At 27.2% G+C, this 110,000-nt stretch overlaps 1 protein-coding gene and 1 long non-coding RNA gene across 2 annotated transcripts; one reads left to right on the forward strand and one right to left on the reverse strand.

Moving 5' to 3' along the window:
- Positions 1-10,342: 10,342 nt before the first annotated feature.
- LOC136071820 (synaptic vesicle glycoprotein 2C-like) lies at positions 10,343-59,444 on the reverse strand. The gene is made up of 10 exons (XM_065797244.1): positions 59,212-59,444; positions 57,890-58,021; positions 57,699-57,814; positions 44,400-44,682; positions 32,726-32,809; positions 32,204-32,317; positions 22,788-22,876; positions 22,241-22,476; positions 17,879-18,038; positions 10,343-10,837 (listed from the first exon to the last, which is right to left on the reverse strand). Exons 1-10 carry the CDS (start codon positions 59,407-59,409, stop codon positions 10,654-10,656), a joined length of 1,596 nt encoding a protein of 531 aa, XP_065653316.1. The 5' UTR covers positions 59,410-59,444; the 3' UTR covers positions 10,343-10,653.
- Positions 59,445-79,931: 20,487 nt separating this feature from the next.
- LOC136080504 (uncharacterized) lies at positions 79,932-86,408 on the forward strand. The gene is made up of 5 exons (XR_010638496.1): positions 79,932-81,089; positions 81,274-82,224; positions 82,381-83,053; positions 83,141-83,396; positions 86,153-86,408. It is a non-coding gene; the product is annotated as an uncharacterized LOC136080504 (long non-coding RNA).
- The last annotated feature ends 23,592 nt before the right edge of the window (positions 86,409-110,000 follow it).

A 110,000-nucleotide genomic window follows, 5' to 3' on the forward strand; every position in this document is an offset into this window, starting at 1 on the left:
TTACTATTCAGACCGGTTATACAGCTCAACATTTTTCTTGTGTACTTTAAATGATATGTTGAAGAAAATGTTTGGAACCAAATTTATTTTAGCAAATTGCTACTCCTCTTTGTTAAGAAGCTTTTTATACCTATTTTCTTTAAACTGGCCTCTATTATAGGGGTTTAACTGAATGGGGTGCTGGCTGTATAGTATTTTCTAATCTAAATTTTTTTTCATTCCTTTGCATTAGAAACTTTTTTCTTTTTTTTTTGTTCTTCACTACATGATTTATACTACAAACGTTTAAGATACCAATATAAAAGAGAAAAATTACATTTGAAAAAGTTAAGGATAAATATAAAGAACGCGGACACTCTAAGAAGGCCTTAAGGTCTTGTCCCAGAGAACCGCGGTTGAAACTTAGACATTTCTTTCGTTATAGTTTTAAGTATCTTGCTTAAAGGTGCTTGCAACAAAATTACAAAGCCTTCCAAACGACTGTCTCATTCAACTTTTATCTGTGATTTTTAGATAAATTTCACTTTCTCAAAATCAAAATCAAGTAATCTTCATTCAGTGGTCAAGTAATCTTCATTGAGTGATTATTATTTGATATTTCAATTGAGTTTTTCTACTTCATTTTCTATATTTACGACTAATTTCTCAATGATTTGCATGTTTTTTTTCGTGTTTTTCTTCTTTAAAGTATATGTACAAGGTCAACAATAAAGTATAAATAATTAGGGTGTAACTTTTTTTGTTTTGTAGCATTGATCTTTATTGTATTGATAAATATTGATCTTGATCTTTATTGTATTGATAAATATTAATCAAATATTTGTAATATAATTTCATGTTCTTTCTTCGTCTGTAATAATGTTACCTTTTCTGTGATACATCTGTATAATGCTTCTCTTCTGGTATAAAGGTTTTACATACATACATACATACATACATACATACATACATACATACATACATACATACATACATACATACATACATACATACATACATACATACATACATACATACATACATACATACATACATACATACATTCATACATACATACATTCATACATACATACATACATACATACATACATACATACATACATACATACATACATACATACATACATACATACATACATACATACATGCATAGATACACACACATACTAACATATACACACATACATACACTTATGTATATATATCCATATACATATAAACACATACACATATAAACACATAGACATACATACACACACAGATGTACATACGTATACATATTAGGTTGTGTCATTCTATTTTTTCCGGATTTAAAACCCTGTATTCCAAAATCTTGTATTTATATATAATTTTACTAAAAAAGCTTAGATTTAAAAATCTGAAATGATTAAGCTACCGGGAATCGTGATTTAGGATTCACCTTAATTGCCGGAAAATTTCTTTTAAGAATAGTAAATGTTTGCTTGTGGTTGTATATTTTTGTCGGCTTACATTTTTTTATTTTTTTTTTTATTATTATTATTAAAACATTTATAATAGTTTCCGTTTATAATTATTTATCTATCATTTAGTTATTTATTTAATAAAAAAAGACTTTTTAATTTTAAATTATAATTTTTTTAACAAAATAAAATTTACATTTCTTTTATTTTTGTCATTAAAATCAAATCTTTCTTTGATCGATTAGTAGACATCAAGTGTCTTGATAAGTCCTGCCCTCTTATAAAACCATCTCTTTTTTCATGAGAATAAACTTTGCTTGCTGCTTCTATTACCTGTTTAACTCGTCTTTCAATTGACTGCCCATGACAAGGCCAATTCGGAACATTCATTGGCTCAAATATTATCTGTTTTACTTCTTCTGTTGTCAGATCACAAGTAAGAATAGGCTCATAGGAGATATTTCAGTCGATTAGCTGTATAAGCGTTGGTTTTATTTCTGGAGTTATTCTAGGTCTTACATTTTTATCACCAGTTTGAAGTTTTTCATCACCAGGACCTGATTTTCACAATTAATTCTATACCGTTCTTTCTTTCCTCTACATTCTCCGAGCAGAGCATGGTCTGTATGATGGACTCAGAGAAAGCATACCATGCTGAACGTTGAACGGTTGGCATAACAATTTCTAATTTTAAACCACATAGGCATGTAAACTCCAACAATGAACTCAATTATTAATTTTAAGTTTTTTAAATTCTTGCCTTCTAACTCATGTTTTGAGACCCAAACAAAGTCTATTGGCAGTTGTCAACCATCTGGAATGATTGACAGGCCCAATTTCAAGTAAAGCCAAGTCTGCGGTTATTTTTCCACTTCTAATAGCCGAGACTATTTTATATCCATAAAACTGATCGGAGGATAAAATTTTTATTACTTCATCCTTTAGAGTAATAAGCGGATATCCGACATCAAGAAAAAATTATGCAGTCTCTTTCTATAGAGTTTAAATAATATTTAGACGAACCTTCGACTACTAATTGAACTTTTGCATTATCAATTCTGCCATCAAAAAAAACGCAATCAATAATGCTAGACCTGCATTGAGTATCAAACTCTATAGAAAGAGACTGCATAATTTTTTCTTGAGCTTGTTTGATTTTGCTGTGATCAATAACTAACTTGGTATAATCTTCTTTAACGATTCCTGCATCCATCCAAGCTGCCGTTGCAATTGCAGCTGTTTCCCGTAAGCCTGTACCATACCGTATGCTTGCTAAAGCTATGTTGAAAATACTTTCATAATTCCTTTGTCCTTGCAAACGTTCATGAACTTCATTCTGTTGACACATTAGATTGAGTTCAGTATTGCTGTTTGTTACAAAACATTTATTACTAAATAGATCTTCTGTTTCGCTCAATTCAAATTCAAAAATTTCTTCCGGACTTCTAGTTGTTTGTTGCTGTCCTTGAGACGCTTTTTGTTATAACTATAGATAAAGTAATTGAATTTTTATTAACTAATGGTTTGTAAAATAACTTAAATTTAATTATATTTTTTTATTTTTAAGTTGAAGCAGCCAGATTTACATTGTAATATAAATAAAATTAATTTTACTTTAGAGATTTTTCTTTATTAACAAATTGCTTAAAAACATAACTAAATAAAAAATTTTTACTTCTTCCTTCAATCTTTTTTCTCCAGTTTTATGTAGCTTTTTGTTTTTTTTCAAGTCAGCTAACCCGATTTGATGTGGACCGGTAGTCTATATTTTAGCTGTTTGCCCAAGTATAAAAACTAACTCTTTCTTTTTGAATCTATTTCTTCTTTTCGCACGTGCAATTAATGTGGGCTTCATTGTTACATTCTGACGAACAGTTTTTTTCTTGACAAGTAATAATTTGTCAATTACAATTCAGTATATCAAACAACTTGTCAAGGTTTGCCACAAATCTATCTTTATCCTTTACGCTTGCTTTTCCCCTAACAAACAAGTTGGCTGCATTCAAATCATTCACCAATGCTTCAGTAATATAATGTTCAATATGTATAACAGGATGTACAAATAAAGCATTGGCGTGGATCCATTTACTAATTAACTTTGAGTAAACATCGTTCATTAAAGATATTATCGTATAATTTCTTTTGTTTCTATTGTTTCTTTCTTGCAAAAACAGACCATATCTAAGAAAATCTCTTAGCATTTGTAACTCCGATACAAGAATATCTATTTCAGAACCTATATATTCCGAAAGCTTTGATCCACTCCTTTTTCTAGTTCTTTTTGTGGTTAGAGTCAAAGCTAATTAAGAAAAATTGACCATAAATATGCATTTTCAAAACACAATTCCCAGTAGCTTAACCTAAATTTTTCTTTTTTTTTGTTTTTGTTTTTTATGTTAAAATAGTTGAACACAAGTTTTCTATATACCGGGTTTTTGTAAAAACGTTTTTTTAAAAAAATCATAAAGTATGACGCACCCTAATACATATACTTTTTTTTTTTTTTTTTTTTTTTACATTTTAGAGAGTTCGTAGTACATATACAAAATAAGAAATTAAGTTATTAATACAAGTTTAAACAAAGATTAAAAACTAGCGCAGAAATTATATTTACATTTAAAGTTGTTTAGTATAATAGTGTAAATATAATAAAATATATAAACCAAATATCGTAGTCAATGCAACCTTCCATTATATTCAAATAAATATATATAAGCAGTAGATTTAAATTAATATTAAATAAAATAAATCAATACTTAGGTATTTAAGAGCTAAGTATAATTTAAAAGTATGCAAGTATATTATCAATTGAAAAAATTACTTCTTTAAGTTTTCTCTTAAATAAAAAATAACTCATGAGAAAAATCAAATTTTTTTGACACATTATTGTTCTAAAAGAAAGCTCCACAAAATGAAATACAGGTTTTACGAAAGTTTGTTTGGATAATTGGTTGTTTAATAGAAATAATAATAATAATTTCTTAAAGAATATTTATTTTTTTCTTTTAAAGAATATAAATCAAGAAAGGGGGTTGGAGAAGAGTTGGCTTTACACTTGAACATAAAACAAAGAACATTAAAAACATTTACTTGATGTATATTAAGAATATATATATTAATTAAGAGATGCTTTGAGTGAGTAAGACGGTCTTTGAAATTTATAAGCCGTGCAATATGCTTCTGTTGACAATAAAGTGATTATAAATTACTTTTGCTTCCCCATGCAATATACTAATATGAAAATGTATAAAAGAGCAATAAAGTTGAATTAGTAGATATTTAATCAAAACACTTCTTACTTTATACAAGACTCCAATACTTTTTGCAAAATTACTACAGTAAGTTTCTGATGTTATTTTTCCAAGATAGATTTTCATCTATAATAATATCTAAAAAGCTTGTAGACGTTACTCTTTTTATTTGAATATCATCAATTTATAGCATAGGCATATCACTTGGGAGTAAACGTTTTTTAAATGCTAAATAAATGAGAGTCCATTTAGTCTTTTCAGTATTGAACGATAGTTTGTTTGATTTGAACCAATTAGAGATTTTCGTTAACTCAATACTCATATCATTAAAAAGTTTATTGGTTTTGTTACATGATAAGAAGAGATTAGTAACATCAGCAAACATGATTGTTGTTAATTTTGAGGCTTTATAGAGATCATTTACATAAATTAGAAATAATAGGGGTCCTAATATAGATCCTTGTGGAACTCCACAGATTATATTTAAAAAGTAAGGTAAAGAAGATCCTTCGGCATGGACATATTGTTTGCGATTTTTTAGGTAACTTTTAAGTAACATTAAAACTTTTCCAGTAATACCATAATATTCAAGTTTTGTAAAAAGTATTTCATGGTCAATTGTGTCAAACGCCTTAGATAAATCTTTAAAAGGCATAAAGTAAGTTCTGATTTTTCAAATGATTCAGTTATGCTTCGAGTGAGATGAATTATTGCATGTTCTTACGAGTTGTTTCTCTTGAAGCCGTATTGGTTCATGTAAAGTATATTATTAACAGTTAGATGATTGTATATTTGGTTAAACAAAATTCGCTCTAAAATTTTCGAAAAAAGCAGAGAGGACAGATATTGGACGAATTACTGACATTTGAGGGTTCACCACCTTTAAACACTGGTGTAATCTTGCCAACTTTTGATTGGTCTGGAAAAGTTCCTTGATTAACTGAACCTTTAAAAACTTTGAAAAGAATATACTTTATATTGTCGTATGAATCTATAACTATGTTACAATTTATGTCATACATTTTCAAATTCTGAAAAAGTTACTTCAAATTTATCTAATTTAGAAATTAATGGAAAAGCATAATTCTCTATTGGATTTATCATATTAAGAATATTTTTGCAAAATTTGGTCCAACAGATACAAAAAACTTATTTAGCTTGCTTGCTAATTGTTTAGGTTCATGTAAAAATACGCCTTCTATTTTTAAAGTCTTAGGTATAGACTATTTTTCTGAAAGTATGGCCTTTAGCTCGATTTTCAACTTAGAGCTTAAGTTATGCAAAAATTGTTATGCAAGAATATATCTACTAGTTCATTAAACTCTTTTGAGACTCCAAGTAATCATAAAAGTATCTTTAAAGATCTAAATAAATTTCTATACTGAATTCAGAACTTTGTATATTCATACTTCTCTTCTCTACCATTTCAGATTGACGAACTCTGTAGTCTTATCGTCTCTCTTAATAACTCTCCCTTACCAATAGATATTACAGAATCTAATTTATATATAAACGATACAAATATAACTGATATATACATAAACAGGTTTAATATTGAGCATTGTCCTACTAAGGCTAAAAAAGGTGGAGCACTTTTATACTTACGCTAAAATTTAAACTAAGTAGTTCGCAATGATCTTATGATTTACTCTTCTAAATATTAGGAGTCTATTTTTGTTGAAATTGTAAAACCTTGTGAATCAAATATAATAATTGGCTGCATTTATTGTCATCCCTCAATGAATCAACATGAGTTTACTTCTTCCCATTTAACTCCTCTACTTGAAAAGTTAAGTAACGAAAAAAGAAAGATTTTTCTGATGGGTTATTTTCATATGAATCTATTAAGTCAAAATAAATCTAACCCTGTTTTAACATATCTTGATTCTTTAACATCTTACTCACTAAGCCCTTCTATAATTTCACCATCACGCATAACGGCTACATCAAAAACGCTCATTGAAAGCATATTCACAAACTTTCATTCAACTGAACAATTCTTAGGTAACCTTACGTTTTCAATTTCCGACCACATGGCACAATTTATTTTCATTTCTGGCATATCCAACCACCCCAAAAAAATTAAAACTTACAGACGATGCTTCGAAAATTTTAACAAAAGTACATTTATTGAAGAAATTTCTGATATTAACTCGGAACTCTCCATTAAAGAAGATGATGATGTTAATAAATCCATTAATTTCATTAAAAAAAAAATTAAACTAAAATCAAAACCTTGGATTACGTATGAAATACTTAAATCTATTTCAGTTAAAAACAAATTTTATAAAAAGTTTATAAAATCAAAAAATATTTATAAAAAAAATAAATTATTTGCAAAATTTAAATTTTGCAAATTTAGCAAAAAAACACACTTTATTACGTATTTTAATAATAATCTGAACAGTATTAAAAACACCTGGAAGAGAATAAAAGAAATCATTATTATTTGACCTTCTAGACACAATACATTTTTTAAACTTAAATCAGTGATAAGATATTTTGAACAAAAATCATATCACTGATCACACTGCCGTATCTAATATATTTAATATTTTTCTTTAGCACTATACATAGCAAACTACTTAGCAAAACCATACCCCCTGAACGATTGTTTAGTGACTTTCTTAACATTCCAAATAATAAAATATTTTTTATTAATCCTGTAACTAAAAATGGAATGTATGGTCTCATTATAAACTCGCTCAAAACTGAAAAAAGTCTTGATCCTAATAGCATAAGGTAGTAGTTTAAGGAGGAACATTCCTCCTTAAACTAGCCCCACACATAATTTCAAAGCCTCTCTGCACTGTTATAATTAACTCATTTAAAAGTGGTACTTTCCCAGATATTTTTAAATGTTACCAAAGTTATTCCAATATTTAAAAAAAGGCTTTCTACTAGACTTCACCAATTACCGACCCATCTTCCTGCTTTCTAATATAGGTAAACTCTTTGCAAAGGCAATGCGTAATAAGCTCTATGCTTTTTTTGAAAAATTCAAATGCTTTTACACCTATCAGTATGGATTTCGTGCTTATCACGTAACAACTCATGCTCTCATTGAAATAACTGAATTGATTAGAAAGCGTTTGATCAGCCTAGATCATTCAATTTTGTTGAAAAAATTATATTATTATGAGATAATAGGCGTACCCCTTAAATGGTTTACTACATATTTAAACGATAGAACACAATTTGTTTCTATCAATGACTCAAAATCTACAATTGTAAAATGTTCTAATGGTGTTCCTCAGGGTTCAGTATTGGGACCACTGCTTTTCCTTCTTTATATTAATGATCTTCATACATCTATTAAATTTGCTACTGTTTACCACTTTGCTAATGATATAAATCTAATGCTAATTAATGAATCCCTTAAAAAAATTACCAAAACATTAACCATGATCTTGCCAATCTAGTTCAGTGGCTTCGTTCCAACAAACTTTTTCTAAACTCTAATAAAACTGAACTCATTAAATCAAACAAAACATAAATCTATAAACATATGAACTTTAGATTAAGTGGCAAAAAAGTTAAACATGCTAACTCAATTAAATATCTTGGAATAAAAATTGATTTAAGTCTTTCCTTTTTATCCCACTGTACAGACTTAGCAATGAAACTAAGTAGATTTAATGACATTTTGGCCAAAATTCGCCATCATGTTAATCTTGAGACACTCTTGAACATTTACCATGCTATTTTGGCTCACATCTTAGATATTCATGCCAAGCATGGGGGCAGTCCCATCAACAAGCTTTTATTTGGTTATCCCACCTCCAAAAAAAGACTTTAAAATTTATTTATTTCCAGAATATTAAATTTAATCCTAATGTGCTCTACCTAACATCCAAAGTATTAAAACTATGTGGCTATATTCAACGTTTTAACTGTCAATTTGTCTGGAACCACTAACACAATAACTTTCCTTTTCCAAAAATGCCAACACTCGTTATTACCTTCGTTCCAATAGTAATTTAAACCTGTCTGTCTATAAACACCGCTCTCATAATCACGAGCATAAATCTATAAAATATCAAAGCATTAAAACTTGGAACAATCTTATTACTAATATCATTATTGTTATTATTATTATTATTAACATCGTTATTTTTATCTTATAAAGTTTATTATTGTTATTATATATTGTGAAAATTAGCATTACAGTTATTTTAATTAGATATTATTAACATTAGTAGGTGTTTACTCTATATCAGTAAATTTACTATTTGTAAACATCCTTGAATGTAAAATCTTAATTCAGAAATAAATGATTGATTGATTGAGATGCAGATAGTTTTTATCTAAAAAACCATCTACCAAGTCATAAACCAAAATAAATTGTTTTTATTATAATAAAACCTAATTATTTTTAATTAGACAAAAGTATATATATATAAACCAAAATAAATGGTTTTTATTATAATAAAGTCTAATTATTTTTAATTAGAAAAAAATATAAATATATACATAAATAAAACTTGTTTTGGTCTTAATACTGTGGTTTTATGATGGTTCCTTTCTTCTAGCAACTGAATATATAAGACACAAGCAAAACTCTTGTCTCCTAGTCACAGTCTCCAAGACCACACCTGTTAGAGCAATTTTATGAATTTGAAACCATCTAGTTAGTGGGGCAGTATAAGGGCGAGCATACTAATAAAGAATTGTTTTACATGTTTACCAAATTCTTGATGCAAAGATTGGATCATTGAAGTTGTATTCAGATGAAAAATTTTTATAAAGTGAACTAAAAGAATGTAAAATGTCATATTTCATCAGGACGGAATGTTACAATTTTTTGCAATATATTTTTGGAGTTGCCAGACATAAAGCTAACAATATATGTAAACAGTTTTTCTGCACAATTTTTTCAACCTAAAGTTCGTTCAGCGACACTGTGTGTCTGTAAAATAAAACACTAATGACGTAGACAAACATGTTAAACAGCTTAACCCATTACTATTTAATCATTTTTTTTAGTTTGTATGTTGCTCATTTCTGTAGGATTTTCAATTTCAAAATATGAGGACCTTTTTTTTGTCGTTGTTATTAGCCGACAATAATTGTAAACACACACACCCTCCCCACGTGACACCTACTCGCGCTTGCCCTGAATATAAGTTTATAATCATCTGTTTAAAAAATGTTTTACCATGTCACCAAAGTTCTGTTTTTGTATGGTATTTCTTGCATTCTCGAGAAATACTTAATTTCACAATTAAGTATTTCTCGCATGTGAGACAATAAGGGTTTAAAAACACGATAAACGCCTTCTGTAGGTAATTTTGAAAGACTACAGAAATATGAGATTACTAAAATTCTCTAGAATTCTAGTAGTCCATAAGACTAAATCTGATTCGCATATTTGTTTTAGTTGAATAAAAACAATTTGTCTTATTCTAAGAAAATTAAAGAAAATTTTTTTAAAAATAAGAATAAACTTTCTTAAGATAAGAAAAACTTTTCTTAATTTAAAACTGAGGGTTTTGCAATGTAACATGTAAATAGTCGGCATCGTAGTTTTTAAGACCAGGTGAATTGTAGAGCATCCATTAAACTTTTGAAGGTATCACAAAAGCTTTGTGAGGCTTTGTTGGCATGCTCTGTTGGTATACTTGGATTCGTACTTCAAATCAATAATACTTTGTAAATTGTTACATATATTTATCGACATTTAATTAAATTATGAAAAACACACAAAAATTATAAAAATAATTTCGTATCCATTTATATTATATAATAAATAGCAAGAAAAAAGTATAAAAATATGTCACATAGAAGAATTAAAATTTTAGAAGATCTACATAAAAACTATAGGAGATCTACATAAAAGTATCATAACGTAAGATCGTACAATTTCTGTTAAAAGACATGATAATTTTTGAGTATATTAAAATAAAAGCTAATAAATATTGTATAGACAATTTTTTAAAATCTTTATAAAAACATCAACATTATTTTAATGCTGTTTTCTCGGTTTTTTGTAGTTTTATGGCAGACAAACCGCCGATGAAAAGCATTACGGCCACCGTTAACAAAGGAATAGAGCAATGAAGATCAACCATTTCGCCAAAAACTACATTTCCAAGAACAGCAGCTACTCTGCCAACTCCACTTTGTAAACCAAATGAAGTTGATCTGTATGAATAAAAAAGAAAATATTGAACTTTGAATTTTTGTAATTACACTATATACATGATATATATATATATATATATATATATATATATATATATATATATATATATATATATATAAATATATATATATATATATATACATATATATATATACATACAGACATACATACATACTAATATATACATATATACAAATATATATATATAAATATATGTATATGTATGTATGTATGTATATATATATGTATATATATATATATATATATATATATATATATATATATATATATATATATATATATATATATATATATATATATATATATATATATATATATTAGGGATATGACTTTTTTGCAACCTACTAGGCCTGTATCGTAATTCAATGAACTTTTATGTAAAAAGAACGAATAGATGTTTCATTTTGACATATTTTGAAAAAAGGTCACCCCAAAACCAAAAAATCGAATTTTCAATAGGTACACTTTTGTACAGTAAATGAATATTAAAGGCTGAAGATGTTGTAAGAGTCATACTCCTGTTGTTATTTTATTTATTTATGCAACATGTACTGTGATATAACAAAAAACATTATGTGATATATAATTATACAAGTATTACAAAATTAACAGTATCAAAGCGTCTAGTACAACAATATACATAACTGTCTGTGTCTATAGGCCTACTGTGTTTAGTACATGGGTCACATGATGCTCACGTCTCATAAAGAGTCTAGCGCTTATTACTTAGAATGAATCGAAGTTGCAGTTTGTCTTTCTTTCTGCAGGAAGCATACAGGTCTTGCATCACCTTGATTGCACGTTCAGCTATCTGATTACTTCGTGGTATGTCAATGACGGATGGCTCTTTCTTCCAGTGATTTTTGAATGACTGCAATGCCTTTTTGTAAGGCTTCAATACATCAGATAAATTCTTGAAGTCATTGTCATTGTACTTTTGACTACTAAACCAATGTTCTGCCCACTCATATGAAATGAACCTGCAAACCTTCTCCAAATTCTTTCTCGCTTCAGGCATAAGAATGAACGCCAGAATGGCGAGAATGGCTCTTGAGTTCCATCTGGCATTGCTCATATTAGGAATGTTCTGAAAGTGAATCAGAGGGAAGTTTCTTTGTTCTTCATAGAACCTAAACACTCTTGTTAAATGGTACAAAAACTTCATATCGTCTCTCCACCCTGATTTATCAAGAATTTCTACAGTTCCATTCACAAACTTATCCTTCAGTTCATCATACTTATTCAACAGTTCAGACACAAATGGGTATTCAATGTTTGGAGATTTGGTATCACCCCCAAGTTCTTCGTCCATCACCAGACGGAGAATCCTGTCTATTACGTGATGCTGACAACCGATAAATTGTGGTATTGTGACACCCTTTAATTTAAACATACGTTGCAACTTCACAACAACTCCATTTCTCTTCCCAGTATTGACGTTTGTTGTATCAGTAATGATCATCTTAATTGAATTCCACAAATTGTATTCATCAATAAGTTTGGCAATTTTTTCAGCAACAGTTTCAGCTTTGCCATCTTTTAAACGCAGTGCATCAAGTTTCACGTCAGTTCTTTCATTCTGAAGTACAACTACCTGATATTCCTTATCATCTATTCGTTTGCCGTCAAAGTGTAAGGACCACTGTTCCATTTTAAGTTGTTGTATCATTTCTTTTTTTAATTTACCTGCCTCTTTGAATATGGACTTGTAAATTGCTGATTGACTTGGAGTTGGAATATCAATACCTTGTTGTGATAATACATTGCATATTTTAGCAGCTTTCTTTGTGGAAACTCCACTTGATGTAACCATACTTACAGCAAATTTACTTTTGTAGTGCTTTCTAGTTTTTTTCTGAGTGTCCTCATCATCGTCTTTATCACCGTCGTCGTCTTCATCATCTTCACTCTTACTTTTGCAGTTTTCAGATTCAGTACCACTGTCTGTGGTAGACAGGACTTGTGATGTGGAAGGTATTGCTGTTCCAGACTGGACTTTCCTTCTCTTGGAACGGTGAATGGTTTCTTTACTTGCCACTTGTTCTGTTGAGTACCCCACCTGTCCTTTACTTTCTTTTTGTAGGTGGTATAGACGTTTATCTTCCGAGGATAACCACTGGCCATTCACTTTCGTGATGTCAAATAATGCATTGAGAACATCATATTTTCCACGCTTGACACATTCATCATAGACCTTCAGCACCTTCATAAGCTTTGCTCTTATCACTTGATCAGACACACGTGGAAAATTCAGTTTATTGTCCCACAATTTTGTAATTTCCTTAGAAATTTGGTCTATTCGTTCATTTCTTCCTTTAACATATGCTCCGAGAAACTGGTATCTTCCTACGATCTGCAATTGAAGTGGTATTCTGGATTTTTCATCGAGTGAATGTTCTTCTACACCCACGCTTCCTCTTCTTCTGTGTGACTCTTGAAATCTCACCAAATTTTTAGTCCAAGTCTTCTTGTTCTTTGTTACTGTGGTATGACTTTTCTTGTGAGACATCATATAATATTGTTACGACTTTACGGATAGCTGAGCGTAAATATCCGTTTAATAAAGTCGTTTAATTAATAAAATACTTTAACTGTATAGTAATCCAATTATAGTTCGATAATCCAGTCAATGTTGATAACAGTTCGATAATCCAGTCCGTATCCTAACGATAATGCTACAACTACTTATACTTCGTACACTTACAGCGTCTTTAGTTCGCTACAGTAGTTCCTTATTAGCTCAGTTACACGCAGAGTACTTCATAGAACTATTCACATTATCAACACTGAGCTCTGACAGCAGCTCGCTTATATAATTATTTAGAGCTTCCAGAATGTTCTACTAAGTTCTATAATCTTCTACAGTCTGTTACAGTCGTCTATATCACCGTGGTAACACAATGACGTCATCACATAACAATTCCAAGTATTTGCCGGCACACGGCCGTTTTGTTGCCATGGTAACGTGTGGCGTTATATTTATAAATTCATAACAAAATAATGAAATAAATAGAATTAAGCTGAGAATTAAGCTTAAGATTAAAACATCGGTCCAAAATGAATGTATAAAAATGGTAAATCAAATTTTTATTTTGGGGGTGACCTTTTTTTGTTGCAGAAAGCTATTTGGGCCTTTTTTCATGATTTTAGGTAAAAGTTCATCGATTTATGATACAGGAAACATTTTATTTGAAAAAAAATTAAAAAGTCATATCCCTAATATATATATATATATATATATATATATATATATATATATGTATGTATATATATACACACATACATACATACATATATATACACGTGTGTGTATATATATATATAAGCAATTCCGCGAGAGTGGCGGTCGTAACACTCTTTAAGCTATTAAAAATGAACTGAAAATGGAAATAACTTGAAACTTTCCAGAAATGTGAACTACTATCATATAGTTTAGTATGTTAAAGTTACAGCATTAAAGTCTTAAACTTTTTTCGAAAATTAACTATACGTAGCGGGACGGTCGTAACGCTTACTTTCTACCACTTCTGAACAAAACAACTGTCAGACTTAATGTAGCGAACGGTATGGTAAAAAAAAAGAAAAAAAAAAACTATATAGTGTGTGTATTTAGCACATTTTGATGTTATTATATACTGAGTTTCATAGTTTCTACTTGAAGTTTTACAAGCATTTTTATGTTTTTTTGTTGTGACGGTCGTAATGAAAAACCCAATTCTTAAAAAAATAAATAAAACGACCCAATCAATGATGTAAGAAAAAAATGTATAAATCATTATTAACAACCATGTATATTATGTTAAAAAACGCACTATAACATTATCAAAGTTTTCAATTATGAATATACGATACGATTTTTAATGCTACACAACAGGACTGTAAATAAGCATCAACACATGTTTATACAACCTTTAACCCTTTAAAACCATGCTATGGTTTGATATAATGATTATTTTAAATAAATTTTTTTCTTAAAAGAATTTTTAAATAGTTAAAAAAAAGAGTTTAGTATGTGTTTTAATAACTGTTTTGCTTTTTTATTCTTTTTTCTCGCGGAATTGCCCATATATATATATATATATATATATATATATATATATATATATATATATATATATATATATATATATATATATATATATATATATATATATATATATATACCGGTATAGAGTGCTCAATATAGAATGGAGCAAAATATTTTATGTAAAATTAAATAATAACAACTGGAGTCGATGTTATAAAACTTTTTACCGGAGTCAAATGCTACCGGCGGAAATTTTACTTTGGGAATTTTAACAGCCGTAATTTAAGAGTCGTAAAATGTTTTTCAATTCAATACTATAAAAATTTCAGCATCAAATTACGTAGATATCTATGCCCTGAATTTATTTTTAGAAATCTTTTGTTTAAACATGCACACCTTTTTCAAAAATCTAGAATCTGGGGGGGGGGGGAGGGGGAGGGGGAGGGGAAATGCATATCCTCCCACTTAGCTTAGTTAAGAAGATATCCGAACGATTTGCATTTCTTAAAAACAACAATTTACATTTTTAAACTCCAATTTTTTGTGTTTTCCGCTTATGTTCGACTATTACTGTTATATATTTTAATATAAGCTTTTCTCATGTAATTTATAATTTTTTTATAAATCTTTTTTCAACCAAAGTATCAATCAAAGTATTGATTGTCAGAGCGTAAGTTCAAGAAAAAACTCAAACTCAAGATGGTATGTTAGAAATTTGTTTATCAAAGACTTTTAACTAGTATTAACTATTAATAGAGAAAAGACTGATCAGATGATAGCTGGAGGGGTCAGAATGTTCTCCAGAGTTTTTTAAAGATTGGAACCACAGATGCCAATTTTCCAGCAGGCAGGAAAACAAGATTTAGTCAAGTACTAATTAAATAGTTTAAATAAACTTGAAGATTTCCGGAGAATGCTTTTGCAAAACTATAAACGAAATGTTGTCCACAAGGTGTAGAAGATTTTAATTGAGCAATGACTTTAGCAACTTAAGCTGGAATGATTTGGATGTCTAACAAGGGGTAACCTGTTTAACTAGAATGGTACAAAGAGTATGCCTATTAGATTCAAGAGTCAAATTAAAAGAAAAGTTATTTTCAAATAGTTCAGCCTTATCCTAGGGAGAGGTAATAAGATCAGCCCTTTGAATTAGAGATGGAATGTTTAACCTCCTTTTGTTAATTACCTTTTGTTAAACACCTTTGTTCTTAGAAAGAGTATTGCCTTGAATCCAATTAGAGGAAAAGTTCATTGCAAATAGTTCTGCCTTTAGGCTTGGGAGAGGTAATAAGATTATATTCATGAATTAGAGATGGAATGTTAGACTTACCTTTGTTAATGATGCTGTTGAAGTTTTTACAAAAGCCTCTAAAGCCTAACTTCTGAGATACGATTTAGTAAACTGGAAATAATGGGGCTAACCATCAGACATCACCTTTTTACATTGATTTCTTACAATAATAAATAGGCACTTTTTCCCTAGAGAGTTGTTCTTTTGAAAAAGATGAAAAAATTATCACAATTAGATAACAGCTGCACATAAAGATAAATGTAAGTAAATGGGGTAGAATGAGGTTTGACTTGGAGCAGACAAGAAGGAATAAAAACTTTAATAGCACAAACACATACAAAGTAGAGGGGATGAGGGGGGGGGGAGGATAAGGGGGTGGTATGTACAATGTTAATACAGTGAGTACATATGTGGTTTGACTCCATAACTTGATTTTATTATTTATTTTTTTTAAAACATTCACATATATTCACATGATATTCACATGAATAAAAAATCAGTATTGTGTTTTTTTTTTCTGACTTCAGTCACAATTTTTTTTCTAAATTTCTTCATAAATTAAGAAAGAAAAAAGAAATCAAACGACAATCATTCCAAATAATATTTTTTATTTTTCGCAACGTAATTTGATTGTCAGTGAGATGGCTTTGTGAAGCAAAAAGACATTAAATAAAAGCAAACTTTTTTGAATTTTTTTTTTAAATTACTGTACGCAAACTGGTTTTTATCATTTCTCTTAAAATGTCAAAATATGTTGTAACATTTTAAGATTTAAATAAGTACATTAAGTAACATTTTAAGTTTTAATTACGTACAGATAAATGTCAAATAAACTAAATATTTTTTTTGTTTTTAATGTTTTGAAATATTTATTTGTTAGGGAGAGGGTAAGGGGGGTGGGTGAGTGGGTGTTGAGATGGTGGCTTTATTTTGAAAAAAATGTCTATGGACATGAAGGAGGGGGGTGGGGGTCTTCGAAAGCATACAGGTTCGCACAAGGGGGTCCTAAATCAGTGGTTTTACTGCATAAGTACTTTATGGATGCCCCCAATTCTAAACATTTATAGTTAAAAGGTCCAAAAGCATGATTAGTCTTGTCTGAAGTTACATGACCATTTGAAACTGATGAAAGAGATAAACAGCAATCATAGTGCAAAATAAGATAAATGACAATGATTATTTTAACTGAAAAATAAAACTTAATCCTAACAAAAACAAAGAGCAAAAACAAATCTTGCTCCATTTTTTCCAAAACCAGTTTCAACCGAGCTGAGTTCTTCTAAAACTAAATTAACAACTTGACATTGGAGCAAATTATTTGTATTAATCAAACATTTGTTCATTTATAACTTTATCATTATTTTTTTGAAATGTTCAAAATAATTCTGATTGAATGTACTTTTTGCAATTTTTATAAAAAGGTGACTATTAATAGTGACCCTTAAATATTGTTCAAAAAGGTTAAACTTTTTTTAAATTTGGAATAAATTTTTTTTTAACAAAAAAAAAACAAATTAAGTTTATGGAAAACAAACTTATGGTAAATGTTAATAAGCAGATATGAAAAATTTTAAAGCAATATTAGTGTTTAAATATAAAACATTTAATGTATATAAAGGTATGCATTAACTTTTTATATATGCAATTACGTTTTATATATGTACTCATTTTTTTGTAACAAAAACTTAATAAGCACCTTACCTTAAATTTGTTGGATATTGTTCAAGCGCTAAAGCATCTAAGGCATTCCAGCCGGCAACCGACACACCGGAAAAAAGGCAAGCCATAATTAAGGTTTCAGTTGGAGTTGTAACAAACCAGAAGAAAAATACACAAATTCCAGAAATTACCATTGATATAGCTAGTATTATTTAAACAATTGCTTATTAAAAAATTTAAGATTATGATAGATTTAATTACAATCATACAACAACAATAATATAATATACAAAAGATATATATATGTATGTATGTATATATGTATATATATTAGAAAATAAAATTACATGATTTTCACAACTTTAAGCTTCATGCTAATGCAATCATCAGGTGAAATACAAATATAGTTCTTTCGTTAAAAAAATTATATTTTATTGGTTACGTAAAGTTTTTCTGTATAGTTTTACTAGTTATGTAAAACTATACAGAAAAACTTTTTATATTTTATATTTTTTTATACTTTTTAGGATGTCTGTTTTATTTTGTTTTTAATGTTGACTTGATATCGTATTTTTAAGCTGTCTTTAAGAAATTAAACCATTCTTTACATTTTTTTAAATGCATTTTTGGAGTTTTATCTTCTTGCTTATGAAATTTCTGAAACCAAAGTATATTCTGTAAACATAAAGTGCATCTGAGTGAGTGCCCACTAAAAGTAGAGTTTAGTGAAATTTTGTTTTGGTGGAAATTTTACAAAAATACAAACTTTATAATAGAAAAATTTTGTAAAATAGCTGTTGAAACTGTGAATGGTCTTTAACGCTTTTTATTTATAAAAAATAAATCTTTTTTAGGAAACTAATTAGAACAATTTTTAATAGAAATTTTTTAAATCAACTCTAAGTTTTTATAAAAAAAGAATTCAGAGCAATTAGATCTTAAATATGTGGCATAAAAATTAGCATGTTTTCAGTGTTAAATACATGACACAGAAAATAAATTATATCTCATCCAATTTTAGTAGTTTCTTTTTCTAAATAATTGATTTATTGATAAAATTAATTTTTAGGCTGAGGGAGTAAAGACACTGTACACCATATTTTGGCATACCTTTGGTAATTAGATTAGTATATAATCGAATTAATAGACATTTTAAAAATTGAGAAAGAAAAAAAAAAGAACATTATTGATGACAAAACTTATTCAACCTTCTAAAACAACAACAATAGTTAAAAAAAAACAAATTAACAAAGTGCGTCTACAAAGTAAAAGTTAACATGATATGTGTGAATGAATGGAAAAAGTTGTGTTTCTAAACATTCATCAACACAGATTGATGCATTGATTACTACAGTCTTGAAAGTACAAAACCATGGCTTAGACATACGACAATTAGAAGCAACAATCCGCGTTATTAGTTTTTTTGAAACTCTTTTCTTACAAAGTGAACACTTACTTGGCATGTTTAGCTCTTCTCTAAATCTCTGTTAAATATTTTTTTCTGATACTTTTTCAACAAGGGATTTGACAAAGTATTTTTTAATGTCCTCTTATATCCAAAAAGTAAGATATACTGAGTAGATCTGAGCCAACAATGCAGACTTAAAGTTTTTTCATTGACTGGTTATATAATAGCTCCTTCATTAACTTCCAACTCTAATTACTTGCAGTAATTTGTTGGAAACTTTTTCTACGTAAATTACTGCTCAAAAATTAATTCTTAATAAATTTAATAATAGTAATGGCATGGTTGTTCATAGGGGGTTACATTTAACTGTGATTACAGGGAAAACAAAAGCTTCAGTTAGAAACGAGACAAAAATTAATGATCAAAGGTTAGTAATATGGAATGATGTGAAACAAGCCATTTTATATGGCAAATTTAATTTGAACTCTAGCTGCAGAGCAGTTGAGTCTGTCTCACATAATCATAAAGTTGTATCTTACTCTTTCCAACCAAAACACATCTATTTACTGTAACTGCTCTTTAAGTTCTAAAACCTCTAAAATTTAGTTTTTAACTCAAAAATCAATGCCTCAGTTCATGTTTTTATCTTCATCAGCCATTTTCATGCTTTTATCTTTATCACTTATCTTCATGCTTTTATCTTCAACAGCCATTTTCATGCTTTAATCTTTCTCAGCTATTTTCATACTTTCATCTTTTTAGAGATCTTCACAGAGATCTTTTTTCTGTCAACTCTCAAGGTTTCACTAAAAGTTTTCATAACTTACAAATTTTGCGTTTTCTTGCTCTTTAACTCTTAGTATTTTTCTAGAAACTCACAACTTTTTTAGAAAACCTCAACTCTTTATAGTTATAGTAATCAGGTTTAAATCCTTAGACCATTCTTTTATGTGCTTCCGCCTAGCACTTCTGATCCTAGCTTGTGTTCAGTTTCTCCTTTTTCTCTCTTAGGTGGTTCTGATCATGCAATGATCTCTTTAAGTCTTTCATCTTTAATTCGTTTTCAAACTGAAAAGAATGACTTGGATTCTTTTCGTGATTTTCTTTGAGAAGGTCCTTGGGCTGATGTCTTTTTTCTCCTAACTGAAAAATGTGCTTCCTATGTAACCTCCTGGATTTAGGAAGGAATGGAAGCTTTTATTCCTTCTCGTAGGTCAAGCCTCATTCTACTCCATGATTTTTGTAGGTCAAGCCTCATTCTACTCCATGATCCAAGTCAAGCCTCATTCTACTCCATGATTTTTACCTTCTTGTGTAGCTGCTACATCTAATTTTAACATACCTACATTGATGTATGGCTACCCTCCCACTGAGTCCTCTTAACATCTTAACATCTTCTTGGATTATCATTTACTACTGACCTTTCATGGAAACCATATATACAATCGATTGCTAAATTAGTACCCGCTAAGGTTGCTTCTCTTTATCATGCTCACCATTTTCCTACTCCTGATTCTATTCTCTACTTCTACAAATCTCTTATTCGCCCCTGTATGGAATAGTGTAGTCATACTTGGGTTGGTTCTTCTAATGATGCCCTTTCTCTTCTAAACAAGGTCTAAAAATGCATTGTAAATGTACCTGGACCCACTCTATCTGCTAAGCTTGAGTCCCCATCGTTGTAAAGCTGCATCTCTTTCTTTTTTCCACCAATACTAACATGGTCGCTGCTCAAAGGAGATATGATCTTTAGTTCCAATAACTAAAACTTATTCTCACTTGACTTGTCATTCAGAAAAGTCTCATTCTTTTACTGTATATGTCCTTGTATGCTCTAATAACTTTGTCTAGATTTCTTTCCCCACACTTTAACCCTTTCACTGCCATCTTCTTTTTTTTTTCTGATTCATACAACCTTCAAGTTATAAGTCTTCTGTCAACTGTTTCCTTGCTCTATAACTCCTTTTTTTTTTTTTTTTAAAGTAAGTCTTAACTTAATAGTGGTTGTTACAGCCTTGTTGGGCATGAATCAGAATTTAAAAAAAAAAACTTAACTTTTCTAGTAACTCTTAACTTAACTCTCCCAAACTAACTCCAGTAGCTTTTAACTCCTTTTCTATTAACTCCCAGCCTAAAAGGTGGTTGCCTTCAGTCTTGTAAGAAGAAGATTTGTTTAAATAAAAAGTTATAAATGCCGTTAGATCAAATAAACTCTAGAACCATACATTTATATAAAAAATTTTATACACTTAGTTAACTTCTGAAAATAGATTTGTGAAACTTATATTATTTCTGGTTACATTGTCATCAGTTTGGTAAAGAATCTTTAAAATACTATTTTGATTGAAGTGATTGAAGAACCTTTTTCATTGTTTACATTTGGTGAATCTATTGCATCTAAATTCCAGAAAGCAGATTCTAGAAATCTCTAGAAAAATTGAAATATAAATTCTAGAAAGCATTAATTGCTAGTAAAAAAGTAAAAGTTTTTTTTGATTTTTATAAGACCCTATTGCAGTTTTATACTTTTGAAGATATCTAAGGCTTTGACAACAAAATTGATATTGATAAAACAAATATAGCTTTACCCCTTTTAAAAATTTAACTAAATTTAGTAAATGATGGTTCTTATACGAAAATCATTTTATAATTTTTTTAAAGATAAAAAAAAAAAAATTAAAAAAAAATAAAAAATTATATTTAGTTAAATACTTTTACATTCTTTAAAATGTCTTTAAAAATCAAGGTTTAAAATCAATAATTTAAAATCTAGGTTTAAAATCAATAATTTAAAATTGAGGTTTTTACTCATTAACTTTAACTAATTTATTATTTTAAAATGATACTTAATAAAAACTATTCTAAACTAAACTAAATTTAAAAAAAAAAAACTATTTATATATCACAAATTTAAACAATATAAAAGGAGGAACTACATATATACAAAAAATTTTCACTTAAACATATTTATTATAAACTTTTAAGAGTTGTTTTACCTAATAATTGTCGCCTTCCTAGTTTGTTAATAACTAAAACAGTGATTATATTTCCGGGCAGGTTTGATAAAGCAATTAAAAATGACTCCATATAAACTGCAGTTCCAAATTCAACTTGCTGTGAGCATGTCCAAATGCTTTTTGTTTCATTAAAAGAAGTTTCTCCACCACAGCTTGATCCACCTTGTTGGATTCTTTGAAATATTTCTGGAAACCACATCCACAAACCATAATACCTTGAAAACAAATTTTATTGGATTTTCTCGGACATTATTATCATAATAACTATGATTGTGGTCATAATGATGATGATGATGATCATCATTATCATCAAAATTATCATTATTATCATCATCGTTATCATCATCATCATTATCATCATCATCATCATCATCATCATCATAATCATCATCATCGTCATCATCATCATCATCATCATCATCATCATCATCATCATCATCATCATCATCATCATCATCATCATCATCATCATCATCATCATCATCATTATCATCATTATCATCATCATCACCAATTAAAACCCTACCCGAATGAAAGTGTAAACCATACAAATAAAAGAATCAGTGTCGTCCTTAAGTGTGGTTTTTGAAACAATTTTTTTGTTGAACAGCAAACCTTAAAATAGAAAAGTGTTCACATCTGTAATAGTTATATCATAGTACAAAAAAAACTCTATAATTTGTTTAAAGCAAGTGAAGTAGAAAAAAATTTAATTATTTAAAATTAAAAAATAAAACAACTTAAATTTTACAACAGTAAGAGATAATGGTAAACTACATTCTTTTTTCATATTATTCATTTTTTTTAATTTAGTATTTGTTCTTTAAAGTTGTATTTTTAAATTTTATCTAATATACAAAAAAAAAAATTTTTTAAACAAGTTTTTATTGATTTTTTTTTAATAGAAAAAATAAGTACAAGACTTATCGATAGATTCATTAATAAACTCAGCTTCCATGCAAACGAGAAGTCATTATTATTTTTGGCTTACACGAGAAGCCAAAAATCACTTATTAATAGTTACAAATATTAGCATAAAGTTTTGGAAATCATTTTTGTAATATATTTTGTAATTTAAATAATGTAAATAATATTCTTAAATGAACCTAATCCTACTACTTTAACATTTACAATGGATCCATAAACAATATTTTGAAATGCCTAAAAGACAATTTTTTTCACAATTTTAAAGACTTTTTTTATTCTTTCAATAGGAATGTGTCAATGACAATCACATGTCGTCAACGACATTAAGGGCAATTTTTGACAATAAATTTGGTTTATCTCATCACCAGGATGGGCAAGTTTATAGCTATCTTCTATGCACCTAAGGTTCTGACTAATGAGAAACCAGGCATTGCTCCATTACAGGTATTTAAACAAAACATAAATATCAAGTTGAAATATAAATTCATTACTACTAAATTTCATGCATTAAAACAATATATTTATAAAATTATAAAAATATATCATTTTTTCTTTATCAGGACTTGAATTCTATTTGGAAGGTGTCTAGGTATGTTGAGGATGAACCTGCTACAAGTGCAGTGTTCAAATCATGGGGAAACCATAGCTGGTACCTGGATCCAACTATTGTTCTCATTGTGCTGGCAAATTCAGATGATTCAATCACTGAACAAGAAAAGGAGATGATCACCAAAAAGCTCTATAATATGCCCATACCAAATGACTATGATATGGATAGACATAAAGGTTTCTTACCTGAAACAAAAATGTCTGTACTTGACAAGCAGCCAGAATTGGTTTACTTCATAACTAGTGATTAATGGCTAATTTGAGATTTTAGGCTATGACAAAACTAAGTCCAAATGGATGATTTATCCAGCTAGCTCCTGGAATATCGATTTTGATTATTTGGAGTTCCAGTCATACATCAAAAACTTGGCTGTTGTTAATGATTGTAGCAAGAGGGCTGTAAAGCTGGTACAGGAAACAGTGTGTCAAGATAAGTCTAAGCATAAGCTGCAAAAGCTACTCAAATTCGAAAACAACTAGACAGTGCTTTCCTGAAAGTCCAAAGCTGCCTACTGCAAATAAGCTGAGCAGAAAACACCAGCTCAACTTTTGAAAGGGTTTCCTGTCATAGAAGATGTAAATGTATTCAGCTTCTGTGAAGAGGACACTGAATTAGATACCAACACTGATTTGCTTCCTGATGTTAATGCTGTAGAACAACTGTTTGGTGACCATGAGACTGCTAATGACAGCTAGTCAATTATTTTTTGTTGATTTTTGTAATTTTTGTTCAATAAATTTTTACCATTGTTTGTTTATTATTTAAAAAAGATTGACTGGGGTGGGCTCCCCCCTCCTTTTTTTTTTTTTTTTTTAGGTGGTCAATCAAAATACACTGCTTATTATTTTGTTTCTATAAATTATTTAAAACATAAAAAAAATTATTTAAGCATACATAAAAAATTATTTAAGCATACATAAAAAATTATTTAAGCATACATAAAAAATTATTTAAGCATACATAAAAAATTATTTAAGCATACATAAAAAATTATTTAAGCATACATAAAAAATTATTTAAGCATACATAAAAAATTATTTAAGCATACATAAAAAATTATTTAAGCATACATAAAAAATTATTTAAGCATACATAAAAAATTATTTAAGCATACATAAAAAATTATTTAAGCATACATAAAAAATTATTTAAGCATACATAAAAAATTATTTAAGCATACATAAAAAATTATTTAAGCATACATAAAAAATTATTTAAGCATACATAAAAAATTATTTAAGCATACATAAAAAATTATTTAAGCATACATAAAAAATTATTTAAGCATACATAAAAAATTATTTAAGCATACATAAAAAATTATTTAAGCATACATAAAAAATTATTTAAGCATACATAAAAAATTATTTAAGCATACATAAAAAATTATTTAAGCATACATAAAAAATTATTTAAGCATACATAAAAAATTATTTAAGCATACATAAAAAATTATTTAAGCATACATAAAAAAAATTAGAGTTCTATATTCATCAGAAGACCCACTGCCAGAAAAACCTGGATTTCATTGATTGATTGATTGCAACCGGTAAGAAGTGTCAACAATGGTTACAGGTCTGGCGAAAAACATGAAAATGAACCTACAATGATAATTTTTGGTATGTCTTTTAAATAACATAAACATTCATTTGTTAAAATAGTATCCAGTTTTTTTATTTTTTTCCCAGTATATAATGCTGGTATATTTATAAAAAGAAAGTTTTTTTTGAAAATTTTATGAGGCCAGCGCGACAAAAAAAAATAATTAAAAAAAAAGCGAAAAACAGTTTTTCATTTCTTTATTATAGTTCACATAATATTCCCTTTTTTTTAGTGAAAATTTTTTCATGACTTAATTTTTAAACACTCCTACTATGGATGTGAAAAACAATTATTTTGGTGATGAATTAGAATTTTAAAAAAGAAAATCCCTTCCAATAAATTTATAAGAACTAATGAAGAATCTGCATTTATAGCCTATATACCAATATTACATTATACTTGGATTGCCAGTTCCTACAGAGAACAAGTGATCTCATTTTAAGGACATAATCTTTTTTAAGTGTATTTTGGATGATTGCCTATTGCAATAATTTAAAAATGAAAAAAAAAGTGATTGAAATACATCAGGGTTCAAATTAACGCAAAAAAATCTGATCGTGGAAAATAAAATTATGGCCCTCTTTACCCCTTATCCCTGGTGCTACTTTGCAGTAATAAGGGGGAGGATTTTTGTATATTAGTTCATAGTTGTTATTTTTTTAACATATTATCTCTCATATCTAAATATTATTTTATAATTTTCTCATTTGGCGGAGCTTAAAATAGCGTAAGCTACTTTTATAATTTACAGCTTAAGTTATAACTTAAAGTTTAAGTTGCAGTTAGTGCAATGAGCAAGTAACGGATTTAACACTATTAAGATATTACTTTTAATAATTGTTTTTACTTAACATGAAACTTAAAAAAGTAAGAGTAAAAACGAAAATATTACAATATTTAAACTACTGTTATTACAGCTATTAAATAACTCGACTGTCAACTAAATTGGCTAATATATTTTCTAAAGTCGACTAAAATCAACTAATACTTCTTTAAAATCAAGTCGACTAAAAGTTGATTTAGTCGAAATATAAGAATAATTTATTTTTTCGAAATAAATTGTTAAAAAAATAATAAAGTAGTTTATTTTTGCTTTCTATTTTTTTACATTATGTCATTTAAATGTTAATTGAGAAAAACAATATGAGAGAACAGCCACTCTGACAACTGAGCATTATATTCCCAGACCCCAATGATTTAGGGACTGCCTTAAATACTTGTTATATATCAAAGTCTTTACAATCATATTTACAATGAGATTTTATAGATGACATTGGGATTTTGGAGCTTAATGACTTAATTTTGCCCCAGAAATAAATAATCAATAGTTTAATTAGGTTTTTAATTTTTAATTTTTTTCCCTGTAGTTATTAAGGTGCTCCCAGAAGCCCTTACGGTCTTATTACAAAGCACCAGGAAGAGCATAAATAATGCTAACATGCTATGAGTTAGTAAAACTTTAACAGAGTAAACAAAAAATAGGTAATAGTTATAATTTAAAATGTTGTACTTCCTCAAATAACCATTCACTATGTACACTGCCACCGGCAAATAATAAGAAAAATTTAGCAAGTTCTTTTAGGATAATGTTTTGTGTTTGGTAAACAACACTTATAAGGGTTTGGTGTTCAATTTAAGCGAACGGTTTCGTGCAAAAACTAATATCATTTGCAATTGGAATTATTCTTTCTCACATCTTCTTATGTAAGCATTTTTTTGTACAGATTAGTTTGATTGTTTTCATTTACATTTCATTTCTTTTTCTTAAGAAGTAGAGCTGAATCATCACTGGTTCTACTAACCACCGGTGATATTTGATCGGAGTCTAGCAGCCTTTCACTGAGAAGGATTTATCACATAATTTTATCACGCCCATTAAAGTTAAACCATTGTTAAAACAAACCAAACCTAAGTTCAGGTTCTAGCGAAGGTCTATCTATATCAACCTCTGAAATTACCTCTGAAATGCAAATACCTGAGCTGGTTATTTTTGTAACCTTTTTGAGTGGTTTGAAGAGTTTAAACATGACTATAGTTATACGTTTATACTAGGGATGTATCAAAGCTTAGACTTCAGCATGCCGAAGCTTTGGCACTTTTTTCACAAAACCAGAGTCAGTTTTCGCCAAATCATTGGAAATTTTTTTAGGTAATTAAAGGTAATAAGCTACTGTTATATTAAACATAAAATGATTATATTGTTTACAATATAAAATCAAAATCAATGGCTACTTTTTTATATTTTCATTTCAGTTCTATGTTTAATTATATTCCTTTGTTGTATTTACTAAAATCTATTTTCACTGTAATTTGTATTTAGTTTTTTTGTGCTTGAAACATACGCTAGAAAAATTATTTCTTATCACAACTCAAAAACATGAATAATTAATAATTTTATAACTACAGAATTAGATAATCTACAGAAAATCAATGGCAACATGCTGAAATAATTGTATGCATACTAAAACACTTTAAAAGTACTACGAAAGATATGAGTGCAGACACATCAGAGATTATAACGTTTCTTGACTATGCTTGGGACAAAGCAACTGGAATCAAAACTGTTGTTGATGAACTTAAAACTGATTTTAAAAGTCACTTTCATAAATACAAAGATAATGTTCACATAATAAGCCACATGAAACAGGCTGTTGCCTGAGCATGGAGAACAGATTATGTTTTTAAATTATAATTTGCCTGATTTTTAACAAAATTAATTTAAACGCAATAAACTAATAAGTATAATAAAAATAACTTCCCTCATTTGTAATTAGTAATTACTAAATAGTAATTTTATTATTCTTCAAAGTACAAACTGATGTATACTAAATGTGGTAAGAGCGGTAAATGTATACTAAAAGTGGTAAGAGCGCTCGCTTCATAAGCGAGAGGTTCGGAGTTCGACTCCCACCACGTCCCTGGAAGTACCGCGCTCAACTTAGTTTCTCCGCGCAGCGGCCTTGCTCGGAAAGGTTCGTGTTTTGGAGTTAAAGAGTTGAGAGAGGGTTGTACCACGAATAACAACTAAAAAAAAAATTAAAAAAAAAAAAAAAAAAATGAGTAGCCTCCTCGACTGTAGTGGCCCCCCCTCGGGCCTTGGGGAGGTGAATAATTTAAAAAAAAAAAAAAAAAAAAAAAAAAATATTGTTTATAATATAATTTTAAAGTTTAGACTTGATTAAATTGACAAGAAGTCAGATTAGTTTTATAATTCACACCCTGATTCAATTACTAACTAGCTACTCATTTTTTTCCATATAACATTAAACTTGTTCAAACAAGGCATAGCTACATCCTAAAAAGACATTGCGTAATTTAAAAAAAAAGCTTGATAATTTGTGGTGGTAGTGAAATACCTTGTGAGTTAAAATATATATAATTGCAGAAGATATATTTTGCAATATGCAGTACATATAATAATTGCAGTAAAATGTTAAAAAGTGTTTTTTAACAATTAGTATTATCCTTAGATAGCTAGATTTGCAAGATATTTTACCTATGTAAGTGCAAAAGCTTCGCTCGGGCCAAAGCTTCGGCTTAGGTAAAATTTTAGCTTCGATATATCTTTAGTTTATACATAACTATAGTTAAAAATTACACTAAATTGATGTAACAATCAACAAATAATGTGTGCTGTTACACAACCAAGTCATAAACTAAACAAAAACGGCCACAGGATAGTTAACATATTGTGAGTATTCTATCTAACTCAAAAATCTCTTTTAACTAATCCTTTAAGTTTTCTTCCATTTTGAAAATTTTATAATCTTATTAAGTTGCATTGTTAACAATATGTTAACATTTAAATACACCATAATGTTAAGTGTTTATTTAAGAAAATATTTATAGCTTTTATTTTTTTTAATTTAAAAGCTTATAGCCTAAATAAAACAAAAATTTTCCTTCAACTTTTATTTTGCTAGTTTGTAGAGTGTTGTAAACTTTACAACACTACATCATTAAGTCAAAAAATGCCCATTTTTAACTTAACGTCTTTTTCCAGTATATCCACGGTATGCACTTTAATAAACCAGGTCGGAAACCTCAAAATAAGAAAGAGTCACCAAACATTCGGCAGCGGAATATTTGGTGATGCAAAACCACTATTCATGACATCTCTCGTTATAATAGTACACGCTTTTGTTTTTAAACAAATAAAAAAAATAAAAGATTGGAAAGTTAAATCTAATGAATAGATAAAAGGATTTTAAGATTTTCACTAAATCAATTTATAGTCCGCAGTCGACTATTCATTTTTTCTTAGTCAACTAATTTCACCTTTTGACTAGTCGACTTATAGTCTATTTAGTCGAAGTCGATAACAATATTAATTAATAAACCACTTTAACAACATAAATTGATAAACCACTTTAATTAGTCATAGAAAACTATTTAATATGTTCATGCTGACAATAAAACATGTGTTATTTTTTAAGAGTATTTAATTGTTATTATAAAAAGCCATAAAACAACAATAAAACAAACTGCAAAGTTGTTTTAACAATATAAAGAGCTTGTGTTAATATAAAACAACTTCATGATGATGTTTTTTTGCTGTTTTATACAGTTTTTATACAACCTTAATAACACAAAACGCTTTTAAATTAAAATGAAGTAAATAAATGGAATTGTTCCAATAAATTAAAACATCAATATAAAACTTTAAAAATTAAAAATTAAATTAAAACATCAATATAAAACTTTAAAAATTAAAAATTAAATTAAAACATCAATATAAAACTTTAAAAATTAAAAATTAAATTAAAATATCAATATAAAACTTTAAACTTCATATTTGTGCAAAATATTTGGTAGGGTGTAATGGCAGTCTATGTTTTCTAATAAAAATCTCTAATAAAGATGGAAATATAAAAGGAAAACCAAAAAATTGTTAAAAGATAATTATAATTTCGTTTTCAAATTTCATTAAGAATATTCAATAACAAGCAGAACCATAACAAGCAATTCAATAACAAGCAAAGTTGTTTCAAAAATATTAAGAGCTTGTGTTAATATAAAACAACTTCGTGACACTGTTTTATACAGTTTATAACCTTAATAACATAGAAGTAATAACATTACTTTATATTAGTAACACAAATAAAATCAAAGCAAAAAAATATTTGACACCACATTTTTTATAATTTCTTGTTTCTTGATCTAGCATACAATTAAAAATTAAAGTATAATTAATTTTTTCATTCAAATAGTTTTTAAGTCGATGTTTTCATTTAATTTTTTCATTTAAATTGTTTTGTAATAAAAGATTAAACAAAAAAATTTGGTTTAATAAACTGAATTATATTTCCTTAAGTTTAAGAATATGCTTAAATTATTTTTTTAGAAAAAAAAATTCCTTTAAACAGAAGTAAACTAATTTGTCAATTTTAAGTAATTTTAATTTTAAATTTTTTATAATTTAATTTTTATTTTTACTTTTGCAACCACTTGATGTTTGCAACCAATCACTGGTGATGTTTGCAATCACTTGATGTTTGCAACCAATCACTGGTGATGTTTGCAATCACTTGATGTTTGCAACCAATCACTGGTGATGTTTGCAATCACTTGATGTTTGCAACCAATCACTGGTGATGTTTGCAATCACTTGATGTTTGCAACCAATCACTGGTGATGTTTGCAATCACTTGATGTTTGCAACCAATCACTGGTGATGTTTGCAATAGAATGTTTCAACTTTAAAATCTATTTTCAAGAAACCAAAATATAATTAACTATTCAAAACGTTTACAATTTAAAATAAAAACTTTCTTAATGGCTTGTACTATTATGGACGCCGCTAAATTAAATTTATAATTATTGAGCATTAAAATTCTTTTAAATTTTTGAAAATTTTAAATTTCAAAATTATTTGAATAAGACAATTTTAGGAGACTGAAACTCTTTTGTTCAAATAGATTTCTTTTGAAATAAAATTCCTTGAAAAACTTGCGTATTTATAGAAAATATTTGATCTTGATATTGCTTTAAATAAAATATAAAAAATTGTATCACATTTTTTATATTCTATTCGACATTTTTTGTTAAAATAATTTTTAGTTAGAAGCTTATATTATGTGTTAACAACATATAAGATATAAATAGAAACATTTGTATGGCTAATTTTTGCAAGTCTTTAAGCATATTAAGTAAATCTAATAGTTGGGTAACTGTAAGTTACTGTAGTAACTTTACTGGTTGTTTTGATTTAGTTTAAAAGTAAATTTACTGTGATGTAGTTTATACATTCAGTAAATCAAACTAAATATAACTTTAAAATAATATTGGCTTCCACTCAGAGATTTAATGTAATCTAAATTTAAAAGCGGTTTATGTTGAATAAAATCTCAGCGCAAGAGAGCAAAGACTATACTTCTATTCAAAAGATAAATATAGTGTGCTGTACTTTATGACCCCTGATAAAAAACTTAGACAAAAACATTACTTTTAAGAATGGCCCAAAAAAATGCTACATTAGAAAAGAAGAAAATATAAACAACACCTCGGTTGACTTTGGACCACTTGACTAGCATTTTTTAAAACATTTTTAAACATTGAAAATCAAGAAATATAAAGTTAAAATGTTGAAAAATAATTTAATCAAATAACAATTGTAATTTTAATTCAAAAAATAATTGTAATCTTACAAAAACTTGGAAAAAATTTAATAATATGAAATAATAATTGAAAAATAGAAACATAATTGAAACTAAATAGAAACTTTGAAAAAATTAAAAGAGATATACAGAAAGATTAAAAAAAAGTTAAAAAAAGATCATAAAACACAATTGTTTTAATAATACCTTCTGAAGAGTCAAACTAAAACTGCACAAACATTGACTAAATTTGCACACATCACCATGATTGATATCAAATGGTGTAACAACTCTTGGCTGTTTATCACCAAATTCTGAAATCTATTAAATTATAAATATAAAAATTATTTATACATAGAAGAAATGATATTCTATTTATTTATTAGAATTCATATTGATTGTTATTTTTATTTTGGATTTTTGTTTAATGTTGAAAAGGGTGGAATGTATTTCCCTGAGTTATAGTTAAAAAAACTGTTATAGAAAAATTGTGTTTTTTGTAATTTAGTTGAGAAGCTTTTAAAACAGTATCTTTTCAAAAATAGGCATGACCCTGATTAAACCCAGGTTTTTCAATGCTAAATAAGAAATATATATATATATATATATATATATATATATATATATATATATATATATATATATATATATATATATATATATATATATATATATATAACACTTTTAAAACAACAGATTTTAGATTAACTTAAAAAGAACCATGTAAACCTCAGGTGGAATTGATTCAATTTGTCCAAAGTTGCTACAAAACATAAGCGTGAAAACCTTTTCAGCTCTTTTATATTGCCCAATCTAAAGAGTATAAAAATGCTTTTTAATTATAATAATTTTAATAAATTAAAATAATAAACTAAAATAATTTTTAATAATTTTTACACTTCACAGAATAAGACAGAACAAAAATGGTTTGTGTTTCAGAGTTATAGAGTTGAGAGAAGGTTATAACCACAAGTAGCCTCCTCATCTGTAGTGGCCTTCTCGGCCTTGGGGAGGTGAATTATTATAAAAAATATATACATATATTTAAATCAAAAAACACTATCATTACATTACTTTCTTTCAAAACTTAATAATACAATTTAAGAGGAACTTTCAAAAAATAAATACAATTTTCGAGGAACGCTTTTTATTTCAAATTTTAAAAAGAAAATGGCACTAAGATAAGCAGTTTACTAAGAATTCTTTAATAACTTATTATTAACAACAATCACATAGAAATATAGAAGGCTATACTTGAGCACATAATGATAACAATTCTTAAATAGGTTATTTTTAAGTATAGCAATAAAACAACTCAAATTAAAATTATTATAAAAATAACCTTATGGTAATAAAAGTATAAGTACATTCAGCTTTTAAATTAAAGCTTATAAACATTGTCTTAAGAATAAACAAATTTGCCTATAAACAAAGTTAAAATAAACAATTTCTCAAAAAAAAATTTAAGTAATGCTTAAAGTTTAGTTTATTTATTATTTAATTATTATCATGATATAAAATGCCACCGCTTGGAAAATCTGTAAATTAATTAAAAAAAAGGCCAATGCCGATACTGATTCCGATTGTGCAAAAAGTGCCTGATTAAGCCGATGCTGATTAATTGGTACATCACTAATATATATATATATATATATATATATATATATATATATATATATATATATATATATATACACAAATATTTTTATATATTTGTATATATCTCTTTATATTAACGCTGAACTTAATAGAAGTAATGCCCACTGGTGCATGTTTGACAAAGAACTCTTGGAAGCCATTAAAGCCGAGGTAATGGCCAGAAAGAGTCTATCAGCAATTTTTTATAAGGAAGTATTTATATACAGATATATAAATATATATGTAATAACAATCTTTCATTCAAAATTATGCAAATGTAAAAATTCCATTCGTATAGCGTTATGCACAAGCGCCTGCAAGTGTAAAAGTTGAGTTTGCAAGTTATATATGGAATAATTGTGAATAATATATGTATAATATGCAAGCCTTCCCGGGAAGCCTGTGTGGTGGCACACCTTGTTTGTCCACATTTAAAGTAATTTTTTTAGACAAACTGACCCTGGCAGTTCGCATCTTTTAACTTATAAAGCGTTTCAATAACTCGCAGCAATAAGTTAAACATATCTACTAAGAAAAAAAAAATCAATCCTAAAAAAAGAAAAAATTTAAAAAGATATCAAGGTTAAATAAATAAACTAGAAAAATTTAATAATTAAAAAAAGTAAATAAAACAAAAATTTTTTTATACAACTTTTGCATTCTTCTTTTTTTAGAGTCGTTGTCACAAAAAAATAGAGTACTTTTTATTTATTTTAATTTTATTTTTACGTCTTTTATACCGATTTAACAACAATTAAAAGATCCACAATTTTTATCAGTCCATATAATTAAGAAACTAATTTGCTATGTACGCTAGAAGTATAAGAAATTAAAAAAAAAATTTTTCTAACTTTTATTCGTTTTGTATGTCTTTTCACTTTTAAAAATGTTTTTGCTATATTTGAGGTTTTTTCTCGATACTTATAACAGGAAAATAAGAAAATAAATTATTTATTTGTAAAATATATTATTTGATTAATAATTTTTGTAATAACGGAATAAGTTAAATAAAAGAATAACATGGTTTCTTTAAAAAATGTATTTACCGCATTTGATGTCTGAAATTGTTTCTTTTACAATGCCCAATTGCTAATGTTAATAAAAATTACTAAAGATAATGAAAAATTGCTGTTTAAAAAAAATGTATTTAAAAACTTTAAAAAAAGCTTTACATAGGCTCCTAAACATTTTGTTAAAAAAGTTCAGTAAAGTAACAATGTACTAGCCCACAAGCTTTTGAAGCATCATCAACAACAATAGTTCACCAGGAAATAAACTATCGGGTTTAAATGCACAATTTGGATAATCCTACAAAAATGCAGACTATTTCAATGAGGATATTGAAAACAACCAAATATTTTATATTTAAATATTAGTATTAATGACTTTTTATTTTTTTACATGAAAAACTGAAATTACATGAATTACAATTTAATAGCAATTAATTTTCTCGCTTTCCTGTGCATTGATAAAAACAGTTTAGCAAAAACATTTGAAAAACAAATTTAAAAATTGTCCATGTTTCTAGCACAAATTATAAAGTATTTCCTTAATATATTGACTAAAAAAAAGTCGCAAAAATATTGTATAACAAAAAATATTTTTATTTTCATTATATTCTTATTTCCTCGACTTGTATTAGTTTTTGGTAGTAAAAAATAACACCCTAAAAATATGAAAACCTACAGTAAAATATTAGGTATATTATTCTTAATATTCCATTTTTTAACTTATTTTATTTAGATTTTTATTTCTGATTTTTCTATTTTCTGTTCTTTTCTTCGAGTAATGGTGTTTTATTATCTTTTAACAATTAGATGTCTCTTTTGCTATATATATTTACTTTTTTGCTATAAATAAATACAGCAAGATTGAAACAATTGAAAAATGTAATATGCTAAGAGGCAGATTTAACACCTTTGAAAACAACACTGAGGACAGAGCATTAAACCACTGAGTTACTGATGGTATACGTTTAAGCGATAAACAATCCATTTTATAAATCTCTTATAAGCTCTATGTATGCAAAAAAAAGTCATTGATGATGTCATACTGAAAAAGGAGCTGCAGAGGCTTCAGTAAATACATTGAATGCGAGTTTGGGTAGCTATCATTAAAGTATAAAGGACTTTTATTGAGGCAAAATAATTATGATGCTTTGATACTTTTTTCATCTGAAAAACTGTTAAAATTAAAGTCAATTTTTTTAAACTTTAAGTGTTTAAAGTGTTTTTCTTTTTCAAAAAGTAAAGTGCTTTACTTTTTCAAAGTGTGCAGAATATATTAAGACATGTACTAATCTAAATACACAATCATATATAACATTAAATCTTTGGCTTTGGCAAGAGTAAATGACTACAAAACCAGTGAAAATACCATAAAAACACAATACCATACCATAAATACACCATACCATACCATAAAAACACCATACCATACCATAAAAACACCATACCATAAAAACACCATACCATAAAAACACTTTGTGGGCTAGGAGAGCCGCCTGCTTAAATAAAAACAATTTTGATAATTGATTAGGTTTTGATAGTTAAACTATTGTTTTGCATTCTGTCAGCTTTGTTTTTTTATTTCACATTGTAGTGTTTCCATTTTTTTTTTTAATTTTTTTTTTATTCTATGAGTTTTTTCAGTTACTTGTTCTGTTGTCTTTTTTTTTTTTTTTGCAAACAGCAAAAAAATAAATCAGAAAATCAATAGTCTGCAACAGTTTTTTCCTGATATTTCCTTATTCAAACCTAGCATTTTCTAGAAAAAAATGTAATTTTAATTACAATTACAAATTTTTTACAAATTTTAATTTACTAATTTATTATTGCTCTGTTCTTTAAGAACATTGAGCACTCTATTTGTAAAATACACTAACATAATTTACATATATATATATATATATATATATATATATATATATATATATAATATATATATATATATATATATATATATATATATATATATATATATATATATATATATATATATATATATATATAAATGTATTGGGGCAATTCCATTTTTAACTTAAAAATTTGGGTGACCGGCTAAGGAAAATAAACTTGTTTTTTGATACTATATGAGACGCATCTGACCAAAACCAGTCGGATGTTGCGTTATGTTATATTGAGAAAACCATCAAAACATCTCAAAAATTCAATTTTTATCATTATTTTTTTACATAATTGTTTACACAATTAACTTTTCTTTGCTATTCAAACTTAACTTTTAATAAAAAATAATTTTTTGATGGTTAATTTGGTGATTTTTGTGAGGCTATTGTCTTAAAATTTCTGTGATTACTCATTAAATTGATCCACTTTCAGTAATAAACATGACTGCCTAGCGCAATAATAACCTTGACATTTTGGTATGGTTAGAAAGCTGACCTCTTTAGCTATTCAATGGCGTACACGTGTTTCTTTGTCTCATTTGAAATTTGACCAATCAGAGCAATTTTTACAAGCTACCACGTGTAAACAAACTTGGCAAGCGTTGCTATCACGTGGTTTCCATTATGTTTTGATCAATTCTATTGGCCATCGATTTAAATTTTATGATTGCAGGGCACACAAAATTTGCACCCGATGGATGTTTTGGGCTACTAAAGCGGGCATTCAAACGCCACGCTGTGTCGCCCCTGGAGGAATTTGAGATGGTCGTGAACGAAAGTGCTTGTGTAAACCAAGCACAGCTGATTGGTAAGGAAGATGGAACATCATTTGTCGAGGTTGGAGAATGGCAGCAGCATCTGAGTCCATATTTTAAACCATTCCCAGGAATTAAAAAATTTCATCACTTCCGATTTGTTGCTGAGCACCCTGGCAAATTGTTTGCCAAAATTTCAACAGACACTGAAGTAGTTGAATTTGATCTTTTGCGGAAACCAGTGGCATATTTGCCAAGACAGGGTGCGCAACCTATTGTACCACCAGGACTTCCATTACAGCGGCAATGGTATTAATACAATCAAATTCGTGAATATGTCAAGGATTCATTGCAAGATGTCGTTTGTCGGTTACCAAATTCTGGTGCTCCAATAATTCCTTGCGATGACAATTTTCAGTCGATGACTTCTGTACCTCTGGACCACGACAGCGATACCGATGACTACGAAGTTTTGATAGAGGTACAAAGTACAAGAGGACGTTCAAGAAAATGATCAAAACAAGACAGTGAATCTGGTAAAAAACAAAAAACTATCAATGAGACGCGACCTAGAGGTCGAGGTCGGGGTCGTGGTGCACGAGGGCGTGGTTTAGACTTTTAACTGTTTTTTTTATTTTTGTTTTAAACTTTTAATGTTTGTTTTAACTCTTCACTTTTTACTCTGTTATGCTTGCTTTTAAACCAGCACATGAAATTTTTTATAAACAACATTTAGGTATTTTTTTTGCTTTAAATATTGTCAATAGATTTAAAAATCTAAAAATTAAAAAATTGATAATAATTTAATTTTCTCGATGTACTAAAAGTGTTATAATTTAAAAAGTAATCAAGCTACAGTAATAATTTTTTCAGGACTTGTTGCAAATGTATCACAGTAGATGTGTGCCAAATTAGAACAAAATCCATGCATGGTTGTTAAGGAGTTTTCTATTTTATATGACATCAAACCTTTAAACGCGTTTTTTTCTGTTTTAAAATTTTAATATAGATGTTACATTTTTGCTCATAACTTTAGCTAGGACCAAGCTAGAGCAATAATTTTTGCATCATTTTAAAGCAGAATATTATACCTTTTCAAATATGTATCACACTCAAAACTTAAAATTTTATACATGTGACTGGTTTTGGTCAGATGGGTCACATATATTAAACTTATGTTACATCACCTAAGTTACCAAGTAATTGTGGATTTTTTATATCTATTATTATGAGTTTTTTAGAGTTACGTAACAAAAGAATTCCTAAAGTATTAAACTGAATCATTAATAGTAATTAACCAAGGCAATTAAAATAAACTGGTAGCACTCTTCCTGATTGATTTTTCATAACATTTTTGAAAGCTATCAAATCGATAACAGTTTTTTCTGCAAGACCAAGAGCAACTTCGAAAAATTGCATATATTTAACTTTAAAAAATTACAATAATTATAGTATGACAGCTTTATAAACTCTTATTAAGTCATTTAAATAAAAAAATCTTTTAGTTTGTTGAAAATTTTACTTACACTTCTTATGTTTATGTGTATTCCCATACTTTCATTAGGTTGAATTTTTGGGGAAGGAGTTAAAAATGGACAAATATAGGGTAGCATACTTTATGGATGACCCCCTTTAATGCATTTACAAACGATTTGTTTCACTAAAACAAAAATATTAACCAAATAGAATTGCAAAATAGCATAAGTTTTTATTTTTTAAGCAAGAAAAACTTTATGAAAATAACTTGATAAATTGTCTAATGAGTGGAAGTTGTTTATCAAAAAATGTGGTATATAAATGTGTTGTTTCCTCTAAGAAAGTACCTGATAAACAATATATTGGCATAACAGAAGGTGAATGGACAAAACCTTTTGCCAATCATAAGCAATTTTTTAAAAATAAAAAGTATTCAAAAGACATCATGCTGTCAAAATATATATGGGAATTAAAAAGTAAAAATATTGATGATTTTATACTGAATTGGTCCATCCTTAAAACAGCACCTGCATATAACAATATTTCCAGAAAATGCATACTATGCCTACAAGTAAAATTTGAAATAATTACACATGCAAACCAAGAATACTTATCAAACAAAAAATTGGAATTAATTTCTAAATGTAGGCATGAAAATAAGTTTCTCCTAAAAAGCTATAAAAATAAATGGGCTCAAATAATAGTTACATTAAATCCCCCTTTTTAAAAAATATTTTTTTTAAAAAGCATAAGTAATCATTTCTAAAGAATTCTTTTTATAATAGTGTCAGCAAATTTCACAAATGTGTGAAAATTTACATTAGTTAAGACATTTGCAACTTCCTTTAATTTAATTTTTGGTATAAATTGAAGCTTTATTAATTTGATCATTCATTTCTGATGAGTCTATATTGATGAAACACAGTGTAAAATGATTTGTTAAGTGATTTTCTACTAATTTATATATATATATACATATATATATATATATATATATACACACATATATATATATATATATATATATATATATATATACAAATATATATATATATATATATATATATACATATATATATATATACATATATATATATATATACATATATATATATATATATATATATATATATATATATATATATATATATATATATATATATATATATATATATATATATATATATATATATATATATAAATTGTTACATTTGAGAGTACGGAAGGTTAAAAATGATTAATTTGACAACATATACGTCACTTTTAATTACTTTTGACTTTCATCAAACATTTCTGTGTTGTCAGAAAGTTAAAACCATTAATTATTGGTTTTAACTTAATTGGAAATTATTCATTTTTTTTTTAAACTGTAAAAAAGCAAATTTAATTGACCAGAATATTTTTAAAACATTCTGAATGTTTTTAAAAATATAAACAATGTTTTTATTTTTTTTTAATAAAATGTTTGTTTTTTTTTTACTGAAAACCATGAGCGGAGTGTTGCTACACCAACTATATTATAGCCTGCTGCTGCCAACTATCTTACAGCCTGCAGCCTCCCAAGGAAGTGTTGCTATGAATTTTATATGCCAAAGTTTTTAAATAATTTTAATTTTTTAAAACTATTCCTATGATTAGTTTAAAATAAACAATGAAGACTTTAAACAACAATAGTTATGAGTATGTTGTGCAATAGAAAATACTGGTTTCTATAATTACTTTTACAGTGTACTTTTGCTTTTTGTTAAATCTATAAATTAACAAAAACAATAGAAAATTAGTTTTTACTAAGGGTGGGATAATTGCAAAATGCTGATAGCGATTGTGATAACGATATTCATAGAAAATTCATTTCGTGCTTGTTTTTATGATACTGATAAATTAAAAATGTTATCTGACATTGTCATTAGATGTTAATACTGTCGCAATACATTTTGAGATAAAAAGAAATACAGCAAGATAAAAAGATAAGTAGTATCGCAAAATCGCTGTTTATTTAAGAATAAATATAAAATCACTTAAGTCATTAAAGAATAAATATCAAAAAAGTAAGCGTATTTCAATGCTTACAAATATTTTTCTCTCCAATAATATTTTTTGACACTTCATGCATAAGAATTATAAAAAAATGATAATGTTTATTTAAAATTTGCTGAAATAATTAATTTGCAAACCAAAAGTGTTGAAGTTAGGCATTCTATTGAAATCTAAAATAAGCGTTGAAAAGTGTTGAATAAAATGATCAAATTTAGTACTAATATTATTAAGAGTCACAAGGTTAACTATACTTTAAAAAAAAAATTTTTTTCAAATATTATGTTTTCTTTTTCTATAAAATTAGTGAAATTTTAAAATTCAGTCACTTATAGGTTATGAACAGCACATCACTAAACAATAAAAACAACAATTAGCAGTACTGTTGTGTACCGCTAATTGTTAAGTCTTGATTATGAAAAATTTACGTGAAACAGTTTCAGAAAAAATATATATTTAATAACACCACGCTTATACAATTTGTTTGCAAATAAAAATTTCAAAATTGCACACATTATTAAAACTTCAAAGAAGCAAACACCGAAAGTATTGATAAAATTTAACATTAGTATATTTTAGAGTCATCTAAATAAACATTTTTTATATGTTATATTTCCATGATATAAATGATTTTTAATATATCAATAAATATACGAAAAAAAACAAAAAAAAAAAACAACAGATAATTAGTTTTTACTGTAGATAGGTACTGTTTCAACTTTTATTACGAATTATAGGGTGGCAACAATCTTATGCCTAAGGGTGCCATAGCCACAAATGTGGCACTGTATATATCTACTATAGTGTATATAGATCAGCAGTTCCTGACTAGTTTTGCTTACCCATATAGCATACAGCTTTTTCAGAAAAAGAAAAAAACGAAGAATAATTAAAGAAAATATTGCTGCTCCAACTCAAACCCTCAGTCGATGTAGTGGCACTTCTTTGCAGTAAAGTACTCAAACCCCAGGCAGCAGGCATTTCAGTGTGATATCAGACATGTTATCTAAAGACACATTTATACATATATACAGCCCTTAAAATTAGGGTCAGCATTTGGCAATGCCGACTTAAAAGACTTTAGAGTCAGCAAAAAATTGCCTACCTCATTTCTATGTTTTATGGTAAAACTTTTGTTTTGAATTTTTTTTACCGACCTGATGGCAACCTCAAGCCTTCTCAGAAAATGTATACGGTCACACATCTTATATAACCATGCATATAATATTTTGTTTTGACAACTTAGCCACGGCTCTTTGCAAGTTTTGAAAATCTGAGCATTTAAAAATGCGCTGAATAAACAAACTTAAACAAAAATTAAAAATAAACAAACTATAAACTGAAATGAGAAATAAAAACTTAAAATAATTACAAAACTTGACTAAAAAAATAAAAAACCTATAAAATGAATAAAAAGTAAACCAGAAAAAATAAAAGCATAAAATTAATAAATGTTATTATTTTAATTTAAAACTGTTTCACTACAAAGAGTTTAGAAAAAATTGAGTTTCAAAGTTATTTAATCCAAGCTTAGTTACTTCGAAACTTAGTTATTTAAAAATTTGAAACTTTGATACTTGTTAATGTGTACAAAGCATATAGTACTAAAAAAAATTTATCCTTTGGTAGGATTTAAACCCTCATCCAATAACAGTCACGCTTCATTAATAATGCATTTAACCAACGTAAGCACAGCATCAACTTAGAGATATAGGAAAAATTATTAGCTTTAAATATCAATTAAAACATTTTAAAATTAATTAAGTTTAAACTATTAGTTGAGATGTTTCTAAATTTAAAAATATGTTACTTTTATGCTTTTATTTTCTCAGGTTTATCCTTTATTTATTTTATCATTCATTAAGCTTATTTCTCTCTTTTCTCAGGCCTTAGCTAAATGAGAATTTGACGTTAAAAAATTTCTCTTTATTTTTTATCTTTTTAAAGACAATAACTACCGCAACATAATAAATTACCACAAAATGAGTTTACTTCGAATTGAAAAACATTTTTTTTTTAATATTAAATAACTAAATTAAATATTACTTTTTTTAATATTTGATATAAACTAACCCTTTTTTTTAATTATTATTTCATTAAATTTGTAATTGCGGCTTTGTAACTAATAATGATTTTTTATTTTAAAAAGTTAGTAAGTAACAAATGAACTTATTACAAAAATAAAAATTATTATTTACTTTACCAGCGTTTTGTATTGAGACTCATAATTCAGCAGCTATATATCTGATCAACCTGAAATAAATTTTACCTGAAAGCTAAAACCCTAGGCTGCAAACATCAGTTTGATTTCAACTGCCAGAATGTAAAGATGTTTCAAAACTTTAAACATGGCTGAGTTTGTGCCTTTAAACATTAAACATGTGCTGAGTTTGTACAAAACCATTTTTGTGGGGAATTCTGTTACATTACTTCCACCGAAAGACAACAACAGCTGAAGCACATAGAATATTAGTCGAAACACAGAGCGACAATGCTCTTTTAGAACAAACATGGAGAAGTTGGTTTCAACAATTCAAGGATAGTGATTTTGACCTTTAAGATGAAAAACAACCTGGCGCTGAGAAAAAGTTTAAAGATACTGAATTAAAGGCATTACTTAATTAAGATCCATGCTAGACATAAGAAGAGTTTGCAGAAACATTAGGAGTTGATCAATCAATAGTTTCTAGGCGCTAGAAACAACTGAAAATGATTCAAAAGCAAAGAAATTGGGTGCCATATGAGTTGAAACCAAGAGATATCAAAGACAATTTTTTACCTGCGAACAGCTGCTTGCCCAACAAAAAAGAAAAGATTTTCGGCATAGAATTGTTACTGGTAATGAAAAGTGGATACATTACAACAACTCTAAACCCAGAAAAACATGGGTCAAGCCCAGTGAGTCATCAACATCAACACCAAAACTGAATATTCATGGTTCCAAGCTCATGCTCTGTATCTGGTGGGACCAGCTCGGAGTAACACACTATGAGCTGCTTAAACCGAACAAGACTATTACAGCAGACTGTCACCAACAACAATTGATTGAGCTGAGCCAAGCATTGAAGGATAAATGTTTTGTATGAACACAAATACCCTTTATTTTATCTAGTATAACTTTTGTTGTTTGATTTTAAAGTAACAAATATGATGTTCAAAACAAAAGTTAAACACTTAAAGAAAGTCTAGGTTTGTAAATTTTAAAATGTCATCAGGCAAATTTTTATTTATAATAAAACTTGGTATATATTAATTATAACTTCAATAAAGTATTTGTAATGCCTGAATATTATTCAGTTACTTTATGATAAAAAAATATTTTCATAATTAACACAAAATGTTGTTTTAATAATTAACCTTAACAAAAATTATTCAATTTTTTTTTAATTCTCAAAATCTGTACTATTATCTTTAGAAAAACCCCATATAGGTTTTTTGAAGCATACCTCTGATCATTAAGATAACCTCTGAACATTTAGTCAATTTTATAAAAACTTCAGACAAAAGAGTAAAAAAAGTTTATTTACTTTACTACAAAATTTTTCAGAAAAAAGTAACAACAAAAAAAACAATATAAAATTATGTAACAACTCACATTTTGGAGATACTTTGGACTTTCAGGCATAAAGTAAAGAAACAATGCTGAAGACAAACTAGGTATAGCACATATTACTACAAATATTCTCCAACTACCAAACCATAAACCAAATATATAAAAACCTATATGAACTCTTGGAATAATTATCCAAGCTGCAGCAGATGCTAGAATATTGCCAAACATCCAAAAACTAGCCATAAAACCAATCATTGGACCTCGTCGATTCATAGACATAAATTCCACAAAGTAAGAAAACAATACAGGCATTGCAGCTCCAACCCTAATCAAATATAATACATTTAATCCATACAAAATCATTATTATTAGTTATTTATGTTTAAATATATTTATCAATATGACAAAGCATACTTATTAAACATGTATAAACATAAATTTTTGGAGTTTGTACACTCTGTCTGAAAAGTCTAGCATATATATATATATATATATATATATATATATATATATATATATATATATATATATATATATATATATATATATATATATATATATATATATACATAAATATATATATATATATATATATATAAATACATAAATACATACATTCATACATACATACATACATACATACATACATACATACATACATACATACATACATACATACATACATACATACATACATACATACATACATACATACATACTATATATATGTTAGTGGTGTACCCTTAAGTTTTTTTACCGTCGCCCTGCGGTCAAATGAAATAGTTTTTATTTCTCATTTGAGTCGTCCGCTTTGATAATCAGTAGTCAGGTATAACAGTTTTTTTTTTGGATTTTTTATCGGGTGAAAATACTAAAGAAAAAAAATTTAAACGTCTGACTACTAAAATAAGTCTAATAAGAAACGGTTTAATTAAAAGCAAATTAGTTAATAAAAAAAAGTGAAATGTTATAATCTGCTAAAAATTATTGTTATGTAACTTTAGTTACAAAGAGATATTGGTAAAGAAATAACAATAAATAAAAACTTTTAAATATCGTCATTTTTGTCATAGTCGATATCGTTTTGTTTTTTTTTGTCAATCTTAACAAAGGTTTCATTACATTAAGCAAAAAAGTTGAAAGCCAAAACCGCAAAGAAACGTTTTATAAAAAGAAAAATATTGTATTATTCTCTCTCAATCTTCAGTCAAATTTAATTTAGTTGAATTTTAAAACATTATATTTTTAATGTTTTAAACATTTTTCATTATACTAAGACTTGTTTTTTTTTAGAAAAAAAGAATTTCCATTTGCATCATTAAATGCATTCTAATAAAGATTTTACACGTGGATCTTAACAATGTTTTTTTTTTGTTAATTTTGTTTGACAAAGTTAAAAACAAAAGTTTATTTTACTAATGAAAAACATAAGAGATTCAGTGTTATTAATGATTTAACTGCCCATTCACATGATTCAAAATGCGACTATAAGGTTTAAAAAATGATACATTAGCATTTGAAATTGAAAGAAAATGTAATTTTAAAACTCATTTTAAATTGAGAAGAAATGCGCTTCAAAATACAACAACATTTAAAAAAACAGCAGTCACACTTCGAAATATTAAATCAACTGGTGGCTTTTTTTAAATTAAGTTTAGTAAAATTATATAAAGCAATGTAGTGTACTCATTTTTAAACAAAGTGTATACTACTTTAAATCGATTTTTAAGTCCTAAACCAATTAGAAAACACTTATTTTCTATTTGTTTCACTTCTGCCCAAATCTGTATTTTGACTTAGTCAACTATGCTTTTCAACATAACTCACAACAAGCAACATTGGTTCAGAAGTCAAAAAACTATTGGATAAGGTAAAAGCTCTTTTAAACATTGATAATCAACTAATGCATATTTTATCACAGTTATTTATTGTTTAAAATATAAGTTGTTAAAGAGCAAGCACATTTTACCTAAATCATGCTTAGATTTAAGAAAATGTCTACTGTGCAAACTCATCATTGTAAAACTGTGACTTGCTTGTGACTTGGGTGGCTGCAAAATTAATTGTTGTATATAGAAATTGAATAATCTCAGCATCTAATAAAAACACTTATTTTTAGTTAAACGGAAGCCTTATCAGAATATTATTGACCTAAATGTATTCAATACAGATTAAGAATCACCCTTAAGTTGCTTTTCTGATTATTTAGAAAAGGGAATCATTGATGATACAAGAGATAATAAGTATCAGCCATCTGAACTGGATTCTTCATATTCTAGTTTAGATCCCATAACAGAAAAAAGTACAAAGAAAGAAAAGGAGTAAAACTGGTCAAAACAAAACAAAAAAAGAGCTAAAAGATGAAGAGCAGACGGTGACCAGCAGACAAGCAGTTTTTAATACTGAGAGGAAAATAGGTGGAACTTTTTTTCAGGAAATCCAAATTACAAAAACATAGTGATGTACAAGAAGAAGAAAGGATTTTTATCTCCATACTTTATTTTTTTATTTTAATTTTACATCGTTTTAAGAATTATCTTTTTAAGAGTTATAGCTCTTGCAACATCTGTGCCAAAAAAAAGTCAAAAAACAATACACAAGCTAATAATTTTTTATACAACTTGAGACTGCAAAATGACTTTAACAAGTATGTAAAAAAAAGTTATGTTTCACACTGGGTATGCCAAAGAGTATTAATGATTGGTTAAATAATGGTAAATGAAAAATTGATAACCAGGAATTTGAGCAAGGGCTTGAGAAAGCAGGTCATGGTAAAAACATTTCAGTTAAGGATGTATAAACTCATAAAAGATTAGTTACTTAAGGTAACCAATCTTACTTTTATGATGACTTAAGGCACCATGTGTGGACTCTCATTATTGTCAAAAAGCTCCTACCTATAAGGAAAAAAGATTTCTGGAATCAGGTACTAAAGTAATTGATTTATATAAGCTATACACATCATATGATATCTCTGCTAAAAGAATATTAAAAGAAACTTACTTTATCAACATTAGGCCTGGCAAAAAAAAGGTGATCCCATAGTTTATTATTTTAGCATGCTTTTATATCACCATAATAGTAATTTTAACCTAATGGTAATGCTTTGATATCACCCTAATTATTATCCTTATATACCATCTTGGTCTGAAAAAGATACTTTACTTTAAACATGATTTTATGTCTTTTTTTTTTATCATTAAAAAAAAAAAAATTATTTTAACCAACACTGATCATTTATCTAATTTTTAATTAAAATTCTTTTATTAAATTTACAACCAGTAAAGTTCAACCAATAAGTTAGTTACAACAAAACAAGTAAGTTATTTCTTTTATACTTTTTGGCATTTACTTTTTTTGTTATGAATTGCTTATATTATAATACAATAATTTTTTTTTTAATTATAACCCATGATATTTAGGTAAGGATATTCTAGGTAAAGCCATGATTTATAAAATGCTCAAGTATGAGGCGTGAATTTCAAAATAGTACCACAGATGTAATGACTTGCATAATTGGAACTGCAAGTGTTGTGACTTGCAAAATTGCTTAATTGGTAATCCAACGCAACTTGTTCTATGTCCAGCTGCCTTGTAGAATTTGCTTTCTAAGCAAAGGCTAGATTAAGTGTACTTAATCTAGCCTTTGCTTAGAAAGCAAAGGCTAGATTAAGTACACTTCCTCTAGTCATCAATACTGTCTAATATCTGTCATCAATACTGTCTAATATCTGTCATGCATATAGTAATATATATACATAAAGTTTTTTTTGTCTTTTATACAGTTGGAGTATACATCACGATCACCTTGCTACTGGTTTTGTATAAATCAGTACTACCTTCCCCATGCCCTGCTACTGTGTAGGAATTGCTTTTTTTAAGCAAAGGCTAGAAGTAACTGCATCCAGGTAAAATTCCCCTGCCTTAAGGCTCTTGGTTGAGTAAAGGCTAGAGATGGTGTCTTGATAAAAATACTCATCTTGGGCAGATAATTAACTGCCTTCAGCTACTTTCTTGAAGAAGGCCTTTCAGGCAAAGATTTTAGGGGTAAGCAAAATAATTATGTTGATCAGCCTCAAACCCCTTCTTCATCTATTAGGCTGGAATAGATCTAAACTTGTGTTACATTGCTTACTGCCTAGGCTAATGATTGTTGGATCTTCTCAACTTTACTCATAGATTTTTGCTTGTGCCTCCTTGATTGTAGCTATGCAACTCTTCCTGTTATCTCCTAATGAGGATACAAATCTAAACTCAGTTTAATGGTTCTGAGGCTGGCTGGTAGTTAGGTTTCCTGAACTCTGTGGTAGCTCTTAGAGAAGCTGATTCCATAAACAGCTGTAAAATATCAGAGTATTAACAGTGCCATGTTGCACATGGATGGTGTCCCTGCTAATGCTTTTGGTTTGGATTATTGAGGCCACATAAGAAGCCCTAAGTTACAACTTTAAGTTAATTAGTAGGACTGGGACAATTGTATAGCTCATTGCTTAGGATGCCATGCTCTATCTATGAATGAGTCAAAATCTCTTTAAACTAGAATCATGCTTAAAATAACCCTAATTAATAAAAAATAAAAAACCATCACCACCATCTATTTATTTCAATACATCTTTCACAAATAAACAAATATTTATTTAGCCTTCAAAATAACTCTCCATCAGTTGAATCTAACCACTTGCAAAATTCACCAGACTTGTTTGCTTTTTGTGAGATTACTTTAAATAAAAGAAGCTGTTCCTTCTTCAGATCTCAGTACTGATGGATACCATCTTTTGATTAGTATTGTATTGATGGGTACTATCCTTTGATTCGCAAAGACTCCAATAGTCAAATGATTGGCTTGGGGGTATAATTATGCATTGATTCAAAAAAACCTTTATCAATGTCATTTTCTATGGCCAACACTTTTCTTTATTTCCAGTAACTTCTGGGGTACCTCAAGGTTCTATCCTTGGTCCTGTTTTGTTTCTTACCTACATTAATGATCTTCTTGACAATCTTACATCTAATGTGGCTCTATTTGCTGATAATTCAAATTTGTACTCTTGTCTTGACAAAAAGCCTTCACTTTTCGATCACTTATAACAGGCAGCCAATCTTGAATCTGATCTCACTTCTGTAACAGATTGGGACTTGCAGTGGCTTATGAACATTAACTCCAACAAAACTCAGTTAATTACTGCAAACAACTATCACATAACTGTCGACATTCCTATAATAATTAACAGCAACCCTCTCAGTGATTTCTCTTCTTTATGCCTTCAAAGATTATCATTCACTACTGACCTCTCCTAGCAAACATATACACAATAGATTGCTAAGTTAGCATCTGCTAAGGTTGCTTCTCTTTATTTTTTACTATTTTCTTGCTCCTGATTCCATTTTCTACCTATACAAATCTATTGTCAAATTTGGGCTGGTTCTTCTAATGATGTTCTTTCTCTTCTAGACAAGTTCCAAGAGTTCTTTAACCTCAAATACTTTAAGGTTGACAACTAGGTAAAATAAAATGTAAAATATAATGTAAAAGATAATGTAAAATATGATATAAAATACGATGTAAAATATAATGTAAAGTACAATGTAAAATAAAATGTAAAATCAGCAGTTATATACGCAATTTTATTTGACAATTTTTGATGTCAAAATGAAATGGTACAAAAAACTGTTTAATGATATCAAAAAACATTTTTTTAATTATTCAAAATGTTTTTTTATTCACTAAAACAACTATAACTCCTCCATAAATTAGATTTTTTTTTTTTTTACTAAGATTTCCCACTGATTGAATTGGAAAAAAATTCATCTTTTACTTTTTCGCTATACATTATAGTTTTCGAGTTTACTGCAGTAAAGGAAAATGTCCACAGACAGACAGATAACCTCTAGGTTTTTATGATAAGTATATATTATTATTTAATCATTAAATTAAATATATATAAATATATATTTAATTTAATAATTAAATGTTTTGGCTTTATGTCTTGGTCTTTTAAGCTCCATATTTCCTTAGAGAGTTCTGTGTCATTTCTATACTTAACTGATGCAAATGATTTGAGAGTTTGCCTATTTTAATTTTGCATATATTAATTAACGGAGGGTTATACCAAATGATACTACATTAACGATGCTTTTTTTGTTGATTTTGATTTGATATTAATTGTGGTTGGTAGGTAAGTTTTGTCTTGTATCCCGATTTTTTTAAAGCTTCTTCATACAGTGGAATAGCCTTTTTAAAGACAATTTCATTAATTGATATGGAAGATAACCTTTGTTCGATATTGTGAGGGATTGCTTTTATTATGCTTCGAGGGTGGTTAAAATTAGAGTGGATGTACCTTATTATCAGATTAAAAATATGGTTAGAACATATTGTTATTTAGATTTAATGTAACATCGAGGTAGTTAACAATTATTAAATTAGATTAAATGGTGATTTGAAGATAGTTTCTTTTAAAAATATGTGTTATACGCTTTTTGATTTTATCCATTTGCTGACCATTTTAGTTCTTAAATATGACAAGAACCTCTTCAAGATATAGGCCAAAATCTTCCTTGTTATAATCCTGTGAAATTTGACACAGTATGAAAATAACAGTTTATATATATTTGATGTTTTGTCAGCTTGCGTTAGGGTTTCGTGAGATATATACAGAACTCTCTTAGCAAATATGGAGCCTAAAAGAACAAAACATAAAGCCTATTATAGAATGAAAAATTGTCAATTGTTGCAAACCTTACAATCTCACAACAAAAATATGCCGCCTTTGTCTCTACGAAAAATATGATATTTTATGACATAATGGGAAAAAACTACTGAATAAAAAAAATGAAACTGTATCTCTTTTTTTTTTTTTAAATTGAGTTTAAGTGTCGACTTTCAAAAAAATTCTTATTATTTTTATTTGACACTATAACGGCTTTTTATTTTTTGTTTTTTTTACTTAGATTTGTTTATAACATCAGAAGTCATTCTACAGAAATTTTTTGTCTTTGTAACATTTTTTGTTTATATTAATGGCTGATGATTGCCTTCAGGCATAAAACTTTAAGTCCAGCTAATTAGTTGTTTTTATTCATCTAATTAAATTTATATAAATATATAACCAAAAAAAATTTGATACAAAAAGTTTAACATAAAATTTATAAATGAGGTCAGCAATTTTTTGCCAACATCAAACACTTTTAGGTTGGCATTGTTGAATGCCGACCCTAATTCCGAGGGCTAATATATGTGTGTGTGTATATATATATATATATACATATATATATATATATATATATATATATATATATATATATATATATATATATATATATATATATATATATTGAGCACTGTAACAAGTAAAAGAGTCTTCGTATAACTACATCAAAATACTTAACCTCGAATATATTTTATATATATGTATATAGATATATATACATATATATATGTGTGTGTGTGTGTGTATATATATATATATATATATATATATATATATATATATATATATATATATATATATATATATATATATATATATATATATATACACACACAAACACATATATTAGCCCTCGGAATTAGGGTCGACATTCAACAATGCCAACCTAAAAGTGTTTGAGGTCAGCAAAAAATTGATGACCTCATTTCTAAATTTTATGGTAAACTTTTTGAATCAAATATTTTTTGCAGACCTTATGCGTATTATGAGGTCGGTAATTTATTGCTAACCTTATTTTGCCTATTTCCAAGGGTTGATACATACATATATACATACATATGGTTGATACATACATATACACATACATACATACATACATACATACATACATACATACATACATACATACATACATACATACATACATACATACATACATACATACATACATACATACATACATATACATACATACATATATACAGATATATACATACATACATACATATATATATATACATATATATATATATACATAAATATATATATATATATATATATATATATATATATACAAAAAATATATATATATATATATATATATATTTATATATATACATAAATATATATATATATTTATGTATATATATATATATATATATATATATTTATGTATATATATAAATATATATATATATATATATATATATTTATAACACACAGTACTGTCAATATGCTTTAGGCCACTTACATTTTTTCAAAAAATTCTAGAGAATTCTTCTTTAATATTTATGTTTGTAGTTCTATATTTTAAACTTATTAAAACACATGTATTTCACACAAAATATGGAACAATAACAAACTTTTTAATGTCAAACTTCATAAAAAAACTCTTAATATCTACATAGATTATCCTGGTCATATTTAAAATACCCATAAAAAAATTTTCTAATATTATCCACAAAAAATCCGGAGAAATATTTTGAAAACATTTCCGGAAAAATACAGGAATAAAAAAGCTTTTTGTGTTTTGTTTTTTTTTTTGTTAATTCATCTCCCCAAGGCCCAGAAGGCCACTACAGACAGGGAGGCTACTTAATTGTGGTTATAACCCTCTCTCAACTCTATAACTCCGAAACACGAACCTTGACGAACAAGGCCGCTGCACGGAGAAACAAGTTGAGCGCGGTACTACCAGGGACGTGGTGGGGATCGAACTCGGAACCTCTCGCATATGAAGCGACCGTTCTACACCACTACCGCAGTAAGAATATCTCATGTGTTTGAAAAAGTAAGAATATCTCATGTGTTTGAAAAGAAAATTTTCTTCTACAAAAAAGAAAAGTATCTTAATGCTTACTTAAATAGAGCTTATAAATTAAATTAAACTTTTTTAGGTGAAATAGTCAAAATAGTTAAAGTGAGCTCTAAGTGCTGAGTATTAACATATCTTAAATAATCCTTAAAAGACAAGTTTCATATTATTTAAGCGTTCCAAAAAAAAGTATTTATCAACACATTAGCAAAAAACTTTTTAATAAATAATTTTTAATGCCATTTCTTTTTCTTGGTAAGTTTTTTCAAGGGCAAAATCCTAATCTAATTGTTAAATTGTTTGAAAAACGTTTAAAAAACTCTGCGGTAAGAACATTTATTATTCCAACCAGATATTTTGCAACGAAAAATATTAAGTTTATATTAACCTCTCAACCGGAAGTATAATTGCAAAACAATAAATGCTTTTTTGTTAATATCTCAATAAATAAATTTCAAATATACATTTTTAACAGTCTGGTGAATAAAAAAATCAATTGCTTTTACTCAGTGTTTTTTAAGTAATTGCTTAGCTTTATGTAAATAAAATTTTTAGGGATTTTGCTAAAATTTTTATTCACGTAAAGCTGAGCTATTATTCCAATTTGTCTTGGCACTTGGTAATCCCTGTAATAATAAATAAATGCGTACAAAATAAGAAAAAATTATTTGTACAAATGCCTCACCTAAGTAAAATATAGCATAAAGTAATTGATGAACGATACTTTTACTGTTTTAATTATTTGATGACAAAAAAATCATTTTAACTTCTATTTCCAGAAAACTATTTGGATATCCGGAAAAAATAAAAATTTATAGAAATATCTAAAAAATAAAAATTTATAGAAGATATTTTACCCATAGCGACATTTAATTAATCTAAAAATGCTAACTAATAACTTTGTTCAAACAAAGTTATTAGTTAGCATTTTTAGATTAATTAAGCATATTTTTAACTATTTGATTACCTGTGTTCATAAAAAATAACAATTTTTTAAAAATGTACCAAAACCGATTAGTTTAAACCAGTTTCTTTTTATTTCTTATTTCGATGAACGCTTAGTCTGTAGTTATTATGACACTTATCATTTTAATAAATAAACAAACTCCTCATGTTCCTTCTTCTGCAAATCCTTCATGTTAAATTTTTGTTTATTTATTCAAAATAATATATTCTTTCAACCTTTCTTATATATTCAACTTTAGCACGCTTTAAAAAAAATTGCATAGGATAGAAATTGTAAATACATCTATTTATACAAGTGGTCTATAACATATTCACAGTACTGTGTGTGTGTGTGTGTGTCTATATATATATATATATATATATATATATATATATATATATATATATATATATATATATATATATATATATATATATATATATATATATATATATATATATATATATATATATATATATATGACCTCAAAATTAAACTATTTTTGGTTTTCACATAAAGTTTTTACCAAAATAATTCTGAAATAAAAATAAAACATTGTTTTGTTGGAATCACTATTGCGCCCAAATCATTTGTCATAGAGCTTCAGTACATACATTGAACAGCCCTTAGAAAAAGGGTTGGCATTCAGAAATGCCAAAGCATTTGCTGACATCATTTATATGTCTCTTTTTTGATATCTTTATGTTAAAAATTTAGTGCTGACCTTATACCTGCCAAATGTCTAATATATTTCTAATTCTGAAGGCTACATTAACTGATATAGGGAGAATATGCAAGGAAGTTACTGCTAAATCAACTAAAGGTTTGGGTTCGTTTTTGGCTGACAGCACTAAGTTTTTTTCTTCTCTTTCTAAAAAAACTGTATGGATTTATGTCAGCAAAAAAAATTGGTATTTCTAAATGAGCTATAGTATAAACTTATAAACAAAATCAAAAGCAAGTGGTAAATTCGACCAGCTAACACATGGAATTGACCATCAATTTTTTTTTCTTTGTTTAAGTTTTTGTTTTAGTAATAGTTCTTTATGACTGAACATAAAAAAATAACTTGAAGCTTAAAATTAATGAATTCAGATTCCTTTTAAAATAATGATTTTAAATAAAATCAATGCATTTTTAAAATGGAAACTTGCTAATAACTAAAGTTCATATTACCTGCTAATATTAATAGTTTAAAATATCTCTTGCGCACACAGATTTTCATTCAATTAAAAAAACTATTTTGATAACTTTAATATCAAAACAATTTTTATAAATATTTAAAAAACTTTTGTTATAACAAATACTTATGTTACATAACACAAAGTTTTAGGCAACATAAACAATATAAACAAAATAAAAATGTGCAAACACACAATTAGTAATTTTAAATTTACTTTAAAATCTATGAGAAAAATAACTTAAAGATTGAATGGAAACTTTACTTTTTTACTATTTAAAATCATTTTATACAATTTTTTTTTTTTTTATGAAACACTAATACATAAAATGAGAACTGTGATATATATATATATATATATATATATATATATATATATATATATATATATATATATATATATTTGAAAAAATGTTCTTAACTAAATACAGCAATTAGTATACACTATTATATAATTATTAAAAAAATATGTTAAATATTATTATAAAAATAATAATAAAACAAGAACTTGTTTTATTATTATTTTTAAAAAAATAATAATAAAAATTTTTATTACCAGTAAAAGGAAAGTAATCTAAATAAGCAAAGCAAAAAAATTATTAGATATAGTTTCATAATATATCAACCCTTGGAATTCAGGTCAGCCTTCGGCAATACTGACCTAACTGTCGACCTGAAAGTGTTTGAGGTTGGCAATTTTTTGCCGACCTTGTTTCTATGTTTTATGGTAAGACCTTTGTATCAAATAATTTTTGCCAACCTGATGCCGACCTCTAAAAGATTGAGGTCGGCAAATTATTGCCGACCTTATTTTTTCTAATTCCAAGGGTTGGATATAGTTTACATCATAATATTAGTCATGGAAGCAAACTTTAGGAGCATATTGTACACAAAAAACTATTTTAAACGCTTTCTCAAAATTTAAATGATTTTATGGAGTTTTAGTATACTCATTTTCCCAAATTATATCCTGATTATTTTTCAAACTCTGTTTTTTATAACTCAGATTTTTTTTTTTAACTGGTCAACTATAACCAGCAAGAAATCATTTTGAAAAGTAAAAATAGCAATTTTTGTCATTTATGGCAGTCATTAGCCGGCCGTTATTTTCCATGCTGTATATATATATATATATATATATATATATATATATATATATATATATATATATATATATATATACATACATACATATATAGATACATACATACATACATACATACATACATACATACATACATACATACATACATACATACATACATACATACATACATACATACATACATACATATAACAATGAACTAGTCTAATTTATTTATTTTTCTCTCCATATGAGACTTGTTGATAACAGAGGAAAGTCAGCTTGGTATGCCACTTAACTTTCTTTTTTTTTTTTTAATATAAGCAATTGCTCTTTGTAAATAAGTTTAAATAGTACTTTTATCTAATAGCTGCACAATTTATTAATTAATCTACATAATAAAAGTGATTTTTTCCTAAGATTTGACTAGTTTGAAAAATAATTGTATAAAGCAACATTTTTTTATTTATTTTGAAACTTTTAGGAATTCTTAATATTCTTGAATATCAATTTTCTGAAAAATATTAAAAATTCCTAAAATTTCTCTAACAAACTTCAGAAAACATTTTATTTCATTTTTTTTTTTTAATTAATACTATTTTAAAATTCAATTTTATTATTATAAATATTTTATATTAAAATCACAATACAGTTGAGAAGGCTGATAATTTTTTTTTTTTAATTATTTGAAGCTCAATACTAAACTCCAAAACAAAAACCTTGTTAAACAAAGCTGCTGTGTTAAGAAATAAACAAAACTGCTGTGATAAGAAATAGATTCAGCCTTAATATATTGATTGAAAGCCAAAAAAGTCCCAAAAAGGACTTTTGATTTGAAAATGACAAAAATTTCATTTCTTCCTTGTTTTTGGTATTCAGGAGGTACAACAATGTAAAGAAGCTTATGGACTACTTTTGGGAGAAAAATTAAGACTTTTAGATAAGAGGAACAATCAATTTTTTTAATATGGAGTCCTTATATATAATGATGGCAAGGACTCCAGGACTCCAGGCTCAAAAATAATATGTTTAAAGTCACTAAATCTCATGAATTTTTTCCTTATTTTAGATTATAAGTCACCTAATATTTTTAGAGCTTCTTAACACAAGAGACTTGGATATAAATATAAACAGAGATATCAAGTCAGAGTCATTTTAGGACTCCACATCCCTGGCATTATCTATAATACTTTGCTCAAAAATCTTTTTTTATTTTGTAACTGGGGACATTGGTAAAAACTGAAAATAGATGCCCCCAGTAACAAAACAAACAAAATTATTTTCTGGTGTTATTACAATAGTTTTTTAGTTTTTTACTTGCTTATTTATCTCACATTTTGACTTTATTTATTTAAATACAAAAATGTTATTAGCAAGAAATTATACCCAATGCCACTAAGTAACCGAAAAATAAGGAAGTAACCAAACGATGGTGAAAAAGCAGAACAAACTCCAAATAGTCCATTAAGAGACATTGACATCAGTAAAATAAATCTTCTACCCTAAAATAAAATAGCACTAACTTTATAATACTAATCTACCTATAAATTTCAAAAAAAAATTAAAATTTACTTTACTTTGATATCAGCAGCTCCTCCAAATCCATAACCTCCTAATATCATGCCAATAAAAATTATAGCATTGAGCCATCCTTTGTTGTTTGATGTTAAATACAAATCACATGCAGATGGAAGCACAAATGAAACAGTCTAAATTTAAAAGTAGAACAGTAAATCTAACATGTTATTGCTTGAGCATCTATACTCTGTATGTTGGTTATAATGTATTTTTGTTCCTGTTATACACTGAATACAATAATAGTTCTTTTGATTAAATGTCGTTTAATCAACTTAATTGTATTTATTATTTATTTTTGGTTCCACTTAATGCCAATAATAATAAAGGGTTTGTACTGAACCTGCACTGACCTGGAAGTTGACATTGATTCAAAAAATTTCTAGATTAAAAACTTTAATTGCAGACTGCAATTTAAGCACTCTTAAGATATTAAACCTTTCTCAACCTTTTCAAGCTGAAATTTTTTTAAATAACAAAGTTTAAATTTCTGCTCTTAATAAATAATACCTACTATTTTTATTAACATAGTTTCTATTTAGGAAATTTTTTAAAAATACAAGACTCTTTTTATGTATTCAGCTATATAACATAAATACAAATACAAGAATAACTATATTCAAATACAAGAATACCTTTTAGTATTAATTCGTCAACATAATGATTCAACAATGCTAGTTAATGAAACACCATTATAAAAATTTCATTATAAAATTGACAATTTTATTTAAACATTTAAACTTGCTGTGGTATTAAGAAATCCAAGCACATCACTTAATGAGTGATATAATACCAAAACATTATAACAATAAAGACTTGGAAAATAAAATTACCAATACTTCAAATCTTGTTACATCAAGCATATAAGAATTTAACCTCAGGTAATAAAATCAAAAGAAACTAAAAAGAATTTGCACTTTAGTTATTACAAGCACTAGAGGTTTTTTTAATTCAGCACATAGCAGTTATGAGAACTCACTTTGCAAACAAAATCTCTGCTACTAGTTTAACCAATACCTTGTTTCTTAAGATATGCTTAACACAAACCTATTTAGATCTAATTTAGATCTATGTTAAGTTCTGTGCTGTTTTTGAATTGATAGATGGTTTTAACAGCACAAATATTTTTTACAAAAAGAGCAGCAACTTCTACTATAGCAAAAAAACTTCAATTTTGCATGCAGAATATTTGAGTTAATAGCTGATATGATTTTTTAAAAATCATATCAGCTATTAACTAATAGAATAAAATAAATCTATAAGTTAAACAGAAAAGATATAAAATATTAAATATTTAAAAAAATTATATAACAAATTAAATAACCTGAATTTCTGCTGAATCAGACGCAATGGCCCATCCACAAATAAAAAGAAGCTTTATTTGAAAATATCCAAATCCACATGAGGCTACAGCATTTTCATATAAATCTGCTTCATCATAAACAACATTTTCTTCTTTTAATAATGATTTTGTTTCACTATTATTTATATCACTTTCCTGGGGATCATGACTTGAATACATCTTACAAAAAAGATATTCTATGTCATTTTTAAATCTGTAAAAAATAAACATTTTTAATTTCAATGTTAAACAAATTTTATTTAATGATAAACATTTAGATTTTTTTTTTTAATTATTTAAAATATTTTTAACTTTACACCTTCTATAGCAGATAAATTCTTATAAAACCAATTTAATAAAAATTAAATTTTTCTTTCATTGCCAGTTTCAAATAATTAATGGCACATAAAAATCTTAAATATCTAAAATCTATTACAAATTTAAAAAATTTTTTGTTTCATTTCTTCTAATAAATATTTCTTTTCTTTTTGCAGGATTTTTCAAAGAAATTAAATGATGAATAAGCTTCACATCACTTTTGACATTTTCTTTTTTTTTTCACTTTTAGCTATTGCTGTAAAATTTAATAATCTACACTCCTTCATTTTTTTTCTCACACTGGGGCAAGACAAGCAAACAAACAAACTGGAGTTTTATTTTTCTTTATTTTATTGAAATTGTAAATACAATCTTAATAATAGCGTATTATTTTATTTCTTTATTTGAAATGATTAAGAAAAATTGAAACTGGTTGCTAATATAAAATATAATTTTATTTTTAAAACCATTTTTGCTTTTGTAAGTTTTGTTTCTATTGTCTCAAGACATGCCAAATAGTTATATATAAAATTGTAATGTTGCATAAGTTAAAAGAATTATATCTAACTTAAAATTATATAACATAACTTATAGTTGCATAATTTATTTTAAAAAAGTTACATGTAATAAATTTTATTAAAAAAAAAATATTAAAAAAATTTTTCAACGCAGTTATTCAGCAAAGTCAAATATTTATTTTTAAAATTAATTTAATCAAAAACTTCAATAGCAATTTTAAGTAGATTACATAACCATATGGATTATTGATTTTGATATATAGATTTTTTTATTATAACTTAAGTATACAAATTTAAATCGTTTTTGACAAAAAAAAAAAGCATTTTTATTTAATTACAATTAACTCTAATAAAATCATGTAATAATATTACATAATTTTTTTAGAGTTAATTGTAATTAAATAAAAATGCTTTTTTTTGTCAAAAACTATTTAAATTTCCTTTCACATAAAAATGATTAAATAGCAATAATAATGATAGAAATTTATTTTTACATTTTTTAATACAATATTAAATTAGATTAAATTTGCATCAATATTAGTAATGTTGATGCAAATTTAATCTAATTTAAGATTGTATTTAAAAATGTAAAATAAATTTTTATAATTATTATTGCTTTTTAATCATTTTTATGTGAAAGGATCCAAGAACAGTATTTGCATAAATTTAATGAATAGTTTCATTTTCTTTAACGATAATCATCTAATTTATTATATAACTTTTAAATACAAAAGGATAGGAGCAAAAAGAAGTAACGCTTTTTTTGCGAACTTTGAGTAAATAATACTATTTTTTTAAAATTAACTATTACAAAATTGGTAATTTATTAAAAAAAAATTAATGTATTCATTTAAAATATTGTATGCGTAGATAATAAATGTATGCGTATACATACATTCGTGTACATAAACATTGAGAATAACAAGATTAATACTACTCTGTCATCATAATACGATATTTACGAGATTTAATACTTTAAATTTTGTGTAAAACCACACGAACACAGCTACGATTTACCTTGAGCATTCTAGGGAGACCTATGTCGAACAGTTTTTTCTAAATAAATAAAAAACACAACTATAAATATACAAATATAATTTATAAGTATACCATAGCCTGATTTCAGCAAAAAATGTTAATATTCAAAAGTTGGTTATTTTCTGGTGCGTGCTAATGAGTGCTAGGGTGAATTGATCGAAATATTTGCTTTTTTTTTTTTACGTACATTTACGTACAGTTCAGAGAGTTATTTAGGATGCTTTTCACCTTTCGCGCAAAAAAATTCAGCGAAAACCACCTTTGACAACAAATCACATAAAAAATCAAATAACTTTTGCAAAGGACCACATGACATGGAAAGAAGAGTGGCAACAAGTAGTATTTTCTGACGAAAAACTTTTTTTTTTTTGATGGGATGGATAGATGGAATTATTATTTTCACAATTTGCGTAAAAAAACAGTAACACAGCAACGACGTCAAATGGGTTGTGGTGGTGTAATCATTTGGTGTGCGATTTGGTATCAAGGTAAATCAAAAATTCATTTTATTGACGGAAAAATGAAGACTAAAGATTATCTTTTAATTGTTCAAGAATTTTTAATACATGAAGCATTTTTCAGCAAGATAATGCTAGCGCTCATACAGCTAAGATAGTAAAGGAATATTTCAACAGCAGTAAATTTGAAAAATTGAAGTGGTCAGCTAGATCTTCAAACCTGAACATTATTGAGAATGCTTGGGGACAGCTGTCACATATAGTGTTTAAAGGTGGTAAACAATATGGTTCACTAGCTGACTTGAAATCATTCATCGCATCTGCATGGGATGCAATTTTTTTTTTTTTTTTAGTTTACAATTATTAATCGTAATATAACAATATAACAATACATAAACTTGGTATCTGAAAGAAGATCCAAAAGATCTTGTCGTCAGAACCATATAAAATATACCAAACGTGTATATATAATATAATAAAAATACAATTGATTTAATAACTATTAACAATGTAGAATAAACAAAAACAGAAAATAATTTCAAAAATATTTATATATATTGTCAGTAGAAAGAATAAAGTTTTTTAATTTAGTTTTAAAAACAGAAAACGAAATTGACAAATCAAAATTTGGAACAACAATTTTGTTCCATAAATACGGTGCTCGATAGTTTATGCAAAATTGATTAAACTTTGCTTGACAAAAGGGTTCAATTATTAAATTATTATTTCGTAAAGTATATTTGTTTATAGCTTTATGGGTAAAAAGATCTTTAAAAATGAACAATGGTTGTTCACTTTTACAACGAAACATAAAACATAAAATATTATAGACATTGAGTTCGTAAACGTTAAGCGCTTTAACGTTTTTAAACAAAATATTAGAATTTTCAAAACATATTAAACGCATTGCGTGTTTCTGACGATGGTAGAGATTTCGTAACTTACTTTTAGAGGTACTTCCCCAAACAATATTGGCATAATTTATATAGCTATGTATAAATGAGTAGTAGAGTTGAATTCAATTTTGTTTATTTAGATAGTATCTGACCTTATATAGAATTCCAATACTTTTGGCCAATTTAGTAGAAATAAAGTCGATATGATACTTCATGTAATATTTTCATCAATGTAAATGCCTAAAAATCTTGTGACCGACTCCTTTTTTATTTCAATTTTATCAATGAAAAGTTTAGGTAAATTATTTGGTAAAAAACGCTTTTTTGCGAGGGAGTGGAAAAGGATCCATTTTGTTTTGTCAATGTTTAACGTTAACTTGTTGCACTTAAACCAGTTGGAGATGTGATTAAGTTCTTTATTCATATTTGAAAAAAGCTCATAAATGTCACTGTTTGACAGAAATAAATTAGTATCATCCGCAAAAATGATACTCATAAGGTTAGAAGCTTTATTTAAATCATTTATATAGACTAAAAACAAAAGTGGGCCTAGAATAGAACCTTGTGGAACACCACATTTTATGTCAATTAATTTTTCATTTTAAAAATAATTTCCATAGAAAACAAATTGTTTTCTATTTGTCAAATAACTTTTATACCATTTTATTAATTTGCCATTAATTCCATAAAATTTGAGTTTCTTAAGTAGAATTTTGTGATCGACCGTGTCGAATGCTTTTGATAGGTCAATGAAAATACCTAGTGTATATTGTGATCTACCAAATGAATTGGAAATTTCACGAATGAACTGTGTAATGGCTTGTTCAGTTGAACAATTTTTTTTAAAACCGAATTGATTTTTATATAGAAGTTTATTTAGATTAAGGTAATTGTATGTTCTATTGTATATAATTCTTTCTAAAATTTTCGAGAAGGTTGAAAGAACTGAGATAGGGCGATAATTACTAATATTTGATTTTTTTCCGTCTTTGTAAATTGGAGTAACTTTAGCTATTTTTAATTGGTCAGGGAATACACCTTGCTGTATAGATGCCCTGAACACTTTATAAAGAATACATTTTAAATTTTCAAAGCAATCTATGACTATGTTGCCATTTATTTCGTCCGCACCTGTAGCTTTGTTTCTTTTAAGAGATTTGTAAGCTCTCTCAAACTCATCAAAAGATAAGTCAGAATATAAATTATCTATAAAAAGCGAATTATTTATAGGCTCTAGGAAATCACTAAAAGTTTTTTCCGTAATTGGAATCTTATTTGCCAATTTAATTCCTATATCAATAAAATATTTATTAAACTCGTTTGCAATTTCGTTTGGTTCATATATATTTGTTTTATTTATTTTAATTACTTTAGGAAGGTAGTTTGAATTTGTTTTTTGTTTTCCGGTTATTTCTTTCAACGTTCTCCAAGTATTTTTTGAGTCGTTTTTAAATTTACTAATTAAATTTGAATAATAATTTTTTTTAAGTTTTTTACGAATTTTTTCAAATAAATGTTGGTAATTTTTATATTTTTGTTGGTTTTCATCTGATTTTGTTTTTAAATATTTTATATATAGTTTCTGTTTGATTTTAGAGGATTTTCTAAGTCCTTTGGTAATCCATGGACTATTCAAGGTTTTTTTTTGTTATTTGTTCACAAAGTGGAAAGTTTGCATTGTATATTGAGAAGAAAGTATCAAAGAACTTATTATATATTGTATTTGCGTCATCACTAAAGTTAATATGTTTCCAATGCAGAAGTGATAATTGATATTGAAAGGATTTTATATTGTTTTTGTTGAAGACACGTTTTTTTATTATATTTTGTCTTTCGGGGTTATTAGAGGATACAGTATGAATTGTAAGAAAAATGGGGAAATGATCGGATATGTCGGTTTTTATAATTCCTTTTTGTAATTTCTTATTATAAATATCTGTTGTAAAAATATTGTCAATCAACGTCGTTGAAGTTTTGGTTATTCTAGTAGGGCGATTAATTAAAGGAAGAGCTCCTGCCATAAATATTTCATCATAAAAACTTTTTACTTTTTTATCTTTACTATAAATTAGACAGTTCATGTTGAAATCTCCAATTATAAAAGTAATTTTGTTTTCTTTGCTACCTTTTTTTTTTGCAATTGACATTTCGTACATAAAAAAGTTGTATGGTTCTTTACCTTCTAGAATGATTGAAGTGATTCAAAAAAATGGTAGAAGTACCCACTATTGATTGTTTAAAATTTAGGTATCTTTTTATATAAATGACAATCTATAAGATTTTTTTCTAAAAGTGTCTTATAATTTTGTCGCACTAAAAAAACAGTTTTTGTTTTAACAAAATGCGAGGTTTAAAATAAATTTTTTCAAATGTTGTTTAGACTTGTAATCCTTTTGCTCTCAATTACTATAAAAGTTACTTTTTAAATATAAATGTATAGTAGAGTTTCATAAATATTTTTGAGTGTCTTATCATTATTTCGCGCAGTGTATACGTAATTATACGTATATGAACTGGATTATTACGCTAAAGTAAAAAAAATTAAAAAAGAAAGTTACTTATAAATAAAAATATGCGGACCTTTTTTTTTTTTTAGACCTTTTTAGCCCTCTCCTTGGCGAGTGACAAAACCCGCCCCTGAAAGCAAGTTAAATAAAATGTGGTAAAAAATAACATAAAAATACTTATTAAAAACGTTGTGATTTCATTTTTTGTTTGAATACCATAGTTTTTATTCATGTAAAACCTAAAATTGTTATTTAAAAAAAAAAAAAATCTTCTTTTTAAAATTTGTATAAAATTTTGCTTCTTTTGAGTACCAGTTTGACATTTTTAAATGAATGTTTTTTTTTAATAATATTAGGGACCTATCAAATGTTTGGGGGCTTTCACCTTCAGGGAGAATAATAAAATTTTGTAAAAAATATTTTACATAGTACCCTAATAATGGAATGGAAAAAACTTCAATCCCAGTGTTTTGAAAAAAAATTTGCATAGTGGACAACCCTAAAGTTTATGTTTTTTGGGTAAAAGTATAAGACTATATAAGATTTTTTGTTGCATTGTATGTTAAAGTTTTGATAAATTTTTCATAGGAAAGTCAGAGAATTTTTATAAGAGTCAGGGAAAAGTCATGAAAAATGAAAATGAAAATTTACTGAACACCCTGAATATATACATTTATATTAATTAACTACACTCATATTAAAATGATCAAAGGCATTCATATTCAACATGTTATTATCTAATAAATTGAGTAATCCTCGCAGTCATATTATGGGAAACATTGTATACATCGAATTCCTCTATTCATGAATATTATGTGTAGGAACATTAAAAAGCTGTCTAGATTTTGAGTCCAGATAATTGCAGTCTTTTGTAAAAGCTATGATTTTCAATGTTGCCCCAATAGCATTTTTATTATCGAATCCTTGGTGTAGTGAATTAATAGGAGTAAATTATAACTCAAGCTGGTATAAAAGACTTTTTTCAGCAAATTAATAAATATGGTAACCTAAAAATACAGTCAAATTATATTACACAAAAGAAACACAATAGTTATCAAGAAACAGTTGTAAGCAATAAGAATCAGCACATATATAGCCACACTAACAAGCAACAAGTAAGCTATACTTGCTCTGTCAGCAAGTATATAGCCACACTAACAAGCAACAAGTAAGCATCTATACTTTCACACTAACAATCTTGTTTTCCATTTTATCAAACTTATCATTAAATACTTTTAGTAATATATTTTCATGAATCTCTAGAAGCTACTTTACCAGTGAAAATTTCGCCATCTTTATTTTTTTAATAGTTGTTCGTCTTATAGCACGTCCATTCATGTTCACCACTTAAGCGTTTTTTTTATATAGTTCTTTTCTACACAATTTCGCTTATTCAAATTCAGGTTTGTTGATCAGCTCTCTTTTTTTCACAATCGAATCCAGTGACGGATCCAGTGGGGGTATCAGAATCTAAAATTCCTGAATTTTAATGAAATGAAGTTTCTTAGAAATGCTGGATTTTTTTTTTTAAGGAGACGCAAATGTGATTTCAAAATACAAAAATATTTCAACATCCCCCCTCCCTACCAAAAATTTCTGGATCATTGATCGAGTCAGCCATATATTTCTAACGCTAAGCAAATTTATCAGAACTTTTATTTAATAAACGCATTGCATTAATATATTCATTTTCTTCAGTCTGGTCATAGTAAACGACCAGGGTTGATATATGACCGGGGCCGAGGCCGGGTTTGATAAAATATAGGCAGGGCCGGGTTTGTGACCGAGGCTGCGTAAACATTGATACATCTTAAAGTACTTTTTTTTTTCAAAATTTATGTTTAATTTTGTATATATATGCATTTATAAACATCATTATAATCAACATGATCATCATCATGATCATGATCATCATCAGGCTTTAGCCTTCCTCTTTTATGGTGTTTCTCTAATCATGGTCAATGCTCAAACGAGCTGTCATCTCTATTACAATAAACCAAAACTCATTCTTGCTTGACTTCTTATTCAACAAGTTGCATCCTTTTACTGTATCTGTCCCTATTTATTAAATACTAGCTTAAATATATGCCAGAATTTAATAAATAGTAAATGTAACTATAAAATTATAATATATAAAAGACTATAAACATATTTCTGGACCCGGCTATCAACCCCTGCTAAACCTTACAATTTTGCCGGATTTGTAAAAGTCTCATTTTTAGCAGGGGCCGGGGCCCCGGTTGTTTACTACCTGGTCATCAATAGCAACTGGTAATTTATCTGCTGTTCTGATTGAGCTACTAGAAATTTTAAACATATTTAGGATTTTATAAACTTTTTTTGACTTACCGCCATCACTTGACTTTTACATCGGTATTTAAAAAAATGCCCAATACCAATTTGGATATTTTTTTTACGGTGGTCAATGGTAAAAAATTAGCGTTTTCCATTGAAAAAATTAATTTTTGTTTTATTAGCTAACGTTTTATAAAATTTACCTGGTTTTTTAACCATACATAACATGATATGGTTTTAATAATAAAAAATAGTTAAAAAAATTTGTTTTTTTGATTATTTACTTAGTTACGCCCCCTAGCAACCAATCTTTTTATTGATACATTTATCTAAGAACTAAATTTTAAATAGTCGTTTTTGTTTTTGGGTTTGTATAATTACTAAACCAGGCCCGTAGCAACCGTGGAGGCAGCTGGGGTATTAGCCTCCCCCCTGCATAATTTTTCATATAAATAATTTTGAAGTTAGTTTTTAGAAAAAAACGATTACGAATTAAGATATAATAGAAAAAAAAAGGGATAGAAAAGACCTAATTTGTTATCCGTATTTTAGGCGTAAGTTCCTTTGACAAAAAGCCCTCCTCCCCCACAGACGGATTAGGACTTTTCGAGGCCCGGGGCTAATTTTTTGGAAAAAAAAAAAAAATTTTTAATTAATAAATTGTTTTTAACCAGATATGCAATTAACTTCAAAATTTCAGGGTTGATTCCTTATAAATAGAACTGCAATACCTTACTAGAACTAACCTTAAACTTACCTTACTAGAACTAACCTTAAACTTACCTTACTAGAACTAACCTTAAACTTGTTTCCATTTAAATATATTTATATTTTACCAAAGGTTTTTGCATCAAAAATTTCTTTAAAATTAAAAAAACTGCCATTTTAAAAATGATAACTATTTTAAGTTTTTCTAGAAAGGTTTTGTTTATTACACTATAATCCATCAGTGCGGTAAGTTTTAGCTTCTAATGTCATAAAAAAGCTGAGAAAATGTAGTTTTCTTTTTTATTGATTTTTCTGCATGCAGGCCCGTAGCAACCGGGTGAGCAGCAGGGGCATTTGCCCCCAATAATTTTTTAAATAAATAATTTTAAAGAAATTGACTGAGAAATGACCAAAAAAAAAAAAGGTTCTTAAAACTATTTCGGGGTAGTACAGCCCCCCCCCCCATTATAATTTTTGTTCCTACGGCCCTGACATTAATGCTGAATCAGCATAAGAAAGAGTAAATAAATTTTTATTTCAGCATTTTAAATTAAATTAAGCATTATTTAGCCTTGCTACTTTGTTTGGTGGTAGAAAAAGTTAGAAATCAAAAATCATTTTTTTTACTATATAACCACCTTAATTTGGTAACCTTTCTTATTAAAATATATAGTAATTAAATCTTTTTGTGATTGAAATAAATCAAAATTAAATAAAAGCTTACGAAATGTTTTTTTGTTTTAATTACCTTGTTTGACTTGATAACATAGAGACAGTCAATAGGCGTACATTAATGCTAAGATAAAAACCGTTACAAAATAAACTATATCAAAAATCGTAAAGAAGACACAATGAAGATGACGTTAAATCGGCGAATTAAATCAAACACATACGCTTTAAATGTAAACATTTTTTTTCCTGCAGCCTGAATTAAAAACATTACAGGAATCATTTACCCAATCAGTCTTGAGGTGCTTAGTTAATTGTGGGTCATCTTATAAAATCAAATTTCTCTTATTTTCCGACCCAGTTTGTAATACTTTTCTTAAAAATTATTTTTACTTATAAAAAAATCATATTTTAAATAAACATAAGTTAAAATGAGAAGGAAAAAATTTAAAAAATTTTTTACTAAATTTTCTTGTTAAAAATTATTTTTGAAGCGATAAGGCATCTTTTTCTCACTATTACAATAAAAACATAGCTTCAAAACAAAACAAAAAGCAAATATTTCGATCAATTCACGATTTAAATTTGTATACTTAAGTATACAAATTTAAATCGTGAATTGATCGAAATAGTTGCTTTGTGTTTTGTTTTGAAGCTATGTTTTTATTGTAATAGTGAGAAAAAGATGCCTTATCGCTTCAAAAATAATTTTTAACAAGAAAATTTAGTAAAAAATTTTTTAAATTTTTTCCTTCTCATTTTAACTTATGTTTATTTAAAATATGATTTTTTTATAAGTAAAAATAATTTTTAAGAAAAGTATTACAAACTGGGTCGGAAAATAAGAGAAATTTGATTTTATAAGATGACCCACAATTAACTAAGCACCTCAAGACTGATTGGGTAAATGATTCCTGTAATGTTTTTAATTCAGGCTGCAGGAAAAAAAATGTTTACATTTAAAGCGTATGTGTTTGATTTAATTCGCCGATTTAACGTCATCTTCATTGTGTCTTCTTTACGATTTTTGACAAAAAAAAAAAGCATTTTTATTTAATTACAATTAACTCTAATAAAATCATGTAATAATATTACATAATTTTTTTAGAGTTAATTGTAATTAAATAAAAATGCTTTTTTTTGTCAAAAACTATTTAAATTTCCTTTCACATAAAAATGATTAAATAGCAATAATAATGATAGAAATTTATTTTTACATTTTTTAATACAATATTAAATTAGATTAAATTTGCATCAATATTAGTAATGTTGATGCAAATTTAATCTAATTTAAGATTGTATTTAAAAATGTAAAATAAATTTTTATAATTATTATTGCTTTTTAATCATTTTTATGTGAAAGGATCCAAGAACAGTATTTGCATAAATTTAATGAATAGTTTCATTTTCTTTAACGATAATCATCTAATTTATTATATAACTTTTAAATACAAAAGGATAGGAGCAAAAAGAAGTAACGCTTTTTTTGCGAACTTTGAGTAAATAATACTATTTTTTTAAAATTAACTATTACAAAATTGGTAATTTATTAAAAAAAAATTAATGTATTCATTTAAAATATTGTATGCGTAGATAATAAATGTATGCGTATACATACATTCGTGTACATAAACATTGAGAATAACAAGATTAATACTACTCTGTCATCATAATACGATATTTACGAGATTTAATACTTTAAATTTTGTGTAAAACCACACGAACACAGCTACGATTTACCTTGAGCATTCTAGGGAGACCTATGTCGAACAGTTTTTTCTAAATAAATAAAAAACACAACTATAAATATACAAATATAATTTATAAGTATACCATAGCCTGATTTCAGCAAAAAATGTTAATATTCAAAAGTTGGTTATTTTCTGGTGCGTGCTAATGAGTGCTAGGGTGAATTGATCGAAATATTTGCTTTTTGTTTTGTTTTGAAGCTATGTTTTTATTGTAATAGTGAGAAAAAGATGCCTTATCGCTTCAAAAATAATTTTTAACAAGAAAATTTAGTAAAAAATTTTTTAAATTTTTTCCTTCTCATTTTAACTTATGTTTATTTAAAATATGATTTTTTTATAAGTAAAAATAATTTTTAAGAAAAGTATTACAAACTGGGTCGGAAAATAAGAGAAATTTGATTTTATAAGATGACCCACAATTAACTAAGCACCTCAAGACTGATTGGGTAAATGATTCCTGTAATGTTTTTAATTCAGGCTGCAGGAAAAAAAATGTTTACATTTAAAGCGTATGTGTTTGATTTAATTCGCCGATTTAACGTCATCTTCATTGTGTCTTCTTTACGATTTTTGATATAGTTTATTTTGTAACGGTTTTTATCTTAGCATTAATGTACGCCTATTGACTGTCTCTATGTTATCAAGTCAAACAAGGTAATTAAAACAAAAAAACATTTCGTAAGCTTTTATTTAATTTTGATTTATTTCAATCACAAAAAGATTTAATTACTATATATTTTAATAAGAAAGGTTACCAAATTAAGGTGGTTATATAGTAAAAAAAATGATTTTTGATTTCTAACTTTTTCTACCACCAAACAAAGTAGCAAGGCTAAATAATGCTTAATTTAATTTAAAATGCTGAAATAAAAATTTATTTACTCTTTCTTATGCTGATTCAGCATTAATGTCAGGGCCGTAGGAACAAAAATTATAATGGGGGGGGGGGCTGTACTACCCCGAAATAGTTTTAAGAACCTTTTTTTTTTTTGGTCATTTCTCAGTCAATTTCTTTAAAATTATTTATTTAAAAAATTATTGGGGGCAAATGCCCCTGCTGCTCACCCGGTTGCTACGGGCCTGCATGCAGAAAAATCAATAAAAAAGAAAACTACATTTTCTCAGCTTTTTTATGACATTAGAAGCTAAAACTTACCGCACTGATGGATTATAGTGTAATAAACAAAACCTTTCTAGAAAAACTTAAAATAGTTATCATTTTTAAAATGGCAGTTTTTTTAATTTTAAAGAAATTTTTGATGCAAAAACCTTTGGTAAAATATAAATATATTTAAATGGAAACAAGTTTAAGGTTAGTTCTAGTAAGGTAAGTTTAAGGTTAGTTCTAGTAAGGTAAGTTTAAGGTTAGTTCTAGTAAGGTATTGCAGTTCTATTTATAAGGAATCAACCCTGAAATTTTGAAGTTAATTGCATATCTGGTTAAAAACAATTTATTAATTAAAAATTTTTTTTTTTTTTCCAAAAAATTAGCCCCGGGCCTCGAAAAGTCCTAATCCGTCTGTGGGGGAGGAGGGCTTTTTGTCAAAGGAACTTACGCCTAAAATACGGATAACAAATTAGGTCTTTTCTATCCCTTTTTTTTTCTATTATATCTTAATTCGTAATCGTTTTTTTCTAAAAACTAACTTCAAAATTATTTATATGAAAAATTATGCAGGGGGGAGGCTAATACCCCAGCTGCCTCCACGGTTGCTACGGGCCTGGTTTAGTAATTATACAAACCCAAAAACAAAAACGACTATTTAAAATTTAGTTCTTAGATAAATGTATCAATAAAAAGATTGGTTGCTAGGGGGCGTAACTAAGTAAATAATCAAAAAAACAAATTTTTTTAACTATTTTTTATTATTAAAACCATATCATGTTATGTATGGTTAAAAAACCAGGTAAATTTTATAAAACGTTAGCTAATAAAACAAAAATTAATTTTTTCAATGGAAAACGCTAATTTTTTACCATTGACCACCGTAAAAAAAATATCCAAATTGGTATTGGGCATTTTTTTAAATACCGATGTAAAAGTCAAGTGATGGCGGTAAGTCAAAAAAAGTTTATAAAATCCTAAATATGTTTAAAATTTCTAGTAGCTCAATCAGAACAGCAGATAAATTACCAGTTGCTATTGATGACCAGGTAGTAAACAACCGGGGCCCCGGCCCCTGCTAAAAATGAGACTTTTACAAATCCGGCAAAATTGTAAGGTTTAGCAGGGGTTGATAGCCGGGTCCAGAAATATGTTTATAGTCTTTTATATATTATAATTTTATAGTTACATTTACTATTTATTAAATTCTGGCATATATTTAAGCTAGTATTTAATAAATAGGGACAGATACAGTAAAAGGATGCAACTTGTTGAATAAGAAGTCAAGCAAGAATGAGTTTTGGTTTATTGTAATAGAGATGACAGCTCGTTTGAGCATTGACCATGATTAGAGAAACACCATAAAAGAGGAAGGCTAAAGCCTGATGATGATCATGATCATGATGATGATCATGTTGATTATAATGATGTTTATAAATGCATATATATACAAAATTAAACATAAATTTTGAAAAAAAAAAGTACTTTAAGATGTATCAATGTTTACGCAGCCTCGGTCACAAACCCGGCCCTGCCTATATTTTATCAAACCCGGCCTCGGCCCCGGTCATATATCAACCCTGGTCGTTTACTATGACCAGACTGAAGAAAATGAATATATTAATGCAATGCGTTTATTAAATAAAAGTTCTGATAAATTTGCTTAGCGTTAGAAATATATGGCTGACTCGATCAATGATCCAGAAATTTTTGGTAGGGAGGGGGGATGTTGAAATATTTTTGTATTTTGAAATCACATTTGCGTCTCCTTAAAAAAAAAAATCCAGCATTTCTAAGAAACTTCATTTCATTAAAATTCAGGAATTTTAGATTCTGATACCCCCACTGGATCCGTCACTGGATTCGATTGTGAAAAAAAGAGAGCTGATCAACAAACCTGAATTTGAATAAGCGAAATTGTGTAGAAAAGAACTATATAAAAAAAACGCTTAAGTGGTGAACATGAATGGACGTGCTATAAGACGAACAACTATTAAAAAAATAAAGATGGCGAAATTTTCACTGGTAAAGTAGCTTCTAGAGATTCATGAAAATATATTACTAAAAGTATTTAATGATAAGTTTGATAAAATGGAAAACAAGATTGTTAGTGTGAAAGTATAGATGCTTACTTGTTGCTTGTTAGTGTGGCTATATACTTGCTGACAGAGCAAGTATAGCTTACTTGTTGCTTGTTAGTGTGGCTATATATGTGCTGATTCTTATTGCTTACAACTGTTTCTTGATAACTATTGTGTTTCTTTTGTGTAATATAATTTGACTGTATTTTTAGGTTACCATATTTATTAATTTGCTGAAAAAAGTCTTTTATACCAGCTTGAGTTATAATTTACTCCTATTAATTCACTACACCAAGGATTCGATAATAAAAATGCTATTGGGGCAACATTGAAAATCATAGCTTTTACAAAAGACTGCAATTATCTGGACTCAAAATCTAGACAGCTTTTTAATGTTCCTACACATAATATTCATGAATAGAGGAATTCGATGTATACAATGTTTCCCATAATATGACTGCGAGGATTACTCAATTTATTAGATAATAACATGTTGAATATGAATGCCTTTGATCATTTTAATATGAGTGTAGTTAATTAATATAAATGTATATATTCAGGGTGTTCAGTAAATTTTCATTTTCATTTTTCATGACTTTTCCCTGACTCTTATAAAAATTCTCTGACTTTCCTATGAAAAATTTATCAAAACTTTAACATACAATGCAACAAAAAATCTTATATAGTCTTATACTTTTACCCAAAAAACATAAACTTTAGGGTTGTCCACTATGCAAATTTTTTTTCAAAACACTGGGATTGAAGTTTTTTCCATTCCATTATTAGGGTACTATGTAAAATATTTTTTACAAAATTTTATTATTCTCCCTGAAGGTGAAAGCCCCCAAACATTTGATAGGTCCCTAATATTATTAAAAAAAAACATTCATTTAAAAATGTCAAACTGGTACTCAAAAGAAGCAAAATTTTATACAAATTTTAAAAAGAAGATTTTTTTTTTTTTTAAATAACAATTTTAGGTTTTACATGAATAAAAACTATGGTATTCAAACAAAAAATGAAATCACAACGTTTTTAATAAGTATTTTTATGTTATTTTTTACCACATTTTATTTAACTTGCTTTCAGGGGCGGGTTTTGTCACTCGCCAAGGAGAGGGCTAAAAAGGTCTAAAAAAAAAAAAAGGTCCGCATATTTTTATTTATAAGTAACTTTCTTTTTTAATTTTTTTTACTTTAGCGTAATAATCCAGTTCATATACGTATAATTACGTATACACTGCGCGAAATAATGATAAGACACTCAAAAATATTTATGAAACTCTACTATACATTTATATTTAAAAAGTAACTTTTATAGTAATTGAGAGCAAAAGGATTACAAGTCTAAACAACATTTGAAAAAATTTATTTTAAACCTCGCATTTTGTTAAAACAAAAACTGTTTTTTTAGTGCGACAAAATTATAAGACACTTTTAGAAAAAAATCTTATAGATTGTCATTTATATAAAAAGATACCTAAATTTTAAACAATCAATAGTGGGTACTTCTACCATTTTTTTGAATCACTTCAATCATTCTAGAAGGTAAAGAACCATACAACTTTTTTATGTACGAAATGTCAATTGCAAAAAAAAAAGGTAGCAAAGAAAACAAAATTACTTTTATAATTGGAGATTTCAACATGAACTGTCTAATTTATAGTAAAGATAAAAAAGTAAAAAGTTTTTATGATGAAATATTTATGGCAGGAGCTCTTCCTTTAATTAATCGCCCTACTAGAATAACCAAAACTTCAACGACGTTGATTGACAATATTTTTACAACAGATATTTATAATAAGAAATTACAAAAAGGAATTATAAAAACCGACATATCCGATCATTTCCCCATTTTTCTTACAATTCATACTGTATCCTCTAATAACCCCGAAAGACAAAATATAATAAAAAAACGTGTCTTCAACAAAAACAATATAAAATCCTTTCAATATCAATTATCACTTCTGCATTGGAAACATATTAACTTTAGTGATGACGCAAATACAATATATAATAAGTTCTTTGATACTTTCTTCTCAATATACAATGCAAACTTTCCACTTTGTGAACAAATAACAAAAAAAAAACCTTGAATAGTCCATGGATTACCAAAGGACTTAGAAAATCCTCTAAAATCAAACAGAAACTATATATAAAATATTTAAAAACAAAATCAGATGAAAACCAACAAAAATATAAAAATTACCAACATTTATTTGAAAAAATTCGTAAAAAACTTAAAAAAAATTATTATTCAAATTTAATTAGTAAATTTAAAAACGACTCAAAAAATACTTGGAGAACGTTGAAAGAAATAACCGGAAAACAAAAAACAAATTCAAACTACCTTCCTAAAGTAATTAAAATAAATAAAACAAATATATATGAACCAAACGAAATTGCAAACGAGTTTAATAAATATTTTATTGATATAGGAATTAAATTGGCAAATAAGATTCCAATTACGGAAAAAACTTTTAGTGATTTCCTAGAGCCTATAAATAATTCGCTTTTTATAGATAATTTATATTCTGACTTATCTTTTGATGAGTTTGAGAGAGCTTACAAATCTCTTAAAAGAAACAAAGCTACAGGTGCGGACGAAATAAATGGCAACATAGTCATAGATTGCTTTGAAAATTTAAAATGTATTCTTTATAAAGTGTTCAGGGCATCTATACAGCAAGGTGTATTCCCTGACCAATTAAAAATAGCTAAAGTTACTCCAATTTACAAAGACGGAAAAAAATCAAATATTAGTAATTATCGCCCTATCTCAGTTCTTTCAACCTTCTCGAAAATTTTAGAAAGAATTATATACAATAGAACATACAATTACCTTAATCTAAATAAACTTCTATATAAAAATCAATTCGGTTTTAAAAAAAATTGTTCAACTGAACAAGCCATTACACAGTTCATTCGTGAAATTTCCAATTCATTTGGTAGATCACAATATACACTAGGTATTTTCATTGACCTATCAAAAGCATTCGACACGGTCGATCACAAAATTCTACTTAAGAAACTCAAATTTTATGGAATTAATGGCAAATTAATAAAATGGTATAAAAGTTATTTGACAAATAGAAAACAATTTGTTTTCTATGGAAATTATTTTTAAAATGAAAAATTAATTGACATAAAATGTGGTGTTCCACAAGGTTCTATTCTAGGCCCACTTTTGTTTTTAGTCTATATAAATGATTTAAATAAAGCTTCTAACCTTATGAGTATCATTTTTGCGGATGATACTAATTTATTTCTGTCAAACAGTGACATTTATGAGCTTTTTTCAAATATGAATAAAGAACTTAATCACATCTCCAACTGGTTTAAGTGCAACAAGTTAACGTTAAACATTGACAAAACAAAATGGATCCTTTTCCACTCCCTCGCAAAAAAGCGTTTTTTACCAAATAATTTACCTAAACTTTTCATTGATAAAATTGAAATAAAAAAGGAGTCGGTCACAAGATTTTTAGGCATTTACATTGATGAAAATATTACATGAAGTATCATATCGACTTTATTTCTACTAAATTGGCCAAAAGTATTGGAATTCTATATAAGGTCAGATACTATCTAAATAAACAAAATTGAATTCAACTCTACTACTCATTTATACATAGCTATATAAATTATGCCAATATTGTTTGGGGAAGTACCTCTAAAAGTAAGTTACGAAATCTCTACCATCGTCAGAAACACGCAATGCGTTTAATATGTTTTGAAAATTCTAATATTTTGTTTAAAAACGTTAAAGCGCTTAACGTTTACGAACTCAATGTCTATAATATTTTATGTTTTATGTTTCGTTGTAAAAGTGAACAACCATTGTTCATTTTTAAAGATCTTTTTACCCATAAAGCTATAAACAAATATACTTTACGAAATAATAATTTAATAATTGAACCCTTTTGTCAAGCAAAGTTTAATCAATTTTGCATAAACTATCGAGCACCGTATTTATGGAACAAAATTGTTGTTCCAAATTTTGATTTGTCAATTTCGTTTTCTGTTTTTAAAACTAAATTAAAAAACTTTATTCTTTCTACTGACAATATATATAAATATTTTTGAAATTATTTTCTGTTTTTGTTTATTCTACATTGTTAATAGTTATTAAATCAATTGTATTTTTATTATATTATATATACACGTTTGGTATATTTTATATGGTTCTGACGACAAGATCTTTTGGATCTTCTTTCAGATACCAAGTTTATGTATTGTTATATTGTTATATTACGATTAATAATTGTAAACTAAAAAAAAAAAAAAAATTGCATCCCATGCAGATGCGATGAATGATTTCAAGTCAGCTAGTGAACCATATTGTTTACCACCTTTAAACACTATATGTGACAGCTGTCCCCAAGCATTCTCAATAATGTTCAGGTTTGAAGATCTAGCTGACCACTTCAATTTTTCAAATTTACTGCTGTTGAAATATTCCTTTACTATCTTAGCTGTATGAGCGCTAGCATTATCTTGCTGAAAAATGCTTCATGTATTAAAAATTCTTGAACAATTAAAAGATAATCTTTAGTCTTCATTTTTCCGTCAATAAAATGAATTTTTGATTTACCTTGATACCAAATCGCACACCAAATGATTACACCACCACAACCCATTTGACGTCGTTGCTGTGTTACTGTTTTTTTACGCAAATTGTGAAAATAATAATTCCATCTATCCATCCCATCAAAAAAAAAAAAGTTTTTCGTCAGAAAATACTACTTGTTGCCACTCTTCTTTCCATGTCATGTGGTCCTTTGCAAAAGTTATTTGATTTTTTATGTGATTTGTTGTCAAAGGTGGTTTTCGCTGAATTTTTTTGCGCGAAAGGTGAAAAGCATCCTAAATAACTCTCTGAACTGTACGTAAATTATCAATCGCACCTGCCTCTACAGCAATTTGACGTGCAGTTAATGAAGAATTTAAAGCTTGTCTCAACAATCTTCGCCTATCACGGTCACTTAATGTTGATGGACGTCCAGAACTTTTTTTTATTCCATACATATGAGGACTATTAACGTAGTTTTTAATTACAGTTCGGCTGCATCCAATAGCTCTAGCCATGCAACTAACGGAATAACCCATTTTCGATAAGTTAGAGAGCACTTTTTTCTCATCTGAACTGAACGGTGCAGTACAACCCATTATTAATTAATTTGTTGTTTTATACTTATTAAAAAAAACCTAAACTAAATTTTTGTCATTTCACAAAAGTTTACAGTTAAATAATCGTCTGTGGTGTTTACATCAAATATCGATGGCTAAACTCCAACACCACGTGTCTAAAAAATCACAACTTTTCAGGAGACCAAAATAACGCGATATTTTTCAAAAAAATCACAGAAATAAAAAAATAAAAAAACGTCAAATTATTAAATTCTTTTGTTTATTCATTTAAAATGTTGATTTGATTAAAATAAGTTTTTCTTTGAAATATGGGCAATTTTCTTAGATACGTGGAATTGGCCTAAAGTTTTGTCTCAGATAAGTGTTGTTTAAGAGGGTAAGTCAATAATAAAACTGCATTGTCTAAAATGAAAAAGGACACAATTTATTAACTAAAAGACATATAAAACTGTATAAAGGCAGTCTTTTAAAAAATAGTAACGCTAAACAGTTACATAATCCCATATATCTTCTTTGGTGTTCTAATGGGTAACTTTTAAGTGTCCTCCAACACCTGCAGTTGTCTTCACACAATTATTTCTTGTAAGGAAGGGAGTCATAAAAGTGATGGTAATCCTCTGGGATGACATACTGCATTACATTTTCGTTTTTTATTTGCTTTACAAATTTTGGAATTACACGCAGGTCCCATTTTTCTTTCTTCATGCTCCACTTCACTTCGTTTAACTGCAATTTTACCATTAATTTTAACTTTTTTATTGCCTAAGTAAATTTTTTCTGTAATTCTTAGTTTCTTGTGAACGTTAACATCCCAAGAAGATCTATCAGGCCGCTTCTTAACAGATTAAACAATAATTACCTGAAATAAACCAGCTAGTTAATATTGTTGCATGTTTTCAATGTAAACAATTCATGATACGTGGTGTTAGAATTCAGTTCTGCCAACTAACAAGATACAGGAAACAAATTTACCTAATTTAAACACTTTTCCCGGTATTATTTAACATAAGTGTTGTTAGAATCAGGTGTAGAATTGGCCATAATTTCTTATTCACTACTTAACTCAAAACAGTCAAATTTTGAGATACGTCACGGCGTTAATTTTTGGCCAAAAATCTTTCAGCGCGAATTATTCGCGAGACAATTAAAACTAAATGTTGCGTGGACTGGAATATTTTTATGTTTGGTTTAGTCTACATTAAAACATGCAGTTAAGTAACCAAAGATCATGGCTTAATTGGTCAAAAGTTGAATGTTTTAATGTGTTATTATGTTGAAATAGGAGTTATATTTTTTGTTTATGGAAGAATATATGTATTTTTACACATTCTTCGTATTATTTTAATCATAATAAATAAGTCTACAAAAAGATGCTCGATAAACCACTATGTTACTTCTTCTATTAGGTACGTGACAATTGCGTTTTACGGAACCGAATTTTGTGCTAAAATTTTGTGCCACGATTTTCGCAGTCTCTTCAAAGTTAGCGTGCTTGAGGAAGGCTTTCTGAAATAACTTTTTAGTATTCGTTATCAACATAGAGTATTTTTAGAAAGAAGAATAGTTGAAGCTTATTATTAATTTGGTTTTAATTATACTCAATTGATATATTACCGAGTTTACTGATGTCAAAGTTTTAGTTGTACTTCTGTGGTGAAATTAATGTCCAGGATATTGTCTATATTTTATCTATTCAATTTTTATTTTTAACTTATTCATTTATCTATGCATCTGCCAAATTTCGTTGAAAAATATTATGTAGCAGTCACCCTATTTCTTGCTGCACTTTTGTTACCTAATTTACATTTTCCTAGTTGTTAGCGCGGGAGACAGAGGGGTCCATTGATTATTTGTATATATATATATTTTTTTATATATAAAATTCATATTAATAATATTATTAGCAATATTTAACTTATTTCATAAATTGATATTATAAACCTAGATACTTTATAGTGAAAATATGATTTAAAAATATGTAAACTTAAACGAAATTGTTTTATTAAAAGGATTTTTAGTAAATAATAAAATAAGACTTAAATTTTATATTTCATTTAGAAACAAAATGGAGAAAAAAAATAAAAGTTCCACATAGTATTTCGTATCATATTCATAATATAATTTATATATGAATCAAATTAGTTATGAATCATATCTAATTTGAAGTTTGAACGTTGTCTTTATTTAACAAGGAAAGCCTTTAGATTATAATTTATAACTAATAAATAAGTTATTTTTATATAAATTTATTAAACTATTTTTAAATTATTATTTGGCCACTATCTAAACCTTCATGTATAACTTAAATATTTCTTTCGCTGTTTTAGATGCTCTAAGTTGTGAAATGGCGTCAGCCAACAACATCAGTTAGTTACTTTCTTTTTTCAATAGCTCAGTAGTTATTTTTATTATATATATATATATATATATATATATATATATATATATATATATATATATATATATATATATATATATATACACAAATGACTTACTATATGCAAATTTTTATAATACTTTGTAAAAATAAAGTTAATTTAATTAGTTTAGATGAACTTGCTTTACAGAGGATCAGTCAGTTATATCCCTATTATATGAATTAATTTAGTATTTAGTCATTTACTATTAGTTTTCAAATACAGTTCTTTATTATGCCTATGTAGATTGTTGTTAGTTGTATTTTTGTATACCTAATTTTTACATTTTATTAAGTCACTTTTTTTTTCTTAAGGCAAATTAGAACAAACAATCAGTAAGTTTAGTTTAAATTATTTCAGTTATTATATCATTTAAAAGTATTTGTATGCTGTGTTAGTATTCCTTGTTAGCTTTGAATAAACGTTTTGATTTAAAATCGGTATTTAGGTGAGTAGGCCAGCAGATACGTAAGTTTCATAGATTTCTATATTTTTCAACATATAACTAATTGATACATCATTACAAATATAAACTTCAAGTAAATGTTTTAATTTAAAATTGGTATTTAGGTGAATATGGCAAACAAATATGTAAGTTTTGTAGGTTTCAATATTTTAAAGTGTATACTTTGTTAATACATCATTATATAGATATTATAACTCGAAACAAGTGTATTTTAAAGTTGAAATATATTCCATTCACATTCCAACAATTTTAATTTAGTTTCTTTATCTTTAGCAAACCTTACTTCGATAATTGGTGAGAGAATTTACATATAAATATATATATATATATATATATATATATATATATATAAACTTTACCAGCAGGAATAGACGACAGTGACACTAAATATGAATTAAATGGCATAATATAAGTCTCCTTCCATTAATATATATATATATATGTGTGTGTGTGTGTGTGTGTGTGTGTGTGTGTGTGTGTGTGTGTGTGTGTGTGTGTGTGTGTGTGTGTGTGTATTACAAATAATTTTAAGTATGTTTTCAATTATTAAATAATTATACAGTTATGTTGTGTATTGCATTTTTTATTTTTTAGTGTCAACTTCATCGGTTATAATGGGTAAGGTTTTTATATTTTTATTTTCATATATGATTTTAATTTCTAAATTATTTTAAGGTTGTTTATATTATTTAATTTTTTCATATAAAGTTTTTCATATAACATTTTTTTATCATATAAGTCTATGCTATAGTATTTTATATTTTTATTTTTTAGTGCCATCATCATCGAAACAAGTTGGTAAGGTAAAATCTAAACCTTTCAACATGATTGTTATTACAAAATAAATACAAGGTTTTATTTTTTATTTTAGTGCCACTTGCATCTGTTCCAGTTGGTAATGTCATATATTTTCAATAAGAATTTATAGATCTTAAATAACAAATATTTTCCAGTATCAACAAATAATTTACATATATAATTGCAAGATAATGTAATGTATTTTTATTTTTTAGTTTTATCTTCTTCTGTTAATACTGGTAAGGTTTACATATTTTTACTTTTTAACAACCAAATAATTTTAAGACGAGGCGGTATTTTATGTTTATTTTTTAGTGCCATCGTCATCTGAACGAATTGGTAAGGTGTATAAAGTGAACTTGTAATTCGAAAATTATTACAAGAATTTGATTTTAGTTTATTATGCCTATTTCTTTATTTTAGTGCAAATTTCATTTGTTCCAGTTGGTAATGATATATATTTTCTTTCTTTGAAAATTGATTTAAGTATTTATTATTATTATTATTATGCTTTTTTTTCTTTATCTGTTGCAACTTGTAAGGCTATATATATCAACTTTGCCACATGAGTTTATTTTAAAAAACATTTGCAATTTTTGTTTTTGTATTATGCTTTTGTTTTTAGTGCCACCTCTGCCGACTCAAACTGGTAAGACAATATTTATCATCTTTGCATTAAGATTTAAATAAAAAACATATTATATTATATGATTTCTTTGTTTAAATTTTTTTTTAGTACCATCATCATCTGCTTCAACTGGTTAAGTTTGTATATTTAAATATAGCAAACTGATTTAAAACTATAATATTATTTTTATTTTTAGCCAGTGTCTATCTAGTGGAATATGTTTTTTACTTCTTTGTTGTTGTACTTTAAATATTCAATCAGATATTTCAAGAAATGAAATATTTTTTGATATTATAGTACTAAAACATCATCAACATATCTACTGTGAGTTTTACATTAACCTCCCATATTTGGTGGTTGTCTGGTATGAATTTATTTTTTAATTTATTTCCAATTTTTTAATTTATTTTTTAAATTTATTGTTCAAATTTTGAAAATAATAATTTTTTTTTTAGGTTGGGTGAGGGGGGGGGTAGGCAGGTGGTGGGCATACGCCCCTTCGTAATAGAAACACCACTTTTATACGTAAGATTGTATAACATAATTTTATATTGTGTACTAATTTTACTCATTATAGTAAAGATATAAATATTTATAAAATCAAGTCGTTTTTGATCCTAGGGTGTGATACACCAATCGCCACCACACCCACCTCTATTGCTAACATTCACCTCTCGTATATTTTGGTGGTTTACTATAAATTTAAAACAACTTTTTTGTGTATTTATATTGCTTATGTATTTAAAAAAAAAAAATTCTGAAAAAAGTGTTCAGTTTTATACGGGCGAGGTGGTGGTTTGGTGCCCCCTCTGTCTATCCGATACACCCGGTGGTTAGAGTTTAACATAAAGTTGTAACCCACTCTTACACCTATCTTTTGACACCAAGATATTAGTATTTCGATAAGAATTGGCAAAGTTATGACAATTTAAGTGAAGAAAAACGTTATTTTGACCACAGTTTCTTCAACAAATCCATATATAGAAAAATCGCTACTTAAACCGTCATAACTTTTGAACCAATTGTTCGATTTTGATAATTTTTTCACCTTTAAAATACTGTAATAATCCTCTTTCTAATGATATATAACATTATAGTATTCAAACAATTTGAAATTTTTTACTCACGTACCTACTTCTATACACACAGTTTTATATTTGAAAATGATACTTGTATTAATATCTTTCTTTTTAGCTAAAGATTTTGAAAGTTAATGAATATATCTTGAGATATCTTATTCTTTCTTGTAAAAATTGACATTTTTGATTTTCAAAAAGTCTTAAAACCTAAAATAATGAATTAACTTTAAAATCTCTAACTAAATATGGACCTAACACACTAAGGACTATTTGCGAAATTTTTTTATAAATGAAGTAAAAGATAAGTATGAGTTTATCTCTGATGTTTCTATGTGACTTTTTGACTAATTTTCAGAAAACTGGCAACCATTTTTAAAAAATATTTATTATTTGATTAAAAAACAAACAAACTATTTGTAAGATTTTATCTTGAATGTTAAAATGTGAATGTTATACAATTTTTTATTTATTTTTCACTTGACATTAAATTTTTTTTTTTTAATTTTATACTTAATAAAACATATTTCATAAAAATATTATTTATTAGTAGGTATAAATATTAAAATATAATAAAAAATATATTAAAACAGTATGAAAAATGTTTACTACACATCAGTGTTGTATGTATTTAAATGAGAAATGCATTCAGATAATTTTATGAAGTAAGTGTATATTTATGCTACATTATTGTGTTATTAGGATATTTAAACACACTAAATATTGCTTTTTATTTTATTTGACTGAGATAAGTAGGCTTTGTGAGAAAAATAAAATGCTTGAAAGTTTTTGAAGTTCCAAGTTTTATCTTTATATTATTAGATCTTCATAATTGTTTATATTAATTATTATTTTTACTTTTATATTTTTGTTTTGTTTTCTGTTTTATTTCGTATCATGACTTTCAAAGTTATGTTCATTAAATTTTAAAATTGTCTAGATTTTATTCTACAATTTTGTATACTTTGTAAATAAATTGTAACTTTATTAAATATTTTTATGAAAGATAAATTTTTTACTTGGTTACATATTATTAATTTATTATTAAGTTCTTATTAAGTTGATAAAAAAGTTTATTATTGATTACAACAATTTTATTATTGAAGGAATGTAAAGACTAGTACTACTGTGAATATAATGTATAAACAGTTGCAAAAAAAGTCTTTAAGGAATTATAATTAGTATATTCAAATGACTATTTGAATATGTTACATTATATAAGTAATCAACTGAAGTGTTCACAAATTTTCTATTTTTACATATATAAATGTTTTATAATAATAATTTTTCATACAAATGTTGGTGTATATCTTAAAAAACTGTGTTTCTCTCATTTATATTTATTAATATCCATTTATATGTTGCATGTTCAAAAACAAAAACGATTTGTAGTTTGTTTTTCAAAGTTGATAAATATCTGATACAAGGTATCGGATATACTTATTATGAGGATATAGCAATCTGATGCACGTTATCAGGTTATTAAAAACCTTGATGTTTGTGTTAAGGTTCTCTAAGTAAAGCCATGATCCAAGCAGGGATGTGGAGTCCCAAAAGGACTCCAGATTTGAATGTGACAAAAAGATTATTTCAAGTATTGTGAATTTCAAAATAGGTATCACAGATGTAATGACTTGCAAAGCTGCTCAGTTTTATGGCTTTTTATTAAGAAATTTGTGCTGGCAAACATCAAAAAGGATTTACAAGCATCAAATTTTTTGGTTTCATTTTATTTCTGAAAATCCTTTTGCATTTTAATTATATCTCAATTTAAATAATTTGAACAAATTATATTTGTTCAATTATTAAATATATTTTTTTAGACTTGGATTTTATTCATATCATTTCAAGATATTTTTATATAACCTTTATAAAAAAGATAAGATATTCAAAATATGAAAATAATTCATTTCTATTAGTTTTTATAAATATTACCTGTTATAAAAATATCAATAAGATGAAACAGAATATACAAATTGAATGAAAATAGAGCATGTATGATAAATTGATAGGGTAGTAGTAATTTTTTATTTTTGTTTTTTAGGTATTGGCAGGCTTGACAACTTACTTTCCTGCAACAAAATCAACAAAATCACTAAAAACTAATTTAAAAAATTTTAGTTTAAAATATAATATTTACATATTGATTTTTAGTTTTTTAATAATTACTTTTTATTCAGAAGTACAATTATAATTGTAGTGTCCAATTTTTGTAATACTTTATCTGTAAATATCAATTCGATATTATGTTATCAATGTGAAAGTATAATCTCAAGATATAATTTAAAAAATGGTAGAACGAGGTACATAAACATACGCTTTGTTTTCTTATAAGTAAAATTCAGGTTTAGCGCAAAATGTTTGTACCAATAGAAACCACTCGCAAAATTTTTTAATTTTGATTGGTCTATTAAAATTTTACCTTTATTTTAACATGGTTTCTACTTACTATGACTGTAAGTGTGAAAACACGCGCAACCTGGCGATAAAGAGATTTTTGAACAAAAATTAACGCCGTGGCGTGGTGTTGGAATTTAGCCATGGATATATTCTTAATTGCCCAAAACCGCGGTTTGCAAATAAAACGTTTTTTGTAAAATTGTCTTATAATTTTGACGCACTGAAAAAAGTTTTTTTTTTTGTAAGATGCAAGTTACGTTAAAAATAAATTTGTTAAAATGTTGTTTAGTGTTGTAAACCCTTTGCTTTCATTTGCAATAAAATTTAATTTTTAAATATAAATGTATAATAGAGTTTTATAAATCTTTTTGGGGTGTCTTATCATTATGTTGCGCAGTGTAATAGTCAATTTCATTCGTCAGCATAATAGTCCAATTCTGTAAAATAGTCAATTTACAAAAGAATATTTCTAAAGAAACGTCCCAGGGGAGGGGGGAGATAACTACCCTCATTGCCCCCTACTCCCTAAAACCCGCCACTGTTTCTTGTTGGTTTATTTTTCTGGTGTCCGCACACAACAAACACAAGGTCAGCGGTAATAATAAAAAAAGAAATCGTTAGAAAAAAAGTAATTAAAACAAACAACTTGTAGCATTTTAGTTGAGGGTGTCGTCCATAAAGTACGTACGCTCATAGGGGGGGGGGGGGAGGTCTTCAAAAAGCGTATGGGGGAGGGTTCAATCTAAAAGTACGTACTTCGATTTTCTAATTTATCACAATTAACCAGCTAATCAATATAAAAGTTACATTCTGACTAAAGATTCTAGTTTGCCAACATAAAAAGATGTATTGTATATGGAGTAGAGGGTATAGTTTTCCTCTATGCACACACATGTATGGGCGCCCCCAGAATTTTTTGATGTTCCGGATAGGACACTTTCACACATTGTGCAAACTCCTAACTTAAGTTTGTTTATACCTATACCAAATGAGGAGGCCTTGCAAAATATCGGGATGGCGGAGGCCTGTGAACTAAAGCCCTAAAACGCTTACCCTCCCCTGCCCATACGTAAGGGCACTAATGTAGTAAAATTTTCAACTTTACCATCTAAAACTAAATTTAAATTTATTGACAGATTTTAATTTTTGTAGAAAAGTATTGTAAATTACAAAAGTTATTACCATGCAAATTTTCCGACCCCAAAATAAGAGGGGTGTAAATTTTGCATGGTCATAACTTTTTTGTAATTTCCAATATTTTTAATTTTTAATTAAATTCTGTCGATGAATTTAAATTTAGTTTTAGATGGTAAAGTTCAAAGTTTTGCTACATATTTCCCTCATGTTTGGACAGGGAAAGGGGGAGGCAAACGTTTTAAGGCTTTTTGTCTCCAGGCCTCTGTCATCCTAATTTTTTGCGAGGCCACCTCATTTGGCATATAAACAAACTTAAGTTTGCACGACGTGTGAAAGTTTTCTATCTGGAACATCAAAAAATCTTGCGGGGGCCCATGCACACATGCCACCCCTTATATACTAGCCATGAGTAAGACCAATTTTTTGAGTCAACAAAAAACAGGTTTTAGCAGGGCCGTGGTTGATGGGTCGGAGTCCCTCCCCCCCCCCCCCCAAAAAAAAACGTGTCATTGGCGTCTCAAAGTTTTCCAAATTTGACCGCTAGGTTTTGCTAAAATAAAAAGCTTCTTAAATTAGCAAAAGGGCACAAAATTTGCTGTTGCCCCCTCCCCCTCCAATTAAGAGGTATAGGCTACCCTCGGCACTGGGTATTAACCTTTGTTTTCAATATTACTTATCTCGCGTAAGACTCGTTTTTTACTTACTAAAGAGGGGTGCCTGAAAAAAACGTCCGCCTTAAGTATGGTTTATTTATATTTGATTCGTTATTAAAACAAAGAAAAAGGTTTATATGAATTTTTCCGTAAATTGAACCTGGATCTCCTCCGCATATTTCCACCGCATTAACCTCTCGGCCAAACACACACACTCTTGTTTGAAGTAGTTTAAATTTATATAATTTATTATTTGCATATTTACTTTGAGACATTTTCAAAATACGCAAACAAAGGGCTTTGCGGTCGTATAAAGCATCTAAGGTACCCTCCGCCTTTTTTTTTTTAAATAAACTTTTTTATTGAGAAAAACAAGTTGAGGGGGTTGTTGAATAATAAAAAATATATACATAAAAACTTTTTATAAACAACATTTTAAATATGGACTAAAAAGTAAAAAATAAACTGTTTCACGGGACCGAAGAACTTTGTGCACGTTCTCAACCTGAAATATCCATTAAAGCCAATGACTGAAAATGTTGGGTGCCATTAGGAACGAGTTGTACTTAGTTGCCCAACATTTTCAGTCATTGACTTTAATAGATATTTCAGGTTATGTACGTACACAAAGTCCTTGGGTCCCGTGAAATAGTTTATTTTTTACTTTATAGTCCATTTAAAAAATGTTATTTTTCAAAAGATTTTTTGATATATTTTTTATCATAAAAAATAAATCTAATTTTTAAAATTTTTATAAAATTTTGCTTTTTTTGAGTAACAGGTTGACATATTTTAATTTTTTTTTTTTTAAATAATATTACGGACCTGTCAAATGTTGGGGAGCTTTGACCTTCAGGGGAAATACTAAAACTTTGTAAAAAATATTTTCACATAGGACCCTAATAGTAAAATGGAAAAAACTTCAATCCTGGTGGCATAATTTGAAACCCTATACAGACTCAGAATAGGCAGAGTTATGCGCAATCTGATTCGCTGTTTTTGAAAGAGAGGCTTTTGCGCGTATGTTCAAATCAAAACAAATGTCAGAAAACGTATTGAATAATAAAAGTGAATTTGAGTAATTTCATAAAAAACCAAATAATAATAGCAAAAAAAATTATGATTTTGCTATCCAATTTTGTGCAATATAGTACAAATACTTATACAAACCCTCACAACTCAAAACATCCGTGATTTTCAGAATGTTTTCTTAAAAATAAAGATTTCAAAAAATTAGTTTGTTTTTCTAATTGTTTTTATAATTTTAAGATATAAAAAAGACAACCATTGTAACAAACTATAAACCAGATAGTGAAACTTGACTATGTTGTGATTCTCATACAATAGATTTTTTAAAACAGTTTTAAAATTTATCTACTAATATCAATAGACTATAATTAACTTGGTATAATTTTTTTTCAAATTAAGTTCCCATTTATCCAATCATTTAGCAAGAAAAGTATTTTGAAACAATAGCCTAATTTCTTTTTAGAACTTTACACTTATTACTCCCATATATAAATTATATACAACACTAAAAAAATTTGAGAATATTGCTTATTGGTTGCTATAACTAGCCCAGATGATTTGCAACACTCTTAAATTAAAAGCAATTGTAAGCAAGAGCAAATTTAAATATCCTTTGGTAATGTATAGTAATAAAAGATCACAAAGCATTGTAAACTATTACAAAAAATCTATAACCTGATGTCCGCAAGTGTGTTTTGATATAGGAAACTGATTACCAAAAGCAATAACTCTCAACTTACCACACCTTTATGAAAAATTAACTGTAAAAAGGTAGAATTAAGAAAGATTGCAAACATGCAAGTTCATGTTGTTGTTTATTTCAATTTCAAAACTCAATACATGTTTGTTGATATATAGCTTTTAACCTGAACAAAATACTCGTTATTGTATTCTATAATTAATATAAAATGTGTATCCCTTAATAGCAACTGATGGTAAATAATATTAAATAAAGCAGCAAACTTTGATAAATTTTATATATTTATAATGCTAATAATTTATATTACATTATTTACATTACATTATATACAGAAGAAAAAGAAAATATGTCTGCTCTAAAAAAATTAGAAAAAAAATCTTAAATAAAATGTACTCCATATTTACAAATTTTATTTATAGTTTTATTATGTAATTTTTAATATAACCAATAAAAACAAGTGTTCTTTTTTTCAAATTTCAGTGAATATCTTGTTTATTAATATAAAAACAGAGATGTGTTATGTTTTATTTTGATGTAATATTAACAATTTCTTTGAAAACTTGCTTCTTCAAATGTATAAGCTAATTTTGATGAAGTTATTTTTATTACAAAAATTGCCATAATTCACCTTTATTTGGTTAAATTTTTTGAATTTAATACTCAGTAAAGTTTTAATGTTCAGTGAAAAAACAAATATCACTTTTTTTGTTGAATTTTCCAATAGATTATTATCCAATTTATTATCCAAATTATTTTCATTAGATGAATATCCAATTTTCATCCTATATAATATATAAAGAAAAATATTGATGTACGCCTTATCAGCCTTCTCAAAATTTAGGTTGAACAGTAACTTCTTCAGGGTTCGTAGATTTATATGGAGCATGTAAGCTAGTTTGGCAAAACATCTGTAAAAATTTTCTTTTTCCAAAATTTTCTATGTTAAACTGTTTATAATTAACAAGTTGGTATAAAGATGGAGTAACGAGCTTAGAACAACCTCTACCTCAGCTTAAAATTTATACTTTGCATATTTTAAGTACTTTACCAGTAGTCTGGTGCAATTGCATATAAACTTTGTATCGAGCATGCTTTATAGAACACGAACATTATATTTGATAAGAAACACATTTAGAAATCTTGCGAAATTGCACACATGCAAATCCAAGTGAAATATTTCAAGAGTTTATACATACAAAACACATTTTATAATAGCAAAAATATTCATAGCATGACAACTTATTTTGTTCTTTTTTTGATAATTTTCTTATCTTTTTTCTATTACTCTTTTTTCATTAAAACGTTCGATTTTAACCACTTAGTTTAGTTTTTTAAATCTTTTTTTTTTCAATTAATACAATACAAAAAATGCCACAATCATTGCCATAATCCACTTTTATTTATGCCATAATCCACTTTTATTTGGTTAACTTATTTGACTTCAATACTTTTTCTTGCTTTTAATGTCAGTGTTTATATGTAACTGTACAAAAATTACTGTTCTGTAGACAAACATAAATATCACTTCTTTTGTTAAATTTTCAAATATTTTATAACTTAATGCAGCCTGCAAAAATTTTTATGAATTTTAAAAAAGTTTTTAATGGTTTAACACGATGTTTTATTAAAGTTACGTAATAAAAAAATATATCAGCCTCCTCCAAACTATGGTTGAAACAAAGCATGAAAACAAAATCTCCTCAGGGCTCACATATTGACATGGAACATGTAAGCTAGTTTTGCAATTAGTAAAAATTTTCTTTTTTAAAAAACTCTAATTTTCAACTCTTTATAATAAACATGTAAATCAGTTTATAAATAAAGTTCTTCACCAGTAGTCACGTAAAACTGCATTTAAACTTTGTATGCAAAAGTGCTTTACTATTAGTCTCGTACAACATACTTATATAAACTATGTATTTGAGAATGCTTTAAGGCCAAGAGCATATTTTAAGAGAAACACATTTGTAGATTTTTTCAAATTTGCTTCAACAGATTTTTTTTTTTTCGTTTCTTAAAATGAAACAATAGATAAAATCTTCATCACCAAGATAAACTTTATTGAAATTTTTACGAGTGAAAATTCTCTTGTACAAATAGATTTTGATACATTTTAAATACTCTGAAGAGTACTAAAATAAAATGTTGATAGTAACACATGACTTGTATTGATAAACTTAGTATATCATTACTTTGAAATTTATTTCAAAAATCTGTTTGTTTTGATTTTCATTATATTTTTTAACAAAATCGCACTTGCCTCTCTTTCAAAATCAGCGAATCAGATTGCTCATTTTTCTGCCTATTCTGAGCCTGTATAGGGTTTCAAAATATGCATCTAGGTGTTTTAAAAAAAAAATTGGCATAGTGGACCAAAAACATAAACTTATTAATAAACGTTGTAAGACGCATTTTAGTGTTTAACGTTTTATTGTGGTACGGTTATTACCATATATATTGGGCAAATGTCTTATTACTAATAAGACACTTGCCCAATATATATTGCATTATAGTACAATGTTAATAAACACTTTTTTAACTACGTGTACGTGCAAATTGGGTTTTATAAGTAGTTTGCACCTAGCTAAAACAGTGTTCTATTAGCTCAAATTGAATTTCTTATTTTATTCTTCTTATTTTTTCAAATTGAATAAATTATTTAATTCATATGACTAAAGTAAGTAAGAAATTAAATCAAAAATGACTGTTTTTTATATACACATTAAATAATACATATAAATAAATACTACCTATAAAACGCAATTGTACTATATTGTATCTGTTGTGGTTTTAATGGCTTTGCTAATTATTGACAAAAGTCACACATTGCAGATTTTTATTATTATAATATTTTGTATAACGATCATTAATTGTTGACAATAGTCAGAAGTTGTATTTTTTAATGCTATATATAGCGAACAATTTTGTTGTAAAATTGTTGAGGTTGTTGATAAGTAATACAAACATTTAAAACAAAATGGCTTTAAATGCATTGAACAACAGTATCAGGTTTAACAATTAAACTTTTAGGAATATTAGATGTAAATAATGATTATTTACATCTAATATTCCTAAAAGTATAATTGTTAAACCTAATGCAACCCAATCATAATATATATTATGATGTAATATATTCTAATTTTATTATAATTTATAAATATTTTTTGTTATCTATTGCTAAGTTGAACAAAAATGCAACTACTGTGTGTACAAGAGAGTGAATATAAATTGATGAAGATGAGATACTGCATGAGCTGGATTCTAATACACAATGTTGTTCTTTAGATGGTTAGTTTTTTTTATCTATATTAATGTTTAAAGAAAAGAAATGTTTTCATTGATTTTATATTTCATTATGTATATTTTTAATATCATAATTTTAAAATGATGTTTTAAATAGTATACCAACTTTTAAAAAATTTATTTGCTAACATGTTTTATTGAATTTTTAACATATACTAAATACCGATAAAAATTACCACATATTTTGTTAAATAATGTATTATTTTGTTGATTACAATTTCCTAGATCAATACATAAATAATAATATTAACAATAAAGTGAATAACAATTATCTTCTGAAAATTAAATTACTAGTATATGTGTAAAGCATTTAAAAGTATTTTTACATTTATAATATCCAAGCTATAAATTTTCTTTTTCTTTTACAGTTAAATTATTTTTACTACATAACTTTTTTATATTTTGTTAAGTTGAATGACAAGAAATGGTGTATTTGTGTTATTTATTAATATTAACTTTTTAGAATTTGTTCCATGTGTTATTCAGGATCATAATTCTCTTGAATAACATCAATATCACTTCTCCTCTCTCAAATCAAATATTAATTTATAAAAAGAACTGCAGTTTCTCCTTCGCTAAGATGAACTGGAAGCCAAAGTAGGAAGTAGGATTATCAGGAAACAGGAAGTATAAGAAAAAATTTTTTTTTTGGATTTATTAAGATCATTTGGATACAGAAGTACAAGATCTTTAACTTTACTTGATTGAACAACTCTCGACTGTTTGTTAAATCTGAATTGATGTCAGGCATATACCAGATGCAGGAAATTATTCTACATTGCTGTTTCAGAGCTTGAAATCTCTCTGTAATTTGATGGATAACAATATTCAATGTAAACAATATTCAATTCTTTATTGGATGTTTTCAATTTTTTGTCATCTGATAATGCCCTTAAACGCGATGCGCTGGGAAAACTGACCCGGACCCCCTACCCATTGTGCACTCCTGTATGTAAACATATATACACGTATATACTTATTTACATATTCATGTATATATATGTATATATACATATAGTTTCTATAACATTGTAACTACTTTTCATTGTAGTGAAAACATTTTAACTACAGAAAAATAGTTTCAATTTTTTTTTTGTTGATGAAATATAAATTATACTCAGTATGATTTTATATTTGTGTTTACAAACTTTAGGGCTAAAATTCAATAAAACATCTCACTTTTATTTTGGCTTTAAAAATGTATTTTTTGGCTTTGAGAAATGTATATTTTTGTTAAAAATGAGTTAAACTAATTTTTTAAATTAGAGTTTTTACATTTTTAATAACAATGGGCTTTGTAGATCATGTTTTCTAAACACACTATCTTCTCAAATAGATGATTATAATATGTAAATAATATTGCAGATGCATGGTAAAGAGTCTGTTTCATACAGCCAAAGTGTTTTTTTTTCCAACACAAAAGTTTAAATAATTCAAAAATATAAATCCATAAGAAAGCCTGAATAATATGTTGATTGACATTATGCTTTAGGGCTTTAAAATCAAAGCATAACTAGTAAATCAAAACAAAATTCTTTTTTCAAATTCATGCTTTATGAAAGCAGAATTCTATTGGGCCTAGAAATTCTTTTTTTGTTATCTTTTGTAGAAGGAAAAATTACTGTTTTCTTTTTTTTTAAATTTAAAAATTACTGTTTTTACTAAATTTTTGTTTTTTAACTTAATAACTTAAGACTTAAAAAACAATAGGTTTTGAATCGCTGGGCTTTAATGTCTTTGAAACTGCAAATAATTTGCAAATCAATGATTTTTGTGACGTAATACGCAATTCATATCAAATAAATAAAATGTATGGGAAAATACAAATTAAATTTTTGTTAACTTAATTAACTTTTTTTGGTCAAATTTTTCCATTTCCTTGTATTGTCATCGAAAATGATTAAGTGTGCAAAATTTGAGCAAAATTGGTTGAGAAAAAAGCTTTCAAAAATTGATTTCAAATTTTATGGCACACAAACATATATAGAAAGTAACCTTATATAAAGCATGGAAAAAATCATACAAAATTAGTGGTAAGTGGTAAAATATTGATTTAAAAAAAAAAATTCCCGATTAAAATAAGAAATTGGAAATAATATGTGACTTTAAAAGTCATATTCATTTGTCCATTTATAAATGTGGTTATGTTATAAAATTATAAAAATAAGAAAGGTGAGAATAAATTAACTTTCCAATTTTAAGTTGGAAAGAGTTTACTTTATGAAATTAATAAATATATATATATACATATAAATATTTATATTTATATTTATATATATATATATATATATATATATATATATATATATATATATATATATATATATATATATATATATATATATATATATATATATATATATACACATATACAGTATTGGACAAAACATTTGCAACCAACATTGAACAATGCTAAAAAGTGTTCCTAATTTTACATGTCTTAAAAACGAAACAAACTATAGTACCACATCAAACAGTTCAGGAGTCTGGAGTCATAGCATGCCATGACATGACCAATCAGCTGACAGGTGACAGCACACAGGCAGAATTTTGTTGACAAGTGCCATTTTGCAGCAGACTAAACAAGTGCAACTTTTTTGGTTTGTTTCATTTTCTTAAGTTTGGTCCATGTCAACGTCACAGAAGTTTTTTAATAATTAAAGGAAGTATCCAAAAGTTTCCAGATGTTTCCAGAAGCATGCAGAAGCTTCCAGAAGTTTCCAGAAGAAGCATCTGGAAGCATCCAGTAGCATCCAGAAATATCCAGAAACATTCAGAAGCATCCAGACGCATTCAGAAGCATCGAAAAGAAGGCTGTGATCGTCAACAAAGGATTCGCCAAGAAATATTGATAGCGAAATACAGCTTGGTCAACATTTTGTCGAGTTGCACTTGTTTTGTCCAGAAGGAAATCAACTTTTTTTAATACTTTTGATTAATTTATTAATTTTCGTGTACAAATAATGAACTTTGTGATGAATAAAACTTGAAGAACTTTGTCTCTAAACAGTTACATAGTTATTTCTCTAAATTGAAAAAATGCAGCACTTTTATGTAAAGAAACTAAATTAGCATTATTTGGTTGCACTTGTTTTGTCCGATACTGTATATATATATATATATATATATATATATATATATATATATATATATATATATATATATATATATATATATATATATATATATATATATATATATATATATATATGTATATATATATATATATATATATATATATATATATATATATATATATATATATATATATATATATATATATATATATATATATATATATATATATAGTTGAGTATATGAAGGTAAAAACTTGAAAAGCAAATTTAACGAAACCCCCACTTTTGCCTGGTCTATTTTAAAATCCGTTCCCACTTATTCAAACATTTCAAAAAGTACAAACTTTTTTAACTAATAACATTCACTAATAGTTTTTTCATTTTTTTGTTTTTTTTAATAATTTTCTATTTTTTCTTAAAAATCTAAAATTATTTATAAATTATGCATTCAACATAATTTATTTTACCTCTTTTTAAATTAAATATAAATAAAATTATAATATATTTTATATATATAAAATTTTATATATATAAAAAATATATAAAATAAATATGTGAATACCAATTATTATTTTAACAGTTTATATAAAATTAAATTATAAATTTTTATTTATCAGTTTTATGAACTAATTACTAATAAATAACACCCACTGAATAATTATTTTCAAGTTTCCGTTTAAAACCTAAATAAATACCGTAATTTTCTAAACAAAATATGTAGCAAAATTAATTTTTCTGCTACTTGTCTGATTATTGTGGAAACACATGAAACTCCAAGTTGCAAAACTATATTATTTATATTACTATAAACATAAGCTATATGCTAATTCCTGGTACTACGGGTAACACTAACATATTTATATATATATATATATATATATATATATATATATATATATATATATATATATATATATATATATATATATATATATATATATATTTATATATTTACATGAAGACACCACAAGTATGTCATGATAGAGTTTTTTATAATAATTTTTTTCCTGCTTTGTTAAAAGTTTAACTTATTTAATTGGACTTTCCTACATTAATAATAAGGATTCAAAAATCATGTTTTATTTTGTTTGTTTGTTTTAGAATTACGATGACGACATCCTTTTTATTGTGTATTATTTAAATCCTCGCTCAACTGTTATTAAGCAAAACCCAGAAGTCACTGACATGCAGCTTGCAGACTACTATGGAGGAGATGAAAATCTTGTTGTTGTTGTGGTTGCTCCCCATGAAATCATGTTGATATTATACACGCTAAATTTTTTTTTTATACATTTAACCAAGATTATCCTTTTATTTCAAAATCATTTTGGTTAATGTCGCCAGTTTATATTAAAAAAAAATTATCCTTTTATCGATAAAGGCAAGTGAACTATTGTAATCAATAACTTTAAATGAACCATAAAGACATTTTTTAAGAACTTTTTTAATGAGCAGAACATATTTTTTTATGTACTTTTTAATTAAATATGTGTGTATGTTAATTTTCAGTCGTTTTTTGTTTGTTTGTTTGTTTGAAACTAGCCTGAAATAATTAAAACAGTCTAAATAAACACTAAAAAAGTGTGCAGCATGAAATACACCAAAACGGTGTAATTTAACACCGCTTTATGGTGCACACCTTTTTAGTGTAATTTAATACCTTTTAATTAAGAGTGTACTTTGCAAACTCGCAGGATTACGATTTTACTACTTTGAAAACTCGCAGGCAACGTGGCAACTTGATCCAACAGTTTAAACTAAAAAACGGTTTTGAGATTATCAATTGGCATAATCCACCAATTCTCAGATCACTATCCAAAATCCTACTACATGAGTTCACATTTAATAATCCTCGTCATAGTTTCTACACAAATCGCATTGTCAATGATTGGAATAACTCTACAGTTTTAAAAAATACATCTTTTACTGAAGATGAGCTGCACGTTTATTATTTAATTTGTGATTTTGCTACAAGTATTGACTTTTTAGGTATTATTTGTATTTAGGTTTGACTTTTTAGATATTATAACGTAAACTTTAATTAAATGAAAGAAATCTTTTTTCTCTTTTTCTCAGTTTTGATGTCAACTTACTTGATATGGAATAACAAATGCTATTTTTTTTTTACTTAAGGCTTATATTTTACAAACCATAAATTTTTCTATAATTTATTGGTTTCGTTTTTTTTTTAATTATTTGCCAAGTAATCTAAAAAGACTTATTTAAATATATTACTATTACTATAATATTTATTTTTCTATGCAATTTATTTTTCTATTTTTATTCTATATTTCTATACTTTTTGTTTTTTTCTATATTAATTCAATTCTCTATACAATTTAGCTTATTCTAATTCAAATTTGCATGCTTTAGCATCAGCTCTCTTTTTCACACCAAGCCAGCCATATATTTCTAACGCTAAGCAAATTTATTACAACTTTCATTTAATAAACGCTTTGTTTTCCTTTATTCATTTTCTTCAGCCTGGTCGACAATAGCTACTGGTAATTTATCTGCTGTTCTGATTGAGCGACTAGAAATTTTAAATATTTTAAAGATTTTATAACTTTATATGACTTACCGCCATCACTTGACTCGATATTTGAAAAAATTCCCAATACCGATTTGGATATTTTTTTTTAACTTTCTTATAAATATAAAGTAATTCAATTATTTTAAAAACAATAAAAATGACGATATTGTGATTGAAGTAAATCAAAAATAAATAAAAGCTTACGAAGTGTTTTTTTGTTTTAAACACCTTGTTTGACCTAATACCGTAGACAGTCAATAGGTGTACAATAATGCTAAGATAAAAGCCGTTACAAAATAAACTATATCGTAAATCGTAAAGAAGACACAATGAAGATGACGCCAAATCAGAGAAATAAATCAAATACATACGCTTCAAATGTAAACTTGTTTTTCTGCAGCCTGAATTAAAAAGCGTTACGTAATGCTTTTTAGTTCAAGTCGCAGAAAAAATGTTTACATTATTATTTATCCCTGTAATTACAAAATAATTAACCAATCAGTGTTGAGATGCCAACGCAAATAGCAATCATTAACCTTAACATTAAGCTGCTAACATAATTAGTAAATTATGAAATTTAATTTCCAAGTCTAGTTTTATTTAGACTTACTACCTGACGACAATAATTTTAATAAATCTGTGAAATAGAGAAGAATACTATAATTTTAATATAAAAACAAACTAACGTAGGGAATAAAAGCATAGTTAAATTTGGAATTTTAAACTTAACGCAAACTTAGATACTCTTTACAGCAAATCTCCTGACAAATTTTGCAATGCTGTTTAAAAAGTTGCCTCATACGAAACTTTTAACATTAATTGTATCTTATGTAACGTTTAGAAAAAAATAATAAAAAATCAGATGCAAAAAATACTGGACAAAACGTGAGTAAAATTCTTAATATAAACCTAAACCTATACAATCCGATAATTAAACAAAAAAACAAGGGTTATTAAAGACATCAAAATTTTTAAATATTTTGAAAAACGGATTGTTAAGCAATTTATTCATTTCATCAAGGAACAGGATTTGTGCTAATAAATAAAGCGAACGCATTTAATGAATTAGAAGAGGAAGTAAAAAATCATCAACTATCAACTACGTCCCTACTCAAACCTTGACTAAATTTCAGAAATTATTAAGCAAATCATGAAAATAAATTTTAAGTGTTTCTCTCTATGTTTATATGGAGTCATAAAAGCTTATAAACCAAAAAGTTTTATCCTATGCGGCCAAGTGTTATCTAATGCGAGCCTCCAACATTGCTTGCAGGTTCATGTGCTGATTGGGAATGTGGTAGGGTATTACTATGATACCAATTAACTTCATTTGAATTTGTTTTTAAGTAATGCTTTAAATTATTGTATCAATCTCCTCTTTTCTTTGCAGATTAAGACTAGATCTAGTCTCAAGCTGCAAACCTACTAAAAGATCTAAATTTCTTAATGCTGGTATAAACTTGGTTGCTCTTTTCTGCACAGCTTCTAAAGCCTTGTTGTTTTTGAACATATCCCATAATTTGGATCAGTCTACAAGGGCATCAAGATCATTTTGAATTGATTGGATATCAGTATTGTTTTTAATCATATCAGTGAGCTGGCTATCATCCGCAAAAAGGTTACAAAACTTCTTGTCTATTTTTGGCATATCATTTATATATATATATCAAAAATAATAGTGGACCAAGAACTGATCCTTGTGGTTACACCACTCATTTTTGCCCAACGAGAATATACTCCATTTTTTTTAAATCAGAATTCTAAGCTATTGCATTTACATCAAGTTCAAACCCATTTAGTTTTAAGTTCAACCGTAAGTATATCTAGCACCTTTAAGAGGCTTGTGGCTCATGATATATCACTAACAAATTCATGTTGGTGAATAGAAAGTTGTTTGACATTAGTAAGGTATTTAGTCATGTGTCCTTTCACTGATCTCTTACTTGCTATTGACGTCAGCGAGATTGGGCGTTAGTTAATTGATTCAAGTTTTTTTTTTTTTAATATTCTAATTCACTCCCAACAAGGCCGCAAGCAGCCACCATTAAGTTGGAAGTTACTAGAAAAAAAGAATAGAGTTATAGAGCAAGGAAACGGTTGACAGAAGGCTTAAAAAGTTGAATGTTGTATGAGTCAGGAAAACATAAAGATGGGAGAGAGTTCCAAAGGGTTAAAGTGCGGGGGAAAAAGCTAGACAAATAAAAGTTTTTGGAGCATGCAGGAACAATTACAGTGAAAGAGTGAGACTTGGATGAATAACGAGTCAAGCGAGAATGAGTTTTAGTTGATGGAACTAGAGATGAAAGCTTCTTTGAGCAGCGACCATGATAGTATTTGTAGAGAGAGAAAAAATGCAACTTTACGATTATGAGAAAGAGGCTCAAGCTTAGCAGGTAGAGCGAGTTCAACTATGTTTACAATGCGTTTTTGGATCTTGTCTAGAGAAGAAAAAGCATCATTAGAAGAACCAGCCCAAATATGACAAAAGTATTCTATACAGGGACGAATAAGAGATTTGTAGAGGTAGGGAATGGAATCAGGGGAGAGAAAATGGCAAACACGATAGAGAGAAGCAACCTTAGCAGATGCTAATTTAGCAATCGATTGTGTATATGGTTTCCATAAAAGGTTTCTATATAGATATATATATTATAATATATAGATATATAGTATAGATAATTCAAGAAGACGTAAAGAAAAATCAGTAAGAGGATTGCCATTCATCAATATAGGAATGTCGACAGTACTAATAGTTGTTTGCAGTAAATAACTGAGTTTTGTTGGAGTTAATATTTACTAGCCACTGTGAGCCCCAATCAGTTACAAAAGTGAGATCAGATTCAAGATCAGCTGCCTGTTCTAAGCAATCGAAAAGAGAAGACTTTTTGTCAAGACAGGAGTATAAAGTTGAGTCATCAGCAAAAAGAGCTAATTTAGATGTAAGGTTATCATTAATCTAGATAAGAAATAAAACAAGAACAAGGATAGAACCCCAGAAGAGGTGCCCCAGAAGTTACTGGAAATAAGGAAGAGTGTTGGCCTTCGAGGATAACTTTAATAAAGCGGTTAGAAAAAAACGATTTGATAATTTCAAAAACTTTTCCAGATACACCATATGAAACAAGCTAATGGAGAAGACCAACATGTCAAACTTTATCGAAAGCCTTAGATATGTCAAGAGCAATACCACTAGTCTTTCCGCCTCCATCTAATGCGCGATAAAATTTTTCAGTCTCAGCAGTTAGTAAGTCAGCAGTAGACAAGAGGATCAAAAACCGTATTGATTGTCTGACAGCAAATTATTTGACTCAAGATGGGACGTGAGAAATTTGTTTTTCAAAGACTAAAAGACTTTGCTATAAACAGAAAGATGACTGATCGGATAATAATTGGAGAGGTTAGAATGTTCACCGGAATTTTTGAAAATCGGAATAACAGATGCCATTTTCTAGCAGGCAGGAAAACAAGACTCAGTCAAGCACTTATTAAATAGTTTAGAGAAAATTGAAGACTGTGACAGGAATGTTGTCTGGACAGCAACCCAAAGAAGAGTTTAATTGAGATATGACTTTAGCAACGGAAGCTGGAGTGGTTTGAATGTCTAACAATGGTTTAATCTGTTTAATTGAAATGGAAGGAAGAGAATGGCCATAAGATTCAAGAGACGAATTAGAAGAGAAGTTCAATGCAAATAGTTCAGCCTTATCTTTGGGAGAGATAATAAGGTTAGTCCCATAAATGAGAGATGGAATGAAAAAAATACATCCATTCCTGCCTGAATCCAGGAGGTTAGGTAAGAGGCGCTTTTTTTAGTTGAAAGGGAAAAGACATCAGCCCAAGGACCGTCACGAAGAAAATTACGATAAATTACGAAAATAGCAGTAAGTAGTGAGATGATAGGGTGAGTCCAAAAATGAAGTACGAGATGAAAGATTTAAAGAGATTATTGCATGGTCAGAACCATCTTAGGAAGAAAAAGGAAAAACTGAACACAAGCTAGGGTCAGAAATTAGGCTGAATCAAGGAGTGATGGTAAACTATTAGGGTTGTCAGGAAAATGAGTCACGAAGTCAACTATCTGAGTAAGAGATTGACAAATACAGAAGTTATAGGCTTTAGTTCCAGCAGGGTCAGTGATGTTAGAGCCAAGCCATTCAGTGTGATGAGCATTAAAGTCACCAATAGCAACAATATTGGCAGAGGGGTAAAGAGAGAGGGCATGGTCAATTTGATCAGAAATTTTATCTAAAAGAGTGCAGTTATGGGAAGAAGAAGAACAATAAAGAACAAAGAGAAAGGTTATGGGGTAAAGAGGTGCAAAGTGGAAGCACATAAGGGAATGGTCAAAGGATTTGAACCTGATTTTACAACAAATAAGTGAATTGATGCGTATGTATACCCCTAAGCCAAGCATATGAGTATTGGAGCCTTTTCTAATCAAAGGATTGTCACCTATCAAAATTGAGATCAGAAGAAGGAATAACAGAATTTACGAATATTAGTAAAACCACGAATATTAGTAAAAGATATATTAAATCAGTTAGGTGATGGTTTTTTATGTTTAATATTTTGATTTACTTTTTGCATATTTAAGTTTAAAGAGAACTTGACTCATCCATAGATAGGGCACGGCCTTTCAAGCAATGAGCTATGCAGTTTTCTCAGTCTTGTTAATTAACCCTAAGTTGTAACATAGGACTCCTTATGTGGCCTCGACAGTGCGTACCAAAAGCATTAACATGAACACCATACATGTGCAACATTGCACTGTTAATACTCTGATATTTTGCAGCTGCTGGTGGAATCAGCCTCTCTAAGAGCTACCATAGTGTTTGGAAAAATCTTACAACCAGCTGGCCTCAGAACCATTAAACTGAGTTTTAGAGCTGTACCCTCATTAGGAGATAACAGGAAGATTTGCATAGCCACTACCAAGGAGGCATAAGCAAAAGCTTATGATAAAAGTCAAGAAGATCCAGCATTCATCATCCTAGGCAGGAAACAATGCAACATAGGTTTACATCTACGCCAGCCTAATAGATGAAGAAGGGTTTCGAAGCTAGTCAACAGAATTATTCTGCTTACCTCTAAAGTCTTTGCCAAGGAGGCCTCCTACAAGACAGTAGCTGGATGCAGTTGACATCTGCCCTAGATGAGCATTTTTATTAGACACAATTTCTAGCTTTTACTCAACCAAGAGCCCCAAGGCAGGAGATTTTTAAGTTGGAGTTTATTTCTCCTAGCACACTCATCAAGACAGCTGGGCATAAGGCAGGTACTGGGTGGGGTGGTACTGAGTTATATAATACCAGTAGCAGGGTGATTGTGATGATCCTAAACCTGACCTGATCTGGAGTAATTAAAAAAAGCTACTTCCTAAAAAAAGCACCTTAAAGAGCTAATTTAATAAGTTTACATTTTTTGAAAATGGGTGAGATATTAGCATCTTTCCAGAGCAATGGAACAATACCTGTTTCAAAGGAATTAATAAATATATAAGGATAGTGGAAAAACTCAAGTTTTTATGAAATTTTGAAAGAACAAAAGGATGCAACTTATCAACTTGAGGTGGTTTTAATTTTTCTAAGCTGCGAAGTGGAGTTGCTACATGAGTATTACTAAATAAAGTTCACATATATATATAACACACACACACACACACACATATATATATATATATATATATATATATATATATATATATATATATATATATATATATATATATATATATATATATATATATATATATATATATATATAACACATATATATATATAGCACATATATATATATATATATATATATATATATAACACATATATATATAACACATATATATATATATATATATATAACACATATATATATAGCACATATATATATATATATATAAGACATATATATATATAACACATATATATAAACACAAACATAATCTGGAAGTACTTCTATCAGACGATTTTAAAGTAAGTTATCAAGTCGAATCAGCAGCAGCAAGAGCCAACAGTAAACTTGGTAGACTAAAGAAAATATTTAGAAGTCGTGGAAAGTACTCTACAAAACCTATATAAGACCCTAGTTAGAATTTGCTATCCAGGTATGGTCGCTGCACAATGAAAAAGACATTGCTATTCTAGAACAAGTTCAGCATAAAGCCACTAAAACAACCACGGAAATAAAGCACTTGTTATATGAAGAAAGACTCTTCATCTTGGTCTAACTACACTTAAAAAAAGGAGAGTTCGAGGTGATCTAATTCAGCAGTTTAAAATTTCAAAAGGTATTGATCAAATCATTTTTGAGAAGTCTCAAGTCAACGCACCATCAATTTCCAAATACATTATTCCAAATACACAAATATATTTGCGTGGACATTATCTTCGACTTGAACGTAAAAGGGTAAAAAACGACAAAGAAAATTACAACTTCTTCACTAACCGCATTGCCAATGTATGAAAAACCTTTAGACGCCATAAGTGCTGAATCATTCAACTCGTTCAAAGATAGTGTTTACCAATTGAAGTTCAATATAGATGAATGATCGGACGCAAGAGTGTCTTTTCTTTCAGCGTGGAATTGTGCCTAATGTCAATTGATATATTTCTGAAATATTTGGTATTACATTTCAAGGTTGTTTACAAACAGTATAAACTACTAACATTAAGTAAACACCTAATGACAATGATCAAAATAGTAATGGTAATAATAATGAAAATAATATTTATACTTATTATAATAAAAATAATAATAATAATAATAAATAACAATAATAATAACATGTTATTTTAACAATAATAATAATAACATGTTATTTTAACAATATTAATTATAATATAGTAATTATAATAATTTAAATGAATTGGTATAACTTTCATCGGTATAACATACAGCAATCGTTTATACATACAAAGTTACAGTTACAAACAGTAATAAACTGACAAAACGTAACAATTAACGATGACATAAAAACGACTACTGCTAAAAAAAAATTATAAAGATTCAGTAAATATATTAACCATAGTTCTTATAATATAATAACCGAAATATATTGCAAATAATATGACCAAATGAATAAATAAAATAAGCAGAAAAACACGGAGAAAATCAAAACAAAGTTAAACAAAAGTTACAACAAACATTACAAGTAAAATAAAAAATTACTTAAAGAACGTAGCACTTTCTCATTAAAATATATAAATGTAATATATAAATATATATATTGATTTCAATAAAAACGGCAGCGTATTACTATTTTTTAAATATATTTTATATAATTGATTTCTGAAATAAATAAACCCAAACTCAAACTCGAGAAAATTGGAAAAGTTTATTGGTTCTTCACTACCAAAAGTAGCAATCTGATTTGATTAAAAATAAACTCTTCAGTGTAAACTATACTATGCGGCGTGTGCAGCAGTTATTTGATTGGTTGCAAATGTACGCCGTTGTATCAAGGTTGAACAAAAGTATTTTCAAAAAAGTATACTACTGTTAAATCTGGCTCCCCTATTATCTTAGCCAGGCGCTAAGATAATAGGGGTGCCAGAAGACAATAGACAAAATAAATCTAATGAAATTTTAATTTAAAAAAAGTAAAAAAATTTTGTTTATTGACAAGATATAAAATAAGTTTGCTTGGTATGCACATAGCTTTCCTTTATTTATATTATCAAAAAATTATAGTTTTAAATAATTTATCTCTTTTCGTTGGCAGGTGGGGACTAACCAAAAAAAGTAAATTTTGACTTGTTTTTTATTTTGACGGAATATTCCGTCATACGGCTATATGTATTTTACGACAAATGTAAACAAACAAAAAAGTTTAAAGATCAAAGGTTAAACTTTAAAAAAAATTAATTTATTAAAACGTGTGCTTAAACAAGCAAAAAACAAAACAAAAAATTAAAAACGCATTTTTATTTGAAGCAACAAAAAAAAAAAAAAAAAACTGAAAAAATTTTGATATTTAATCATTTTCAATAACAAATTCAAATCAATTTTAATATTATGCAGTGCTGTGGCTAGTGGGTCTAGGTCCTCCTTCAAAAAAATGATGCTATTAGGTCATTAAACTTTTTTTCATTCTAAAAAAGCACATTAAATTTACAGAAAACCCCAAAAGGCTGGGTACATTTGTTTGCATCGTTAATCAAAACAATAAAATTAACACTTTATATTATTAAAGTGCATATTTAAACTAATACTACGTTTATTAAACCAGAGCTTTGATAACTTCGTAAATGTACTACGCATTTATAGGTTAAAGAAACGTATTTTGACGTGCTTTCATGCTTGCAAACTTATTTATTATGCCCTTATAACTCAATTTATTAGCAAGCTCGTTCTCAATTGACAGCATTACTAGAGAAGACTTTTATTAACCATTGTTAACCTATTTCAAAATACAAAAAAAAAGCTACATCTTTTTATGAATAAGAAAACTTTTTCATAACTATGGATAAGACTATTTAAAATGACCTAAAAAATCTTAACAATATTATTATATGCTGAAGTTATGTTCTTCACTTGCAACTATTACTGGTGAAGTAAGAATGGTTTTTAACTCCATTATTCATCTTGCAGTTATATTAATTCACTGAAAATCGTCTTCTTTCTGAAAATAATTTGATTGAGGAATTGGAAAAATGCTGGACAAAAAGGTTAAGAGCCATCAGCCTTTATCATAAATAGATTATTTATGATAAAGGCTGGTAGATAAAATATTTTTTCACTATTCTCAACTACACTTGTATTCGTCGATAAATTTTTAAAATCATAGTATTATCTCTCACAGCATTATCTCTCATAGTATTATCTCTCATAGTATTATCTCTCATAGTATTATCTCTCATAGTATTATCTCTCGTAGTATTATCTCTCATAGTATTATCTCTCAGCGTTCAAAAATGGTGGTACTCTTATCATTTTCAAAACTAAAAGTTGCCTCCTTTGAGAGTTGAATGTCTCACCGTCAAAACTGATGCTGAAAACAATGTTTCTAAAAGATTCTCATATATTTTGGTTATATTTATTTAACCATAAATATATGAAACTTACAATTGCATATATTAAACCTTAAAAACGTTATGTGTCATTTGTATAGTTAAAAAATAGTCAATATAGTGACACCTAACAAAATCAAAGAAAACAAAGAAAAAACTAAAAGCAAGAATAGTCATAATTCTCATGTATAAACGTTGTAAATTATTAATACGGCGTAAAATAAAGTTTCCATTATGACCTCAAGCAATCCAACAAAAGATAACTTGAGAAAAATGGTATAGTAAACTGATCTCAAAATATATTAGGAGCATAGCTTTATTAAAGACAGCATTCTATTATATTGTGTGAGTTTTTTATTTAAATGATTCAGTTCATTGTTCCACAAAAAGTTTTGTTAAGGAATATTCCAACATTAGTTTGAATACATAAATGGAAAAAGTCTTACCGTTAATTCTAGTATTTACTACATTAATTTTGTTTTGGAGGGGGAAAAATGATTTTGTTTTATCGCTGTTTAAAAACAAACCGTTAATGTTCAACCAATTGCACAAACAATGGAGTTCTAAAATAACTTTTTTTTACAAACCTGTGAAAATAATTTACGCTATTGTATAGAAGGTTGGTGTTACTAGAGAAATGATATGCAATGAAATTAGTTATGAAGTTAGATAAATCATTACTATATGTCAAAAACAGTATAAGCCTAATAATAAACTCTGTGGTACGACTTACCTGACAACATTTTTTGTGGATTGGTAACCATTAATTGATAAAAACCGAGTAGAACTTTAGCAATATTTCAAATACCATAGAATTTTTTTTAATAAGAGTCTTGTAATCAGTAGTATAAAAACTTTTTGGTGATCAATAAATACGCAAAAAGCAAAAAACCATTAAATTCAGTAATGCTTATAAAAACACGAAAATTAAAATACTTTAAACAAAGTTTAACCTGGCAATCGTACAAATCGCGAGAACTTATTAAGAAAATAATATTTGATAATAGTGATTAGCTTTTTTTTTAAACGTAGTATAAATATATTACACTAGTGTTATACTTATATATATAATTTAAAAAAAAAAAAGAAGAAAAAAAAAGCATTTTACTTTATCTAAACCTAGTTTCATAAGTCGGATTACGGCAAAAATAATTGTCGGAAACTAAGTGTCCGACGGCATGTGTTTCAATAAGTACCCATGGACGCTTGTTAAGAAAAACGACCCTGGGAATGCATTATTATGAAGAAACTACCTCCCATTTAAATAAACCATGTGTTTGCCACCTAATTCACATATCCATGCAACCTTTCAGGTCCTTAAATTTAAGTGTGTTGTATGTAAATATTTAAATTGGTCCATTAGTGTTATAGTGTAAAATGTTGTAGACCATTATATATTTTTTAGATCTAAAATCTCGAATTAAATAAAATCAAAAATCAAGTAAAAATTAGCCTCATACCTCCTAAGACTATATATATTTATTTAGATTAAGTGAAAATATCACTTTGAATATATGCAAGTAATAAATTCACTTAATTCAAAAAATATATTTGTTAAAGATCCAATTTATTAGGAAAAATTATTATATCTTTATGATAAATAAGTTAGTTAAAAATATCTTAAATCTGGTTTTTAGCAATAACATTCATATACTTGACTAAAAATTACTCAATTCAAATAAATGCTATTTGCATAATTAAATTTCTCCCAGTTAATTCTAATGTCAGTGCATTATTCAAAGGCCTCTAGTTTAACAGAAATTACAAGTCTTTCTGATTTTGATAAAACTATGCTACTTATTATAATAAATTATTTAAATGAATAAAAAATAATCAATTTAGGCATAATATTTTCCGAAAACAGTAGCTTTAATTACTCAAATCTATAACAGGTTTTTTAATTATAAATAAAATGTTAAATGAGTTTTTACATAAATAAATTTTTTTTTTAAATCTATTTTCAAAAAGATTCTCATAAAAATAGTTCTCATTTTCAATAGAAATTCTCCTAATCCATGCAAAAACATGATTCATACCTATAACTGTGTAAGATGC

Source organism: Hydra vulgaris, chromosome 05 (genome assembly GCF_038396675.1).
Source record: "Hydra vulgaris chromosome 05, alternate assembly HydraT2T_AEP".
NCBI lineage: Eukaryota > Metazoa > Cnidaria > Hydrozoa > Anthoathecata > Hydridae > Hydra > Hydra vulgaris.

What these genes read in the sequence shown, in the direction of transcription:
- LOC136071820 (XM_065797244.1), bottom strand. Translation starts at nt 59,409, where the DNA reads ATGTATTCAAGTCATGATCCCCAGGAAAGTGATATAAATAATAGTGAA. An exon ending in GAGGAGCTGCTGATATCAAA is followed by an intron (nt 57,815 to 57,889) that starts GTAAAGTAAATT and finishes ATTTTATTTTAG; the next exon opens with GGTAGAAGATTTATTTTACT. An exon ending in GTCCAAAGTATCTCCAAAAT is followed by an intron (nt 32,810 to 44,399) that starts GTGAGTTGTTAC and finishes TATACTCTTTAG; the next exon opens with ATTGGGCAATATAAAAGAGC.